The sequence below is a fragment of the Atractosteus spatula genome, chromosome 12, assembly GCF_055471065.1.
Source record: "Atractosteus spatula isolate fAtrSpa1 chromosome 12, fAtrSpa1.hap1, whole genome shotgun sequence".
In the NCBI taxonomy this organism is placed as follows: Eukaryota; Metazoa; Chordata; class Actinopteri; order Semionotiformes; family Lepisosteidae; genus Atractosteus; species Atractosteus spatula.
This window is the reverse complement of record NC_142717.1, coordinates 44803677-44925283: the sequence shown is the minus strand read 5'-3', so window position 1 is coordinate 44925283 and position 121607 is coordinate 44803677. Positions and strand designations below refer to the sequence as shown.

Genomic DNA, 121607 nt, shown 5'->3' with positions numbered 1-121607 from the left:
CACGGCCGAAACATTGTGTTTTCTTCCTTCTTCTTTTCAGCATGGAATAAACCTATTACTTGTTCCTAATAATAATAATAATAATAATAATAATAATAATACTGTACAGTTCGTAAAACAGTTATTGAGAGACTGTGACATGATCTTATTTATGTCTAATTGCCTGTGCTAAGTATGAATTTTGCTGCCTAAGATACGTGCCTCGTTTGCTAAATAAGACATTTTGTACAACAAAGTCAAACACTTTTGTCTCCAGTAATAGTTTTAGCAAGCTAGGAGTTTCCCATTAACTGCTTTGGACATTGAGGTATTCTGTACACTCTCTGTTCTACAGTTTGGCCCATTGACAGTATTACTGTAGCTCTGCAGACAGTAAACCAGTTTTGGAGCCTAAAGATGAATTTATCAGACCATCTAAATCATCTTAAAGGCTGGATATCAATAGCTTATTTCTGAAACATGGATACATGGGAGCAGGTATGGTTTTGGTCATGTTATTTTTGTGACTCTGCTTTAGGTTTGCATACGGAATTCCTGATAAAAAATAGAACTCAACATTCATTAGCCAAGAGAGAAAAGCAAACTGAGCGTATCATTCCATGAGACTGCAATCCGGGCTCTAACAGGTTTAAACTCAACTAATACCCCGCAGCTTCTTCTTTTAAATAAACAAGTGTCACCTTACATAAGCTGTCTTACTCAGAACAAAAAGCTATGGACAATGGAATTCTGGTGATTCATAAATATATAGTATCATTACTGTTGCAAAATACCTTTGTTTTTTTACTTTTATAAGCTTCTCACAGACTTTAGATTAAAATGATGATTAGCCATTAAATTACATTTTTATAAATTAGGGAATTGTACTATTTAATAATGGTTCCACAGGTAAATTACTACAACTCCAACTATAAATAGTATCACCACTGATGAGCTGTTTTCCTCAGACACTGTACTCTGCACAAATGAGAACATGGTATATACTGTGTATTATCTGATGTAATAGGCCAGACTGATGTAATACTGCAGTACATCTAAATGCTTTTGGTGTGTTCATGATTTTCAAAGGAAAAAAAAACAGACCACAAATCTTTTAAATATGTCACATGCCTCAATTTTAAAAAGTTCCAAGGTGTTATACGTACTATAACTTGTATTTACTACGGTAAATCGCACCAGTGTATGTTTCCTTCCCAGTAAGCAGAGCTCACACATCCAGTTCTGGGAAAATAAAAGGCTGGCATTTGCAAATAGTACAGAGCCCAGAACTTCACTACACTAACAGAAATACTTGCGTCACTATAGGGTACAGTACATACAGTAGCAAAATGGGTTCATAGGGATGGCTATGATAATGGCCACAATGTACACACGTACAGAATGTAGCTATAATTTGCTGAGCCAAAAAAATGGCAGAAAACCCCTGTGTCTGTTTCATTAAGAGCAGTTCATTCTTTCACAGTTAATCAGCACAAGTTAGCCCAGTTATTTGAGGTCTTATGGGAAAGACGGGCTCACGTTCCCTGTCTGCATGAGAGCCACTGGCTTCTTGCTCCAGCTGCTGCACAAAGAGGCCCTTGTGTGCCCGTCTGATGGGTGCCTTTGAAGACCTGGCATCCTGATTGGCAGCTCTTCAGGCTGGGCTGTCACGTGGTTAAGCGCGATGGGGGCTGAGGGATGGGGAGGAGGCCCGCGAGGAATCGGGCCAGCAGTCCCCCAGTGCTGTCTAAATGGCCGGCTCACACAGCCGCAGCGCTTCAGCCGAGCGGCAGAGGCCGTATTGATTACACGCAAAGCAGGAAATGATTCTCAGCTGTCTACACAAGATCCTGCAAGGTGTCACCACAAGCTAGACAGAGTTGTAATATCGAGGCCATTTTTCACAAAGTTCGAGAAGCCTAAGCACTTGTGTGTTCTCAAAGGCGGCAGGCTGTGTCTGAGTCCATGTGTGCCCTTGCGAAAGTGGTGCTTACGTCAAGTTTCCACTCAGTAAGTGGACAGTTCTCGGGCCTGCAGAGGAAATAAAACTGGGTGCCAGTAAATCTCATGCCTGAAGGAAGAGCTTAAGCTTTCTTTTAGTGCATACAACTTAATCACAAAATAAGAGGTTAACTCTGCACAGTTCCAAGCTGTCTTTTGATGCTCCTTTAAATCCTAAACAGATTGAACTCAAAATGCCTCTTCTTCAAACACTCAGACCTAAACGTGCTGTCTAGCCTGAAGGGCCAATGGAAGAAACACAAGAGTGAAGTACAGTACACAAATGCAAACAAGTGGCTTGGAATACATACTGTATACAAAGACACGCGCCCTTTCTTTTTCAGATGTGTGTGCTTTCAAGACGTTTCAATAGTTCTGACCATATTTTGTGACAGTACTCTTCATTCTGTATTACAGAGGCACAGAGGTGCGCAGCTTCTGTCCTGGAGGGCAGAAATATCACAGGTCTTATGTCTAATTCTCCAGCAACTGAAAATCTAGGGCAAGACATCTAATTAGTCCACTAATCCACTCGATTAGGCAGTTACGGGCTTGGGTGGAATGAAGCCTCCGAGACACTGCAGCACCTCTGAAGCAGCAGACAGGAAAAGCACAGTGGAGCTTCTGAATGGACAGGAGGCAAGGTGGAGAAAGTCTGTCTGACTCTATCGGCACAGCCCCCGAATCACCATCAAGCACGTTGCGGACATGGAGATCATGGAGCAGGGTAACCATCTGGTTTTCCACTGGCTTGGAATCCTTACCAAAGAAACATGGAAGGTTAAACTGGAAAAGTACTTCTGGCTTTTGTGGTTACAGCCTTGTCCGGAGTTGTACACATTATTAATTATTTTCCTCAGAACCTTCACAGTAGAAGAGGATGGGGAAGAGAACTGTTTAGCTGTCAAGGGGTTCTCAAGTGTGGTTTATAGTTTTCATATTCAGGCTTTGGATTCCTGTTGTGGATGTGGATAGTGTTATACTGTAGCTGTTTAATGCTGTTTGACCTCCGAGCTGGATCTGCCAATTGTCTGGCTCTTCCTAGTGAAGTGAGTGTACACATATGTGACCTTAATCTATGTGCAGATGTAGAGACATAATAACAGTTCCAAAGCTTGTTTTTTTGATGAGGCTGTAATCTTATCTAGTGCAGTATAGTCTATTAAAGATCTTCAGATATTAATGATAAAGTAACATTGTGTCTGTTTATTTCTTAGCAATGGTTAGGGCAACAAGTATTGGTTTGTTGTTTTTAGTTGTAGAATCTAAAACGAAAACATCGCATGAAACCTAAAGATGCCAGCTGTTGCTAACTGTTTCATTAAGTTCATAAAGTAAAGAGTGTTGAAGTTTATTTACTTGTGCTTATTTAAAGTTACCACAGATATTGCTCGGGTGTCCAGGCAGCGAAGGTCTCTCTTGGCTATAGGAAAGGTGAACTACTGGTCTCTAAGGGTTCGTTTCATTCATACACTTTGCTTGCTTAATAAAAAAAAATCTCAAAGAGTTTTAGATCAAAGAAACATAAAAAATAAAAGAAACTACATGGGCCCTGGTCGTGGGATCAAACTCCCCAGCCGTGCGGTGCAAGCCGATTCCTTGCTGAAAGAGATCCTCAGTAGCCACTAATTACTACTAACGAGCTGGACAGGCCAAATCGCTTGGCAACGTTCTTATAACCCTCCACACTGCTGGAACAAGAACAGCTTGGATGTGAAAAAGGGAACCCAATTTTTCTACTGGTGTATCAAATTCCAAACTCGCACCCCAGATAATAAATATGGGAACTGTGTAATCTGCACCTGTGTCTAACCCCCACACACACTCACACTGTACAAATAATGTCACCATCCTGAGGGAAAGAGACACACAGCTGGGCTAGACTGCAGTTAACACGCTGCTTGATTCCTTGTCTAGCATAGTAAGGAGCTGCAGTACATGCAGCTCATTGAGGAAGTATCAAGTACTAATGAATGTTTTGTTCATTTTAACAGATGCCATTTGATTGAATAATCACGTACATGATGTTGTAAGGCTTGGTTTAAGGTTTATCAGTAAAATAGATGAATGGCTGCTGTAAAAAACATCCAAATTTAGAAAATGCAAGAATAAGAATTATACACATATTAAAATACTTTTTTTTGCTGTTTTCTCAAAAACAAACACAAACACAGGTGCCTCTGTAACAAGTGTGAAGTAATATCTCTTTGTATATTAGAAGTGAAGAACTGTAGACATTTTTGTAAAACTGTATACAAGGCAACTGCTGCCAAATAAATTGTCATTAAATTTGATCTTATACATTATACTTTCAGGTATTCAACATATAGGGGATACTTCAGAAATCAAAACATTTCAAATTATTTTCTCTTGTGATGGCATATAGTTACTCTATTGCTGTATCTTATTCTGTTGATAGGCTAATTCATTTTGAAGAGTATTCGCAGTCGGTAAATATTTCAGTGGAGGTGACCTACTGTAGGTTGTAATGTAAAGAAAAATATTTGAAGATGAGTCTGAACTGAGCATATTTACCAAAATACCTTTTTTCTAAATATTCCATTCAAATACACTGAGAGCAGATGAAAACACCAGAAATTGGAACAAACAGTAGTTGTTGGGTTTGTGGTGCCTCTGACTGAATGTCAAGTACAAAGAACAGTGCACTGCATTTAAGTTTCATCTTTCACCCCATACAGCAAAGCTGATGTCAGGATTACAGTGTCATTCATGCAGCCTGAACAGCTCCAGAACTGATCGAGCAAGCCTGGAAAGCAGAGGACGTTACGTGACTGACTAGACATCATAAGGATGGATTTTCTGTCTGCTGGGGCTACCCAAGAATCTGGCAGAGAATCGGGTCGACAGAGGATTAGTGTCAACTTCATGAGGCAATACCTGTGCCGCCGTGGCCACCAGACACGAAGGACGGAGCTCATCACATCACAGTGCCCCCTGCTCTCTTTCACCAGGGGGCTGACAGACACCCACCAACCCCCTTCTGCAGCAACGTGCTGCCTATCAGATCTCGACATCAAGCCATCTTCATCTGCCATTTCCCCAGGTCATGTGAAGAAGGAGAAGTGTCGTTGGTTTGTGTGGGGTGGTGACCCTTTCGTGCTGTAGAGGACCTTAGTTATCGGCAGCCTGTGAAACAAGGTTGTTCACCGGCAGAATAGATGCAGCTGACCTTGTTTCTTAAACTTCACTTGTTGGCCAGTGAAATTGCTTTTAAGTTGTATGGAGCCCTCATTCATTCTGGGCAGTGATGACTGATGTTGTAGTGAATGAATTCATTTCAGATAAAGGATTGCAATATTTCAGTCTGCAGCTCAATACGTTTATGAAAAAATACCTCATACATCTCTTCTGCTTTTTATTATCTATATTCTAGCAATAATTATCCAGCTCAGGATTACTGTATAGACTGTATGTTACACAAGTGATACACAGTCTGTATGCGGATGCAGTCAAAACGGTAGGAGCAAATGCAATGTGTTTTGTGTTAAAGGTGTAAGATAATGTGTGTGACACTGAACAGACAAAGTAGCCTGTGGGGAAAGCCTTTGTTTAAGTGGATTAATAACTCACCAAACATGCATTCCAAAAAAGCAATTCAAATGGCAGGATAAAAATTCAGTGACTGTATATGCAAAGCTTAACTGTAGGAAGCAATACAGAAACAGCAGCACCTGGATGACTGACACCTTTAATAATGATCAGATTAATAAATTAATCACCTTAAATCGCCTTAAAGAAGTCCAACAGCTGCACAAAAGCTGCACATTTCCAAAGCCTCCAACTTCCTGCAGATTCGATAGCTGCGTCATATCCTCCCCAGAAAGTTCAAATTTTACATAGACAAATGTGTCCGCGCGCAAAGAGGAATATCTTTTAAGTATCCCTTTTGACGGTTTCAGGGTTTTACGTTCTTTTGTTGTTTTTTTTTTCTGGTGGAGCACAATATTGGAAAAACAAACAAACCAGCCATCATCCAAAAACAAACAGGTTTTTCAGCCTCATGGCTGAAGGGCTGAAAGAAGTGTGGACTCATTAGTCTTTTTGAACGGCTGACTTCTTTGCTGTCTCTTCCAGCTGTGGCTTTAATCCTCAGCTTCATGCTGTCCCTGACAAAGAGCACACAGCTCACTTGATGGGTGAGCACTGCTCTCAACTTTTACTGCAATTGCAGTTTAACAGCGGTGCCATTGGTGTGCAGTGTGAGCGCAGAGCCCACCTACTGTACCTCTCTGCTAATAATTACTCCAAAAAACAGGAGAGGTTAAGAGACGCTTAAGAGCAAATGCTGCAGTTCAAGGGATGGCTCAGGTCTGACAAATGGAAGCAATTAACAGCTTTGTTTTCAGTTTCAGCCTGCCAAAACTAGCTGGCTCACCACCGACAAGGCCAGTTCAGTGATCTGACAATCCCCTGTTTAGCCTAGAAGTATCAGAGTCTGTCTTACGTCTACTGTTCTCTTTCATTTTATATAGTTTTTGACTTGTGGCTGATAACAAAACACGTTCCAATTGCACGTTATTTTCCTTATTATAAATTTTTTCTTACCTCATCATAGAAGTGCTGTCCAACACATCAAAATGCACTGTACCACCCCCAGAGTTTTTCCCAGACTCATGGGTGATATTTTAGATTTAAAGACTATGCAACAAGTGTTTTTAACCAGCAATGACCTTTCAGCTTGTTGGGTGTATTTAGTGGTTTGTAGGTTGTTAAATCAATGTCATAAATCTTTTGAAATTGTGTTTTTTGACAAATGGAAGATTTTATCAATTTTGTCAACATAATGTTTTTATTAAATTGTCCTGCTAGTGTGTTCCAAATATGAGCCATCTGAAAAAGTCTGTGTTGTGTTTTGTGAGCTATAACAGATACTGTAAAAAGATCACTAGTTTTTAAAATACACATGTGGCGTCAGTCACATTGAGTCTCGTGGCAACCAAACAGCTGATAAGCTTAGTCTGGGCTCTGTTTCAAACAAAAATACCAGTTTGGGCACAGTGGATGAAATGAGCCTAAGATATCTGTAAATTAAAATGATATGTGAAAAAACTATACTTTTGCATATTGTGAAACACTACTGGTAATACTGAATATATTGTATTATGGATATGTATTGGAATGGCTTGGAAATGAAATGATGTGTTTACACACAGAAGGGAAGCACCAGAGATTGTAACTGTTTATGCTGCTTACACTCTCAGTTGAGTATGTCTCCAAAAGTCAGGTGACTGTATTCTTTACTGACTGTTTTTTTTAATCTGAAGTTATTGTTCTTTCTATGGAAGCCAGTGTTAATAATAATACACTTTATGTTATACAGTGCCTTTAAAGGTGGCTTCTCAAAGCACTTCACAGAACGACAACAGCAATAAAAAAAAACACAAGATCTGCACGATGAGAATACACAGTGAGAGGAGACAGCAGATGGGGGTACTGGATACAGTGGAAGCAGAGGGGTAAATAACAGAACCAGTTAAGTATAGGCCCTTCTAAAGAAGAAGTTTTGAGTATTGAAATGGTCAACTCCTACTGAGCAGAACTCACTCCTTTCCTGTAGCAGTAGAGAGAAGGAGACAACAATAATGTAATGTTTCTTTATTAGCCCTATACAATTTCTTGCATTATGAATTTATCTTTTCGCCTACCCCAGCTTTTCTCCATGAGACACAGACAAGGAGAGAAGGAGAGAAGCTTGGGGTCAGAGCACAGGGTCAGCCATTGTACAGCACCCCTGGAACAGTTAGGTTGAAGGGCCTTGCTCAGGGGCCCAATGCAGTAGGATTCCTCTGCCAGCTGCAGGATTTGAACCAGCAACCTTCCAGTCACAGGCATAGAGCCTTAGCCACCGCTCCACCCAAGCAGTGTTAGTTAGGTGTTGTTTATTTTTGGCTTTTAATGCGGAGGATCAAAATATACTATACAACCATTCACTTTTTCAGCACTAGAAGTTACTTTCAACAGAAATTCCCTTTGTTTTAGCAGCCTGTAAGATCACACATGTAGGCCCTGATTCTTGTGAATTTACAGCATTCAGAAAATGCAAAGCAAGAAATCCATTCCAAAAGGTCACTTGTTCCCAGAGTCACAGGCACCTGGAGCCTGGACTGAAAGATGCACCTGCTGTACTGAATCCTGAATGAGTATCCTCCAGTACTCACACACAGCCTTCACACTGAGAATTCAGAGTGTGATAAAAAGAAGAAGAAGAACAAAAAAGGTTCTCAAGCAAAAGGAGGCTATTCAGCACATCTTGTTCATTTGGTTTTGTAGAATCAAATTGATCTCGTCCAGCCATTTAAGAACAACAGCAACAACGCGAAATTAGCTTTTAAGGTGGTTTACATTGTGCTGATGGGTGGATTTTCATAACATGCTGAGGTCCCATTATATCTTGCCAATCACATTTACTTTGTGTTATTTTGTGGTGTTTAACCAGGCACCATGCCTTTGTATGGAAACCAGACCACCAGGAGAGAACATACAAACTCTGCATTGAAGTGCCCTGGTTCAGAGCTGTGAGGCTGTGGTCCTGCCACAGCTCTGTGCCTCTGGTGAAGCCAGGAATGTGTGGCACAGTACAGATGAAGTCACATGAGTTACAAGTTCAGAGAAGCACATCGAGCAATGATGGCGCAGAGCATTCCACATACCTCATCTACAATGAGAAAGTTGAATATTATTATATTATTCAACAGAAAGTGATTTTTTTATGCAATGATGCAAATATAATTTATTCCGCTATTTATTTATTATCTGCAATGCACCAGTTTTGCAGCAGGATTAATAACTTTCCATTTCTTTCTAAGGCTAAGTAAATGTCACTGTCACTGGTGTCTCCCTTACTGTGCAAACGGATTAATTCCACACTGAGAAAAGAGCAGACAGAAGAAAAAGTACAATGTTCCAGCTGAGGCGCCTTCTTCAGGCGTATTTCGGGAAAGATGCGGGGTGCGGGTTTATGAGGAGAAAAGGAATATGAGAATGGGTTTAGGGAATGAGAAGGGGATCAAAAGAGATGGACATCTGGGAGAAGATTTCCAAGGAAAGGGTTCTAGGGCCGAATTCTGCCCATGAGAGGAGACATTCAGAGAGAAATTAAACAATCATTAAGTGGTGTGAACTTAGTTGAGGGTAATTTAGGCTTTAGATGACTGAAGTAAGAGTCCAAAATCCCTGTAAACAGTGGCTCCCACCAACTCTGCAACTTCATCATCCTGCCTCCCACGAAATCTCTCTGTTGGTTTAATGTCCTCTCTTGGGATCCAGTTAAGTGTTTCCTCTAACATTCATTCCTTATTCTCCCTGCTTTGAGTCCTTAGTGTTTTCGTCTCTTTGCCCTTCCTGTACTGTCCCAACTTCCTTTCCCATTCACTAACTTTTTTCACACAGCAGTGAACAGATCAAGGCTGTTGAGAATGATGGTATATACAGTATGTATAATCAGCCTGTCTATATATAGCCTGTAAGTACAGTGCATTGCATACATAACCACATTTTGGAAACACTACTTGCTACACAAAGAATGCAAAAAAAAACTCTGGCGCCCTCTTCAGTGAAAAGTCACAGCAATCTTCTCCTTGCTTTCAAAAAGTCAAAGCAGCTGCCAGATTTTTTTGGTTACCAATAGCTTATGTGGCCTGGGAATATAGAAGTTTGGATAGGGCCTGCTTTAATGCGGTGCCTCAAGCATCTACTACAGGCACAACATATTTATCGTTTTCCTCTTAGCTGGATTTTATTTAGCCAAGGTCTCCTGAGGTAAAGGCAAGAAACTGAAAACTACTGTCTGTGCCAGATGGTGCACATTTCTGTACTCCATCAAAACAAATGAGACCTTGTGTTTTGCAAAAAAAAAGTGCTTTAGCTTAAATCTTAAGAAACAAAGCCAAAACGTTACATTTCCTGGAATCATCTTGGATAACTAACAGCTGGAAAGACAAAGAAAACGGTTTTAAAAGTCCTTGCTGCTTCTTAGTAATGTCATGGTGTTTCAAAGCATTGCTGTGGTCTACAGCTGGATTCTCAACTGCCTTCTCAGTCAACCAGTTGGTATAAATAATTAAGGTGCCGCTTCAGGAATGCCCAGACAAGGATCTACAGTATCTGAACGGGCTGCATGCTGAGAACGCCCAGTTGGAACGAATGTGGTTTAAACTGTAATCTGAAGCAACAGTGAGGAAACATGTACATAGTCTAACCTTCACTACTGAAAGGTCAAAGATGAAAACTCCAATTGTTTTGTTCCTGGCCTGCCCTCAGAAAGTATTGTGAACTTTCTGTCCAGAGGACGGGCTAGAATCATTTGAGGACCCTGCTCCCAGATCTCCAGGCATCGCAGGCTACATTGACAGACTTGGTAAATATAGCATGAAACAATGGTATGTTTTTATTTTAATTGTCAAAATATTTTAAGCCAGCACTCTTAGCACTCACTTAGTTTTAGCACTGATACTTAGAAATCACGGTTGACGTGACAGAAAAATAAAAAAGGCAACAGTCTGTCAGAACTCCACTTCCTTGTAATACATGCTGGCCATGATTAAGCAGTATCACTGCCAGAAAGGTGACATTTACTGTGTCTGAAAAATGCTGGATTCCAAAATAAACAAGAGCTTTAAAGGCTGAATTAAATCTCCCTGTATATGATTTATTTATTTCTCAACACGCCAGTGTCTCAAAACAGACTGTACATGCCAAAGGCGGTTGGTAATACTTTAATGAACAACAGGGAAGAATTGTTTTTTATATGTCTGTGTATATATACTGTATACCTGTATATTTAAAAGTAATTAACAGCAAAATAGCACACAATTTCCTGTGTCACCAAGGTCTAAGAAAGAATATATTGCTAAACATACGGTATGTAGCACGACGTTCCTACTGATCGCCCACAGGTCTCACGCTGTTTTCCGCAGCTTTGCGATGTACAGCACCCGTATCGCAGAGCACATGGAAGGTGACATCACCAGCGCGACGTCTTCTTTCAGGTCAGTGGATCTTCTCTTCTGGATCAGAACCGCCGTGCCTGCGTTCCATCCACCAGGCTAATGAGCACGGTGTGTAGGAAGTCTGCTTTGGTGCAGTTTTGGGATCCCTTTGTAGCTGGGCTCATAACCGGCCGTTGTTGTAGTTTATCCCCAGACTCCAAAACTATTGACTAAGCATCAGTGAGCTCCAGTTCACAAATACAAACTGGAATGACCTTTAAGCTAACCAATTGAAAACCATTGTGTTCAAAGACTAAATCAGCATCAAGTTGCTTCTTGCTGTATACACATTACTACATCTGAACATAGCATGCACCTGTATAAACTCTTTTTTTAACTTACTTTGGTGGTTAGCCAATTTCAACAATGAGGGCTTCTTCAGGTGTTGTTTTTAATGCTGTTCCCCATTCCAGTCTCAAGGAAGCTGGTTGAAAAGAAAAACAAGACAGCAATTCTTCCATAATCAATGTCACCTATGGCAGATGGAGACAGCAACACATTATGTTAATGTGGTTAAACTCATAAGATACAATTTCTAACTTTTCTACGATAATTATATGGATAATATTCCAATTTCTTCTGTTTTTTTATCTGTCACAAATATCAAATTTCATATTCATACAGTAATTTTCAGCTTGCTTCTGACATCAAAAACATTCTGTCCCTGTCTGTATAATTGTTCAATAATGATAATATATATATAAAATCTTACAAATGAGAACAGCATTTATACAAGCTGTATAAATAAACTGCAGACACAAACAAGCACCTTTTTTTGTCTTAGCAATGCTCAAAATTACAATGAGAATTGTAACATTATCTCATTTGTTGTTGTAGTACATCATTCTATTGTCCTTGTTCAACACTTTGTAAATTATAAGATATTATAAGATTTTCTGGACCACACAATCTGATTAGAACATATTATATTGTTTTGAAGTAATTTAAGGGCTTCTGTGTCTGCAGGTTGTAATTCAAAAGTCAAATTTAATGACCTAATCAGAATTGAACTGATTTAACCATGTCTTTAAGCTCTTCAAACGCTCATGGTTTAAAGAGGCCACTAGTCAGTCTTGATGTACTGTACTGTATATATGAGAATAACATTTAGGATTATATTGGCGCAGAAAGGTGGTGTCAGCTGATTGTCATGTCTGACCTCTCTAGCAGCTGTTCCTGCCTTGGCCAGCGGGGGGCAGCCTGGAGGAACCAGTCAGCTCACGCTGGACATAACAAGGATGTGTTCATCTGTGCTGATCAAGCTGTTCTTCACACAGACTAGGTGTGTATCCAAAGCAGTCATGTCCAAGCCGTGAGGGACACACAGCAATAAAGAACGACGTTTTGTTACATTCTGCTTTGTTTTCTTAAAATTTTATGATTTTATTCCATTATATCCTGACACTTCTGATTCGTACTTTGATAGCAGTAGTAAAACACATCTCGATTTTAAAAACACTGGCACGTCTTCCTGGAAATTATTGACTGCACCAAATCATCCTAACCAGAAGGTGGCGCCAGTGAACTATTGGAAACCTATTAGAGGTTCACGATGTGTTAATAAGACCATCCAGCCTAATCCTTTCTAAGCATCGGTAAAAAAAAAATCTATCATACTGGTTTCAGATTGCTCCCTGTAGATCTGTCCTTGTATAATTTACACACAAATGTACTGAATCTAAAAGCCAGTCAAACCATACCTTGAAGTGTGTTACATTATTTTTGTTTCTCAAGAGAACATCTCAATCTAATTAGTGTCTGTGTGTATTGTAATCATAAATTGGACGATATGTAAGTGCGGATAGATCGGTATTTATTTTTTCGGATGAAGTCATGATTCTGACGTGCTTACTTCAAGAGCTGAAATCAAAATGTTAGTCACACGGGACTGTGATTTATTCTAGGCTTTGAGGCTTGCAGTGACAAGTCACAGTGGAGATACGAGATCAAAATTCACTTCCCGAAGGACTGTAACTGTAGGAAAAGCCTGGCTGAAGTGTACAAATGAAATGCAGAAAATCATACAGCATTTGTTTGGGGAAAACAAAATTCTTGGGTGAACTGACCTGTTTTGACAAGTTTAAGTAAAACTACAACGCTGAGAAGTTTCTTAATATGGTATGTACACTTAAATGAGCTTGAAGTGTTGTAAAATACAAACTCCCATTTCCATGTCCTCCAAATATGAACACAAAATTATGAAAAAAGAAGACAAATACCAATTCAAACTGCATTAAGTCTCTATATTTACCTGTTTCAGGTGTTCACTGCTCTTCTGGAGAATAAATTAGTCATGCTTTAAAACCAAACACATAAAAAGGTTTTGTATAACATGAAAAATAAGCAGATCTAACGGCTGCAGAGAAACAAGTAAAGGTTAAATCCATGCTAAAAAGTAGAAAGAAGAAACAGTCTGCTGTTGAGACTTTTTTTTAGGTGTTGTGACTGCTTTATGTTTCCTTCTATAATAAAACAGTTCCTTTAAAGTCAGCTGAAACAATCGCTGAATTATGTAATTAGCAACAAAAAGACAACAGACCAGAGCAGAGACAACTACCTGCCTGCAGATGTGGCCCCTGTGCTGCGAAGGAAACAGGGAATTTTACAGTGAAAGTTCAGGAGGGACGAGAGGAGCCTTTGTGCATTCATCTCCTCCGTCCCAGCTCCAGCTCCCCTCCTGGGAGCGGCCCCTTGGTCCCTTGGTCCCAGCCCTCGGACAAGCAGGTTAAGCCAAGTTTACTATAACTGCAACACCCAATACCCTGTTTTCAACACATTTAGGTCTTTGTTGTTTTTCTTCCTCATTACAAAGACTTTTGTACCATATGATTCAAACAAGTCCGTGTCCATCGAGCTAATACTGTCTGCAAAGAAATACATTAGGATACAAACCGCATTTACACATCAAGCATCAACATTTAAAAGAGATATTTATATTAATTAATTAATTTTTTTTATCCATTCAGCTTAAAAATATGTGAAGCTATATTCATGGCACTCAGCACAGTTTCATAAGGCTTAGCACCATTTCAAAAGTGCTTCTGCCCTTTTCACAATTTTGATTTTTACGTTTCAAATAATATTTTAAAAAACCAAACCTCTGAATATACAGTAACTGTGCTACTGTATGTACAGTATTTACTTCATGAGCTGAAGTAATACACAAAATTGAACAGCAGATGGCAATAAATGTATTCAGCTACTATACAATATAGATATTTAAAGCAATCATATTTAATGCATGTAAACTGGTCTTAATTACTAGTATAGTCTACTGAAAAGAATGAAATAAAGCAGGCCTACTATGTACTTTGGTACCAAACTAAAAAAGAAATTCTTCTTCATGTCAGTTGCTAATGTTAATTACAACTCTTTCAATTAATGAAACCAACAAACGTAAAAATGCAAATAATTATCTATTCATGTTTTTTAAAACATTTAAGGAATCTTGAAGTTGTTTCTGAATCTTTTACTACATTTTTTAGTGTAAAATAGCGTACATTAAACATTATATTATATTTTTTTTGTATTGTTATGTAATGCACATACAGTATCTTGTCTGAAGGTGGAGCTGCTCTGAAACGATCACAAAATCTCTTAATTACATTGCACATCCTAAAATACACCAATAGCATATTTCGATGTAATAGAACATTATTATTATCATTATATTTTAATCTTTGTGTTTTTTAGTAAAATGTCATTGATAATGGAATATTTAAGTTTGAGGTGATGAAAAGAAATACTTTTTTGCATTGAGACGGAGCTCTGTAGGGTAAGATTGTCTAATTCAATTTCTTTTCCTGTTCCTGTTCCTGACAAAGACGTGGTGTTCAGGACACTCCCCACAATATCACTGTAAATGATTCTTTTGGATAAATCAAATGCCATCTTCTTTTTAATACAGAATAATAGTGGGAAATTTTTTCATTTATGAGTCTGTTGTGAGCTTGTGTGGAGAATCATTTTTATGGAGTGTAAAATCTCCAAAGAAACAGGGAATGAGAAATCAGCTGGAAGTCCCAGTGCAGATAAGAACGCACGCGTGTGGATGAGTGTGTGTGAGTCTAAGAGTGACCAAATCTGTCTCCCAGAGACCTGAAGAAGTTGAGAGACTCCTGAGAAAAGCCTTTGGAAATATCCAGAGGAAAGCTAGCAGATCGATAGGTAGGAACGCCTGTTGCTTTCTCCAAAACGAATCCGCAGGAAAACGCTTTTAGATTGCTTTTTTAAGTGGAGAAAAAGTCAAATGTCTCCCTTGTTCCAGCCTCTGTGTCAGAACAGGGCTGCCACCTCTCTCCGTTGTCGACTGTATCAGACAGTTTATGTGCACTCTTCTGTTCTGATGCTGTTTTATAGTACTTATGTAGTATTTCACCTCCTGTTGCCTTTTCACATTGCTAAGTCTTGCAGGCAGGGACTCACAGTACATTCAACAGCGCCACAACTACTCAGATCAGTCTGCTCTGCTGTTTTTCTGTAATGTGACCCCACCGTACAGGAAGGCACTGCAGTGCAACAGGGTGAGCTCATCGCTGGAGCATGGCGAGAGCAGGGGAGACTCTAGTACATCATGGCAGGAACCAAGGGAATTTACAGATGAAGCAAAGCAAATGCATGGTGTAAATATGACAAACGTGAAAAAAAAACCAAAGGTGTTAATTAACCAGGGCAAACTGACATAAAAGGAGGGAATGTTTCTAAATTAAATCTGTAGTTTGAAGATGAACATCAGCTTTCCAAAAGATAGACCTGTTCTGCAGCAAAGACATTCAGGTCTTGCTTGCATGTACTGTACTAGCTGGCTCTCGGAGACCGTGTAACACTTGTGCACATTGAAAAAAATCTTCATCCTTTCGTCTTGGGTTACTTTAGTAATAATAAATAACTTTAAATATTTCTATGGCATTGCGGGCACTTTGTCAAATGAAGGATGTCAGCATTGGTTCTTTAGGCTTGTTTTTCTAGGTAAACTGTCACAAACAAAAATACTGTTTGCTTTTGCATAAAGCAACCAAAAACGTACTTTAGTGATGTCTGTTGTTTCACATTGCTTTACATCAAAAATAAAAATTAGGGACTTGGCAGCATGATAAGGGGACACTTAATTCCGTGTATTATAATAACATGCATTAAGTGGAAAAATAATATGCATAAAGCAATTCCATAGTTTAACAAAAGCATTGGGCAAATCAGCATATTTTATATTTTATATAAATCAGTACTGTATATTTAATCAGTGCTAACTATTCTGTTATTCTGTGTGAGAAACATTAGTATTGCGGAGAATCTAACACCTGTGACCAAGTGCTGAAAAACTTGGAAATTTAGAATAAAAAGGGCTGCACAAATGGTTAAAGAGCCCAAGTGACAAGTAGAAGTGATACAACTGGATGAAGAAGGAGGAACTTGCACATGAATCGCAGAGCCGCTCAGTTTATTGAAAAGCACCACGTGACATATTATTGACAAACACAGGAAGAGAGGCATTGCTGTAGTAGTCAACTCCAGGTGTGGACGACAGTGCAAGAGGTGAAAAAGAATTGAGTCACCTGGCAAAATTCTTGAAGATACAAGAGGAGCTGAAAAAGTCCAATGACAAACAGTTCGACAACACCTTATCAAGATGAGTATCCATTTGCAACACTTTATTTAAAGCGATAGACCAAAAGTGCAATTGAAATTATTCCATTGAATACTGGAAGGAACTAGATTCTTTTCAACTGGAGTTTGAAGTCAGACAAAAACAAAACAGTGCCTTTTCCACAAAGAGAGCAACCAAGTGCTCATTGAAGAAGGTGTTAAAGAAGCAACCCGCATGCTGAGTGTTAAACATGACACAGCTTGCATGTTTTTTCCTTTGTCCTTTGTATGGCTGAAAGATCAATGAGTGTTGAAAAGCTAGGGTTTTCATGGACTCTCATGCACTGACTAGAATTAGACAGTCAATCAGAATAGAAATTTACTCAAAGTTTGTCCTTGCAGGAAGGAACCTAAGAATTCTTCTTAGAATTCTTCAAAATGTACAAAGGAATTTCCTCACGAAAACAGGAAGGCTTTGAAAGAAAGAGACTTTGCTGATTTGACTCCCATGCAGATGTTGCAGATTGACTTGAAGAATGCTGTTGCAAAGAGAAAATTGGATGTGATTTGCCAGAACTCACAAACTGTTAAATAACAGGCAGCAGACACTGGGATCTGATTTTACACGTACTGTACATGAGGAATACTATATGCCATTAAGGAGTGAGAAGACACACAAAATACCACAGTACACAGCACACAGTACATGTGTCCAAGCATTTGTTGAAGTGAATTAGTTTATCTTTTTCATTTTTTCATTTCATGTAATGTTTTGATGCTTTATTACAAATCTTAACTCTGTTATAGTCGTCTTTTTTCCTGACATTTTTCTTTAACCTTTTATACCACCAATAAATCTTAACAAAATTGAGTCGGGAATTTAATTAACAGCTAGTTAAAGTTAGTTTAAGTTTAATTATCAAGGGCTTTAGGAGCATTCTGAAAGGTTACTATGCACAGTATTGTTACTTTCATAGACTGAGCATTAGCAGTTGCTGCTTTTTAAAACAAATATAAATCTTATTTGCTTAATGGGTTTAAAAAACTGCAGGTCTCAATGGGTTCAGTAAATCTGTGGAGGAGCTGAGATTTGGGTTTGAGGTAAAAGTTCTCAAAGACAGAATTACGATCTCTTTTTTAAAAGTAATTGAACACCCTCAAGCAATGAGCCCCCCTCCCTCGTGCAAATGTTAACTGTGCTCCCGATATTGACATTTCATTAACATAAGCAGCCTTGAAAAACCCTGTAGCTGGCCATGCAGCTCTGCAAACAGCAGCGCCTAGACGTCATTGACAACTTACTGTAGCTCAGGAGCCAGGAAATCCTTCAAGCAGGATCCTCCTCCTCACATCCGTATTCTCAAGGAGGGGCATCTGACCCAGATGGTCTCTGCAATCTTCGAACAAGAAATGACTTTCCCTGCACCTTCACCCACAAATATTTACAAGGCTCTATGACAACTCAGCCTTCTGTAAGGAAGCACGCAGCGCTCTCTTAAGGACACCTCAGCATTCCTGCTCCCTGACGACAGCCCTCTGAACTGTCCTTCATTGACAGACATATTGAAATGACAAAGACACCCCATGTATTTCTTCTCAAAAGCAGCAGTAATAGTGATCCTAATATTTCTAAACCCCGGAACATGTTCCTGACAAATCCAGGAAACATTTTGCAAGAAAACGTTTAAGCGCAGCAATATCTTTCACAGCTATGCATCTAACAAATCTGCAATACGAAGGTGTGACTATTGAATGTTGTGAGTCCCACTGTAAACCACACAGCCCTCGTAAGTTCAAAGATACAACTATTACACACAAAAGCAGTCTGCTGCTTCCTGACTCCCAGGGGGTTGGGGACGAATCTCACCACCAAGTTCAATCAGCCCTGGAGACGAGAGGCGAACTCCCGGTCAAGGACTGGAGTCCTGCTGTTTTTCCCAGCTTCCACCTCTCAAGTCATTCGGTCTCATGGCTGCTGGTTCAGTCAGGACGTCCTCCATCTGTCCTGATCCACAGCGGTCAGCCTCACCCGCCATTAAGCCACGGCTAAAGAGGTTGGAGAGTGACTTAGCCAGGAAGAACAGTTATCAGGAGCTCAGGCTGAGCCCTGTGGTCCAGACATGGCCAGTCCAGGTATCAGCTGAGCCGAGCCATGTGCTTTCATGGCCGGGCCCCGAGACCTCGAGTGTGAGCAGGGTGGTCAATGAGGGCTGCATCACAGATGGATACTGAGGGTCTTACAGTGGAGCAGAACAGTTTGGCCCAAGTCCAATCCAGACAGAACCAGAAGGGTTAAAGAAGTGCAGCTCGTTTATAATTACAGACAACAAGTCTTCAGTAATACCTTGGAGAATGAAGTTGTCTGCACCAGGGCAGCAGTGTGGCCAGTGGCTGGGGTCCTGAACTCACAGCTGGAGCCTTATGGTCCGAATCACTCTTGCACGTTTGAGTGAGGTCACGTAGCTCCCTCCGCTGTCTTAATGGGTGCTAATTAAGCCATGTTAGATAAAAGCATCGGCTCACGCTGTATAATAAGTCTAATAAATGACAGAAGATGGTCTGACAGTGCTGGTTTTGTGGACCATGCTCAGACATGAACTGTCCAGTCACGTTTCTTCTTCAGGAGTCCACTGCTGCTCCATTCACACTTCCCAGCCCCCTGGGCACAACCGACGTTGTCTGTTCATCCGGTTATTGTCTGTTAAAAGAGTTGTGATGACTCAGCACAGCAGGGAGACTAAACATCCATTTCAGAGCGGAGCAGGCAGCCAGGACACACATCTTTATCTTTCAGGAAGTCTGCTAGCAGCATTATTTAAAACTTGTATACTGCATGAACTATTTTTATAATGATCCAGTTTTATTTTCCAGAAAATAAGAGTTTTAGTTTAGTGCAAACATCCATCAATCAATTTTTCAGCCGTTTTATCCTGCACAGGGTCACGGGTGAACACACCTGTCCATCACAGGACACACACAGACCTATTACTTGTTCATATATAAACAAATGCATGAATAGTTCATTGTAAATTCCATGTATTTATTATACATTGGCAACCACAACACAGGAATACACAGACACTTCCCCCAAATATATTTAAGGGGGTTAAAAATCTAAATATACTGAAGTCACCTTCCCAAAATCTACTAACAAAGGAAATAGAAAAGGTTTTACTCTCACTTTATAGCGAATTATTATCGTTAACGCTGCTTCCATTTTTTTTTCGCTTGCTCAGAGCCCAGTTGGAGCTCTGCACCCCAGATGTGGCCGTTCCGAGCCGGGGCCACCCGAGGTTCCCCTGGGGGCAACGTGCCAGTGGGGTTCCCCGAAGGTGGCGTGTGTATGGATCGGAGACTCCCCTTCTGGGGAAACACTATTGTGACCCGCCAGGCACCCCAGAGCTCGCTGCCCGGACCCGACGGGCAATGTGGACCATGGTGCGAGTCAAGGGGTGAATGACCCGTCAGATCAGAACAGATCGGATCAGTCACGACTGCAGAGCCCCGTCCTCTCTGTGATGCACACAGGTGCCCTGACTGAAAACCCGGGCCTGGCAACTCTGGGTGGGTCTAAAAAGTCATTGGCAGCAATCATTACTTCACTTCATTACCGACCAAAGCTCTACTCCTTCTGCCAAGAAGTGCACGGCATCCTTCACGAAAAAAAATAATTCTGTAATATACTGTACTGTAAGCAATATAGCAGGTGTTAGCCTTGGTGAGGAATAAAACTGCAGCTGAGGTATACAGTATCGGACATTATCTCCTGGTTTTCTTGACTTGGAGATGCTGTACCATGTAGCCATGGATTTCACGGTGTGTGAAAAATATGTCCACATCTCTTTAAAGTTCAGGCAGTGGTAGCATTAGTGATGTACTTTTCAAGGCATTTATAACTGTTAATTTTAATGCTCACCTCAAACATTGCAAAAGGCAAGAGAGACGCTGTTGTATGATAAGAAACATTTCATCTTGCGCATTTAAAACTGAAGCACATGAACTATGAAGCCAATCCAGCCTTGACTAAGGCACAAAGAATAAAGGTATTCCTGGCTGGTCACTTTATCCTTCACTCTGAGGCTCATTTGTGGATAGCCTCTTTGTGTGGACTGAATTACAATATTATTTCCACTCTCTACGTCTGTCTAGATAAACTGGAATTTAAAAAAGAAACACCATTAGATGTGCTGTACCATAAAGAAAGACATCAACTGATTGTATAAAATGGAGTGCTGTCAAGCCCAGACATATTCAAAAATATGTTAAGAGGAAAACTTAAATTCTGAATTGAAAGTTTGATATACAGCTTTCTTCAGCTGAAATATAATTGAAGGTTATTCTAAACCTTCTGCTAGACAGGTTATTGCAATTCGTAAACCATAAAATGTCATTATTTTAGCGAATAAGGATGAGAAATTCTCATGAATCAAGAATCAGCTTCTGGAATCCATAGTTTTTACTCTGCTATCCATTTGGATAAGTGGCAGATAAGGCAGAGGTGTAGTTGTTTTTGGCATCCGGTTTGGGAATTGGGTTGCATTAATCTGCATATTAATCACTTAAAAAAGTTAACTTCAAAAAGTTCAAATTTACAACCTGAAAAGTAAGCTGCCTACATGTGGTTTGTGAGCTGACAAGAAGGGTGTTAACCTTTCAGTGTGCTAAGCAAACAGACCTGTAAACCGGAAACAGGAACTGTATGGAAATCGGAGAGTGACTGTTTGCTCAATTAACAGCCAGTTTGGAAAGGAAATTTCTAGCTGTCATGGGCACTGTAATAAAAAGCAGTTGCTTGGCCTTTTTCTGCAAAGTGGTTTGTCTGACAGTTGTTTTGCAAAAAAAAAAAGTGTTTTTGCTTGCCAATTGCATTGCAATTTAACAAATGTTTCATATTGTGTAATACAGTACATCAAAAAACATAAATCTAATTTTCTGCCAGTTTTCATGTAATTCGCAGTCACTAAAGAATTCTGAATTAATTGCAACTAGTCACCTAAGTAAAGATCAGATCGAAATTTCTTTATTCTCTTTCGAGCTGCCTCTGGCACCAGTTTGCTGATCAGCAGACAGAACTCTGAAGTTTACAGAAACATTTTGTCTGGTGGCGCAGGTCAAGTCACACTCCAGATTTAAATCCAAATGAGCGTCATTTTACAGGCTGAAGAAAAATGTGAAGTCAGGACAGCACAAGAACAGCAAGGTCTCACTTAAAGTGACTGCAGCAGAGTCTTGGCAAAACATCTAAAATGATTCTGCACGGAATCTAGACCTCAATCCAGATTCAATCTCAGCCTCAGTGGGTCACAGGCTTCATGCAGTAGTTACCTCAAAAGAATACTGGCTTTTACTTTTATCGCAAAAGGGTCACTTGCAATCATTGTGTTGAAGTCCAAGCATGTTTTTATACTAATGTGATCAAGTGCATGCATTAAATTATGCAAAAATAAAACATTATTATATTGCACTCGTCATTCATTAATATTATGATCACAAATACAAATTGCTTGAATGGAAAGCAAAACCAAATGAAAAATAAATACTTTTTAAAGGCACTATGGATGTTTCATCTGTACAGTATATTACTCAAAGATAAACTACCATTTTATTTAAGGATAATGTTTAGTTCTCAGATTACATAAGGACATTATACTGAATACAGTGTAGTAATAGCATTTGCTACAGAAATGTTACAGAAAATCATTCGACTTGAATTAAGGTCTTCCATTGTTTGTTATGTAAGATTCAGAATATAGAGAAAAGCACATTTCAAGGAAATCCTAAGACTCTTCCATCCTTTTTCCATCCTTCAACCAATAGCAAAAAGACTAATCAGCCTATTGACGAATCAGGATCCTTGATTAAAGCTTACCTGTACTTGGTAAAGTGCCAAGACCTCAAAGAAAAAAAAAAAGTCTCTTACAATATTTAACCCAAAAGAAACTCAAATGTTCCTGGACTTAAAATATGCACATGCAAATCGCAAACTACACTGAAAAGAATAATGAGTATTAACAATTGAATAGTTTACTCGTCCTGTTTGCTTCCTGCATTCTTGCACAGGTAAGGGGCAGGGCTTTAGAGCCGGACAGGTGTATAAATCACTGAACCGCTGCTGTGGGAGATCTATCAGGACCTGAAGTCACCCTCCACCCAGAGCAAGACCAAAAGCCCGTCAGGAAAAGAGGTAAGGGTACTCCTGATCTCTCGTCATACAGAGACTGAAGTCTCGCTTGGGTTTGGTAAAGGTGCTGAGTTCTACAAAGGACAAGTTGGAATCTTTTTATAGCTAGTGCAATTTACTGATTCTTTTTTCCAGTATTTTTTTTGCTTCATTACATTGGTAGATCAGTCTTGCATCCTGGGTTCTGTAGTTCGTGAAATGTTTACAAAGAGAGATTATTGGTTAAACTATTCTGTTTTTGTTTAGCAACTGACATAGGATTGGTGTTATTTCATTCATTCCTTAACTTTGTCTCATATTACTTCATTGCTTCTAGAACGAAAACCCAGAGTCTACTTATAATACTTTTTTTGGCTCTGTATGCAATCTGAGTACATATTGTAGATTGCATAGTGTACATCTACAGGCTAAATATTTTGTTTTTCACATCCAATGCATTTCCACCTTGTTGGTGCAATTTGTAATTTGTAACAGTATTTGTATTACTCACTTCATTCAACCACGTGCACTCCGATTTTTAACATTCAGAATGCTCCTGAATGTTATTCTTTCTTTTGTACAGATGTTTTGCAGTTTTTGCATTCTTGCCCTTCATATCCTAATTGCTCATCTATTTTTTTACCTTTGTCTTTCAGTGGACTTCAATCATGGCTAAAGGACTGTATTCCCTGTTTTTGGTTGTGGTGGCTGTTTCTTCCAGCCTTGGAAAGCCCGAAAAACAAACGACGACTCCTCAAAAAGAAAAAAAATTTCCACAGACCCTGTCCAGAGGTAAGCATCTCTAGCCTTTTCTCATTATTCTGTCTGTACATGTAATTGCACCAAACACTTGGTAATATCCCTGAAGCAGATGGCTTCTATGGCAAACACACTTCCTAAAATAGTCTTGCACTGTTTAAAAACAGTTTTATAAGGACTGGCTTCTGTTAGCTTTAATCAAAATTCCTGAGCTGGTAACTGAGTTTTGAAATGAGAAAATAATTGCATTCCTTTGACACTGACCCCTGTTACCAGTATTCACTTGCTAAGCTGTTCATTCGCAGTTCGGCTGTGTGATTAATTACAATGCAGGCAAAGCGAATGTTCTAATGTTACATTTTCTCCTGCTCACAATGGGCATCTGTTCTGTGCTGTTTTATGAAAACAAGATCTAAGCATGTATTGCTACTGAACTGCGCACAGCTTTCCTCCATGTCATAATAGAATTCTTCATCTTTTCTGTTTTTCATGTTTTAGAAAAGCATTACAATCCTATATGTGCCATCATCCATTTCATTCAGACTCCTTGATTTGCAGGTTGGGGTGATGAACTCACCTGGACCCAGACATATGAAGAGGCTTTGTTCAGAGCCAAATCAAGGCAAGATTTTTTTTAAAGAAGTGTTTCATAAAACCTTGTAGATATACAGTAATATTGTGTATTAAATATCAAACTTTCTCCACTGTTTCACAGCAACAAGCCCCTTATGATCATCCATCACCTGGAAGATTGCCCACACAGCCAGGGTGAGACTGAAACCTCATAATACATGCTTTGTGCTTCCATTTACAGTATACTATCATTGTCTTGGCTTCAGCATGAATTCTGAGATTTATTGCTGCGCTAAGTACAATCTACTCTCGCATATCATTTAACTACACACCCAAAACTTGCACACTGACTAAGTTCAATTCATCTTATTTTAAGGTGCCCAGGCAGTTCCACGCTGTACCTCTCTGCCTGTGTAATTTTGTGCCATTCCTGAATACATCCGGCGATAGATACCCATAGACAAATGTTTAGCCTCTCTTCACAAAAAAATGAGTATACACTATCCTCATTCTTATCACAAACACACAACTGTGTAGGGTCCTTTGTTTGCTTAAAATGCAGAAAGGTTCCCTTGATTTTATTCTTAATATAGCCTCTTCATTTACAATTCTGTCTAGATCATGGTCTTTCATAGATTCATTCATTAATTCATGTACGCTGCCAGTCTCACACTGCTTCCTATGTTTGTATTGGGCGTTTAACCTGATGTTAACGGTTTGAAAAGCACACACTAGCAGCTTTCCTTTTGGAAACATCTACAAGTCCTCTCAAGTTCATTTTTATCCTTTACAACACAGCCCTGAAGAAGGTGTTTGCTAACAACAAAGAAGTCCAAAAAATGGCTAACGAAGATTTCATTCTGCTGAACTTGGTGGTAAGCTAAAAAACCTGGGAGAAATAAGAAGACAACAAGAACTAGTCATTTAATTAGATTATTAGGTATTATTTCATACATTGTACACCACTGCCTTCATAACCTTAACAGAGTTGGGTAAGATAAGAAGCTTGTAAGGTGGATGACTGTTCTACAAAGACAGGACTTGATTAAAATATAAAGATTCACAAAAAAAATTTAAATTAAAAATAGTAACTATTTTTATTTCTCTTATCTGAGATGCAGAATCCTTGTGATAATTTTTATTTTGTTTGAGCAAAGCAGGTGAATCTTTCTTATTCTCTAACACCTGAGAACCTTATTTAATGCTAAATTTAGATCCTTAATGTCTCCGAGACAAAAGTCTATAACACCCACTGATTCCATAACAAACAATTTATGTATCTTGATGTTTTTGTGTTTTTAACAGTATGAAACTACAGATAAGCATCTGTCTCCTGATGGCCAGTATGTGCCCAGAATTATCTTTGTAGGTGAGTGAACTACAAGCACAGTGTAAAATACCCCCGTGTTCATGAGAGAGGTCATCTGCTGTTTCCTGTTATGACCAGCATGTGGCTGGATGAATGGATATCTAAGCTACAGCCCATAATGATGCTACAGATAATTATGACAGCAGGGTTACCATATTGTGGCCTGATCTAGACTGTGTCTTAGCCAGATTCCACCTGGAGCTTGTATAGTTTGGCCTTCTTAAAACTCCTCCTTGATTGAGCTGCTGAAACAGTGTAGAAAACTTTTCCCTTTGAACTAGTGGTGCCAGTGGTTGATATGTAAAGTGCTTTGAGATCTTTTGTGACGAAAAGCAATCTATAAATGCAGTCAGTTGATTAATTCAGTTCAGGACTGAAGAGAATAACTCATAAATTAATTGGAATTGAATGTTCAGTGTACCAATTAATCAGTATATTAGTCTATTCAGGTCTTAAATGAATAATTAAGGAACAATCTAAAGATTTAATAAATAAGCCACTGACCACAGTTACCATAACCAAATTGTATAGCACTTTAATGTTATCCAAGTTTAATAGTACTGGAAAAAATGATTAAATTGTTATGTACTATTTCTGCTACTACTAATAAAGATGCTGATAAGTGTTAGAAGTGTCTGACAGTGCTTTCTTCCCCACACAGATCCTTCCCTGACTGTGAGAGCTGACATTACAGGGAGATACGCCAATCGCCTCTATGCTTATGAGCCATCAGACATCAACCTGTGTAAGTACCTGTGTAATTTTAACAGAAACACTGGCTTTCCATCGCAAAATACAAGACCTACAAATGTTATAAATGAAATGAAGTTTGGAATCCTGAGAGCCCTCCACCAGAACTATTGTAAAATATTTTTCTATAATATTCTTTTTGTCAGCAATGAAGCGGGATCATTTCGTAAACTGAATGCAGTCCAAAATAGTTTTTGACCAGTACTTTAAATGTTTATGTCTTTAAATTAGTGATCAGCAACATGCAGAAAGCCAAGAAGCTGCTGAAGACGGAGTTGTAGGAGCTGGAGAGAGCTGTCGAGCCTCCGAGGGTCTGAAGATAATCCTTGTGCTGGAGTGTCAGTGTCAAGTAGTCGGAGCGCCTGGAATGTTTACTGGTGTAATGCTAAGCACTGAGTACTGTGTGTGTTCACTTTCAGGGGTGGAGGCTTCGCTTTCAAAGATTCTGTTATTATTTGTGTGCCTGTGTTTGGAATGCTGAATATTGCCACATGCTTGTATAATAAATGTAGCTGTTTTCAATAACACCTGGTTGTCGTTGATTTTATTAATCTCCTTAAAGTGAAGGGAAATGTTATTGAATGTCAGGCACCATTTTCATCCAAAGAATGTAAATGAAAAAAGTTTTTATTTTCACGACAAAAAACTCTTTCTTTATATATAAAACTATATACTGTATAATATAAAATGAATTCATATGGGTACAGATACATTCATTAGCGAAGGCAGAACTTATTAAGCTCTATTTGAAAGGAATCGAAAAAGGAATTAGTTCATCAATGCATAAGCCTGTGCTCCAGGACTGTTACTCTGTTCAATGCATTTATTAAAAGTATTTCTAGCCAATATGGAGAAACCCATGAAGCTTCTGAAGAGTGAGTTATAAGGTCCCCGAGGAGCCACTGTACTGCGCCACATAGCACAGGCAGGTCTTGAGAACAGGAACGAGGACCCAGTCCAGAGCTGAGAAATGAAACCCTATTTGTGTTGTTTTTGTCACATGGAAACGAGTTATGAATGGAACTGTTCTATGTTCTTCAAATAAAAGGCACAAAAAAATCCCTCTCTTAGCATTACATATGAAATCTGGTAGTTTATATTTTAAATCTAATCATGTCACAGGGGGTTTCATGTTTCTGAAAGAGATATTTTGGGAGATCAGACCGCACTCACAGAAAGTGAAATACTGCAGTACTGAGCACTGTTATGTTGCCACACAATTAAACTGTACAAATAAAATCCAGAAAAGGTGTACGTACAAAAAAAGGTGTATTCTTATGCAATCAAGCCATGATTGGAGCAGGATCCTAGTCTGTGATAACGTAACTGAAAAACTGAAGGTTTGCAAAGACATCAAAAGAATTTAAGAAGGCAGATACAATTTGGTATCTTAATGCTGCCTTATTGACGTGTGCAAGAATACACTTTTTTTTCCAATTATACAGATATACAAAGCCTTGCAGAGATTAATTTTATATAACTCATTTTGTAGACAATGCTTGCTGTTGCCTAGAGTCTGTCCAGCTTTGACACAGAACCTTAACTTCCGCCATTCCTGGATATTCCTTCCCCTTCTCTCCACTGTGCATAAGATTGTAAAAACAGGAGACCTGGAAGAATTGCACAGAACCCTACAGACACCCCCTACAAAACCCCTTCTGTTCCACAGACACATAATACCCCTCCGCTCAGGACAAGGGTGTAATTGTGCATTGATTCAGGTCAGCAAAGACTGCCTGTGCTAGTTTGAAAGCAAACATCAAGTTATTACCTGGCTAAACTCATTAACTCAAGGGTAAGGCTTCTACTAATTGTCCAGAAGAACTGAAAACTATAGACAATGTTGCACGTTTTTGCTGCTTATTGGACAGTCATGTACCTCTTTTAAAAGACAGTCCCTATTTAGCAAAATGTATTCCTGGCTTGCTCATTATAGTGTGTCTTTATCATCACAATTATTTTATATATTGTAGTTACAATTATTATAAACCACATACTGTGTACATCAAAAATAGTCAATAGTCATCTCATTCAACAGCAGGTGAAAGTAACTGTGCAACCACACACACACACGTCACAAGTGTGTCATTAAACTGCAGGACTGGAATGCTCTGGGACTGGTGAACTGCGTTACCTGGGAACTCTGCTGGAGGGAGTTTTCAGGAACAGCTCTCCACTGCTGAGGGGGTCAGTGGAAAACAGCTCAGCTTGTATTCATTGTTAGTTCAAGTTACACAAGGAGACAATCAGCCATCAAGAAAGTTTAAAGATACAGAAAAAGAAGAGCACTGCCTATAAAGTAAGGTGTGAGGCACAGTATAAACTACAGCATTTGGTATAAGAATTTCATTATGCTTGTGCATGTAACAGCATGTAAGAAACTTAACTCCGGTCTTCAAAGGGACGTTTTATGAAACACAACAGAATCAATATATCAAATTATTTTTTTATTGGTACAAATGCTCAGTTACACAGGCTGAATTCACAGAGCCTTCTAATCTAACAGCGCACACGTCAACAAGTTCATGCAAGAACAGGTCAAGCACACATTCAGTCACAGGCAAAATGTCATATGCAGTAGTCATAGATCAAAAGTCAGTAGTAAAAATTGTGTCAAGTCTACAAAGGGTGTTAACTTACAATTAAAGATTAAACAAAGAGATGTATCTTAATTTAATTAATCTGACATTGTTTTGTTTTTTTGAGAAAAGCTGAAAGGGGAGTTACTATGCAGTAAGTAAATATGATAAAACTTAACTTTTTAACTCTGTCACATTTATTTTCACAGTACTGACTGTGGCTCAAAATAATGAGAAACAGAGTAAGCATTAAAGACACTAAAATACATCTGTATTCATGGTATAAATTAAGAATAACATTTACTTCATATTTTGTCATTTAAATATATATATGTGAGAAAACATTTTATAAATAGCAGACACTGAATAAATTCAGCATCAGCTAGCTACATGTTGTCTTTGTAATACTTCAAAGTGTTTTTCAGTTTAGAGCTTCACTTCACAAACTTGGAATAGCAGTTTCCCATCAGTTATTGCACGTAGTTGGTAATAAATATTCTCTGCACTGACAAGTCTTTGAATCTAGCATGCAAATCATGTACGTCTGCCTCCATTAGTGTCACATTCGGCACTACAGTAGCTAAATATCAAGATGAAAATGATTTCCTGAAATGAATAAATTCCCAACATATTTGCCACAAAGTTCCGTATTATACAAGAAGTCTATGAACAGAAATCACAACACCAGTTTCTAATAAAATTAAACATACACGTAATAAATCTGTAGATCAAGATGACCAATTGAAAATACAATTCTTCAGAAATAATTTTGAAACACTATTCTACACTTCCCACTGTTTTCTTCAGCAATACTTGGTTTAAAATGATCAAAAGAAGTGAACCAGGAATACATTTCCAGAGAACACAGCAAGGTACTAAAATGCTAGACAGCAGTGTGTTCACAGACTTATTGGAGTGTTCTTATATTATTAATACACATCTCTGTAATTTCCAATGACGATGTTACAGATAACACATCCAGTGGAAAGAATAGCCTCTTCCATTTACAAAGATCGTTTTTTAAGACAGGAAAAAATGTTAACATGTCTTCAATTCATATAGTGCATTTTTTAAACAAGGTATTTTATTGCTTTTTTATCACAGAAAAGCACTGGGATTTGCTCGTGGGTCTTTCTGATTCCTGTACCTATATGTTAGCCACACTCCCAAAATCTGAAATAAACACAAAACAGATCTTTATGGAGCAAAAATGACTTCATGCATTAAATTACAGATCAAAGAATTTAAAAATCTACTTGTGATTATGAAGACCGCAGTTTTAAGAACTTTATTTGATGTTTCTAGGGTTAACTCCTTACCTGCTTGTTCAGAAGACAACGTTATTAATTTAGCCAGTACATCCAGGGGAATTTACTTTGAAAATAGTTACTGAGTTGTTCTTAAACTATGCACTTAATTGAATGGCACTGTACTAAAGGCACTCACCTCCGTGAAACTGAAGAACAGCCCGATACCTCCAACAAACCTCAACACCTCCCCTGCATGCTCCTGGATTTTAGACGCACAGGATACGCAGGAATTGTTATGATAACAAGTCTGGAATTGAAAAAGAAAGATGAGATAATAACACAAAGCTTTGTGGATGTCTTACTGTATACTGCTCTAAGTATGCAAATACTGCATACTCACTGCACAGCAGATCAGGTGGAGAGGAGAGAATCTGCTGCACCGGTTCAGAGGGAAACCTTCAGACAGGGCCATGGCAGCTTACTTTCAATGAACTGGTCATTGTCAGGTTTTTGTCCTTTGAAGGCAACCCCAAGCCCAGGCAGAGTCTGAACAAGAGCTAACCAGACCACCGGTCAGCACATCACAGAATCTAACAATAGTTAGGACACTGGGGGGTCATAACAGGTCAGTGCTCCCAGGGATGGACATACCTGTACCTGGTGATGCTCCTTCTTTACCTTGTCTAAGCAAGAGGTGCTCCAGCTGTAGGGATGGCATGCCATTTAAAAATAGATGGGAATTAAAGTGCTTAATAACAGAGGTGTAGTTACATTACTGCATTAAGAGTTACTGCGGAAGAAGATCAGACTCATCTGTTGTACAGTACTGTATGTGTTGTTGGCCTGAGTCCCATTAGCATTTTTTACAAGAAGTGAAATTAAGATCGCACTTACAGCATCACAAGACTGACTGTAGTCAACAGTTGAAAACCCACAGCAGTTCAGACTTTTCTCAATATCCCCCTGTGTGGTTTGAGAATTGTTCCAGCCTGCTTCTAAGAGGTGATCCTATGAGGAAGACAGACTGTGAAACTGACAAAATTGCATTTAACACGTGACATCAGTGATATCAATGTGTTCTACTAGTTCTATTATAATACTCATCATGTATCATTTTTTGCTAAGGACTTTCTACTTTCTAGCTGCACATCACCTGCTCAGAATAACCAGTTGTATAAGTACAGTTTTATTCTGCAAACTTTATACAATAAAGTTCTATAAAGATGTATGCAAAAAAATATTTAAGAGACTTTAATTTCCATAAAAATACAGTTTTAGTCATTATTTGTTGACCAGTGCCACCTTATATTTAGCAGAGTACAGTATATATGTTACACATACTTAATTAAAAGACCCATAAATACTGCTTTCACCCTTTGGTATTTCATGTTAAGGATAATCACTCAGGAATATTGTATATTAAGACTCATAAGTGAAGCATAAAACATTAAAAGGATGAGGGACAAAAAAATGATCAAGTGGTTATTCTCTGTCTGGACTATTCAAATAATCAAAGTTTACGTACCTGCTGTTCCTTATTAAGTGCAAGGCAAGCACAGGAAACCGAAAACTGAACAACAAACACCATGAAGAGAATGATCATATACTGTTTAGACAATCAAGGAAATAATTTAGCCATTACATAGAGTTCCCAACCTTAAAGAAGAAAACAAAGGTGCTCAATACAGAGCGACCAATGCATGAATTAACAATTAACAAGATACAGTTCTTTAGAGAAACAAAGGAGCCACAGTAGCCTGTTGATGACATCATCTCTATAGCACTGAGGTGGCAGCACATAGCTTAAAGGTTAAGAGACAGGTTGGTAGCAACACCTGGAATGGATGCAAAAACCCACTAGTGACATCACTGCTCTTAGCAACATTAGCAACAGCCCCTAACTCTAGTTTTCATATTCAATACTCTGTAATCCTTTACGACCTTATTTGATATTTTTACATTGCCTCAAAAAGAAGTCACACAATGTAGCAACACTAGCACAGAAGGACATACAGTATGTCACACAGCTAATATTTCCACATTTCAAGCTATTTTTGGGTTAACAAAGTGGCCTTGTTTCATTGTTTGCTAGACTGTCATTTTACATGCCTGCTTACTGCACCTGTGCTTTTAAAAGCAGGTTGCTCGAGTATTCACAAGTCTGCCTTTAGCCTGAATCTGCACATCAGGGAGGCACTGTTTCTATTTGTAGAACTGTTTCACTACTGCACTTGTTCCAGGCTCAGAAAATGAACAGAAATTATTTACAGCATATAAAATAATAAAATATATAAAAATATATAAACATAGAGAAAGGGGAGGCTGACTCTTTACCGAGTAAAAAGTAAAGGAATGGATTATACTGATGTTAATATTTCTCCATGTAAGGAGTCTACAGGAATAAGGTATTTAGTTCTAATAGCTTTTCAATGATCAAATGTTTGATCTGCTACACCTTTATAGTAAAGCTTATATCTGTCTTCAGTGTCAAGGGAGTACAGCCACACCCACTGTGTACTTAAGATTAACTATTCCCAACTATTCAGGAGACTTACTCATACAATAAAAAACATACTTCCATCTGGAAGGCTTTTTATAAGAAGCAGAGCAATTCTGAAATGAAAATATGCATGCAAATTAAAATGGAAGAGATGTTTTCTAGAATGATTTTTCATTCAGTTGCACAATCATGTGGCAAAACAGCTCTTCCTGAACCTCCACTGTCCACTGTCTAGTTTTACATGATTATCAATGTATTAAATAATTATGGCAATATTATCACATTCAGTCGGGACCTAATCTTCACACTTTCAACTAATAATAACTTCAGAAGTTCAACTACATACCAATAAATAAACACACTAATGCGGAGCTCAAATGCTGAACTAAGAGCCAATCCGTTTGACTGCAGTGTCGCTGATATCGTACAGATTAGTGGACAAAATACACACGTGTAGCAGATGATAGAATGTGTGTGATGCAAGTTGGCAGGTCCCAGGACACAGGTCAGTGCTAGCGGCTTACGGCAGTAGCAGGACCGGAACCAACTGGTGGGAGACGCGGTTTCCTGGGGACTCTGAAATGTGGCGGAATGCATTGCAGAAGTAGAGAGGGTGTAGCAATAGGAGATCATGTGGGAAAAGCAGAGAGAAACAAAACAAAAAGTCCTAGTGGATGAAAATAATCCTCTGTGGGTCCTGGTCCAGTATCCCCCCCCCCCCCCCCACCCCGGACAGAGCCTAAAAGGTGCCTAAAAGTAATGCATAAGAGATTTGCCGCTTGCTGAATTTAACAAGATGGGAACTAATTTCAAGCTTAATGCTCTTCAGAGGAAGTGATATTAGCTATATATGTGGTTAGAGGCACGGAAGAATCGAAGGCCAGCGCTGACCAGTTGGACAGCAGCCGAAAAGGGGGGCAGTATATGGGGGGAACCATCTCTGCGGCTTCCGAGAAACAAGTGCAAGGGACAGAGTGGGCGTGAATGAAGAAACCCAGGTCTGGTGCAAACTGGCTCCTCCTGAACTTCTGTTATAACTTATGTCTTACAACTTCGTTTTGACAATAATCATTTACAGTAAACCATTCAAGCCACACTGAGTGCACACGTGGAAACGTATGCCATCTCCTAGCACAGCGATGTCACACCATTGCCACTGGATGGCAACTGCATATTGTGACACCTACAGTCACAGACTGCCAACCATTTGAACTGTCCACCCATCACCGCACGGTGTTCTCTCTGCTCCACAGCGATACTGTACAGGAGGCTTAATGCTGACTGGAGAAGAGGCACGTCTCTCAGTGCATGCCTGCAGGCCACCCAGGAAGCTGCAGGGCTAGCTGCTTTGGCAGGAGCCAAGAGAGCTTGCCTTATCCAAACCCTACCCAAGGTAGTGCTGAGACAACCGTATGCAGACATCCTGTCACAATCAGCAAATGACGCAGTCAGCATCTCGACCGGGGTGAGGTCCTGCCTCGCACACTGTGATTCCAGAATAGGCTCCGGGTTGAAGTAAACCTGAACGGGTTTAGGCAACTTTATCACAATAGATGGATTAGGACCGATAAAAAGTGTAGCAGGAAGTGGTTCTACATTTTTATTCCAGGAAGCAAAGAAATACTTTAGTTAAATTTCCATAATGAAGCACTCACAGGGTAGTGTGTACTGGGTTCTCTGACAGGGAAGGCAAGAGCATTATCTTGGCACCAAAAACTCTGTTGCAGTTAATGATCACTTCCACCTCCTGCATCCTGCATATTAGAATTTTTAAAAAAATATTTTTTACCTGATACACTGACTCATAATCAGTAACTTATGTGGGCGAAGTGGTGGCTCTGTGGCTAAGGATCTGCGCCTGTGGCTGGAAGGTTGCCAGTTCGTATCCTGCAGCTGGCAGAGGAATCCTACTCCGTTGGGCCCCTGAGCAAGGCCCTTAATCCCAACTACTCCAGAAGTGCTGTATAAATGGCCGACCCTGTGCTCTGACCACAAGCTTCTCTCCCTGTCTGTGTGAAAAGACAAATTCCTAATGCAAGAAATTGTATACGGCTAATTAAGTGATCTGCCCCCCCATGTTTAAGTGTTATTGAAATCATTCACTGTGTTCTGCTGCTTCATTTTTTGGGACTCAAAAGGAATTCCCCTAGGAGAACATATAACACTGTTTTCTGCTACTCTTATCCTGCTCTTTAAACAGCCCCTTAGTGGAAATGTGTGGTCAATCTGCATTTGAGACTTTGGATTTATTCAGATAGTTCCCTTGGTTTCCAAACACATACAGTACCTTTCTAACCCCCACAATTTGTTGTGCAATCTTTCAGGTGAGACATAGGGGTGCTAACCCCGTTGTCCTGGCTAAACTCCAAACGTACAATCTGGACTCCCCAAATTTCTCACTAATTCAACTCATGAGCGGCCTCTCACTTCTCCCCTGATCTTCTGTGCAGATAGCTGAGTGAACAGGCCCTCCTCCTCCTACATCCTCACCACCTTGGATTCCCCTGCATGAAGATCAGGCAATTAAAATCAAAACTAATTTACAATTAAAAATATGGCTCATGTTACTATCATAAAGTGGTCCTAAACGACATATTCCACTCTTCCGCCTACGGTACAGTAATTTCACCGGCTTTCCTGAAGCACTACCTACTGCCACTCCTATTATTCCAGCTGTGCTCTCTTCACATTAAAGGATACGAAAAACAGCAGGACCTGATGATGCTTCATGGCACCGATCAACCCCACCAGAGCCACAAAAAAGAGGAAGATCCCGACTCCTATCACCCCTCCAACCACCTGGAAACTGGAAACCAGGCCGAACCATTTCCCCCAGGCTGCGACCCCAATCATCAGCAAGCTCACCATCTGCAAGGAAAGGAGAACAGAGAGAACAGCACATGAGCACACTGACTGCCATCAGTTTGAAACACTCGGCCTAAAAACATTCTGTTACTGCCGATTTCCATGTAAGATTTTTAAGATCTCACTCGAGAACTACGGCTTGACACACTGAAGCAGAAGAAAAGGATTTCAAACAAGGTTTTCAGTACCGTAAATACTGAAGCAGCTCAACCCCCGCAAAAGAAGAGCTGACAATTCTGACAGTTAAGCTCAACCACCAGAACACGAGGAGAAACTAAGCATTTTAAAATTGATGGGGGAAAATATTGCAAATGCACGGGAATAACGTATAAGGTCAGTATACAGTAAGATTTCTCATTTACTCATTTTAAAGGTGTTTCTGTTATCTAAGAGATATGGCCCCGGAAGCCTGACAGAATGAACTAAGATATAAAAGTAGTTCAGGTGGGGAGCTGCGTCAGCATGCGTATGCTGCAAATGAAAAAGTAAAGGTTTATTCCATTGCTAAAAAGAGAAGAAAGGAAACACAATGTTTCGGCTGTGGAGCCTTCTTTGGGTGTGAGAAAGACAGGGAGTCAGCAGAGATTATATACTGTAGCACAGGAGAACAGAAGCCGGGGGTGTGGAGGAGGCAGGAGCAGGGGGGAGGCAGAGTGGGCACTCAGGTGGGGCGAAGTGGAGAGAGGTGAAGAGAAGGGTGAAGTCGAAACCTGCAAATGAATAGAGAGGATTAGGAAACGAGTCTGTCATCGAGAGCAGGGGGAAGGTGTGGACCATGTTTCAGGATAATCTTGGTTTCTGATGTTGGAGTTTTAAGAAGGGTTTTTCAACTGCAATAGGAGAACGCAGACGGAGAGATCAGTGTGATCATGGCCGTTAGAGGTGAAATGAGAAAGATATAAAAGGCCATACAAAGTAACTGCAGGCGTTCGCTTTAGAGTGTGTGACAATCACGAGACAGCGTCTCTCACTACCGGCCCTGCATTGAGCAAGGAATAGAAGAGCTCAGGGTGCAGGGTCTTCAGAGGTTCAACTCCAATCCCAGCTGGAAGTCAGGATCCAGCTGTGCTGCAATCAGGGGTGTGCAGCCCGTCTCCTTTACATACAGGGGTTTACATTACACAGGGGCTTTCACACCTTCTGGGCTTCTTTTGCGTCAGTTACTGTACCTCTTCAATTGCAACATGTTGTGAATCTCTCCCAGGACCGCGTGTCGTATAGCAACTTTCTGTAACTGCAAATTGTTTCTAACAAACGATCAGATGTTCTGACACCCATTGCTCAAGCAGTTCTGAATGTTGGCTGATTTTAAACTCCCCAAGAATTAGTTAGAGCAGAATGTTGTTGTCCACGGTGCGATATGGTGCTGTGAGAGATGAAATACAGGCAAATTAAACGATGTGAAACACCGGGGAAAAGAAAACCAAAATCCAATCTATGATTCAAGGTGAACAGTCAGATTTTACAACAAGATGCACTTCTCTCAGCGCTGAAATGAGACCAGCAACACTCGTTACCAGAACCTTGTCGGATCCCAGAGGAAATACCCAGGTATTCATTAATTATTCCTTCCATATGACTGCACGTTGCAATTTATATGAATCTGCAGCCATTATTTTAAAACTCTAACAGATACTGTACGTGCCTAGTTCAGCCACTTAAAATCAGAGATCCTGCTCAGATGTGCCTTCAGGCATCACATTTACTTGTGCACTCCGTTTGACTTATTTCTTCATTTGTTTGGACAATTACACATGTTATCTGCTCCCCTAAAACAAGGGATAAAGTGAGAAATTGTCAAGGTACACTGTTCTGTTACAGCCGAGCACTACAAGGCAGCGGCCAGGACTTGAGTCTTCATATCTTCCTGTCAGTCAGGAATATCTGCCCTTAGCACAATCTTCAGCTCATAAGCCCCAGTGTCAGGATAACAGATCATAATGACAACACCCACAAGTCATGAGTTCAACCGAAAGTTTAACTTCCTAGAACTAAGAAAGGAATCACACTGAACCAGAGGATTTAAACCTATTCTGGTTTTCATACCCCTCTTTAAGAAATCTCTCTGTAGAGGGAACCTTAAATTAAACATCACAATAAAGTAAACCCTATCATTATTATAGTTAAAGCTACTATTAGGCAGAAAATAAAGTGTAGGTCCACTAGAAATACTGTCAGAGCAGATCTGATGTGTGACCCTGCTGATTTCACACTCTGCTGAGGGTGGAAAGTTTTTCTTTGTTTCTGGAGAAGCCCATCTGGATGATGGGAGTTGTGGACCAGTTTCTAAAACCACATTGTTGTGTGATTTAAGTGCTCTAGCTGTGCGTCTAGAACCATACTTACATACAAAACATCCCCGCACCACGATCACAATGACACAAACCGAATGTAGATGCTCAATTACATATCCTCACCCGGATAAACACACAACTAAAATAAGGATTCCTCCTGCACAGGATCTAGAAGCCAGCGCGTCCTATTTGACGTCTTCTCCAATTAGAAGAGCGGTCCACGTATTTCATTTTCACTCGTTGAACCTTTACAGTCACATACAACTTTTTTTTTTCACGAGTTTCGAGTAGCATTTGTCAGAAAACATTCTTTGGAAAATCTGGAGTATTTAAGGATTTGTAAGAATTCGCTTGACTTTAAATAACAGATTACAGCACCCCAGGCGAATACATTGTTTAATGTTTAGTGATTTCGGACATTGGTTCAAAAACTACTTTCACACCGAGACTAATCACATTACAGTACCCTCGCCTGTTAATTAGTGACAGTTAGGACAGCAATGCTGCACTCCGTGATGGAACAGTACTTTGCACAGGTGTGCGATGTGCGATACAATAAATGATATCATACTGCGATAAAAGTCGGAATGTCACCTGAGCGGGAGGTGCTGCGACCTGTCAGGTCACTTTGATGAAAATAAGTCTTACAGAATGAATATGAAAATATTATATCGTTGCTGACTGCCAATTTGTAGGTTAGAAAAATAAATACAAATATACAGTATTACAAAAAGTATGTCAATACCGGATACCGGATATTAAAAATTAAACAAAAAACATTTCAAAAGTCCTTTGCTCTTCACAAACGAGACCAATATACAGTATGCAAAGGAACACGTCATAGGTTTATTCCAGGCTGAAAAGAGAGGAAAACACAACGTTTCGGCCGTGGAGCCTTCTTCATGTCCAGTATATTGTATATAATATACAGTATTCTGACTACTGCCTTATGAGTACTGAAACCATTTAACTTACTCAGACGCCAGCCTTGCTGAAAATAGGTTGCTGGAACCCCTTACGAAAATAAAATTTGTATAGAAACCTATAGATCATATTTATAGGGTTTTTTTTTTGTGTGTGTGAGAGAATCATTCTTCTTTCTGTTTCACCGAATAATTAACACCAACCACGACCCGTTTAGACCGACAGCTGTGTCGTGTTTTTTGTGACATACAGTATACAATACCATCGACACCTCACACAGACCCAGCAGGGGTATAATATCGAAATCAGCCCCAGCCAGCCCCGCTCCAGCATATACTGTGACACCATATGGCACCTTCTTGCCCAGCAGCATACTTACAACATAGAGAATGTTGAGGGCGCAGAGGGAGTTTTTCGAACAGGTGAACCCGCCGCACACCATCGTGCCCAGTGCGCAAATCCCCCGATACTCTGCAGAAAGAAGGGGCTGAACGGGAAGAAGAAGGGAAAAAAAAAACAACAACAGCAAAAAAAAATAAATATATATATATAAACAAATCCACAGAATGACAGCCCTCTGACGATTTTCGGATCTACAGTATTGATATCACAACCCGTCGCAGGCGAACAGCACGCCTAGCAGCGATAACACGGGCTGAGCATATGACTTGTTACGGGGGGACCCAGAACGCTCCACGGCGCGCTGATTGGCCCCGGCCGCTCACTCTCCTGTCATATGCAAATCTATGCGGAGATACAGTGTTGCGTTCGCGCAGCCGGCGGGGGCTGGGGAGGGGGGGGGCACCGGTCGGCCTTGGGTGACGACACTCTGTGACAGGTGAGGCTCGTCTGCAGGTCTGCAGGTCTCACAAGAGGCGGATCTCCTCTCCAGGCCGGCAGGGCTCAAAATCCAGGCGCTTTTGCCCGCTCTCTTCACTTCTTCAGACAAAGACAACAGGATCCTATAGAGGCGTACACTGCGTCGACTTACTGTACAGTACCGCTGCGGGTCGACCTGATTTCTTTCCAGGCTTATTTATAGGCAGCCCCTCTGGGTCAGGCGTCTGTGCTCTCTTCTGCGGCATGTCCAGATGCTGTAAGAGGACCTCACGAGTCGGAAAGATAAAAAAATTTAAATCAGATTAAATCAGACTTCATCGCTTCTTGTTTCATTTCTGAGCGTAAAGCAAATACTGTTGCATTCTTTTTTTAATGAAACACATTTTGGGACTATAAGCATCAGTGATCTACTGTAGATATCATATTATGGGGCCTAAAATCCTAAATACTATCATGAACCTTCAATGTCCTTAGGTTGACAGCTCAGTGAGGGTTCAGGAGGGTCCATTGATGCCTTTGGATGACTTCATCTGACTTGCCACTTTGCACCGACGTCATTAAATAGGTCAGTGATTTAAAAACATCAGTGTGCATTTTTTGTAATGCCAGTCATCATGGTTTTTGCCCCTTTTAAAAACCTCTAAAATTCTTACAGGACTGCGCTGACCTGCTGAAACCACAAAAGCTTTCATCTTTTTAACATTTAAGTAACATGCTACAGTAAGTCCTTATTGGTATCAGTTATTTTTTAACAATGCAGTAAGGCTTCAGCAGGAGAAGGAGCTGTCAGAGTTTGAAAACCCAGCTCGTGTTACAGCATTAGTTCATGTAACATTCATCACCCTATTTAAAACAGAGGAAAAACAATCAATTATTAACCACATTGGTGAATGAGCAAACGAACCTTTACATCTGAGGAATACTGCCTAGCTACATCCTGCTCTTTCAATACTTGAGGCAAAGAGACCAGTTCACAATTTTGTCTCCTTCAGAATCATTACAAAAGACCTGCTGGCTGAGGTTTCTCACGACAAGTAAATGCATTAAGTTCAAAACTCGGTAGTTAGATTCTTAACAAAGTCCCAGCCTGATGTTCTGTTCCTAAATCTGCCCCATGACTTTCAATTCCATCTCGAATTGATTCATCCTGCTGATGACTTTCAAGACGTTGAATTGCTTGTCTCATCCCTACATCACAGATGCTTTGTCCAGTCATACAGCATCACCATCAGAAATCTTCGATCCTTCAATGGAGGTCATTGGTATGTGTTCAGGACAAGCCTGCAAGCCACTAGTGACTGGACCTTCTGTGTCTCTGCACCTGGACTGGACCGGAGTGACTGGACCTTCTCATCTTTGCACCTGGACTGGACTGTAGTGACTGGACCTTCTGTGTCTGCACCTGGACTGGACCGGAGTGACTGGACCTTCTCATCTCTGCACCTGGACTGGACTGGAGTGACTGGACCTTGTACTACACCTCCAAATAGTATTAACGAAGCTGATTCATTGGATGTTTTAAGCCTGCAAAGACATTTGTGTAATCAAGGTTTTACTAATTATTTGACTATTTTTTCCTCTCTATTTTTTATTTAAAGGCCTTGGATGCACTCGTATAAAGCACTTTTTTAGAATTAAGATCATTGTTGGACTTGTGGATTTTGCACGTGATCTTTCGTTGTTTCACCCCTGTTGGTTTGCTGTACTGATTCTCCTGCTGCCACTCCCTCCCCACCCCCCTCACACACTTTCCTACTCCCATGAGCCTCCGCAGTAAGGCCGCAGATCTGAATCTGTGCCTGGAGTCAGCTGAGCAGAGAAGATAACAGCTCCCCCACTGAGGGAAACGTCAGGGCTGAGCTAGACAGGGAGTCGGGGCGGCTGGTGGAGCTGAGTAATTTGAAGGGCTCAGAGCATGTTTCAGTGTACGGCAGGAATCTCAGACTCAGTCGCTGGAATGCCCTTTGTTTTCTTTTCCACCTGACCTCTCAGTTACATAGCTGGTCTAAATATTTCATTAACTGCATAATTATAATACTTCATGCCAGGCTCCACGGTGTTGGATAGGTAACTGTACCTTGTAATGAAGTGAAGTGAAGGTTTTGAGTTATCAACTGTAGAAGACCTTAAGAATATTTTTAAATTAAACTAATTAGAGTAGTTTAATTGTTTAATGGACTGTCAAAATGGAACAGAACCAGAAGACTCTAGGCCCCGCAGGAACTGAGATGCAGACTCCTGGATTATGGGGTGGGAGCCAGTTTAGTAAATGAACCCCTCTGTAATGGGAGCTGGTCCAGGCTCCCTCGAAGCGTAGTTCAGGACCCTATGCAGATGGTATAATCTGGAAATAAATGGAGAAGGACGATAGGGAAAACATGGTGAGGTTCAGGACGGGAGAACAGACGGGGGCGTGACGACGGTGATCCGGTGCTCGGGGGGCATGGCGCAGGCAAACAGTCCAAGGGGGAATCCAGGGCGCAGTCCAGGGTCCAGGAACTGGGAGATCCATCCGAGACAAACAAGTTTAAAATCCAGTACAGGAACAGGAAATAAAACCAGGATGACGAGGCCAGGCTCTCCGAGCCCCGGACTCAGATGGTCAGGACCCCATGATGAAGCCTGTGCCGTCGGGTCTCTCCTGGACCCACTGGTAAGCGAGCTTCCAGGTGTCCATCTCCCAACGCTGAGCCAGGAATAGCAAGAGTGCCAGGCTTAAATAATGAGGGACAAACAGAGGGCAGGCGCACATAATCAACTAAAATACAAAAGGGTCAGAGCGCCCTTAAGAGGAGGGATGACGATCGTTACACCCTCTCTTTCCAACAGCACTGCTGGTTAGGCTCTAGTTCACTCTCTGTCTCTTCTTTGCAGCTCCACTGTTGTGTGCTACCAGATGTCACCTGTGTTTCCCCCTGCTTGTGCAGTCCCACACAAGCACTGAACAGCTTCACCTGCGCTTCAGACAGCAGTGACATCTGCCTCTCGACACCAGGCCAGTGCAGGTGCCCTGGGGCTGGTGCGCTCACAAGCGAGGCACTTCACTCAGACTGCCCCAGTAAAACGTCAGGCCATACAAACGGATACAAATGTAAGTAATCTGACAAATACATGAATAATATGACATAAATAATATAATATGACATAAATAAAGCTGTAGGGTCTGAACAAAGGTAAAACATACCCAAACTCAGATTAAAATACTGTATTGTAATACTAAATTATAGTCTGACTTGTTTTTATTTTCTGCCTGTCTTACATGCATCCATGCATTTTCAGTACGTGGTCTTAACATTTCTCTGTCGACACGTGAATGCAGAAGGAACAGTGTCACCTCCTTCGCTTCTCCTTCTGTGACTTCATTTTTGTCTCCTGCAAGAGAAATAGAGAAGTCATTGCAGTGTGGCCTTTCTGTCTGTGGTATAGTCTTTACAATACATGTGCTAAGGCATTGTAAGTGTTTTTCCTTGCCTCTCTGGGCTAGCTCTGTCTTTTAAGCCTTGTTGAGCAATTCAAAAGAACAGGGAGTGGCTGGGAGATGGGTCCACTCACCCAGTTCCTTGTGACACAGCACAGGCAGAAAGTGAGCCCAGCCATCCTTACTGTGCCATAGACTAGCCAGACACCACTGAATATGTCTGCTACCCTTGACCAATTCTAGTACAAGCATGCCAGTAATCCCGTTTCTGGGTACTCCCTAATGGAAATTCTTTTGGCAGGAGAATACAGTAATCTTGCAGTGTGGGTGCATTGCTACCTTGCATAAGGCAAAGGGCAGCAGCAAGACATTGTGCTCGGATATTTTGCCATTGTGTGCATGGTTCCTTATTCATGGTACTTATCTGAAGAGTGAGCCTTCTGGATCTGGCTCGGTAACGTCCTGCCCTGGGGGTTTCCATCGAGGAACAGGCAGACATGGGCATTATTTGGTTGACAGCAATTAGTGTGTATAATTTGTTGGGGGAAACAATTGTTGCTGTGTTCATTGACATTTGAGACATTGACTGCCTCATCGGCTGGTATTTTGCAACATTTCGCTTGCTTTTGTTCGTAAGGCCACCCTGGTGCCTTGGCAATGACTTTGAAAGAGTCTTCTGACCTTGAAGTGTCAGCTGAGGCAGGGACTGAATACAGAGCGCTTTCTTTTAACGCTCTGCCTGCTCTTGAAGCCTGCTTAACAAATACTGTACATGTACTGTACAGTTACAGAAGGATGTGCCCAGTTAGAAACTGAGAAAAAAAGGCACAAATCAAGTTTTATGAATCCCTATAGCAGTATTTAAAGTTATAACATTGAAGTTCAGCTTTGTAATAGAAAGCACCATACGTTTTACTTTGAATCAAGTTGCATCAAAATGCTATTTGGGTATACTTACTGTATTATTTTATGTTTATACCCTTTGTTTCCTTTAGAATTCATAGTTATTTTTCCTATTTTGAGACCAGTTCTTGACATATAATGGTGTGATATTTTTCACCTTTCTTCAACACTTCAGGCTTTGGGTTTTGCTGTGGTTTCATCTAAGCAGCTGCAGGCTCTAATTAACCCACAGTATATTGGTGGATTTCAAAGGTAATGAAATTATTGGAAATTTTGAACATTTATGATTTTTTTTGTAAATTAAACAGAGGCTTAGGATTGTTATCCTGCTTGAATATAGAATTCTGCCCAAGATGCCTTCTAGAACTGGATAATATACAATAGTACACAATTTTGTGTTCATTGTTCCTCATACAATACAAACATGACCAGTGTTTAAGTATATATGTTACATGATAATTTTTTGGCTTATTATCAAGTTCAATCTATATTTATAGTAAATTTATTATAAAGTTGAATCTCTATTTCAAGTTTTTCAAGAGAATAATTAAGAATGATAAAATGTACTTTCTTTGTGCTGATTATTATTTTCTACAACTGCCCAAATACTGTTGTGTCCATGTACAGTATATACTGTTCACACATGGGTGTATACTTTTACACATCATCTTTCATCTTCAGCTATATGTGATAAACTGCAGAAGGCTCTGATTGGCTCTCACGGTCCTCCCTACCACAGTGCAGCCCCCACCCTGCATGACACACGACAGCCGCACCAGCAGACTGACACCACAGCAGATCTCTTGGAGAAAAGAGAAGTGAGAAATTATTTCACCAGTGGAAATTTATGCAGGCCAGGTTGGAAATTAACCAGGACACTGGAGTTAACACCCTTGGTTCTACGAATAGTCACATGGCATCTTTAATGACCAACTAGTGAAGACTTTGGTATAACATCTCATCTGAAGGACCTTGTAACTCCTACAGTACAGTGTTCCAAGTCACCATTTTGGCACATTAATTTGGACATTTGTTTAGAAGGCACAATAGCTGGTAACATAGCTTGCTGCATTTACTGTAAAACCATTAAACTTATCTATAGGAAATTTACATTACATTATACTATGTACCCACACAATACTCTTATTATTTCATTTGTTAGATAGATGGGAAAAACAGACGTGAAAGAACTACTAGGGAACTGTTATCATACCATGGTTTTGAGGTCCATTTCAAGAGTGAACAGTGTCCGAGACAAAAGAGCATAATTTCTAGAAATAGACTATGAAGAAAGGAGATACCAGATGGACAGATAAGAAATCAGTAAAGAATTCGAAGCAACAAGTTTGAAAATCTTCTGCTTCTAACACAGAGCAGATTCATCGTAACAGTAGTCAAATTAAAACAGAGGACTAAATAGTTTTAAAACCACTTTGAAAATATAAGAATAAAGGAAGTACATTTTAGAAGAATCATAACAGAAACAGAAAAATGTATTGCAATGGAAGTTAATTTATATAATCAAAGTTTTCTTTAAATATTAAACCAACAAAACGTCAGTAAAGGATGAAGGCAAGTGCCTCAGACATAAAAAGTGAAATTTCTAGATGATGACAGGGAAATGGCTGATGTAATAAATAGAAATTTAATTCAGGTGTTCTTCAAGAAAGGAAATCGTAGCATGCCTCTGAGCAAAGACAAAGCTACATATTAAATAACATTTGCAAAGTAGACACATAAACAAAACATTTGTAAGTACTAAAAGCACTTAAGACAAACTATCTCCATGGTCTAGTGGCATTCTACCAATTGTACATTATGAAACAAGAGATATTATTCATAGGCCATTAAGAAAACTCTTCCAATAAGAAACAGGTACACTAGGTTTTACTTAACTGATTTCTTAGAGTTCTTTGAAAAATAATATTACTGTGGTTGCAGGCTGCAGCATAAAATATGGTATCCTTAGATTTTTAGAAGGTTCTTAATAAAGTTCATCAGAAAAGATTAGTTCTAATCCGGTTGTGCTTCTGAAAGCACAATTATCCGACAGACAGATTCCAGGCAGCTAGAATCTTGCGGACATTGTTAGTTTCATGTTCCATTGCTACTGCAGGTTAAAATACTGTGAAGTCTTGGGAAATTTGAATTAAAGATTGAAAATGAGGAGCTTGGTTTCTTCTCACCCAAACCTAACAGTCAAACGATAGGGTAAGATTTGAGCAAATTGCTGATGCCCGTAACACACAGGGCCTGTAGAAAGTGTCCCAGTTAGAGCCCTGACCTCAATCCTGTTGAAAATCTATGGAGTCATGAAGGTTTGCAGTCCAGCAGCACTGCCCTCCCAATGTGACTGAGCTTGAGCAGTTCTGTAAGGAGCAATGGCCAAGCACCAGATCTCGGTGTGCTACTGTACGTGGTGCAGGCCTCTCCAAAAAGAATCATGGCCGTAATTCAAGCAAAGGGTGTTTCCACCAAGTACTATCTCAGGGGTGTGTACACTCATCCAACCCATCTTCTCTGGGTTTTCATGTGTATTACTCTTCAGAATGTTCGAGCATTTATTTTTTCACCAGGAGGTGGTGTAACAATGTGTAAATAATCGTAAAATAAATTCTTATTTAATGTCTTGACTTCAGGCTTTTAGACCACAAAATGTCTTACAAATGTGTTACTATACACTGTACAGAGTACCTTTTTAATTTTTTTGCTCAGCATTGTCATCATATAATCATTATTTTTTTAATATTAAACAAAAATTCAGTAAAGAATAAAGTGTCTCTGACACAAAACGTTCACTGTCTAAATAATGATAAGAAATGGCTGATTTATTAAACCTCTTAAACTTGATTAAATCTGAATTTTATCACTCGATCTAAGTTTCAGTCTCTCCAGTGCTATAACAAGTATCGATAGATTATCTGTGTCAAAGGCACTTTTAAAGGTACTGGACGATTACCGATTTTTAGAAATATATTAGAAATATCTGGTAAACGGTGGGAGGATAAACTATTATATAGTAAGGTCGCCGTACGTCTGATGTCTTCATCTTTAATCCTTTCAAACCTCCTTGTTCCAGAAAAACCTGGTTGCTGATATGGAAACACACGATCCTACAGCGACCCCTAGTGGACTAATGCTTATTCGCTCTCACGAATACACCGAAGTGCCAGTTATACAAAGTGCTTTTTACAAACATCACATTTAAAATATTACCGTTTCATTCGTGAGGCAATAACATGGACAATGAAGAAAAACTGGGGTTTAACTATGTCCAATGTTTTGTGCTTTGAAGGCTAAAAATAATTCAGTTCGTTTTATCGATATTTTGATTGAGTCGACACGGTGAGCCTTCCCTGCACCGAGGACTAAGCACAGAGCCGCTATTAGGTACTGAGTTTGGAATAATTGGGTTGGGGGATGATCATACCTACATCATACGATTATATGTGAGCACAGATGCAGAGATATTGATGTCTTCATGCGGCAGCTATTTCTACGGAGAAGAAGCAAGGTGTGTGTGTGTGTTTCCTCCAGCAGGTGTAGAGGAATCCAGTTCTCAGCTGTGTGCGTTAGCCTGTATGATTTACTTTCGTAGCTGTATGTGCCTGGTTTTGCACTGTATTTAAAAAATGACAGCCAGCCTCGTTTCTCTTAACGAATTGTATTGCTGTACAATACGGTTCTGTAAATGAACACCCTCCGCGGTTGACTTCTAATAAAGGAATACATTGAAATATGTATTTTATTATACTTATTTTATATAACCCATTTATTCTCTTATAATTTCAATTTATATTCACCGATTTCTTTCATATTTTCATGATTTAGAGTGTATGTTTGTATTTTTCAATTTGTTGAATGTTGTCTTACAGTAGCTGTAAGCTGTATATACAGTATACTGTACATTACTGTTACCTTGCAAAAGTACTCACCTCCTTCCAGTGATGTCCCATTTTATTGAATTATTGAATTACAAATGATGGATATACTTTTAAAGTGAACATTTGTAATCAGTTTCTGAATTCTCAAAAACACAAGGAAAGAAGGTACAGTAAATGTTAGTAAAAACTGCAAAGAATAATAAAAAAATAAAACATTTTGATTGCAAAATTATTCATCTTTGGTAGGTTGCAATGATAAAACAAAATTAGCTCATGTGCACAAAAGTACTTTGATACATTACATAAATAATTGCGTGGTCTCTGTGTGGAATAGTGGTTTTCATGATTTTATTTTAAATACTCCTATATGTCTGAAGTCCCTCAATCAGGTAATGAATTACAAGCTTTAATGACCAACCAAGGAGCTTTCAAAATGACACAGGGATAAAGTTGTAAAAAGAGACGGATCAGTAGAAGGGTATAAAAATTTAAAAGTCAGTGAATATCCGTTTGCTGATGGGGAATTCAATCACCAAGAAGTAGGAGGTTCACCACACTAAAAGAGACACTGTGAAGATTGACTGTCTCTCCAAACTGAGCAGCTGACTAAGGAGGAAAATGGAGAGGGAGGACATCTGAGACTTTACTGAAACGGCCACTGCATTTATCTGTTGGTCTTACATCCCCTCTCCGTGTATGCATATCAACTGTTTTAGGTATATATCATATTCTAACGTTTTTCTGTTCATTCTATATTTGCTCGTGACAACAAAATACAGCTCTTAAAAATCAGAATCAGCTTTGAAAGAGTTCGATGGCTGAGATGAGAGAAATCGCCCAGGAGTCAACAATATCCAGCTCAGTCCTCACTAGCCCGTACGAACTGAAAAAAAAATGGAAATCCTTGCGAATATACCGTAAGGTTTCCTCCCACAGTCCAAAGACACGCTGGTGGGTTAATTGGCTTCTGTGAAAATTAGCCCGGGCCGTAAATGAGTGTGTGTGTCTGGTGTGTATCTGCCCTGAGAGGTACTGGAATCCAGTCCAGGGCTTATCCTGCCTTGAGCCCATTCCTTGATGGGATAGGCACCGTCTGTCCTGCACTGGATAAAGCGGTCAGAAAACTGGTGATGGCCGTGTAGATGAAGGGATACTAACGGAAAGATCTGATCAGCGATTGAACCACATCAAATCCCAGAAACCTAACCTTCAAGACGCTGTTGATGTGGAAATCAAGAATACAAATTACGAAGGGATCAAATGAAGACTTGGGAACAGAATGTGTTAAACTGTGTTTAAAATATACGTTAGGAATTGAAGTCCACTAATCTCTGAATATGAATAATATTAAGAGGCCAGTGAACATTTTACATTTGTAGGAATATGTCCTGTTTAGCAAGACATATTCCTGGATCACCAAAAAAAACAGGAAACTGCAGTGAAGTGTTATCGCCTCTTTGCAGTTAAATAAGAAAACAACAAATAACCACTGGAACAGAACAGTGTTTTAAAACAAGGAGGGTTAACAAACAAAACCCATTTATTCAAAAATACCCATTGTCAACATACACAAGTAATCTGAATAATTACTCATCTGAATAAGGAAAAAAAACAACTAAGACAGACACTGTGGTGTTCTTACAGTTCCTGAAGAGTGTAAGTAAAAGGAGTCCATGATTATGCCATTTCAGGATTCTTTAATGTCTCGTCGATTACCGTCTTCTTTGCTTCTAATGTAGAACACACTGCCCAAGTCATACAAGCCCACAGAAGATCTCTGGTGCACTGGGCTTTAAGTACACAGTAATATCTGCAATTCAAAGGAAAAGACTAGCCTACACACTCTTCAATAAATACAATGAAGCCATTTCTGCAGCGACTGGCCTTTGAAAGCATTCTGCTCAGCATTAAATCTTCTCGATTTCTGGGCTAGTCCTCACCTTCAGATTCGGATTCTGAAAAGGAATTTTAAACAGAAATAAATGTTACAGGAATCACTGTGAGACAGACAGCTGCAAAGCAAGCAACTTCAAAATTCCCATAATGTAGCAGAACATACTCTGAAGACAAAAATAATCACCCTCCTTTATCAATTAGTACAATAAGGACTCTAAAGTGCAATAAATGTTGTTAAATATGAATACTTCAATTTCAACATAATACAAAATGCTACATCTCCAAATGCTTACTTATGTACAGTACAGTAAAAGGAATGAAGGTATTCACATAATCCAGTATAACATCACTATTTTTCAGCATTTACTTCACAGTATCCTACCTCCTTTTATAATGCAATGAAAAGTTATTGTCTCTCTGTATCCCAATTTAGCAAAACACAGATACTACTAGATTCCTGTTTAGCAGGACATATTCCCATAGAGAACATATTGCCCTCTGAATACAGGATTGGTCTTGGATTGGTGATCAGGGTCACCTGTAAACTCTGCAGGAGGGGCTGCCGAGATTGCATTTGCAGGGTCTGGCTGAGATACCAGCAAGTTTGAAGGGATGAAAAATAAACACTGAAAATGCAGAACACTTATCATACCATTTAAAACCCATATTAATACACTACTGAGTCCATTTTCAAACTGAGAAGGCACTGAAAAAAAAACCATAATACTTGGCAATGAGCAAGTATTTTGGGGAAATTTTGTATTTAGGAAAAATCTTTTTAAAACCTTTTTCTTGTGTGTGAGTTGTCCTAGGGAGTGTTTTTTCATGTGACCATCCAGTTTGAGAACATGTGTAGATCTTGTTCTAGAATTCTGCAATCTTGCAACCAAGAATAAAACACTCTGCTGAGTCATGTACGGGCCTGTCCTGAAAACAGAACTGTCAGCGGTCACGAGGAAAGAAAAATAACTCTGAGTTTACTGTCCACAGCAGCACCAAACCCCCCCATCTGCTGGAGCTGCTCTGTCAATACTATAAATAAAATGGACCATTTATACTTCTCGGAAGCCCGGCATGATCCAAAACTAAAAAAAATAAATAACAAGGAGGTGACCGAAATGTTTTGACAAACCCAGACATGCAGTAAAGTGAGCAACTGGAAGAGGTGCAGCCTGTGGTGCATCTACCACCAAGCAGCTGCCTACAGTGCCACCACACCACGGAGAGGACTGACTGTCTCTGCAGTCTGAACAGTCAGCCATTTTACTGCGCACAGAGAAAGGCTCCGAGTTCACGGTGTGATGTGAAGATGGAAGCCCGGAATACTGTGAAGCGTGCAGGTAACCTGCTGTAATCAAGCACAAAACGACCAGCTGCTGCTGCTCCAGGAGGCTGGAACCTTACAGCGGCTCAGTGACGCATAGCTGCATACATTTCACATTGGAGATGTTTCTCAATAACAATTCCTTACACTTATATAGCGCTTTTCTGGACACTCCACTCAAAGCGCTTCGCAGGTAAAGGGGACTCCCCTCCTCCACCACCAGGGTGCAGCCCCACCTGGATGATGTGACGGCAGCCAAAGTGCACCAGTTCGCTCCCCACACATCAGCTCTCAGTGAGGAGAGCAGAGTGATGAAGCCAGTTCAGAGATTGGATTATTAGGAGGCCATGATTGGTAAAGGCCAATAGGAAATGTGGCCAGTACGCCGCGGTAACACCCCTACTCTTTCCGAGACACACCCTGGGATTTTTAATGACCACAGAGAGTTTGTTTTACGTCAAATCCGATCCAAAGGACGGTGTCTTTTTACAGTATAGTGTCCCCATCACCATACTGGGGCATTAGGACCCACACAGACCACAGGGTGAGCGCCCCCTACTGGCCCCACTAACACCTCTTCCAGCAGCAACCTTAGCTTTCCCACAAGGTACTGACCAGGCTCACACCTGCTGAGCTTCAGTGGGCTGCCAGCTGTGAGCTGCAGGGTGACATGGCTGCTGGCTTAAATGTTTGAATAGTGCCTAGGTATCAGTGATGATGGCCCGCTGGTGTCATTTCAGACTCTCTCATTGACATGGTGATCTCCTGTCTGTGGTTATCTTTTTGCTGTTACCTCGTAGTCTACGAAACAAAATGAAATACATTACCTTCTTCAGCATTTTGGAGCCATTCCACAAATTTCTTCATTTGCTCCAGAAAGACACTTTTGCCTTTGGAAGCATGAGCGTCTTTGTACCACTTCAGAATGGCTTCCTCACTCAGGACATCGGCTGTGATAAAGAGCATGTATTAGCTTTTCCCCCCAAGCGGGACGATTTTTATCTTATTGTATTTAACGGGGCAGCAGATAAAATTTTAAATTCTCACAGCCTCCGCTGGACAACTGCATTGGCCACAGAATATGGTCAACATGGAGGACGTCAACATTTTAAGCACTTCATCTGAACACTCTGCCAATGTGATTTTTTTACAATCCAGTTTATTAGGTGATTCCACAAGCTGGAAACTCAAAGTATAAAGCGTTTTTAAACCCACTGAACCCTTTTGGTTTTGTAAAGTGAAAACTCTTGAGAGGACCCGATTCGGGTTTTTTCATTAATCCGAAAGGCGTTCAGCCCAAAGAACTGAATTCTGACTTCCTTCCCCTCCGCATGAGCTTTCTAAGCACTTGAAGCTTGCAGTCATCCTGCAGGAAGCCCCGCAGGCGGTGGCTTTTCAGAAGTATCGACACTGCAGTGAGTAAACCTGCACTGAAAATCTCCAAATGTGATGGTATGCGAAGACGTACGATCAATGATGCCTTCAGTGGCTTGGCAGGGCCCCTGTACTACAAGAAGCATCTTCAGTGTTGCAACTGGGAGTGTGGAACAAGCTCCACAGCCATGTTACTGAAGCCGATACACTGGCTTCCCTGAAGGAACAGCTAGATGAGAACCTCGGCTCCACTGGTTACTAACTTCTAAGTGAGTCAGATGAGCAGAATAGCCTCCTCTCCTTTGTACCCATGTTCTTATCCTACTGGCAAATCTTGAATGCAGAACTGGATTCCTGTGTAGAATTACAAATCACACTACTTTTCTCTAGATGGATCTCAACTGATTATCTCCATTTTTATTGGAAATTTAAATCTCCAAGCAAAACTGTATGTGCATCCTCAGTATGCAAAACTGTACAAAGTTGTTATTTACAGTGTAAAGATACTAAACAGGTTCTCTTATTAAAAGGGCAGCCTACCAACTGAGGAATATTTAAGACTTTTATAGTATCAATGAGCAATGAGCATGGAGAACATGTGCAATAGTGTTTAACACTTTCAGGTGCACCTGAAAAGCAGACAAAGATGATGTTAGTTGGGAAGGAGTGACCTTTCTACATACGACCCCACGTCTGCCCATTCCTTGAATGGCCAAAGGAGATCCATTTCAACAACATGGCTCTGTGCTCCCGTAACCCTTTTTGTGCCAAGATGTTCTTCTTGTTCTTAGACACAGAGTCACTCATATCAGTTTTAAAGGAACCAGGAGAACCCTCACCTTTGTAAAAAAGGACCACAATCTTATGGAAGGACTTCATAAACTGTATGTTATCATAGCAGTACTCCTGAATCTTCTGGAGCAGAATGAGCTCTGACTGGCCTTGGGTACTGAAGACAGCAAGCAATGGAGCATAGTGCTGGGAAAACAAAACCATGTTTTTAACTAAGTTGTGTTACTGGAGCTTTTCCAGCATGTCCTCCAAAATGAATGGCTGCATCTGTTACTGTATTTAGCTTCACTGTTTAACTCAAAACCAATAAAACTATGACTTTAAAAACAAAATAAAAAACACATTCCTGCTTTGTTCAAAGTATATGATTATTTTTAAAAAAGCATTCCTGGACTGTCTCATTGCTAACCTTAAAGTTTCCTGTGCTAGCCACATCTAACCATTAAGTTTCAACAGTCAGCAAAAAAATGACTGCAACAGGTGTACCAGGAAAGCCAATTCATGATTAGTTGGTAAATCAATGAATGCTTTTATTCAGTCTTTACATTCATTTAAAGGGCTTCTAGGACCACATTCATTATGCAAAAATAATAATACCAGTAGCTAACCTGAACTGGAGTTATCAGCACCAACAAAGTAAGGTTGAATATAAATAATGTAAGTATACAGACGTCATTCTTTACAATGCATATGCCACCCAAGTTATAGCACAGTGGAATGCAGTCTATACAGACAAGGGATTATGCAGAATTCCCCTGTGAGATACCACTTCTTGAAAAATGCCTTCTTTTTACATTTACCTTCAAGTGTTTCAGTGCCTGTTCTGTAACCAGCTCCTCTTTCTTATTCCACTCCACGGCATTCATTACACAGGTCCACAGGAGACCTATGACAGCCTGCTCCTGCAGCTCGTTCTTCTTCATCTCCTCTTTAAGGTACAGAACCATCTGCAAAAACAGTTTAAGGAGTGTCGTGCTGGTAGAAAAGCACCACTGCACTGAGGTTTTTGCATTTTTGGCTGCCAAAAAAACGAACTTATGAGATTAGCAATATATCACAGCGCCATGCAGGTAGCAACTGTTTGTACATCAAAACATATTCTTCATTAACATAACTAGTGAGAACTAATGTTTTAAGGGGTCAACAAAACCTTTTGCCACAAGATAATAAATCTTACAGATTTTTTTGTTTATTGAATGGAGGATAGCTTGAAAAGTCATTACTTGGTAGCTTATGTAGTCTTCTGTGAAACAATCCAGGTTTTTTCTGCAAAACACTACTTCCCAGGAGAATCTCCCCCCTACTAGTTTTAGTTATGAGGCTGCCGAGTTAGTCCATGTGTCTCACCTCCCTGATGGGACATTCCTGAGAGAGACGCTCCTGCAAGTCCTTCTGCAGCTCCTTTCTGGTCCCCAGAGACTGCTGTACACGCAGGAAATCAGAGAGCTCTTTTAAACCTTCATCATTGAAGTATTTTGTAAAGTGCTCAACATTCTGCTTGTTGGCTGGGAACAGTTCCTAAAGACGAGATAAAGAATGACCAATCACCTTGATAAAATAAAAATACAATATGAACAGGGCAAACCAAAGAAGAGAGCATACCAGCATAAACATCTAATTTTCATTTCATCATCTGAAATAACTATGAGTAAGAAAGGCAGAAGCCTTACGGAACATCTGGCACACTTTGAGAACTAATGATATAGTTAGGGCAGGAGAGGTATTAACATTTGCAGTTCTCAGAATTCAGAAAACAATGAGGTTGTTTATCCAGCAGCTAGGCCAGTAAAGCACAGATGATCCAAGGGGTCCTACTGGTCTACTCTAGTTAATTAACTCCTTGTTAAGTCATTACAGTCATCGTCAATCCAGAAACACAGCATCAAATAGAAGCAGAGAGAGAGAGAGACAAAGATGGAGAAAATGACAAATGAAAGAGGAACAGAGAGACAGTAAGTAAGAGAAAGAGTGAGAGACTTGTGCAAGAACTGTGCAAGGGTGAGAGGACCTTGGTCTGATCAATCCTGAAGACCAGACTCTAGCTAAGTGATTTGATCCTTGTTTAAGAGAGCTTGTTGCCCTTTACTTTTAAAACTCTGATTTCCTTACCTGTGGAACCCTCAGCCCAAAGACGTTCTCTCCTAGGGGTGATGCTATCTTAATATGATAATAATAATAATTTCTTACACTTATAAAGCACTTTTCTGGGCACTCCAGGCAAAGAACTTTACACCAGCAGTGTGCAGCCCCACCTGGATAATGCAACGGCAGTCAGAGTGCACCAGTACGCTCACCACGCACACAACAGAGAGGTTATTAGGAGGCCATGATTGGTAAAGGCCAATGGGAAATTTCTTAGAATCAGGAGATAGATTTCCATTCAATTTTGGCATCAGGATTTATATGAAGAGAGATTTAGTTCTGGGTCATATTCTGGAGTAATTAGGACACAATGTATTTCTCTTGTAGTCCAGTTAGGCATTATATAGGATTTCTGATTACAGGGCTAGCAGTCTGTGTTTTTAGGGAAGACAGAACCTGAGCCTCTGAGATGCAGTGGTTTTTAAATGGGGTAACCTGTCGTATGTTGTGCTGTGTGTTGTTTTGTTTGTGTTATTTTCATTGCTAATAAACATTTGTCTATCCCAAATACAACTCAATACAACTTCAGCTATTACTGTTCCACCAGAGCTGTGCCAGAAAAAAAAGAACTCAGGTGCCTCAAAATTATTCCAACTGCTCAGGTATATCTTTTACATATTTGATAGCTGGGGGTATTATGTAAATTTAATTATTGTTTATCCTGCTGTATTTTCTTTTTTTTCTTAAACCCCCTATATTCAGTGTATACTGTAACAATAAAATTTCACTTAACATTTTAGGGTTTTTGGCAGAACAAAAAGTTATACTGTATGGTTATGAGATATAGTTTGAAAATTACAAATTACAGCATAAGGGGTGTGCCCGCCTGAAAAAAAGGAACTTTCTTACACCTTTAAGTATGCCTCCCAAATACTAACACATACATTCCCACATTAACCCACTGAGGCTCAGCAGGTGTGAGCCTGGTCAGTTTCTGGATGGGAGACCTCCTGGGAAAAACTAAGGTTGCTGCTGGAAGAGGTGTTAGTGGGGCCAGCAGGGGGGCTCACCCTGCAGTCCATGTGGGTCCTAATGCCCCAGTATAGTGATGGGGACACTATACTGTAAACAGACTCCATCCTTCGGATGAGACGTAAAACTGAGGTCCTGACTCTCTGTGGTCATTAAAAATCCCAGGGCGTTTCTCGAAAAGAGTAGGGGTGTAACCCCGACGTCCTGGCCAAATTTCCCATTGGCCCTTACCAATCATAGCCTCCTAATAATCCCCATCTATGAATTGGCTTCATTACTCTGCTCTCCTCTCCACTGATAGCTGATGTGTGGTGAGCGTTCTGGCGCACTATGGCTGCCGTCGCATCATCCAGGTGGATGCTGCACATTGGTGGTGGTGGAGGGGAGTCCCCATTACCTGTAAAGTGCTTTGAGTGGAGTGTCCAGAAAAGCGCTATATAAGTGTAAGCAATTATTATTATTATTAATTCTTATTCATGTACAATATAAGGTGCTCCCAGTATGATGAGATTGCACCACTAGGGGGTGCAATGACATTATGTGATGCTGCCTGATACCGTTTCCCCAATACATGAGGTTTCTAAGCACTTGAAGTTTCAGCTGGCGTGCACAATCCCCTGCAAGTATCACAAGTATCTACAGGTGAGCAAACCTGTAGAGCCACTTCAGGGGTCTCGATAGTTGACAAATCACCATATTGGATGTTATGTGAAGGGCTACAAGAAATTATGTATTCAGTGACTTGGTGGTCACTCTGTCCAACCTGAAGCATCTTCAGTATTACAGCTGGGAGTCTGGAACAAGCCACCAGACCATTACATTGAAGCTGACACCTTGGCACAACGGCTGGGTAGGATCCTCAGATGACTTAGTTACCAGGAACCACACAAGCCTGAAGAGAAGGCCGACCTCCTCTTACGATTAACAGGCCTATCTGTCTAAATAAAGGATTATTTGATATCTGGTGTTTTGGGACAATTAAAAATTAAAAAACGCAGATTCACAACAAAACGTAGGCTCTGCACCGAGTTTGTTTAGAAAAGTGAAAGTGCATGATGGAAGGTAAAAGAATTTGTTCTTTCACTCAGTTCTGCATCTGAGGGTATCTACAGTGACCCGAATTGTAATATGAAACGCTTGTTAAATAAATGAATCTAAATGTATAGTGTGCAAAATAAAAGAATGATGCATACTAGTAAATTACTACTTATTTTATTTGAAAATTATTAGTAGTAGTTTTGTCACAGACATTGACCTGTATTTTTTAAATTCACAAATATACTGTGTTTGATTGTCAATTAAAATGCAAAGTGCCCACAGTGGAGCACTAAGAACTCACATGGAGCAGTTCATCCATCAGTAGTATTTAATGCAAAATAAAATTCATATTTAGAGTGTAACATTACAATACAGAACCATCACCCTGGAAGAAGAAGTGTAACTACACAAGGCACTGTACCTAGAACCACTGCTGTTAATAATCGGACAAATAATATAACACAGCTCATACCAGTAGCTTTTTATCCAAGTTGGCTTTTCTTAAAGCTGAGGTAACTGCATTGGCATCCTTCTCCGCCATCCAGGCTTTAAATAACTTCACAGCGAAGGAAGCAGAGATTCCTGCAAATTGAAATTTGGGAGGAAAAGTATTTAAGGTGCTACTTTTTGCTCATGGTGCATCGCAATAACGAACACACCTTAAGACACAGGGAAAAAAAACATTTCTGATGTGAATCCCTTCTTCAACCAAAGGTTTGGCTCTTGAAAGACAGCCAGAACAATTGTAAGGTGTTGTGCTCATTCCAGATCCACACATGGGCCCTGAAACTTCAACACACTCACCCATAACAAGGTCTAAACACTGCATCTTCTGTAGGCTTTTTGCTGGCCATAGACTTTCTGCATCTATACAGTGGAACGACACCATTAAAGACTGGACTAAAACTACGACCTGCCCAAAATAAACAAATAAACAAAATAATCCTGAAACTTGCTGCTTAAATTAACATTAATTACTTCCTTTTAATTAATTAAAAATCAATTTTAACGTTAACGTTCAGACACAAACACATTTGAACTCTCAAGGTCAAGCACGGATGAAGCTGTCGTTTTGCACCCTGCAAAGTTGAAACTCATTATTTTTGCTCTTCTAAAGAAACAAGAATGGGTTATTTCTGTGCTGAAAAGCAAAAAGAAAGAACAACACAATGTTTTCACCGTGGAGTATTCTTCAGCGGTGCCTACAATAAGTCTTATTGTGCAATTGTTGAAACTCCTTAAAATGACCCCTTAAATACAAAAACAATAAAGGCTCACAGTCAGCACAGACAGTGTCACACCTACAAGCTCGCTGGTCAACAGAAAACAGTGGTCAAGGACTCAGGAGAAGTGAAGACAAGAGCCACCTCAGAATACAGACGGCAGCAGATGATTCCTACCTTCTTTGACAAGGTTGTCACTGAAGAGGCTGGTCAGAATGGTAGCAGGAAGGGTTCCGTGTGCCAGGAGGATCCCTGTAAGCGCTGCCAGTCTGGTTTGTTCGGACTCATTGAAGGCTTTCAAGAACAGGAGCAGCTGGTCGGGAAAAGAAGAGGGATTTTGACCCGAGTCGGTGCCGTTACAAGAGGAGCATTTTAGTCCTCACTCAGACTTCTCGCGGGCACTCAGTCTTAGGGCTATATTCACCCCCGTAAGGACTGCCTTCATTGACCTGGTAAAGTTCTGGGTGGATTTTAAAAGTCTCCCACTTAGTCTTCCATCCTCTAGCAAGACCAGAAAGGGTGATTTTTTTAAGTTCAGCTTTTCCAAAACAAACAAGACCTTAAATTTGTAGGCTAAAGCATTATGTTGCTGTGCTCCTCAGATCCTAGATTTTCTCCTCGTAGACAAGCAACAGACAAGCAGAATCAATCCTCTCCTTTAATCATTTATTAAAAAGCCTACCTTTGATATCTGGTGTTTTGGGACCTACCTTTCATTACTGGATTGTACATTTGTACTTCAGAATACCTCTGCAATATATGCTCATAAAGAGCGCCACATACTTTTCAGATACTCCCAGACTAATGATGTTTTATAATATCTATTCATTAAAATAAATAATTAATGATCATCACATCACTTTGGCTTTCAGAATGCGTAAAATAATAATTAAGTACATGGCTTTCATGAGCAACACTAGGACTAGTGGGCGTGCGTACTAACGTCAGTCAGCTCACACTAAACACGCACGATAGAAAAGAGATCACAAGAGTAAAGGACCCTGACAACAATGTAGTGATTCTGCGTCATAATAGATGTAATTAATGTGCGATTTACTGGAGCTGCTTCCACATTCACTGATGAAAATAAAATGTAACCTCGAATCTTTGAAAATGTGTCAGTCAGTAAGTGTGGGGTGTCGCCAGCATCAGTACCTTTTTGATTTCTTCTTCAAATGCTTTTTCTAGGTATTTGTATCTCCTGATTAGCTTATTGAAGACCTGGAGAAAAGAAAACATTAGCATTAATGGCTATTGACAAGCCGACATAAGAAGGATGTAATTAACATTATTTCAGCATGTATCAATTTTACACATTTTTCAAAGACGTGATTCGACACTGGCAGTCAAACAGAGTACATCAATATTCTGCAATTTAATAAATGAAAGAGTAAGGATCAAATTATTTCAGCTGTGTGCATGTCATTTCCAGGACTTCTTGCCTAAAGCCATTTTGAAATCCACCACTTTCAATGCAAAGTACATATTTTTTTATTTTAAATAATAAAATGCGCTTCAAAACTAAAAAAAGTACGAATACCTAGAAACGAATCCTCTTCCATGTGAGTGTAATGTGTAAAAAATTTTAGTTTTGTGAAGTGTTGATTTAAACCAGAATAATGCTGATTTTAATAGGTGCACCAGATTTTCTACTCTGGAATCATTAAAAATTGGAGCAGTCAATGGCCGTTTTTCACACAAGCGATGCAGAATCAGGGATAATCTCGGTTATATCATCTGATCGTTTCTTGCAGTTGATCTCTGTGGAGCTGTAGCTTACAGGACTGAGCACAGCCTAGTCTCCTCCACTGGCTGCTACTGTATCTCAGATTGGCCACAGGAGAGTCCAGTCCTGGCACAGCATCTTATAGGGCTGACCAACAACAGACTGCTGACAATGGCCACCCCAGTGATCATTTTGGGTTCAACTTCATTTTAGACAACCGGCTCGGGACTCGACCACATCACTCTCATGGCTCCTTCTGCAAAGCTCCTGATAACAGCACAACTGCTGTGTCCTTTTGTTCCAATCCAATTTTAATTTCTTAACAAACAGGATAATTTGAAAGTGTCTCTTCCGCACACTGTGTGTATCGGGCAGCAGCAGTAAAGCGATCTGTTCTGTTACACTTTAGGAGGACTAAGCTCAGGACAAAATGAGTTTCACCCTGATCTTATAAATGAGGTGGAATAAATATAATATTTATATACTGTATCCGATGAATACTGGGATCAGTAGATCACAGAACACCGATCATCGATCATAGTCTTCTCTTGTTCAAGACTAAAATAGTTTAGTTCTTCCAGCCTGTCAGTGTAGGACAATTCAGGACTTCAAGGAACTGGCAGGCTGAAACAAATTCACCCTTTTATTATGAAACAGAAAAGACGGCAAGGGGATCTGACAGAAGTACTCACAATGGTCAAAGGCACTGACAAAGTCAACCCAGGGGAGGCACTTATTTATGTAAAGGGCTGTGGGAGGCTGGGACAAGCACCCCAGCAATGCCGTTGAAGCCGATACACAGGCTTCTTAAAACAAATAACAACAAGAGAACCTTGGAACAAATAGCAACAATTACTCAACTGGCTAGATAGATCACCGAGTCCTTGGATTCCAATATTTTCCCATTTTAGGTCTAAACAACTAGGTGGAATTCAATCACTGGATCTGAGTCTAGGAGTGGCAGGGTGGCGCAGTGGTGAGCATTGCTGCCTCACAGCACCAGGGCTCTGGGATCAATTCCTGGGGTGCTGTCTGTGTGTGGGGAGTTTGCATGTTCTCTTTGCTTTTCCACCAGGTGCTCCCACAATGCAGACATGCTCGTAGGTTAACTGGCTTCTGGGAAAACTGGCCCTGGTGTAAGTGCGTGTCTGTGTGTCTGTGATGGACTGGCGTCCCTCCCAGGGTGTGTCCTGCCTTGCTGGCCTCCCCCGCGACCCTGTACTGAATAAAGAGCTTAGAAAGTGAGTCTTTGCTCACTATGGATGCTCATTATTGGAGTGTCGGACAAGGTGACTACTTTTGCACTGTGGTTCAGAAACACTTCACACCAGGTTCCAACGGAGATCTCCGTTCTGCCTTTACTGGAAACAGTGTACATTACAGAAATTCAAAACTGCGACCTGAACTCAAGGAAAATGGTCAAATAAAGCAACTGGGTAAATTAAGTGTTCATTAATTTTACCCCGTTTATCCATGCATATTAATTTCTTCCTTTTTTGTACTTTAAAAACAAAGGTCCTAAATTATTCAGTGTGGATTTATTTGAATACCGCACGATGATCAGAAATGCATTCCATCGGAGTCTGGAGGGTGGCAACAACAAGACAGCAGGCCGTAAGGAAAGCTCCGGGTCTTTCTGCCCGTCACGTTCCAGGAGCTTGTGAGCTGCGGCCAGCGCTATCCTTGGGCTGTAATCCTTCAGGGATTATGTGGAAATGATGGAGCTCCTGTTACAAGGTCATTATTGAGGGGGATTGGGGGGCATTAGCAGGTCTAACGGCTTTGTGAAGTGCCCCCGCTCCCTCGCCTCACCTGAGCGTAGCCGCGCACCGCGGTGTGACTCTCGGCGGCAGCGAACACGCAGTGCTCGGTCACCTTGCTCCTGTCCCCGTCGTCCATACGCGTCCCTCCGGGGGCTGTGGGGAGGAAGAAGCTGGGTTTGAACGCAGGGGCCACACACTGCCCCCTCCAGTACAACGGCAACTCCCCTGGTTTACAAGCATTCAAATTATGCACCCAAACAAAATGACAAACACCCTCGGTGGGTCTCTCTTGTCCAGACCCGTCACATGGTCTTACTGTCTTGTGTCAAACAACAATGTGGTTTGCAGAGCTGCTCTTGGTCAAGAACCCAATCAGCGAAAAGCGACTCAGAGCCATGCTCATCTGCTTCTTCTCGCCGGGCCAGAACTGAATGATTCAAACTGACACGAGTTCAATGAACACTGTGAACTGAAAAAAACAAAATAACACATAAAAGGTCAAAGCTGTTTTTTTTTATTTATTTACATTTCAATAACCGTCGGGAGGACAGTCAATCGGTAAGGAACTCCGGGCTCTACAGGGAGCGATGCACAAAAGGTCCCGATCAAAGTGGTTAATAAGCATCAGAACAGAAAGAGAAAAACATCCCAGGGACTCCACGCGCTTGTAAACTGCTAAGCCTGCCAAATGTATAATGCTGCGTGTGTGGGAAAGCCACAGTAAATGGAGCTGTAGCTGCTGTGAAGCAGGGTGCAGTACACTGACGACAGACGTACTACACGGCCCCGCAGGGAAACAGGGCTCATGGAATGAAATTTGCACTTCATATGGTGCATCCTTTTACTAACAGATTGTATATGCTCCGTATACAATCTATTTATAACTCGCACAACTCGCCTAATTACCCACTCATCCACACGCTGGCAGGGAACAGGAAATGGAGCTGCTGGGAAAATGTCGATTTTCCAGCCGGGGTTTTCAACGAGGCAATGGGTCTTGAAGACCCAGCGAAATAGAGGAGAAGATGTGCTGGAAGATCACCTCCCTGTAAACAGGTGGCTTGTGAGGCCAGAGAACACGAATCTCGCGGTGGACAGCAGGATCGAGTGCAAAAGGAGTCTCTATTCAGCAAGCTCATCCATGAAAACCAAGACCTGTGCTAAAATACACGTTCAATAATCAACTACCACTGCAAGTCCCTTTACATCCCTCTTAGCCCTCCAGCAATGAATAAACGAGAATAATAATGCACTTTCTGTGTGACTATACCGATAATAGAGTTCCTAACAGTCTCCAGTGACAGGTCAGCTGAAAATACCACCCTCACTGCAGCTGGCCTGCCACACTAAACCATCCCGCCATTTTCGAACCGCTTTATCCAATCCAGGGCCACGGGAGAGCCAGAGCCTAGCCCAGCAGGCAACAGCCACAAGGCAGGATACATCCTGGATGGGACGCCAGTCCATCGCAGTGCAGACACAGACACAAACACGCACACACCAGGGCCAGTTTCCCCAGAGGCCCATTAACCCACCAGTATGTGTTCGGACTGTGGGAAAACACTGGAGCAACAAAAGGAAGCCCACAAGAACATGGGGAGAACATGCAAACTCCACACAGACAGTAGGAATTGAACCCAAGGCCTCAGAAGAGGCAGAAATGTACCGACTGAGCCACCATGCTGCCTTAAAGTAAACTGATAAAAAATAAGAGCTGAATTCATTAGAAATATTTTTGTACTATACAGTTAAATAAGTCTATTTCTTACGTATGCTTACTTTTCCCCCCAAAGACTTCAGAGGCAGAAAAATGATTGAGCAGATACTAGCCAATGCCCCTAAGTCCCTAAGTCAGAAAGGGTAAATGGACATTTAAAAAGGAGTAGACAATGGACAGAGCAAACAAAGTCGCTCTTTGCATTTCTCCAATACAAACCTTTCCCTGTTTTTTAATCTACAGCCAGACAGTGAGTCTGGACAGCCTGGTCAATAATGATGATGGCTTTTATGTCTCTCAGGCTTGTAACGACAGAAACACTCCTTGGAATGCAGGCTGTAGCACACATTCTGAACCGCGAGAGGGCAGATGGGAAAGCACTCCATGTTGCCTAATGCACAACAACGGCTGTCACTCATTGATCAGTCTTTGTATTTACATGACAATTTCTGTTATGAAGAAAATAGTTGTTTTTTTTTTGGGTAAAGGCCCTTCATAACAAACTGCCACACCGTGCTTTCCCACATTGTTTTAACAAAACCACTCTGTGCTCGGCTGACGCTAAAACTGGGCTCTGAACTGAACTTGTGACAAAAAAGGGGATACTTATAAACTTGACATACAAAAATTATACAAAAGTGATCAAATAAGATCCAGTCAGGTGTTTATTAATCTGTTGGTAATTCCTCTCGTCTGATTATTGATTGTAGAACTACAGTGTAAACAATTCTGCTGTTGACAAATCAAAGTGACATATTAATCCCAGATTCATGCAGGTATAACAAAATAGAGAAGCAAAAACTGTTCAGAATTATGCGATTCCAGCAAACAAATGTAAATGAGGAAAAAGCAGATGGATACAAAAATATATATTTTGTTGGGGGAAAAAACAGGATTTAATATGATACTGTTAATATGATACTGAAAAACAGAGGTAGCGTTTCATACTACAATGCTGATGGATTATGCCTAAATTAATTTTCAGCCTTTATCTAACACATCACACTTTAATGGTCTCCCATGTAGGTAGCTGGCTCACTACCAAACTCTTTTCATGCCATTGTTTCTGTGCTACAGTAATGGATTAAAAAGGCACTGATCTGCCTGGCCTCACAGGATACTTTTTGCGTGGGCATAATAACCTGGGCTAGCTTCCTCTTCAGAGCCACAGCAGAGATGGCATGGACAGAGCTTTTGATGCAGCAGTATAGCAAGGTTAGGGACTTCATAGTACTGTGCACTGAGACAGTTTAACACAGCAGAGGGCTATGGACTGCTTCACCGTACTTTTATAAGGATTGTTATTACAAAAAGATCTGCTGATCCGTTAGTATTTGACAAGCAGTCAGCACATATTACAGTCACACTATGCAGAATTCCAGCGGATGTCTTCTGCAGTAAACATTTTGATGGGGTGTGTACATGTATGTCTAGGTGATATACTGTGTACAAGAGCCACTCCGGATAGCATTTTCGTCTAAAAGGCAAGATCAATTCAGTTCAAATTCTTTACATAGGTTTACACTAAGTCATTTAGCGTTAATGGAATTTACAGAGACTGCCCAGGAGACGATGCCCCAAGAGAATTAACTCATTCACAGCAGGGAGATCTGCTCCCTTCTGGTAAGTTACTCTGTGGTTAGTCAAGAGATTTAGGGAAGTCTGACTTGAAGTTTAATGAAAACACTTAGGGTGGAAACCTATCTTGAAGGCATAATTTTAATAACATGTTTCACAACAAACTGAGTTACTTAGTTATGTTACATGAGAAAAGACTCCATGTCCTAAAACACTCCAACATTAAAGTTATTTTCGTTCCTATCTAATCCCACTGCTCAAATATGCTGTGGTAGTGCAGTGCAGAAAAACAATATACAATGAGAGATAATACAATACTTTGAATTTAATGCAGACTTTCAGACAGGCACGCTATTACAGAAGCGATGAAATACATATCTGTTTATTCTCCTTTCTTGGTCTTAACTATCCCTTCCTTCACCGTGTAAAGTGAGAGGCCAACAAATGTTTTTAATTTTAAATGATGGCTCAAGTAAAAAAAACATATTTTGCAATACACTTAGAGTACATAAGTTACTGGGACATTGTTATCTCTCAAACTGAAGTTGCCTCAAAACGTTTTGCCACTTAATCTATGTGAAACCCCTAACCTTAGCATAAGGGATTAGTAATGGGAGTATGTATCCTACTCAGAACCACACAATGTGGATGAGGAAATCCAACAGAATCTGCTATCTGAATTTCTCAGCGCTCCAACAAGAAATATGCTTCTTGTTTTTCTAAACAATAAAAACAATGGTATGATTGATCATTTTAAATTGCAAACACCAAGCAAATACTTGTATTCATTCAAAATAAACTGGGCACATGAAATTCAACACAATATTCTGACTACATTTCACTGAAGCAAGCCATCAAAAGCAAGTCAAATTCCTAAACTTGTACTTAACAGCCCCCTTGCTCCTTGTAGATCATTCATTGTGCCAGACTGCGTAATAGATGCAGCATATCTGCCACGTGTAAGGTTGATTACCAGGTGTACCAAGATGAACTATTGTGAATTAGTCCAACTAGAAGAGCTACTTACTTCATCATACCTAGTGAATAGACCGATCCAAACTTGTACAGTATCTGCTTTTCACCACACTTACCAAGCATGCTCCCAGCAATGAGGATATCGAAGAGGGTGTCTGCATAGCGACGATAATCTAGTCTTGACCCTGTAACATCCAGAAACTTGGCTACAGCATCCAGGTCACTCCCAGCTTCATTGAGCCCCTGAATGATTGTATCTCTAAACACGGTAGGCTCAAACTTCTCTTTTTCATCTGGAAAAAACAAAACCACAAGTTCAGCAGAGTCCACACACACTGACATTTTAAGATGCATCTCCTGTTATTGACTATTGAGTATGCATTTATTTGTATTTGGAAATAGGTTGGGTATGCTAGGGTTTGTGGTATCCAGTTTCCTCGGTAGCTATAAAGCAGAAACTCTCAGTTTAATCTAACTAAACTAAAACGGTGGAAATGTCTGATCATTTCAAACAATATCCACTTATTACAATGAAATTAGCACTGACTACCAGTGAAGGGCACAGGACATAATCATAATAAGTCAGTATGCTTTAATGGTGTGAGTCCAGACATATAAATATTCAATACAACAAAGATAAGGCTAAAAATTGGTTGACTACAATAAAAAAATAGCACTGGCCTTATTATTAACGCTCATCATCCTCAAGACATGAGAAATTTAGTGATGTGTGCCAATTACTGCTTGAACCTACCGTACCTGTCTGCCATAATTCTTAGTATTGAAGTCACGGAGAACACGTTTTATAAATGTGACCTGCTAAACAGCAACGCTCTTGCAGTGTAAAAACACACACACACAGTTTGCTGTACTTTCTGTTTAACCAGCATATACAGTAATTGCAAATGAAGAAAAATTGAGTTAAACTATGATGTATGAAAATGGTTTTCCAACAAATTTGCTCTTTGTTTTACTATCTAAATATCAAGAAGCTTTTTAAATATCAAGGTAACTCTGACAGATAAAAAAAGAATTACTTAAAGTGAAGACAAATAAAGCAAAAACTAGTGAGGCAGTCTAACGAAGAGTGCCGGCAGTTGTCTTGTCCTATGATCTCCCAGATTCTGTCTTACCCCTTTTCCTGGTTTTGAACCTCTGGCCTGTTAGCACTGGCTTCTGCTGCTTATTCATAAACTTCCTGCAAAACACAGAAGGCACCGAAAAGTTCAGCACAGAAACACCCAGACACATGGTGAACATGTGAGCCGGAGCCAGCTGAATAATAAAACCAGTGCAACTGCCCGAGAGCACAATCGATTTAACTTGACAGGGACCGCCGCTGTAACAGTTAAAGCCTTGGATGACTGTTTTACTAGAAACATATTTTTGAGCCAATCAGAAAATACGAATTTTAAACAAAACCTGTTAGCATTGTTGTTCTTAGCATTCCGTTTAATAATGGGATCAAGTATCCATGCAAACACATGAAAATCTCCTAGAGCAGTTACAGACATGTCATATCTGTTAACCAGCTGTATGGATACAGTTATAACTGACGTCTTTTCTACAGTGGTTTTCAATTATAGTTACCCTGATCCACAACATGTATTTTTCCCCATTTCAAATGTTTCTTTGTGAAGGTGTGTGATACCAGTATATTAATTAACCAAGTACATTACCTAATCTCAGTACAATAATTTCCAGTTGTATTTTAGTGAAGTTTGGTCCAGAAAAGACTTGAGAAAATCTCAAGAGGCAGTAAATGGTGGTCAATGTTTCTTCCGAATATTAATACAGATTCTAAGGCTTTCCTCAAGCTCCACGTCAGTTTGATACGGAGCTCTGCTATAAATCACAACACTCCCTTTATGACTCTTAACTGACCACAAAGGCACTCACCCGCTACGAGTTCCTGCTTGATACCGTGAGAGAGGTAAATATCGTTTTCAGCATGCACTGTTCCCAGCCGCTGGCTACGTCTATATATAGAAGGCTCATCCAAGCCTTGCTAACTTAAGGGATTGGGTCAGGCTTTATACATGTATTATATTACAGCATGAACTAGGAGGAGTTAAGTCTCCATTTTTAATAACAGCTACGCGACTTGGCATGTAAGCCACACTGTGCCACAGGCCTTGGTCACCCAATTGTGTTCCTGAAGCCCTGGGTTAAAGCACAAGCTCACAGAGGTCTATACTTTTAAACACACTAATTTCTTGCCATTCTTCAGAGTACTCCTGGTACTGTCAGGTTTGCCATTAGTGCTCATTAGTGCTCATTAGTGCTCATTAGTGCTCCAACACTTCTTGATAGGGGCACAATAGCAGTAACGACCAGCAAAGGAAATTGGAAAATGTCACTGCTATACTGTAAATCACCATTAAGAATTTCATAGTGTTGTACATTAAAGACCTCGGGAAAGGTACCAGAACCCATTTTGTCCATCCCATACAGTATTCCCCCACCCCCCCCAAAACAAACAAAAAGTTTGTGGGGAAGATAAGGAATATTAGATCCCGCTGTACAAGCAGTGCTGAAACATTAACTGTATTCCAGCAACACAGCAACACTTAAACAGCCAGCAAGCACAAATGACTCTATAAACAGATTATAAGGATGTACAGTCAGGTGTTCTTAGATTGTGAAACCCAGGATTGATTACATGTACATATGCCTGTGTAAGATTTTGCACAGGCAAAATCTGGCACATATTCCTAAATTCTATGTTATTCTGGCCTGCTTGCAATACTGGCACAAGTACGAAACAGTCAGACTAAATTTACACAGCTTTAACTAAACAAATAAAGTGACTAATCTGGTAATACCCAGTTATAATGTTCTAAGTTGGATTTTGTTCCACGTTAGAATTGCATTGCATGTATCTTTAGAACATTGCAGACTGGCCTATTGCACTGAGATCTATACGCGATCTTCCTCTTCTGCTTTTAACTTTCACAAACCACACCAGGGGCCAGATGTGGAAAAACCGCCAAGACGTGAGGTGCAATCAAAGCCAAGTTAGAGCTCCCAGGTGGTTTCACAGCGAAGGTGCTTGTTCAGAACGAATGCTGGTCCCTAAAGTCTAGATGATGACAGAGTGAACGTCGGACGTATCAATAACCCGCTGTGAGCAACATTCCCTTGGCAGGACTGTTTCATTGGCCAAGTCCCGCAGGAGTGAGCGAGGGCACCTCGGCTTACTGCTCAACAGCAGCCCGTTTAGCTGGACTGGTGCTTGTGATCTTGCTGTGCAGTAGGGCTCCTACAACGAGTGCTGAGTCGCCTTTAAGGCTCCGTGGAGCCAGGTGGCTCCTTTCAAAAGGCATCTTTAAAAACGGACATTAAATATTGCATAGCCAGGACTATGTGCTCTCCCTGACCTGTGACCTGTGACCTGTGACCTGCTCTCACACCCTCACACCCTCTCCAGTTAAAAAAACACAGGTACGTGCAGGTCCTCACTCTCCCTGTGTGGAGTAAGGATTGGAGTGCTCAGTCAAGCTGATTAGAAATCCTTCAAACCATGGAAGAAAATGAAGAACGCTCATAGTCTGTTTTGCAAACGCAACGTCTTATCCTTTTTTTTCTTCAGCTCTCCTAGAAACATAAGAAGTGGGACAAGAAGAGCAAGCAATCTGGCCCACCTAGTCCATTTGTTTTTCGTAGGTAATTGATCTGATTAATTAGATGTTTGATCTAATTGAATCTCATCCCATGGATTCTTAAAAAAACAGGTTATAGCTATGACGACATGAGTTCTCCATACTCCCATAACCCCACCTGTTCTCAGCTGTAAGTGCACCTCTCCACTGCTTCCACTTGGGCATTCTGGCTCACATTTCACTCTTTTTTATCACTCTTCGTTTTATTCTAATTATGTCACAGGTATTGCTGGTCACCTACCCTTTATGCTCTTGGCCAGAGAATGGCACTAGTATTTTCTTCTGGATGTTGCAACCAGTCTTTTACAAACACCGATCAAACCGATCACTTCAATGGGACAGTTCATTATTATACAACGTCAAGTCCTTTTCACTGTGCCGTGTTGTAATGGGGTCTTCAGTGCTCCACTCAGGTAATTATAAAGGTGTGGTATTTCCTCTTGCTCTGAGTTGCACCTCAGTTGGCGCCTTTGGCTTATCTGGAGTGGTCACTTATAGGACTCTGATGTGCACATCAGCCTGGTTATTCAGAATGTCCCCCACTACAGTTCTAGTCCTCAGTCAAATCAATAAGTGCTTGCCATTTTTGTTGATACGCCTCAGTCCACTCCAGGTGTGTGGACTTGTTCTCTAAACTCAAGGTGCCGCAACAATGGAACAGCAGATAGACAATGGAACAGTGAATCACAGCCTTATTTCCTTCCCAAGTTATTCCCCAAAGATAATAGCAAAATAGCTCCCATAACTAGAAAGAGAAATTAATAGTGCCAACGCAAGCTTGAGTCATCAGGAAAACAAGCCTCAAGTTTCCTAAGCTTGAATTAGCAACCAGTCATTTTTCTTTGTATGAAGGCCTATATACTGATCTGTGGCTCTGGGTACAAAAGGAAAAAAACACACAAAACAAAGTCAACTAATATCAGAATTCCTTTAATCTTCTGTATTTGTCTGACCCCATGCCCTGTGAAAGGTGCTACTGTACAGGTATATCCACTCTGCTCATGGCCAGTAAGTGATGGAAGAAACACTGCTCTTCATGGGAGATCACATGAACCCCAGGGGAAGAGTTTTAAACTGTCAGGAGAGTCAGCTGTGAGTCTTTGGGAGGTGGGAGGAAAGCAGAACACTTGGCAAACATTCACACAAACACAAGGAGAATATGCACGCTCCACACAGACAAGTCTACAAAGCCAGAATCAAACCTGGGACCCTGGGCTTTACTGCACTACCTTTAACATGCCACCAGCTTTAAAAGAAGACAACTCACCCGCCTTGTCTATTTTCAGATGTCATGTCCCAAGGGATCGGTCTGACACTACCGGAACAGAACAGGTTTCTGCTTGGCTAAGACTTTTCCAGCTACTGTACATCTCTTAAGATCCTCACGTTAATGTGAATCCCTCTAAGATGGGACATACAAGTAACACAGGCTATGAAAACTCAAGAGGATGTGATGATGCCAAAAACTAACTTAAAGGACAGGACAGAACCCTCTCCTTTTCTCTTGAGATTGTACTCGCATGTTAACAACTATTTTCTTTTCTTTTTACCTTTTTTTTGAGACCTACTTGCAACGCACACTAACTAACCAAGCAAAGGTGGCGTCAGAGAGGACACCCCAAAAGCACGACAGGACACAACGCTGGGAGGTGCAGCAGAGGTATCTCCACTGTTTTCCTGAGACAGAAAGGCGTGGTGTCACGATAATGACCCCTCCACGTCTTTTCAGGAGGAACAGTCCTGGAAAATGATCGAAGGGGAACCAGCAAATACGAGAAGAACAAGCAACAGGCATGGTATTCAATCAGAAAAGAACACAAAGGATAGATGTAGCTGCTGATAGTTTGTGTGCCTTCAGTACAAGGGTTGCCTTATATACAAAGGAATTTCCTTTTCGTGTCTTACTGCTCCCTGGACAGTACAAGCTCTTTTTGCATCTGATTAGAGTATTCCCAGGTGTAGTCGTTACCATGGAGCCCAGAAGCTCAGTGGAAACATATGAAAGCTCGGTATTAAATGACAATCATCTTGATGGCAGGACCATAAGACCTTAAAGCAAATGCTTTTAATTGCATCATGGCTATATGTGGATATATTGTGTACACCCTGCTGCCAAGATGATACACCATTAAATCCACAATGACATCTGTGGTTGCATAGTCATTGTGTAGGTGGAAATCCAGTGAAAAAATTATTTTCTTTCCTGAGACAAACAGGAGTTAGCAGATTTTTTTATCCTTGTTCAGGGGTGATTCCAAAAGGTTTTGCTGGGAATGCAGATAAAGGTTATTAGATTGTGCATTCATGCAATACATAATGAAAACAACATTTTAATTTAGCAAGATACCAAATAGCTGAATGCCTTTAAAGACCTTTTTGGTCTAACAAACGTAATGCTAATTGGAAAAAGGCATGAAAATTGCATATTTTCACAAATAAAGTGTGGTTCTGCTATATACTGTGAGTGTCAAGATAACACACACAAAAATCCACTCTAAAAAAGAAAAGAAATGATTTCATATTCAAACTGCTGTTTGCAGCAAATGGATGCCCTTTGAGTTCTTACTAGCAGGATATTACTATGCTCACCCTGGTATGATGATTCATGATTTTGTAGGAGGCACTTTGTTTGAGCAAGATTAATTTTATGCTTTTATGTTTTTTTTCCCCCATTTGACTGCTACTAAAAAAATGGCAAAAGGAAGGAAAATTAAAGGTTATAATATAAAAATTTTAAAATAGACGCAATTTTTTTTTAAAATAGAAGATCTGAATGTTTCAGATAGCTGGGTCTGTATTGTTAAATTTTCTTAAATGCTCAGAAGAATTGGCATTGCCAAATGGAAAAACAAAATGTCTAAAAACAATGAACATTTTGTGTTCTAGCATTTTAATTTTGAGTTATAGCAATTTAAAAACCCACTGGTTTGTTACAATCTCACACAGGCCTAACGTGTTTGTGTCTGTTTTATGATATCCACTAAATGACTTCTAAGCAAAGGCAAAGTACCTAAACACAAAGGTCAGGATCCCATCGTGGTTCTGTAGTGTTAAGTGGGGAGCAGGTGACTCCCATTCTGGAAGGGACATTAGCCCATAGCAGGGATTTGCCCCCCAAAGTGCTAATCTCCCACCAACACACCTAGGTGGACTGGAGCAACTGGGGTCAAGTTCCTCACTCAAGGACCAAGAGCCGTGTCTGCAGCTTTATGAGGTTTTTCCAATCTCTTCATTTACCATGTTTCTCTCCTGCAGATTTAGCAGGGCAGTACTGGAGACGCCCACGTCTCTGACTGCCCTAATCAGAACACGGCAAAGGACCAGTCACCCGGCACTCTCGGCATCCCTCCTGAATCTTACCTGACTGTGGCTCCAGTTAGGTCCTCTTTTGCTTCATCTTTACACATGCTGCCATTCAAAAAGCTGCCTTTCGGAGGCCGTTTCATCCTTGTTGTTGAAAATCAGACAAGGTCACGCTCTTTGAGCACCCTATCGACCCATGTCACTCATTGGCTCGGATACCAAGCTGCATGCTAAGGTGCTTTCATGCCAGCTGGAGGTTTACAGTACATGAGTAGATAAGCTCATGATCAGACAGGCTTTATTCAAGGGCATCCTTATATGGGCACATTATTTTCATTTTGCAGGTTCTAGGGTCTCTAATCAGGGATGTCCACTTTAACCTCTGTTGTTTGCCTTGTCCTTGGTACTTCTAGCTCAATACTGCTGTCAATCTATTATTTCCTCTCCCGTTTCTGTTAACAATACTAAGTCTTGTTTTTCACTCTTGTTTTCAGCAGTTGCCTCACCTGCTAGCTATTTATGAAGGTTCTGGAGTGCTATCAGGGTGTAGAATTAGTTGGTCCAGGTCTTCAGAACTACCTTTAAATTCTGCATTGACGAAAACCGGCCCACTTCCAACTGTGTTGCTAGACAAACACTCCAGACACTCTAAAGTGAAATGACCTCTTCCTTAATAACCATCAGAATAAACAAATTTAGCAAAATATTTAAATGGTAGACACTGACCTGAGCAGATAGACTCACTTCTCCCGTTCTGTTCAGGTTTGCGACTCTGTAATATAAACGAATGCGCTGCCCTGCTGGGATTTTTTAGTTCTACAATTCCTTTCTCCTCCACAGTGTAGTGGGATAGACCACATAGTCACATTTCTAAATTAATCTGAAAATGGAAGCATGCTCATATCAAATTCTCCAGCCTGCAGTGAGAATGAATGAAGCACTTCTTGAGACAGTGATCCAAACCCCTCACAGACCCCATCATTCCCCCTGGTCCCTTCTGTACCCTTTCTGTCCACGTTTGTACACATTTGGGAGTGTCCAGCTATAGGATTATTTAAGAAAATGGTTTCCTCCTCTTTGTGCACTACTCTAATGCTCCTTGCCCTCAGCTCATGCTCCTACTGAATGAAAACTCCAGTCTCGGCCTCTTGCTGATGCAGAAACTGATCGCTGATGCTGGTCTGGCTGGAGCTAAAAAGACGATGACGATGGCTCCGCTTTGGGAATCTCCACACCTGCTCTCCTGGCATCACTGGATCCAGGCAATGATGATATGGAGATTTTGTGGTTCAACAACATTAAATTGTCAGGTTGTTTTGGTCTCCTTTATTTTGTTTTTTTAACAATTTTAAATGAATAAAAACTGATTCTAACATACAAGAGCAGGTGATTCTGTGGTATTGTCCCTGCTAAATAGATCATGAACTTTGGACTGGAAGTGCTGTTTTTCCACTGTCCACTTTTTATCTGCCTTTAACAGAGGTCCTCAAACAGCACCCGAGACAAAGCATAACAGGTACTGTACATATCAGCATTTTGTACAGTGATAGCAATGACATCAAAACACCCTGCATGTTTAATATTGAAGTTTATCACTAGCTTTTTTTCCCCAATGTTGTACTAATTGTACATTGTTTACTGCACTGCTTTGCTGTAACCATTCTAAATGCTTTGAAAACAAGGCCTTCTTAAATTGTGCGGTTTTACAGATCCCTTATGTAGTTTTTATGAGTTTGTAACACCACTTAAGAGAAAAGCATTTCTCTTAAAGCTACAGAGGGACACAGTTACTTGACTGTAAAAGGCAACAAACTGAAATGCTTCTACCACAGTATTCCAGCTAGGACTGGGTTTCATCATGTCCTGACAGCCAGTCTACACACTGCCTAGCACTGCGATAGAGAGCCTATGACCCACTACCCGCAGCCAGATTTCACATTTGATCTGACAACTTGTACAAACATAGCAAAAAAAAAAGGCAATTCTTCAGATCGGTCAGCTTTCTTTTTTTTGTCACTAATCCATAAAGCATAAATGACTTACAGCGTGCATAATTAGAGTAAAGACTGACAAATACAAGACACCTTTTTAAGGAACATTCTGCACAGGATGACAAAACCCCAGTTATAATGAAAGGAAAACAATGCTAAACATACATTGGAAATATCTTCGTACACAATAAAGCCATTAAACTTTGTGTTGGCCTGTTCTGTGCCACTTGTCATAATTTACTTGCTTTAACAATCTACATTGCTGTGAAGGCCTTGATAAGTGGCATCATAGTTAATAACAGGTGTGTCTACATACAGTACCCCAGTTATCCATTCTCCAGCCTTTACTACAGCCAATGAACTTCTGAGGCCAATAACATATTGGATATGGTCCAGAGCATACACCTTTACAGGCTGTCATTTTAAAATTTTACAAATGAGCCTTTTCTACTATTTTTATCAACTAAGAATGGTTACAACCAGGAATCAAACTAAGCAGCCAACACATAGCTGTCTGCTCTTTACCAAAATGGCAAAGACAAAGTCTAGGACCCAAATGTGAAGCCTTTATCAGTGATTGTTCACTGTCAAGACAATACTGTAGGCGAAATACTAGATTTCACATTTTGCTGAATGAAGTGATTTCTGTGCTGCACATAAATTGTGTTAATGCTTAGAAGTATGACCAAGGGCATGTTAAAGTGACGTCTCTCTGCCAACCACATTACCATCTACTGGAAACTCTGTCAGATTCTCTCTTTAACAAGGGGCTGTCATGCAATCTATCCTTTTAACAGGTCTCAGGCGCTCAGGCAAAATATAGTAACACCACTATTTATCAGTAATTCCCTGCTAATTATAGTTGTTTTACAAACACAATGTACTAAGATAGTGAAAAAGATCAAATGTATTCTCAGCACCCAGTTAAAAAAAAAAACAACTCACACAGACCTCTTTTGATCCTATTTTGCAAGGTATTCTCAAACCCCATAGTAAATAAACCCCTGGTTATTATTACAAGACAGTAGCTTTTGCTGGCTTGCTAGTTATTATTAAAATTGGCAAAATTATAGATTATACACTGCTCGGAACTGAAGTTGGTTATTCAGTAGGGATCATATGCCTTGAAATGACGATGCTCGAGTCAGTTTCACACAGTAAAAAGCTGCAGCAGACGTGTGACAGTAGGGTAATCAGAAACAGGACGCAGATCTGCTGCCTCTTACAACTGTTTCCCAGATAAACACAGCAACATGTGCCAATACCTTTCACGAACTGTGCAGTGTGAACCACTGCTCATCTCACTCCGCTTAGGTAAATGAACCCTAGCAGAATTCAATTTCAAATTCCACACGTTTCACCTAAATATTTTTTTTTTAAAACATATTATGATTTTAAAAAATAACGAACAGTGACAGCCCTAGGGTCGGTTATCTTTCTTCATTCGATTTGAGAAGTTCACAAATTAATGAATTTCTCATTTGAATTCATTTACGCTTCTACTTGGACTCCTGCCTTTCCAATCCAGTCCCACGTCACGTGCCAGCTCTGAAAGTTCACACAGCAACCAGCTGCAGAGCTCAGGGTGGGAAACACATTAGCGGTGCCATTCTGCCAAGCTATCGCTCATCAGACAAAAAGGCCGAACAGATGTTTCACTCGGGGCTCCAGATTCTGTCTGAACTTGTGCTTGAAATGTACAGCACATTGGCCAGTGCTTTGTTCTGCCAGAATTTTTCTATGAATCGCAAAACTAAAACTAATGCTTTGTTAGGTGAAACGGTAATGTTTGTTGACCTACATGCTCAGCCTGAACACAGAACTGAACAGAAACTACTTAATGATAAGGTTCCTGCAAGAAGGCGATAGCAAATGAGGGAAACAGGATCTTTTGTTTCGAGCTGCACACAGGTTGTTAATCACAGGCTAGTTGAATCAGGTTTGTGTTGTAAATTCTTCTTGGGTTTTCTGTCCCCATTCAGCTGTGTTTCCCCAGTTCTGTCGGCTTTATATAAACTGATCATCTTTTAAGACCAGTTGGAGACTGCTACCTTGGAGGTGGGGGTATTTCTGAAACTCGAGACTAAGCGCAGAAACAAGTTAAACAAAAGTCTTAATAAATAAGCAGACCAGTTAATATCGTCAGTTAAAACTGGAGTTTCAGAGGTCAACTGGATCAAATACAGTGGACCCCCCAGGATCAGGGCTGCCAACTTCTGCTGTAATGAGACTCCTAAAGGTGCCGAAAGTACCTTTAGGTTTTATTTAACAGCTCCAAGGTACAATGTCAGATCCTGGCCTCCCAGCCTTCTGATTGGTAGGTCTGCAGAGGTACATGTCACAGCTGACTGTGCGCCACTGATAATGCCAATTCAAGCTGTGTGAAACGCAGACTGCAGAATGCAACTCTGGAGCCAACTCGGGTGTTTTGAGTAATTTTCATGGAAGGCCTGTTTGTGCTGTGAAACAGGCGCGCCGCCACAGCAGACAAATTTAACATGCAGTTAAATTTTATATCAATGCCAGACACAACAGCAAACTTCATAGTGTTCAGAACCTTGTGGGATTGGAAACATGCTGGATGTATGTCTAATACTATAATTATTATGAATATCATAACAAGCTGCATATTTGAATAAGTAAACCTACTGTCAGGCCAATCAAAAGTGACCCGACGCACAACTGCACAGATCGTGATGACACTCGGACGGTACTACTTAAAGAATCACAGCGTTGATGCCTGTAATGGGAGTAGCCTGCGAGATACCTTTTGGGCTGAGATGATACATATCGATAACAGCGTTCAGCACCCTGAACAGCTCCGGTTCGCTGTTCTTGCTCAAGAGTTCTCCAAACACCGCGAGTTTCTGTAGAAACGTTTGGACATGTCATTTACAGTAGTGGCTCGCATGACATGCACATTTGCACTGTCAAAATGATGGGATTTTTTTTTTTGCTAAGAAGCTAGAAGCTATTCACGTTGTGCGTGGATCTTAGCGCAAGTCCGTCAGCTATGCATACCCACGGTACAATTTCGGAAAAAATGCATTTCATACGCAAGAGTCAATTTTGTAGAAGCACTGTAGAATGAGAAATGACACGCGTCGCTCAAAACTCTTCCTTTTCTCTTAAAACCGAGATAAATACTTTGAACACTCAGCAGCGAATACAAGCACGGTGAATTGTTCTGCAGGGCTAAAATGTTCAATTTTCAACAAAGCGGAAAGCCAAAGACGTCTTCTGCGTTATTTACTGTTTGTAACCCGCGTATTCAAAAACGAGAACAAAGCAGGACTTTAAATTTTTAGAGGACTGAAAACAGGTTTTCCTGCGCTTCTGAGGGAATCCCACTTGTAAGCTTTTCGCTTCCCCGGGTGAAGGCCGGTTTTGAACCCATACAATACCCAACTGGCCACCTGTATCCGCTTCTAAAAGCGCATTTCCAGACAGCGCTGAATTGGATAAGACACCTGCGTCGACCGCAGACACAAAACACTTGCGCAAGTGCGCTCAGTTATTTGCAACCTCAGAACAAACTCCGTGAAAAGTTCGCCCTGAAAATGAAATTGAAATAACCTTCAAGCTTGTCCACCACTGAGGTGCTTCTGAAAAATTAAAAAATTGAGATTAAATTAAAACCATTATTTGGGACTACGCGCTTTCAGACTGGTAGAGTATTACGCACCCAACGGCATAACTTTAATATTTCCACTCCCCTGCATTTATCTTGGAGCAGTTTCTCGCGTGTGAAAAGTACTGCTTACCCTGCCAGAAAATGAATTCATCTTCATCCTGAATTTTTTTTTTAATATATATACTGTTAAGAATATATAACTGTTTATAATTATATATAACTGTTTATATAACATGTTCAGAAGACACAGCGGGTGTGAAGCGTCAGACCCACGGTGTGATTTAAAAAGAAATTTGCTCTCATTCTGAACCACATGGACCTCATCAAACGGTACATTTCCAGCACTCGGGCGTCCATAAACATCGCGTTACTACGTACAGTCACCTCAGTCAAACAGAGCGTAATCATCATGAGTGTTATTGCAATGCGATTTTCCAAGGCAGTTCCCTCGATTCGGGTCGTACTGTACACAGCACCTCACTCCACAAAACTAACCACAAGTGTGTGTATATATATATTCCCCCCCCCAGTGCACAGGTAATCCGGAATTACCCCCACCGACAATCCGGTCGAGTGCACGTCGTATTTCTCACTGTTTGCCCCCCCAGATGGTTTTGCCAGTCAGGGTCCCCGCTGGTCGAGCCCAGAGCCCGGGGTGGGAGTGGGGTATTGCGGTGCCAGTCTTACCTCTCAGTGTGTTGCCCTTGGTACTCGGGTTGCGGGGGACCAGCTCTGCAGCAGCAGCAGCAGCAGCAGAGGACGGGCAGGCTCACATGGCCCTGGGCATCACCGCATCCGCGCATATACTGTGGCCTTAATCCTCACCCGCGGAAAACGGCGGAGAGGGGGGGGAGCGTGTCGAACAGGACTTTATTTCACACGGCGTGTCGCCGTTCACGGGGGTTTGGGTCGCCGTTTCGTCTGCGGGGACGTGTCTGATGCCCGCAGCCCTCAAGTGTGCCTCGCCCCGGCCACGCTCGGCCCCGTTTGGGGGACGCTGCCCTCCCCGGGCCCCCCCGTCCCTCGGCTCCGTGTGGTGCACGCCGGCCTGGGAGACGGCGCAGTGCGCTGCGTGTTTCGGGAGTCGAGAGCGGGGCGACAGATGCGCTGTTGTTCGTCGCCAGTCGTCCGAGCGATGGTGTTGTTGTTGTTGTTTTGTTTTCATTCGGCACTTTTGCAAAGGTCTGATACACGCTAGCAGCTTAAATTAGACCGGATCCCGGCCCGCGGAAGGAAGGCAGACGTTCCCACAATGGCCTCTCCGAAGAAGAAGGGAGATCTTTCGGCCGGCGAGAAGGAATTGTTACAGGTTATTGCCGCAGGTAAAATAAATAAATAAATTCATTGCATTCTACTGCTAGTGCCATCAGATTTGACATCAAAAGGGGCTACGTGACGGATAATTGCTAACACTTTTAATCGGGCATGTTTAAGTTCGCCAGACACAACAAAGTGACAGCGGTCGGTGTCCGGTTGTTTGTTTGGGTTTTGTAAAGTAACTATTTGTGCGCACGCAGGCCTGGCTGAGCATCGCTCGGCCACTGACACGGGCGTGGAGCTGCGTGTTGCGCTGAATTGTGCGTGTTGGCCACAGAGGCAGCCGTGTTTCTGCACCGGCCACGAACACGGGCTGACATATCGCCGTTTCGCACGTTTCCCACGTTGTCATCTCGGGTCAGTCGCCCCGCAGATGCGCTAACGCTACTAACACCCGTCTTGTGGTCATGGGTAGCGGGTTTGGTGTTTAGAAAGTGCTTTTTTTAGTACCTGTTTTTTTTTTAATAAACCTGTAGGTCTACCCCCCAAAAAAAAACGTGCACAGGGCTGTTGCTCATCACCTGCATGAGCCTGCCTGCCTGCCTCCGTGGGCGCTCCCGCGAGATCTAGCGGCGCACATGCGTGGAGCTGCGGCGAGAGTGCGCCTCGGCACTGAATTCGCCGATCTTAAATATCGGCTCTGTGCTTGCTGGAAAGAGGCTGTGGGGCTTAAAAAGCAAATAACCACACGGGGTAAACGTGGCTGCAAGATTGAGGGGAAAACAATGCAGTATTGGGAGACGGGAGCGAATGGGATTTAAACACTGAAACTCGCCAGTTTCGCCATGTTTCATACCCGGTAGCGTTCGGAAAACGTCTAGTTCTACAGTAAATAAGTGGTTCAGGTCCGGTGGGCAACTCGCTTTCCCGTCCTGCAAGTGAAATTAGTCAGCCAGGCACATGTCCTGCACAGTCTGTAGGGGATGAACTGCCCCCTGGCTCAGGCCGTGACTCGACAGTGTGAGGACCCCCTGGACCAGAGGGTACCTGGGTCTAATCAGCCCAGTGCATAGTCATGGGAAAAAAAGCACCAATCGTTTCAATGCAAAGTCAGAACTAAAACATTTGTATTAGTTGTGTAGTTGTGGATAAAAACTGAAGGAGAAGCATTGGAATTCATATTCCCCTTCTGGTTCTTCAGACACAATCTTCTGTTTCGATGTGAATTTAGGATGTGTACTGATTATGGGGCTGTTTCTACACTCACATGCTAGAAGAACCGAACACTTTTAGTCTTCAGCAGAGAAGGCCCAGATTAGTTATTTAAAAATCACTCGAAGGCATTGACTCAAAGGTGCCCTGGTGCACTTTTTCAGAACCTGCAGTGAAATACGAACCTGGTCATGCAAGTACAACCCGTTTAAATAGGAACAGGATTGCGTATTTAATTAAAACATTGGGAAGCTGTCAAGTTCTTTCTCCTTATGATAGTCTTAATGATATCTGTCCCCTTATTAGGTGTATCCTCATATAACGGGTGTTTTCAGTTGTTTCATTCTAGAGGCTCCTTTTTTTAAAAGGAGTAAAGAACCCCCATCTCAAAATAAAATGAAAGTATATAGTTCATCCATTTTCAGTTCCACTTGGTGCAAGGCGGGATACTTAGACAGGACGCCAGCCAATCGCAGGGCACACAAACCCACACACTTGCACCAGGGCCAATTTTCCCAGAAGCCAGTTAACCTGCCAGCATGCCTTGGGACTGTGGGAGGAGCCTGGAGCACCTGGGACAAGCCCACGCACACCCAGGGATAACATGCAGACTCCCCACAGATAGCACTCCTGTTATTGAACCCAGAGCCCCAGCACTGCGAGGCAGCAATGCTAACCACAGCCCAGTCCAATTATATAATCACTAAAAGTTAAGGTGCTGTTCACTTTATAATGTTTATAGCAGCACTGAGGATCAGTGGCTGATCTCATCGTGTGAGCTGGTCCCCTTCGTGCATGAAGATTTAAACACTGCTGGGTTTGTACTTGGTGTCCTGTATAGTTTCTGAGGATAGCCATGGTCCTGGATCCACAGCTGAGGACCAGTACTCTGCATGTGGCTGATGTAGACTGTGTCCCCTTGTATAAGGATTCATACTCCTGTTCTCCCTTTTTTTTATTAGGAAATGTCCAGGAGGTTTCAAGGCTACTGGGATGTAAAGACGTCCGTGTGAACTGTTTGGATGAGGTAGGAGAAATATTCTGTCCTTGCTACATTGGAAGTTCACAATTTTAACACAATTACAACAAATGAAAAATTGCACCTATAACAGATTATAAGAGTGGACAATTAGCCAGCAGCCATATCACTCTGCAACTCAGCTGGCAGCCCACTGGAGCTCAGCAGGTGTGAGCCTGGTCAGTACCTGGAGGAGAGACCTCCTGGGAAAAACTGAGGCTGCTGCTGGAAGACGTCTCAGTGGGGCCAGCAGGGGGCGCTCACCTTGCGATCTGTGTGGGTCCTAATGCCCCATTATAATGACGGGGACACTACACTGTAAACAGGCGCCGTCCTTCGATGAGACGTAAAACCAAGGTCCTGACTTTCTGTGGTCATTAAAGATCCCAGGGCGTTTCTCGAAAAGAGTAGGGGTGTAACCCCGGCATCCTGGCCAAATTTCCCATTGGCCCTTACCAATCATGGCCTCCTAATAATCCCCATCTCTGAACTGGCTTCATCACTCTGCTCTCCTCCCCACTGAGAGCTGGTGTGTGGTGAGCGGACTGGCGCACTATGGCTGCCGTCGCATCATCCAGGTGGGTCCCCATTACCTGTAAAGTGCTTTGAGTGGAGTGTCGAGAAATAATTATAAGTTTAATTACAAGTGTATAATTAAATCCAGGTGCGAAGAGTTGTGTTGCTGTGATTGAGTGATCGATTTTACTACCTGCTGATTCTCAGTTTTGTGGCCCGATGCTGTACTGGTTAAAAGCGTGAATGTTTAGCGAGCATGTACGCTGTAAAAGAGGATGTGTTTGCCTTGTTCTGTTGCCATATGGCAGGGACTTTGAGAGCCAGGGTATTGTACTGAAGAGAAGGGTAATGAAGGCTTGATGTCACTAGATGTACAGGTCTCCCCAGGTGCCCTTGTGAGGGAAGAGAGTTCTGTTGGGAACAGCAGTTGGCAATTGTTCTGCGTCTGTCAAGATCAGATGAGCCTTGCGTTTGCAAATGGTTACTTGTTCTCTCTGCTTGGCCTGGTTTATTTCTTCAAGAAGGACTGTAAACCAAACCTACAGTGCAGTAAATTAAATTCACAGTATTTTCTACTCTGCATTTTAAAGTCATAAAAAGTTTAAATGTCTAAAATAAAATGACATGTAGCATAAAGCAAATTCTGGTCTGCCTTTGTCCTGGCCAGTGCAAACCCCAAACTCAAGCTAAGAGTTTGTGATGAGTTTAAGAAGACAGGAGCCACTGTTGCGATTCTAGCTTCTCTGTGTACTTTGCAATGGCCTCCTAATTATCATTGCAAACAAGGGGGATTAAAAAAAAACGTATATCCCTCAATTGTAAAGCCCTCAGTTGTAAAATTAAATACAGTCCCCATGCATTTGACAGTGTTTTTCAGTTATGAAATGTGCATGTGGGAAACATCTGGTAAAATTATAGCAGTAGTATCGGGGCAAAATAAACACTGTCTTGAGTTTTCCAGGAGTAACAGCTCGGGTTTTGTATTTAAAATTAGATGGGTTCCATTTGGAAAGGTTTACCTTGGAAAGTGCACCGATAACAGCTGAAATGCGTGCACTCTCCCGTCAAATGCTACTGCAGTAGACAGCTGTAATGTAAGTGTCCGTCATTGTAAGAGAAATCAGGCGGGTTTCCGAAAGCGATTAAGCTGCCGCTGCTGTCTCACTGCGCCATGCCTGTGTTTTTCCTCATCGGCCGAGAGCTCACTTCATGATTGCAGAAGTGTCCCACTTGATAGCAACCCAAGAAGTTTCTCTTGCTGTTATTCTAATTACTGCCCTTCATCATAAAAAGCAGGGAGATTAAGTGCACAGAATTGGATAAGAAACGCCGGCTGACCCTAATCAAAATGCCTGAGGTCTAAAAGCCTTGGTTATAGTGACTGAAATCTTTGGAGGCTTTTATCTCATGAATTAGGATCACGCTCGGATAATTTTTGAAGTTGGTTGCTCAAAATATGATGGTTTTTCTTTAAAACCCCAATCGGGATTGGTATCTACACATGAGCAGAGCCTGTGCTGGAAGGGACCTGATAACGTTCTGCAGAGTGTGAAAAGGAAGTGGCCTGTGTTGAGGCGTGTGGACAGCAGTGTTCTGTGTGTTGCCCCTCTCAGTATGGGATGACCCCGCTGATGCACGCTGCGTACAAGGGAAAGGCAGACATGTGCAGACTGCTTCTGCAGCACGGCGCAGACGTGAACTGCAATGAGCACGAGCATGGATACACTGCCCTGATGTTCGCTGGACTTTCAGGTGAAAAGCTATCTTTCATATTCTTCTGTGTCTCAAGGCAACACTCCAGAAAATGCTTGTAGTTATTCATGCAACAGTGTACTGGCGTGAGTGTAGAGAGAGCGGTGTGGTATCCATATAATAAATGTACATTTATATACATTGCACACATGCATAAACACATAACACTTCTCCCAAACACCTAAGCATCTGCAGACTTTGTAGCAAGTCTAGTGGCAGTTTGAGACTTGCCTTTGAAGTCACAGAGAAAAGGCCTGTGAACCCCCAGTATAATTATGGGAATTAGTTTCTTACCATGTCCATGTTACTTAATGAAGCCCTAGCTTACTTAGCATGATTAATGAGGTAATTAGAATCAAGAGGTTAAATAATGAAGTAACAGGTTAACTGAGTTTTGGCAGCCCTGTACTGTAATGGTCAAAAACTTTGTGAGTCTGGTCTTCACCCTATAGTTTAGTGGAACCACAATGTGCCACAATCAGAAGCAATTTCAAAGAACCTCAGAAAAAAAAAACAGGCATGTATTGTGTTGGCCAGGCTCAAACTCCAAGGAGATGTTGTGTCAGGACGTGAAGGTAACTGTTTATGCAGAAGAACCTTCAAATGTCACCACCTCGAAGCAGCTCTGTGAGGAACAACTGATACACAGGGGCAGGAAACATCTACAAATTCATTGCTGCTGAAGCAGGGGCTGCCAGTTATTGAATTAAAGTGTTCACAGGCTTATTCACACATAGATATTTATTCTTGGACCCTTTTGTCAATAAAATAAGCCAGATGTATCTCATGTCTTTGTGTTATACATTTAAGCAGGCTGTCTTCAGCTTTTCTTAAGAATTTGATCTAATTACTTTTTAGGTTTAAAATATAGAAGAATACAGACCAGCACAGGGGGTTAACAAGCTGTTTCTTGGCACTGTGCTGCAGGTGTTCGAGTATTCAGTCCTGTATCACACAAACATTGTGACAACAGTGTAGAGGCATTCCATCTGCGTCATTAACAGGCCATGTCCATTGGTATTCAATTTGAAGACCTGGGTCCCAGCAGGCAACTCACTCTGTGTATGTTAGAGTGCACTGGCAGGTCATTTGTATGCTATATTTTGTTGCCCAGATGTGTGTGTACTAAAATTTGTGGTGTATTGGTTAAATAGGAGCTGATGTGTCCAGTGTGATGTTAATCTGGTTACATTCATAACTGTAGTCTTATAACTTGTATTTGACTCTTTCCCAATCAGGCTGGCCAGCGTGTGACTACAAACATTTCACTGTGAGCAGATGTGTTATGTGTCGGCGTGGTTAAACTGTGTTTGCCCTTGTTGAAATCCCAGGCAAGACGGACATTACCTGGATGATGCTGGAGGCCGGAGCTGAGACAGATGTGGTGAACTCTGTAGGACGGACAGCTGCCCAGATGGCAGCTTTCGTTGGTAGGCTGGGCATCTTCTTGGGCGTCTAACTCATTTTTCTGGACTTGAATTAAGAACCTTTGTAAACACTGACACAGAATATGAATAATTTGTGTGGTTTTGTGATCACTTGTTTTTTACTGTAGAAACTGTCGTACTGTAGATCAAGGGACCATAAGAAACCATGTTGAGCACAGGGGAAAATTGCCTTAGAATATTAGTTCCCAACTACAAAAGTTGGAAAACTGAGATTGAAAACAGAAATGAATTTGTCTACATATAGTCTTTCTGTTCATCTTATATTAGATGACCATGGCTGTTTTACAAATTGGACAAATGTGTATAATTATTATTGATGTATTGATTTAGCAAACGTCGTAATCCTAAACGAATGTTCTTCATTACACTGACTGCTGCCTGGATTTGCTTTGTAATTTAAACAACAGAGCCATATGAAAGCAGAAAATCCAAAAGGAGCAGTCATTTGCATGCTATTTTCACGTGCTATGAAGAATTCCATAGTCTCATCAGTTGTTAGTCACACAGCTTTAGTGTATTGTGCATGTATAAACTGTATAAATCATGTTATTTCTTAATGTTCTGTTATTAGATGTTAAAACAGTGAGGAAGGATGTTTTGCTTCCCCTGACATTTTGACTATAATCGCTGCAGGCCAGCATGACTGTGTGACCGTCATCAACAACTTCTTCCCACGAGAAAGGCTGGAGTATTACACCAAACCACAGGGCCTGGAGAAAGAGCCAAAACTCCCCCCTGGGCTGGCCAGCCCCCTGCACAAGATCATAATGACCACCAACCTCAATCCGGTGAAGGTAGGGAGACCAGCATGATGTCTGAAGATGTGAAAGACCTTTGGAACTAGTAGGGTGAGACGCACAGTTCTGCAAATGGACGGGTTTTAGAATTTCTATTCTTTCTCATTCTACAGATGCTCCCAGAACACACAGTATTTCTTTAGCGTTACCTTATATGTTTTCTTACAGCAGTCTGTATGCAATATGGTCATTCTTTTTAGTCTGAATGATTCATGGCAGGTGGGAAATCAGTTCCAGCAACTGCTTTGACTTTCTTCCTGATCCTGGCAACACTGTCATTGAATTGTTCTTCTCCGAATTCTAAACACCTCCAGGGTTTTCATTTGATTGAGAGTAGCAGCACACCGGCAGGGTCCCCACATGCTTCAGTACCTGGGAAAGTGAAACCTTTGTTTCCTGACATGGAAAAGTCTAAGAAGGTGTAGAAAACCTGGAATGTCACGGGAATCATTGCCAAAACGTGCATGAACAGGATGACTGTGGTTTGCAGTAGGTGACTCTGCGCTGACGCGTAGCAGTTTATCTTCACTGTGATCAATATGTCTATTGAAATAAGTGTAAACTGAAAAGCAGAGCGTGTAGGGGGCTGACAGTCTGGAGGGGGCAGTGTGGTGACGCAGTGGTCGGCGTTGCTGCCTCGCGGCGCTGGGGCCCTGGGTTCGATTCCTGGGGTGCTGTCTGTGTGGAGTTTGTAGGTTCTCCCCGTATTTGTATGGGATTCCTCCAGGTGCTCTCGTTTCCTCGCGCAGTCCAAAGATATAATGGGAGGTTAATTGGCTTCCGTAAAATTAGCAGGGGTGTGAGTGTGGCTGCTCTGCGGTGGACTGGTGTCCTGTCCAGGGTGTACCCTGCCTGGCCCCCGTTGCCGGTCAGTACAGGCTCCGGCTGCCCCACGACCCTGTGTTGGGTGATGCAGTTAGACGATGGATGGAATGTCTGGTATCCCTGCTCTACTTCTGTTAGTTCAGTAAAATATTGAGGGTCCCCAGCTCTTAAGAAACAGAAGGTACGTCTTCTCAGTGTTTGTCACGATACTGTGGAGACGTTAATGATCTGCAGTTTTCAGAAGTTTAAAATAATTAACTTCAGGCCACCTTCAGAGTTTGGCCAGCAGCAGGCAATCACACTCCTGTGGAGAGGAGAGTCATTCTTACCATGTGTTTCTGTACTGTTTGAGCTTGATTAATCTTGGAAAGGACATAAAGTACTGTTTATTATTACTAATATAGACAACGTTTTATTATTATAATGTTTATTATTCTAGCTGGTTGTGTGAAGTAAACATGGTGATGTCTTCTGGCGCCGGCAAGATGGCGACGGTTTACAGAAAGCTCTCTCATTGTGCAACTGTGTTAATGTTTGTTTATACTTTCCTGCTACTTGAATAAATAGTTTTGGGATTTATTTAGCAAGTGACTGAGACCTTAAAAAAATAAAAAGTAAAAGGCAAATGCTTAGGAAGATTTTCTCCTAAAGCTGAAGCAAGAGTTGGCGTCAGTGGACGCAGAGGCTCTTGGGACAAAGGGGGAGCTCATCCAGCCCAGGAAGACTATGTCTCCCGCCACTGTGTGGGCCTTGAAATTTACTGATCCCGCTGGATTCCAGTCAGCGAGCCATGACTCCTGCTGTCACACTTCTATTGGAGTTTCCTGACCTACGTATAGCTTCCTAGTTCATCTTCTAAGAGAAATATAGACAGTGATAACAGTGATGTTTTACTATGTAAGAAAATAAATCCTTATTGTCATCACTGACACTGAGATTGTTTTTTGTGTTTATTTTACATCTCCTCCTCCAGAAATTACCTACGTTTCCTTTGTGGAAGTCACATTTATATGAACTCTGTAGTACGAAGTGCTAAGAGACATTCTTTGCACAGTTAATAAAAATTGGACCTGTGTTTCTTTGATTCTTGGGATCGGAAAAGGATTGTCTTTGAATGTAATTGGTGTCAGGTGTAAAGGTGTCTGCGTTTAAAGATAGTGTGTGTCCTTCTGTGTTTTTTTTCCCACGTCTTGAAACTACATGAATGGGGTTTTGAAGGTGTTGCTGTTTAATCCTTACATTCATGGTAGAGGAGTTTTTCTCCTTCTCAATCAGTTGCAGTTTTTGAGTTAATATAGTTAATACTACACAATATTCATTCATTGCAGGATTAAATCCCATTTCACTATCCATTTTATGGAAGAGGTCAGGGTCAGTCTCCACTCCCCTTCCTCCATTAATTCCCTTCTTCCTGGAAAAGAGGTTTAGTACTGCTCTAATAAGGCTTAAAAAGTAATGTGTCCAAAGTATAGTGGTATCAAATATACAGCAGCTCAATTCTAACTTTTATTTTGCCATGTTCTTAGGTGGATGTAAGTTTTAAATGTAATAACTTGAATTCATGGCTTGCTGTGTAATACAAGGTGGTTGTTTTGCTGAGTGGCACAGACAGGCTGTGAGGCTGCCCTTCCAGTGAGCCCAGGGGAGGTTCATCTATCTCTGTGTCTGACCAGTAAAGACTTAATCTTTTCACCACTGTCTCCTGAGGTAAATTGGGACTGGTCATTAAATTAAACTGCCTCACAAGGTGAAAAAAAACGGGTCATTGACCAGCAATTTTAATATGTATAGTTTTTTTATGACAGCCGTTTGTTAATCGTTTTCTTCAGCTCTTTTTGTAAGTAATTCACTTTGCTGGTTTTGTACCTCCTTTCGTGTGCGGTTTTTTTCTTTGCTTTTACGGGTGCCAACCATACATGTTAACTCCATAATTATCACAACCTCTTGGTGACATTGACAGTGTGCCAGTGCCAGAAAGACATTCCTGGAGTACTGTTGAAGTGTGGAAGTATATCCTTTGGACAAGACAAACAAATCCACATAATCCAGAAACAAAGCTCATAGATCTAATTTTAGTTGCCTGAATAACTTGGTTCATGTGTGGACAGTGTCACTTTGTCAGCTGCTATCATTGCAGTGCACTGCGAGCAGCTGTTATTAGCACAGACAGGACTGCAATTCTGAAACCTATCAGTATAGAGGCTGAAGCATTCTAGACAGCATGTATAACGTTGTCTTTAAGTTAGGTCAAACAGATTTTGCATGCATAAGATCAAATTAATTTTCTCTGTAGCTGATTATTTCCTTCAGCATGATGAACAGAACAATAAATCAAGGAAGGGAATGGTACTCATTAAGCTGTTTATCCCGTAAAACTTTTTGCTGGCAAATGTTTTATGCCAGTTTTGCAAGTCCAAAATGTTCATCTTTTGATGAGGATAAGGGTATCTTTAAAGATCATATTTTGGAGGCACATTGTCAGATTGTGGGTGGCATGGTGGTGCAGGGGTCAGCATTGCTGCCTCACAGCGCTGTGGCCCTGGGTTCAATTCCAGACTAGGGGTGCTGTTTGTGTGGAGTTTGCATGTTCTCCACGTGTTTGCATGTGTTTCCTCAGGATGCTCTGGTTCCCTCCCACAGTCCAAAGACATGCCGATAGGTTAATTTGCTTTTGTAAAACCAGCCCTGGTGTGAGTCTGTGTTTGTGTCTGTAGCTTGTGGTGGACTGGCATTCTGTCCAGGGTGTATCCTGCCTTGCACGCAGTGCTTCCTGGGATAGCCTCCGGGCCACAGTGACCCTGAACTGCATTAGCTGTTATTGAAAGTGATGTCATTTTCTGAGATCTCTGGGGTTTTTGTTTCGCACAGGTGGTGATGATGGTGCAGGAGCGCCCCCTGCTGGCCGATGTGGAAGCCCTGGGGAGATGTTGCAGAGTCCTGGACCTCATCTGCGAGAAGTGTGTGAAGCAGAGAGAGATGAATGAAGTGCTGGCTATGAAGATGCACTACATCAGCTGCATTCTTCAGAAGTGTGCCGCGTTCCTTAAGGAACAAGAGGACAAACTGGATGGACTTGTCAAGAGGTTTGTATAAAAATAGTGTAGCTACTATTTTTGCATTCGTTAAGCCATCCAGTTTTAAAACCTATAGGCCACCAAAAGAAAGGGCTGAAATTTCTTGCTAAGTCTTCTATTTTTTAGATGTATTGAAATTACTCCAGTAAACTATCATTTGTCTAATGAAAAGTTTATCATTTTAGATGCTTATTTAAATCTATTTCTTATTAAAACTTAAGTAACAGCGGTAATACATAAAGTTGTATTATTATTAATAATAATAATAATAATAATATGATGATGATGTGTGTAACATAAATAACCAATCCAGAACCAGATCATTAAACCCGATGCCAAAATTATCATTTATTTTCCAACAGTGTTAATGTTAACATATTCTGTGGTTAAGACTGTGTACAGTGACTGTTTCTGCCATCTCCTAAAACAGCCTGCTGAAAGGGAGAGACAGCGATGGTTTTCCAGTGTACCAGGAGACGTTTATCAGGAAGTGCATCAGGAAGTTTCCTTATTGCGATGCCACTCTTCTGCAGCAGCTAGTAAGGAGCATTGCTCCTGTAGAGATTGTAAGTTGTATTTTGCTTTACTAAGTTCAAGTAGGCAGCCGCTTCAGCATTCGTGGGCTGCAAATGAACAAGTAAAGGTTTATTCCATGCTGAAAAGAGACGAAAAGAAACACAACAGCCTTTTTCCACAGCCGAAACGTTGTGTTGTGTTTCTTTTCTTCTCTTTTCACCTTAGAATAAACCTTTACTTGTTCATTTGCTCTACTGTGCTAATACCGCTCTTTTTGGCATTGCACATACTACTTTTATTGACTGTAAATTAATGTATTTAACTAAAGCATAGCACAGGTTGTTTATCATTCATTTTAGATGCTCCTTACTTCTCAAGATGAGGAGCAACATGTATTGTAAGTTTTCTTTTTAACAATATTGGAGGTTTTCATGGTAATCATTACATTGGAAGCCAATGAGTTTGTCTGAGGTGGGCATGAACAATTACACACTGTAGTGTATTTAAATTTACTCTTTTGTTCTCCTCAAATCAGGACTGTACTGGTCTTTAAGGGGTTTGTTTTCTGTTTGTGCTTGAAGTGAACTGTTTAACGTTATAAGAATTAGAATATGCTGGCTGAGGGTTTAGAGAGACCTCTAGGATCCTTCTCTATGTGTACCATTTGCCTTAACTTTTAGTTTTTAATGTCTTGTCCCTGAAAGTGAAACTGTCTCTCAAAAAAAGGTCTGTTGTGAATGGGTGCTGTTTGGTGCTGTATCTCCGGTCTCTCCAGGGAAATGATCCAACAGCTTTCTCTGTGCTGACTCAAGCCATCACTGGCCAGGTGGGCTTCATGGATGCGGAGTTCTGCACCACCTGTGGTGAAAAGGGTGCAGATAAAAGGTGCGCTGTTTGCAAAATGGTACGTGGCATTTCCTTCCGCAGGATAAATGAGATAAGGCACTTGGGAAAGGGGCAGGACCAGTATTTGTGCGGGTCAGTGTCACTAAATCAATCATACCACCTTGGCGTTTGATCTCAGCACATCTTGCACCGATGCCGAACCTGATTAATACTTGGATGGGAAGCAGAGCCCATTTGCATTTGTTTAATTCTTTCCATCCCGGAGGATCTCGCAGTGCTTTGCATATAGGTGGTCAACCACATCATCCAGCACTGGAGTTCAGCAACCAACTATGCACCAGTTACACTTCTCCGCCTGAGCTGAAGTGAAAACTTTCTTCAGTTCAGGCTGTGAGAGTCAGAGACTAATTCAGCCAGAACATAATACCCCACCTTACAGGGAGTGCCACAGCACAGTTGTCACAATCCTGGTTTATTTGTCTCATCTGATAGACAGTATGTCCTACAGTATTATCCCTTGATGGGAAATTCTGTTCTAGAAGGAAGGGTGACAAATATTGATTCATCGTCCACTCTTACAGTGGTAGCCTGGTTTTCCATAGGCGCATCGTATCCCAGCTATTGACCAGGCCCAGCCTTGCTGAACTTCTGGGCTCTGATTTCTGATGAGATCAGGTGGTGTGGGTGGACCAGTAGGTGACATTTGTCCCTCTGGAACACAAATTCCAAACCAGTAAGGGTTTTCCTTTAACCCTTAAACATCGTACAGACAGACCTGGAAATAATATGCATTAATATGCCAATGAGTATAAATACATTGTTTTTTCTTTGTAGGCTATATACTGTAACCAGTCATGCCAAAAATTACACTGGTTCACACACAAAAAGGTGTGCAAGAGGCTGAAAGAACAAAGAGAAAAGCAAGAAGCAGAATCTGCCAAACAGAAAGAAAAATTAGAAAAGGAAAAACAAGTCAATGGTATGTAATCATTTTTAATCTGTTTCTTTTTGCATATTCATGACATTTTTATTGGTGCTCCCCCACCCGTTTGTCCTCTTCACCAGGTCGTTAAAAACATCTCACTAGGATTTTCACTACTCTTTTCACTCACAGCTGAAAGCGCTGAAGTCGTAGAAGACGCCTCTAATACTGGGCAAGATCAAGCTGTGGCCCAAGCCAAAGAAAAGGAGTCTGAAAGTGGAGACCCCCCTTCTGCAGGCTCGTCTGACGGTCGGTCAAATACAGCTGCTCCTGGCACAGCTCGGAGCTCTGAGGAGTGACGTCTTGGCACTGGAACGTGGGGCAGCAGAGAATTCGAGTTTTGGAAAAGCAGGAGTCGCACTTCATGGACACGTTGTCACACTGCCTTGCTGCCCGACAAGCAGAGGAAAACAGACTCCCCACCGGAAGGGCTTCGGAGGAGTTGGAAATGAAGAACACGAAGAGCAACGTCTGCCCACCGTAGTCAAGTCTTACTGTCTGTTTGTGGAAACAGTCTAGTTACAATTATGCTATTTGAAGAAATAGTACTAATTATGGGAACTATTTTCTTGAGGCATTTCTGCCAAATAATAGTGTATGCCATTTTACAGAAGGAAACCCCAGTTGGTTGATGCTACTAAAGTCCAGTTGTTTCTTGCGTTGAAATCGCCAAGGCTGTTTTTTTAATATGTTAATTCATCGATTTATTTCATTTAAACCACAATGCAAGATTTTTTTTTCTCTGAAGGGATTCATGCTCGTGGTAATGTTTTCACTCCTGAAGGATAGCACAGTGTGTCATCTTCGGAAACGTGGAGCACAAATTACTCATTGGTATTGTCCTTTTGTTGAAAGTAAAAGATAGGTGGGCATTTCTTGAGAGGAAAATGCAAGCTGAACAGGCACGAGGGAACCATGGGAAGGTCTCCGTTTCGTTTTAGCTGTTGTAGCTTGGGTTGCTATGAAACATGAAGTTGTACACTTCATTACAATAACTGGAGGATCAGGATTATGCTTTTGCCCTTTAGAGTTCAAACCTTTGATTCTGAACATATACACGTGTTGTACTACATCATAACCAAATGATAACCTACACATCTGCAGGGTTTATGAGCTGAGACGGTTATCTGTACATTCTTGCTGTTGTTTTTGCTTTGTGCTCAGATGTTGTTTTTTTCACCCAGAACATTTTCAAAATGCATACTGATCGTGACTTTCAAGTCACTTATTAGTGACTGTTCAGCTCGTCAGTCATTAACGCCTTTAAAGTACTGCATTCTGTGTAGTCATGTTACGAGTACCCAAAAGACAGGCTGTGTTCACAAGTGACCTTAAAGTAATGTAATATTGGTATACCAATTAAAACCACAGTAATCTCAATCCTGGATGAATATTTAAGTAGCTCATCAAAGTAGTTAATTTTACATTTATGTCAATAAACGGTGATTGATGTTTCAAAGTACTTGTACTGTATATAAAGTAAATTTTATTGATGGAGCAACCTTTGTCACAAGTTTCAGAACTCCGTTTAACTCTGTACAGGTAGATAATATTGCTCTAAAAATATGATAAGGCAGAATATTTATTTCTTTACAAGACATGAAATTTTGTGCACAAAATGGCATGGTCAGATCTGGTTTTAAAGAAATTGCATTTAATGGCCAGTAGTGTGGAAATGACAGGTGGGTGGCAGCACAATAGGACTGCAAAAATTACTGAGACTTTGGGAGAACCGACCATCGCCAATGAAAGAAATTCAAGTTTGACCTCATATTTTTAAACCACTGGCACTCTTAACTTTTGGGGTTTTGTGAGTCACTGTATATGCATCACTTTATTTTCCAAAGATGTATACCTGTGCATTTATTTCCCTACAAGAAACTGTATCCTGACAGTCATCTGAATTTCACTGTGATAATCCGAGGTGATTTGGAAGGCTGGTCTTCTGGGGGTTTTTGTTGTGAAGTAGGTATGTTATTCCAGTCCATGGAAGAGAACTGCATCACTGATCTTTGCAGGGACTTGATTACTGAAGGATCTGGATGGTCCTCGCTGGGAAACCTGTGAGTATAGGCACAGGATGGGAACTGACTGACTGTAGTTAGGACAGCACCATCTAATTAAATATGAACACCAATGCGACTGCAAAAGTATGGGTTATTTCTCTTTTAAAGTTAAATTCTGGAATTCTTAACAGCTGGTTTGGTTAAAAAGAAACAAGAGCTGTGATTTTCTGGATTTTCTGTATGGTGTTCGTTTTTACCTTTATAACTTTCTGTAGCATCCTCTACAAAAGATTTCTCTATAGAAATTATTCAGCATAAGATATCACCATGGAAACTGCTGACACAAATTAAATTGAACACTGTGACATAAGGCAATATAATGCCAATACCTCACAAATTGAAAAACACCTTTTAAGCCAGATATCAGAGCAATGTTTTATTTCAGGTAGTAAGTGGTATTTAATGGTACTATAGAATCTTGGATTGTTTAGTTCTGGATATGAATTTTGTTTTTGTCAACATTACATTTTGACATCTAACTTGGTGAAACTAGTTCTTACCTGTGTTGCTGTCTTCTCAACCCATACTTACCTGAAAGTATATTACAGGTTTTAGATTATATTGTGCAAATTACAGATCTTTTGACATCCCAATCCTTTTTGTTATTTTTATGTAACTTTTTTAGGAATTGGTACTTTAATCCCACAGTTTAAACTTGGCGTCTAGGCATTTTCTTGGGCATTTCTTGTAGTTCCACTTGCAAACAACAAAAAAGTGTTAAACAGTGTTGATAAAGATTACTGTCTTATACTTCCATGGTGCTGGACACTAGTCTTTAAAACATATTTCAAAGTTTAAAAGAATAATTAAATCTGATCTGTTGTGACTGTGACCTACCTATCCCAAAGCATTAGTGTACAATTGTGCTGTCCTCTGCCCTAAGTCGTATTGGATGCTAAAATGTATTAATTAACAATAAAGAAAACAGAAATTCTAGTAAAACATCCATTCTTCCTGACAGACAATCTGTATCATGATCACGATTTAAAGCCTCATGACATTGCATTGCCAGTGATGAAGTAAGTCTAAGATATACATTTATTTTTCATATAGATTGATGGTGTAGAATCTCCTGACAAGATTCTAGCCTGAGGATAAGATATACTGTATAAGTGGTTCACATACCATCAGCGCCCTGGGAGTCTACTGGAATTCCTTTGTCCTTTGTTGCTGTTGTTTTTTTTATTATCATGGGCTTTTCTACTCGTCTTCCAAAAGCCAGTGACTGAAGGACACGGTTTCTCTCGGGATCAAACAGATGAGATGCAGCAATCCTTTCCTCTTGCTTTATTGCTGTGAAGAACAAACTGCTTGAAAACGCTGTAACGGTAGTGCAAGGGATTCATCAAAGACAGTCCTGTTCATATTTGGCGCTGCATGTTTTGGCCAAAGGGCCCTATTGAAACTAAGATGCTATAGCAACTGCTAATACTGTTGCATATACAAAATTAATTTGAGCTTTTATGGCAGGTGTCTTTTGAATGAGATGTTAAGTTCTTTCTTCAATGAAAATAAGTCCCTTTCATTTCAAAAAGTCACCAGCCCCAGTGGGACATTGCTTGCTTCTGGAAGCAGAGGCAGAACTGTGTATACTAGCTCCTGATGCAGCTCGGGGCTTAGTGTGATGTCACTTCCTGCAGCCTGGCCTCTCTCTTCCTCTCGGCAGCAGGCAGGACACACACTCTCCTTCTCGCTCAGCACCTCAGGGAGTATGTGCAGCCACTCGAGCTTCTCTCATCCAAGGGCTTTTACTAAAACTGCTTCTTGTCCTCCAAGCAGCCTCCATGTGTATAAATAATTTCTGGAGAGCAGAATAGGTTTGGCATGTCTTCTCTAGAAGGCTGCTGCTGGAAGAGGTGTTAGTGGGACCAGCAGGGGGCGCCCACCCTGCGGTCTGTGTGAATCCTAATGCCCCAGTATAGTGACGGGGACACTATACTGTAAAAAGGCGCCGTCCTTCGGATGAGACGTAAAACTGAGGTCCTGACTCTCTGTGGTCATTAAAAATCCCAGGGCGTTTCTCGAAAAGAGTAGGGTGTAACCCCGGCATCCTGGCCAAACTTCCCATTGGCCCTTACCAATCATGGCCTCCTAATAATCCCTATCTCTGAACTGGCTTCATCGCTCTGTTCTCCTCCCCACTGAGAGCTGGTGTGTGGGGAGCGTTCTGGCACACTATGGCTGCCGTCGCATCATCCGGGTGGGGGCTGCACATTGGTGATGGAGGAGGGGAGTCCCCATTACCTGTAAAGTGCTTTTGAGTGGAGTGTCCAGAAAAGCGCTATATAAGTGTAAGCAATTATTATAAAATTAATTATGATTAATTATTCTCTAGAAGCTCTCTCTCCGCCTTTCTCTGTGTCCAGGGTCTCTTAGACACTCTTACTCCTCTTTTCTTTCTTCCTGAAAACGCCTCGTCGTCTTCATTGTTTTCTGACCCCCAGCGAAATATTGGTTTCTTTTTTCCATCCTCGACAAGTAAAGAGGAATATTGCAGAGAGCGCTCCGGGCCGTGCCTGTATCTCTTTTCCAGCACAGGGCCTAAAGGAAGGCTTTGAGAGTCATGTACAGGAGCTGTGGTCCGAGTCCCAGCCTCTGTGAATGAGCTCCTTCAGCACAGGCTGTCTCAACCACTGCTGGGCAACGTGTACTGTGACCCAGTGCTCCTCTGCACCCTTGCACATGCCTTCTGTGCCCTTTCATAAATGATAAAGGAATCACTCATGGTGGTGGGATGTTGTACAGGAAGGATTATTACCGTATTTTAATGAAAACACAGTTTTATTTTTTTTGTTGTTGGTGGTGTTGGTGAGTATCTGTTCTCGTAAGCCTCACTAAAATGTTTATAACTATACAAAGGTTACATACTACATTTTTGTTTTCGCCAAACTGTATTCCTGAGATTTATAAGGCTTTGTAAAACTTACCTTGCCTGTCAAGCACCGTAACTGATGGTAGGTAATAAATAACATGGAGACGATACCCTGGATCTTGGGCAAATGGGTTAAGGAAAAAAGCTGAAAATTGAGAAAGTCAAGGCATTAAATTAGTTTACAAAAATGTTGGGTAAAACAGGTTCAGTTTTTATAAATGCACTGTTAAATAGGTAAAACATTTTAAAAATACAACTTGTTTTGAATTATTTTGTATTTGGTTGAATTTTTCTTTATTAAAATTAGTCGATTGTTGGTACAGTATGTATGTAGACCCTCCTAAGTGAATATAAATTATTATAATTACATAAATCTTTGGAATGTTAAGGAGTTTATTTTTAGTATCTGCATGTAAAGGTACTGTTTGGTGATATCTGTATATTACCAAAGGTTATCAAAACTGTGTCACTTGTGAAGAATGCTCGGCGGGTGGGTTGTGTCAGCAGGACGGGGCAGGGTTGAGGTCACAGGTCATTTCGGCTGTGTAAGATAACAGGCCGCAGGGCACTTACTGAGTGTCATCAGGAACTGCATCCCCCTGAGCTCAGACACAGCCTCTCCCAGCTTCCGCAGCTGGTTCTTGTGAAGCTGGAGAACCTGCAGAGAAGTCAGGTGCTTCAGGCACCCTCGGTTCGGACACAAAAAAGGAAGATTTAGACAGGTTATACGGTAGCTTATCAAAAGTATAAGCACAGATTGTGTGCCGGTATACCTCTGTCAATACAGTATATGACAAGCCCATGCACTATGTACTGTATAGCCACATATGGGAGAGTAGCTCATGCGCTATAAACTGTATTGCCACATATAGGAGGGTGCCACATCCTATTATCTTAGAGTACTGAAAATAAATGTATAGAGGAGTCACTGAGAGTGAAGAAATGAATGAATGTTTTAGCCAAGGATACAGAATTTAGTTAAATACAGCTAACAAATGACTCAATACCATATTAGATTTTCCATTGAACAGATTTTAATAAAAATAGACTTTTACACATCTAGACTAAATTCCTGTCATCTTTTTTATAGTTGGTCTGTAGATCATTAGGAAGGTGAATTATTATGAGTCCCTGTGGCCTCTTACACACAAAAACATTAGTGTTCAGAATAGTATTGAAACTTCAGAAGTGTATTAATACAGAAGTCATAAATACAATTAAATTACCTGTTATATTGGTAATTTCATTATTGTGGAGGTACAGTTCTGTCAGTCGGTAGTTATAAGTCAAGCAGGGAATTTCCCTAATCTGTAAAATGGCATATTCAGTAGTGTGGTTAGATCCTAATGATGTTATAGAGAGATGAAATATGTACGTACAAAGTATTTGGCGTGAGTTATTCAATCATTACGTAATTATTAACATCAATACGTTTAGTGCCCGTACTGTGGGAATCTGTCTGGATTACCTTATTATTGTTGAGCCACAGATACTTTAGCATGGGGAATCCAGAGAGGTCGCAGACACTGGCAAGAGCTCTGAGAACATAATGTGAGAATGTACGTACGGTACTGTAAGTAGTTGAAAAGACAAAGAGTAAAAAATAAAGAAAGGAAAATCACATTGCAATTTTTCCAGTCATTTCTAATAATGATGATGATGATGATGATGATGCTGTTGAACTGCTGTTTAACAGTCCTAAAACTGAAACTAGGTTGACTTCGGCGGTGTCTTCAGGAATTGGAATACTTGAATCGGTCACCTCATAACTTTCTCTGTTCAAAATTTAAATGGCTCTGTTATTTTTAGCCTGTCGGCGTTCCTTTATGCACGGGGATGCACATCTTTGCTCTTCTCTGTACTGTTTTCAGCACAGCATTATCTTTCGTTTTTAACAAGCGGTGACCAACCACGTGCGCAATTTTCTGTTATGTGAGGTTTGAGTACCTCAGTACAGTTTTTAGATACTTTATTAATCCCGTAAGGGAAGTTTAACGCCACTTCATTTGAATTCTACACCTTTAACGTTCATGTTGGCTTTCCCCACATTGGCCAGAAGATGCAAACGACGAAATGGAGATAGTTTTCATGGACAGCTCCTGACACATCGTTCCCCTCTTACGTTTCTACTGTACTGTACAAGTTTCTACTATCCGTGTGTAACACTCAGCACAACTGTATTTAAAAAATCCGTGGCGAACTGGTTGTCCAAACCACAATGCTGAGTAATCGGCAAACAGAATTACCGTACTGATCTCGCCCGTTTCCATATACTGTATGACGCTAAGCGTACAATAACAGTTCAGGTATTACAGAGGTGTGTTTTACTTACTTCTTCGCAAGATAAAGCTCACTGACATCGACAGATCTCTTAATCCCATGCTTTTCCAGTATATCTCTTATCACCTAGAGAGAAAATGACAACTCAGCTGAAAGCTTTATGAACTAAGTTATACCGTGCTGTATGTGACAGGTAAAAAAGGTGCTGCCCTTTTCTGCGATACACATCGCAATGCGCGCACATGGAGCACATATAAGATATTTCTTGCGAAGTGAAATTTCAGCGGAGCTGTATTCTGTTGTACTAATAGCTGTGCTGCTTTGAACGACGGCGACAGGTGAAAGAGCGAGAACTATCAGACCGTACCTGCTCCATCGCCCAGGCTTCTGCCACCTGTGCGCTCGGCACGTTTACTGTTGCCAGGAGACGCCAGCTCTCACCTATGCTTTAATAACAACAAAATATCCCCGCAGGTGGCTTGGCATTTCCGCGTACTTTAATCACCTTTAAAAAAATCACCTCACTAGCTTAATACCGGTATTTAGAATAGGAAAACAATGTGAACATGTACAGGATTTATGTCAACATTTTAACGACATCAAACGTTCGAGTAATAATAGCACATTGCAGGGAATATACTGTACAACTTCATTGTAACGTAGTATTATGTAATAATAATAATAATGATAATGAATGTTAGTGTTGTTGCAATGCGAACAAATAGGAGCGGTAATTTTAAGGGAAATAATTCGAGTGTATCAAACGACAGCTTTGTCGAAAGTATCACGCCCGTAGATGATTTAAAACAACAAGAAAACCGCTTTACAGGGCAGCTCTTGGACCCCAGGGTACGGAAATGATCTTTCAGATTCGCTTCATGCATTTAGTTAAGGCGACAGAGAAGTCTGTCACAGTGCTTAAATTGTGATCCATTAAATTTTGTTTCGTCCTATCGAAATTTGATGTTGACTCAAATAAAAACGGTAGTATTCAAATAGCTGATGTGTGACAGTTATCACTAGATGGCAGACTTTCTCTGGAGCCCAGATGCAGCTTGATCTGTTGTACAGTACGGCCCTCCTCGTGAGCAGACGCGTCATTTACCATGCTCTTTTGGAGGCAGATTTGTGTTTTATTTAATAAAAGACATATTTGTCCTGTAATGTAATTGTATAATTGTCTAAACCTCGATAGGAGGCTGTTGTATACATTTACGACAGCACAATGCACAGATACACTACTGTATGTGCTTCAAAACACTTTGAATTGTACTCTTATAACGACTTCGACTCACTGTTTCTTTAAATAATAGATCTGAAAATAATATTTTTGTCAAGCCGCAAAATGGAATTGGTACCTTCAAAAACTATCCTCACCCTTTATGAAAGATACACTCTTGGAACACTTTTATTCGATGTTTGCTTTCCGATATAATATTTGTTGTTTACTGTACATGCTGTAACAACTTAATCATACAAGAGCATTGAAAGAAGCAGTTAAAACAGGCAATAGCACAAACAACACAAGCCATACTAGTCTGAAATGTATATACAAAGGATATGGTAGTGTTACCACTTATCCAGATTAACTCAAATCATTTTAGTTAAACCCTTCTCAGATTATGTTTCCTGACAGGTTATGATTTAGACAGTTGTTGGAGTTAGGAGTTGGAAAGCTCACCCGTTATTACAAGCCTCTCTCCACCCAAAGACTGGAAAGCTACCAAAATCAAAGTAAATTAAGGAGACATGGCCTTTGTCAGTCATGTTCTTATTTTTTTTTGTAAAAAAATACAGAGAAGGGCACATTTAACTAAAAGCCTGTATTTAAAACAAGATTGATGGTTTTAGGTCAGAATCTTTGAACTTATTTTACTGGCAACATATATGTTATTAAGACATAAATATGTCTTATGTGCAACAAAATGATAATTGTGCATGTAATCCATATAGTAATGAAAACTCAGGGTAGTGAAGCCTATGTTAAAGTATTGATCTTATAGTTCTAAGATATACAGCACATCACTTTCATACACAAATTATTATTGATGAATCGATCATCTATTTTTAAAAATGCTGTTTTTAGCAAACACAGCTTATACAGTCAGGAAAAAACATCTTCGTAAGTAATTAAGAAGCACCAAATACATCACATTCCAGTATAACTTTCCATGTGGAAGGATAATGGTACGACATGTTCATCAGCAGAGACTCCCCCTCTCCAAACACCATTTAAAACTTTAGGTTTTAGGAATAAGTGTGTCTCTTCTTAGCTGTAATGCTGGACAAACAAAGCACACACTGACCAAATTGGCATGGAAGTCAAAATGCGGGAGAATCGTCTTCCACCTCTGGGCCAGATTACATTTTTATATGAGTTCAAGTAGGCGGCTGCGTCAGCATGCGTAGGCTGCAAAGGAACAAGTAACGGTTTACTCCACGCTGAAAAGAGAAGAGAAGAAACACAACGTTTCGTCTGTGGAGCCTTCTTCAGGTGTGAAGGCCCAATACCCGAAACGCTGTGTTCCTTTCCTTCTCTTTTCAGCGTGGAGTAAACCGTTACTTGTTCCTTTGCATTCTTATATGCCCATACGCTCCTTAAGTCTTCTTTCAAATGAGAAATCTGCGATCGCGAAAGCTTTGTCTCATCGGAAAAGGGGCCGTCTCCGGAAGAGGCATGGCAGCGGTGTCGTCGCATGCTTTCTGTTTCCCTTCTGAAGCAAAGGAAAAGCACATTGTCTGGACTCTCGCATACAGTATGGCCCCGCAGGGATGAAGCACAATTCTAAAAGCCCGGGACTTTTCTTTTGTTCGGAATGCGGCGCACTCTATTGTCCATGTCAGACGCCCTCGCCCTACCCGCTACTGCACCGCAGGGTCTTTCCTGGTAATGGACACGCTCTTATCTTGTATCTTGTCAATATATTCATAACTCATGCTTGCTTTATTTTGCGACCTATTATCTTCCTCTCTCTAGACCTATATGTCACAGCCTTTGTGGTCAGCGAGTCTACAAAAAGAGCAATCTCAGATATCCGGTTCTTGAGACGTACAAATTAATGCTGCAGCATATCATATATACCGCGCTGATATTGTTATTTTAGACCCTGCCACCCTGAAATTCCTTGTTGCTTTCAATGAAAGAGGCTTTCCATCCATATTTAAGACCCATCTCTGGGGATGGGGGGGGGGGTTCTTTTCACTGAAATTTAAGTTTCTCTTTCGGAAGTGTGGAAGGGGGTTACTTGGCTTCTCGGATAATAAAAGATTAGGTTAGACAGTGATGGTGTGAAATGTCACAAAAAGTAAGAGATACTATTATAGAGTAGTACAAAGCTTTCATGCGGATTCACTTTCACATGAGTAAGGAGAGAAACATTTCTGATAACACTCACACACATTCGAATTCCATTATATTATAATAGCTGTACTGTATGGATTGTGCAAGATGATATACTGTATACTAGTCCACACTAACTAGATATGTCAATTATTGAAATAATACTTGTGCTGGGATCATAATCAAAACTGGTCAACTATGCCATGCATACAGCATATTGTGTGCCTTATGCAAAGCACATCAGCTGTATGAGATCAACATGTCCAGTCTGAAGGATCGCAGCCTATTGCCAGCACAGCACCCTGTTTATGAGTCTCGGGAACTGGGTGTGCGGCATGTTTTTTCATCACGTTTGGTCAATCCATCCATTTTCTATTCACTTTTTCTGTCTCAGAGGCATGAGGGAGCCAGAGCCTATCCTGGCAAGCAACAGGTGGGGTATACCCTGGGCGGGACACCAGTACACCGCTGGGCACACACAGACACAGACACGCACACACTCACACCAGGGCCAGTTTCCCCAGAAGCCAATTAGCCTGCCGGTATGTCTTTGGACTGTGGGAGGAAACTGGAGCACCCGGAGCAAGCCCACGTGAGCACAGAGAGAACATAACATACAGGTGCATGAGGTCCAGAACTGGCCCCAGGGCCCCAGAGCTGTGAAGCACTGATCTTCACTGGTAAGTACTGTGCCAACTGTGTGACCCTTGTTCGGTCAAGAATTCCCTGAACACAGCGTGTTCAACAACATTCATGTTTGGTGTTTGCTGCCTTGACTCTCTGATTTGCACAGCTGGGAGCTGTGGCACCATTTTTTCAATGAAACAACCACCACCTCTAGACAGATGACTATTGGCACAGAAGGCTAGAAATCCCTCCAGGGGGAATTATTATGTATCAGGTGAAAGCTACTGTTCTTTTGCCAAACAGCTGCTAGGTACAGACATTGGTTTAGCTTTTCACGGTTGATTTTTGTGAATATTTCACTCAGGTTGCCATGGTTTGTTGATCTGCAAAGCACACAAATCATTTTACTGTTCACATCCTAACTTCCCACTATAAAGATTTCCTTTCTGCCGAGTAAGGTAAGGTTCAGTAAGCCCATGTACAAGTTTTGACCTTCACCTGAAAATGACTTTACTACCATTAAAACTGAATTTCTGAAGCACAATAATGTATTCTGCACTCATCCATGTGAAATAATTATCTTGTCACAAGTCAATATACAACAAGAGGGTATTAAGCCGACAAAAAACCCTTTATTATGTTGCCTGAAGGCCTTGTCAGTTTGAGCTTCCGAATCAATAAGAGCCTGTGTTCTTTTTCCCAGTGGATTTGAAAATGACTTTTTTTACTCTATATTTAGGGTGCTAATTGCAGGAAGAAATGACTATATTTTGTGTAATACAAAACCCTTAACAAAGTCACGCTAGGTATCAACCTTTTGTTTTGAAAGAGAAAAGAAAACATAAGTGTATAGTTGCTCGGCAAATTAAAATAATACAAAATATGTGAAGGACTGAGCAAAGATTTTGAGACAGATTCTAGGTCAGTTACTCAGCTGTCTGTTCAGAACTGTTCCAGGTATAGAGAGGTAATGAAGAGAGTTACACTGCAATCCGAAAAGGATATTCGTCAGAATTAAACTGAATTATATCCAGGTGTCCCGGAGTGTCTGAATTAGGGACAGCTCTCTCTCTGCTCTAAACTGAGTCTCGGTACTAGCCATCATAACAAAGGAAGTACAAAGAACTGCGTTATTGCTCAAGGAGACAGTCACAAGCGCAGATGAGGTGCGTACAGGCACATCATTTTTCATCTTCAATGTAAAGATCGTCTGACATCACCGTCCCTTCTCCCCATGCAGGAGTCCTGACAATCTGAACATGAGAAACCGTCTGGTTCATGTGTCATGAGCGGCTTCTAAAATTTCCTTTTCTTACCTGGATTAAAGGATGTGGCAAAGCACCACTTTATCTTGAGAGTATTTGAGATACAGGTGCCTGGGTTTTGTTAGTCTAAAACGTGCAGTTAACATCCCGAACCCATAAGTGAACTGCGAGAGCTCGGGAGTTTAAGGTTTCTTCTAAATCACAAAAAAGTTGTATATGACCAAATCTGTGAACGTTTAATTTTTTTAACTAAATGCACGGCTATCTAAATAGAGAACACGTCAATTAACACTCGGTGTTAACAGAAAGCAGGTAAATATGTGTTCTTTCTTTGCGTTCTGATTTTGTGCCTCTTCCTAGTTTCTTACCTTACAAGGAAAGGTTAGACTTTAGGCAAGGTTAGTCTGAAAGGTTAGACTTGAAGAATCGGTCATTTAAAAAACATATAAACTTCGTCCACTGTGTGGCAGAATAGTCACTCTATATACTACAAAAAGGGGAAAATAAAGGTCGTGATATTATTTATCTAAATTATTTATTCCGTACTGAATTGTTCACTTATATACTGAAAAGGCTTTAATACGTGATGCTTATATAGATTGCATAGCATGTCTAGGACAGAGTGACGGCGCAGGTTGAATGCTATAAATTGATATTCAAAATGTCCTGGGAAAAAGAAATATTAATGTGGATTAGAAATGAACTAATACATTTATAGAACATATTCTGCTCATTTCAAAATACTGTAATTCTTTTTTAAAAAATATTTTCCATATTTCTTTCGTGTGAATTTAATAAATTTGGTTGGCTCAGGTTTCTCAGAGATGATAATCAGCGGGTCAACATGTCACAAACTTGCGAGCGTGAGTCTGTAACGACCATGTTCCCTCGAACGAATAAAGTTTGCTGTAAAACATTACAGCAAATGAGGGCAAAACTGCTCTTTCTGTTCTATTTGGTGCCTTACACGCACTACAGCTTTTCCAATCCGCACCAACGAGTATAACACAATGTTGAATCTCATTATTTACAACAGCGAAAGGACCGCTGTTTAAAAACCAGAAGACGCTCCTTCCCTGGGAGGGGTGTGATTTTAGCGAGCGTCCACGCCCATGTTCATAACTGAGGCCGTCCACACTACACCTGAACAGCTGCCAGGCCACAGCGAGAGGCGGGTATATAAACCTCCTGTGAAAAGGTATTGCAGTGCCGCTCTGCAAGCTTCGAAGCCGGTCGTCGTTTATAAAAAAAAAAACCCACTCACGGGATTTTTCTCTCTGAAGTTTTTTTTTATGCAGCAAAACAGTCATGCTCCTGAATACGGTTGCGTACCGCCTGCTGTTTTTAGCAGGCATCCTAGTAAAAGGGTATCTGACTTTCAAGAATGATGCTACAGAGATTCTGTACACCCACGTGGTTCACCCTGTCCAAGATCACCCCGTCAACGCGTCGTTAAATCAGGCAAGAAATGGAGGCAGAAACTTGGGACATACTGGGTCCGATCGAAACGGTAAGGGCGATGACGATACGGATGGGAATGCAGAAGCTTTGCTTGCATTTCAGGCAGATTTGGGTATTTACCGTCCTCGCAGGTTACTGCTACAATTATCTGAACCACAACCGCCTTCCCAATTGGGAACAGGGAGCTAGAGATGTTGCTGGAAACGGTTTCATCTTTTTTTTCCATTTAAACTTAGGTGTGCTCTGGGGAACAGGAAGAAACACATTAGAACAGCGATATCTTATATTTGATAATAAACGTGTTATCTCTTATTCGGTGCGTTCGGAACTTGACTTACCTGTACTTTGTTATAGGGCATAAATAATTTTAAATATATTGTATCTTACTTTTAAAATGAACGAGGTCCATAATTAATAGACACTCATCTCGAAGTCATGTACCTGTACCTCTCTACTGATTAAAATTAAACTTGGGGAAACTGTGATGTGTCCTATCCAGGCATAGTTCAGGAGGACTGAAATGCAAAGACATGTATTGGTAATGTCCGCAATCTGCATTCTGTTTTGTATGCTTGTCCTGTACTGTACAGTTTGCACATTGTATTGTGTAGGTAGTTTTTTGACATTCCAGTGACCTATGCTGGGACCCCATGAGGGGTTAATAATATCAGATATCATTAGAAAACAGATGAAGTAAACTTTAGCAAAGCCATTCATGTTACATATCCATTTGGCAGACAACCAGGCATGAGGAAAAGGTAAAAGTGAATTCAGCTGCAGTGGGTGTGTCTGTCCTAGTGAATAAAAGAACACTTACTTGGACAGGAAATCTCAGATTATAGTGCTGTTTATTTTGAATGCAGATTACCTTGAGGAGAAACGCCGTGCTTTCATTAATCAAGAACTGTCACTGAAACGGGACTTTTGTTATCTCAGAGGTGTATCTCCTGCATTGTGAAGCAGTGGAGGGTTGGATTACAGCGCGAAGAGATTCCGCCTGAAGCAAAACTTTTGTTGATGTTTTCAACTTGTCTGGGGGGTCCACCTGAGGAAAGAAAAGCCTGAGTGATCATCAGTTTTCTCGGCTAGAACCAAGAGGGTTATACCCGTATTTAGCACTCAGCCGCCCACTGATTACAAAAATACACTGCAAATACATGGGGACTCTGCTGCAGGAGTCTGCTGTCTAAAAACGCTGTGCAAAAAAACATTAACTGAACGATAAATTGAATTACAGTACGTGTTGTGAAGGAATGTTTATGTTAAAGCACTGTAGATGGAAGGGGGGTTTAGTGATTATTCTGCGGATAAGACTGATTTCTTTTTCCTCTCTTGTCTGGCTTCCCACAGATCAAAGTCAGGTTGGGTGCAGAGAACTCCGATCCACAAAATACATCTCGGACGGCCAGTGCACCAGTATAAACCCCGTGAAGGAACTTGTGTGCGCCGGAGAGTGCCTGCCGGCCGAGATGCTGCCCAACTGGATAGGCGGCGGCGGCGGCTCCGGTCGGAAGTACTGGAGCCGGCGCAACGCGCAGGAGTGGCGCTGCGTGAACGACAAGACCCGGACGCAGCGCATCCAGCTGCAGTGCCGGGACGGCAGCACGAGAACGTACAAGATCACGGTGGTCACCTCCTGCCGCTGCAAGCGCTACTCGCGGCAGCACAACGAGTCCAGCCACAAGTTCGGGGAGGCGTCCCGGCCGAACCCCCCCCACCAGCACCGGGGCAAGAAGCGACAGGGCAAGGCCAGCGCGCACAGCGTCAACTGGCACGAACTGGAGGCCAAAAACTAACCCGGGACCTGCCGTGGCCGTCATGGGGACGGACAATACTATCGGCCTCTGCGCGACCCTCTAGTTTGGACAGCTGAACAACAGTGTGTACGCTGGGGTTGGCAAGAATCACAAAGCCCTTCTTTTTGCAAGTTTCCCCCCGGTTGTGTCAGCTCATGAGGTTGCAGAAGGGGCGTCTTCATGGGATGCACAGCACAACATTCTCCAAGCTGAAGACTGTTTTTGAGATGTTCATATTATTGAAGAACTCTTTGCACGCAAACATAAGGCTTCGCCAGACGTCCGCAATATAATAAAATGTCTGGACCCAACAACATATTTTTTTCTGATTTAATTTCCTTGATTTTCATCACTACTTCAGAATGACTTAACTCACAAAGCATTCAAACTTCTGATGTGTATACCACATTGCTTGGGGGTTATCATATAATGTTCTCGTCATCCTAGCTATAAATAACAGAGCAATAAAACCTCAGTTTTTCATTTCAGTCTTATGCTTATAGCAGACATCTTTGTCTTTGAACAGTGTCTGAATTTTCATGTTCTGATGACTGATTCACCTAGTGCTTAGAACAATGGAAAAAAAACACCTTTAATTAGGCAATGAAAGTCCCTCGTTTGTCATTTCAGAAAAATGCATTAAAAAGGTAAACAGTACAAGGGAAAATACATTTCTGCTTCATAAAATTATTTAATGGGTTGATATGTTTAAAAATATTTCCCTTTTCTTTCCTGAAATTAAGTTTAATTTACAGTAGTTATGTAAATAATGTAATATATATTTTTATTGTGATGGCATCACTGGATTTCTTTGGTAATTTTCCTTTTGATAATAGATAAATTGTGTGTAACCCTTAGCACAAAGGTCAAAGTCAACAGTGCTGGTGATATTTTTAAAATATTAAACATTCTGTGATGTACAGTAAAAGTGTTTTTTCGTTGTTTTTCTTTTTACTGCTGTATGTTGGAGGGGGTACAATGTCAAGAGACCTGCATCAATAAGTAATGCTATTTGAGAATAAGCTTTGAGTTTAAACAAATTTTGCGTCACTTAAAATTACTCCCTCCTCATCTCTAGCTTACCTGAAGCACACAAAAACTATTTAATAGTAGCAAATCACAATGAGAACAGAACCCAAGAACGTAAGAAAGATCGGATGAGAGGAGGCTACTTTATTCATCTTGCCCATGTAGTTGTCAGTAGATTATACGTTCAAATACCTAGATGTTTCTTGAAGGTTCTCAGGTAATCATGTTCAACTGAAGAGCAACAATCCACTCAAAGATACTGTAGATCTGGATGCAAGACCTGTGTTAGCCCATTACTTTTTTCTGTATTCTATTACATTGGCAAATAAAAGCTATGATGTTATTACTTAAATTGCTAGAAGCAATTTATTGACAGGAGGAATACCCATACTCTTGCTGGGTCTATAGGAGTAATTATCTAAGATCACTTTCTAAAGATATCTATTTATGTTATAGCCACCGTTCATTATAGAAAGGTGCATCTCCAAGTTACCATGGATCTGTTAAGGTCAATGAGCATCACAAGGCTGAAACAAGTGGCTTTAAAAATAGCTATTAAAGAAGACTTGTTTTGCAAGAGTTACTGGACACTACAAACATTTCACACTCTGTGATACCACACATTTTCACTGTAAGATTTACAAAAGTCATTCATGGCCAGAGTATGACATAGTGGTGACACATTAGTAACACATTGGTACAAATACGTGTGTCTGGGGTTTACCTCTTCAGTACTACTGTAAGATACTCCACTCTAGCACATAAATGTCTTATTGACAATTGACAGTAAGACCTAAAATGTGTTGAGCAACCATATGATCAACTGAGTTTTGTAATTTAGTGATGATCAAGCATTTCTTGACATAACTAAATTTAAACAGAATTTTTAGTCAAACCAGTGCTACAATATTTAAAAAGAATAAAAAGATCATTACCAGTCCCTCATATCTGTTATTTGCTAAAGAAAATATTGTCTAACCAAGGCTCTGAGCCATCTCCCATCACTTCCTGTCAAACACGATGTGCTGTTTCCTCACAGAGGAAATCATGAAAAAACTGAGCTTCACAACTGAAAAGGCTAAAGACAAAAACTAAATAAAAAGAACTGTGAGAATTTATTTGAACGTTCTCTTCAGCTTTCAGGAACATGCTCTTTTTAATATTCAAACAGATTTTGTCCCTTTATTGCACCACGCAAGTCAATTGACAAACAAGTTGTCCTTTACAGTGAGGACTTTGAGACCCAATCTAGGCAGAGATTCTTTAACTAGCCATTTGACTGAAGTGCTTTTCTCAAGGACACAACAGCAGCATGTCAGCCAGGGTCTGAAGCTACTGACCCTACAGTCTGGAGTGTTATTTGTCAGAACTCTGACAAGAACATTCTTAAAGTACAATCTCTTTGAAACTCCTGCTCTTAAGCATTGCATTGGTCTTGCTGTTTATCTTCCTTTAAGTTCTCAGTCGGTGCCAATCCCAGCAATATTTGCCTTTTCTCACTGAAAATTAAACTGGGTTTTCTAAAGGAAAGGCGATAAAAAATTGTAAATTAAGGCCACAGATATATACCCTTGGTCTTTCTAACTGCATTTCATGTCCTGTATTTACATGAGGATTTTCAGAAAGAAACAATGTCCCAAAGGAGGTTGTTTCTGTAGGAGCTTGCCTTGCCATTGAGCACAGAAGTACATTGACAAAAAGGGAAGGAACTGGTGTCAGAAAAGCATTGCAGTTAGTCTTCTGTGGGAGTAGCAGTCTGGTTTCAGCTTCGTTGATATAAACTGTAGCCTGAGGTTTGTTTAATGTCTAATGTTTAATGTACTTCTTTGTTGAGAGTAATGAGAGGTGCAGACATTCCATCAGTATAACTGCCTTGAGCTATCACATTTTTCCTGTGCAGTGGTCATAGTTATGATCTCCCATCAATTTTTATTATAGCGATTATCTAAATAAAGCCACAGATTTGTTTAATTTCTGTGCTCAGCAAAAAAGCTGTGTTTTACACATTGTAGATTAATATTTGCGTGTAAGAAGAGATTCTATAAATAATGTAACGAAGAAAATAGGTTTGAAAACAAAAAGGCTTAAAGATTATTTAACTTTGTAAAGATAATTCTTTGTGCAAGGTCTGAATGAAATCAGCAGTTATGTGATATGGTGTATCCAAAATGCCAAAACAGAGCAGAGCTCAGCAGCAGCAGAGACAGGGGGCTCAGTCTGTGGGATGGTGGAATTGTCTGCTGTCTACAGAGGGACGGTGTGCACACTCCACTCCCGGCATGGGTACAGCGGAGCTGCACCTGTTACATGAACTCGGTTCTAACACTTCCTGGGTGGCCTGTATTAAACAGAACTGTGAGAGCATCAGAAACCCAACCCCTCTCTCTGAGGCTGTCTGTAGTCCAGTACAGAAATGATTGGGTCTGTAGTCTGTATCGTGGGTCTATATCCTCAACTGAAAATCTTTATTTTCATTTATTCACATTTAAACATTTAACATGATCAAGAATTAAGACTACACAAGCGAAAAGTGGGTATATTTTGTACATTAATCACTGTAAAACATTAACCTGACTACTTCCAGCAACGTAAAAGTTTCAGTTGAGATCCTCTTGAATAGATGTTTGCAATGATTTTATACCCTTTTCCATACTGATCTCAGTTGAACAGAGGCTGTAAAGCATTTTCTACTTTCACTAGTGCAGAATTACATTGATTTCTAAAAATAACATTTTGTATGAAACACATTTTAATTTTTTAAAGTTATTATTAGGGTTAGGGTGCTCAATTTGCTTAGCTTTTGTTTCTTTCCTCTTCTTGAAGGCTCAAGTTCATGTTAAACTTGAGTGTATTAAGGCTAGTGGGGAATGACTCAATCAAATGCATCATCACAAAATTTATTTTAATTTATTTAGTCACAATATTTTTTCTGATGTGTAGTGAACGTGTTACTAATAAATTGTTCTTCCCCCAATAGAACATAGAGTTTTTTTTACTGAAGGGCATCTACTGTAAAAGAAAAAGTCAGGCAGCACAGACAGACGCACTGTACAGTACAGAACTGACCGTGGCCCTGACAGCCCCCCCTGAATGAAACCACCCCTGGGCACTATGGGTCTGGGGACCACAAATTATATAAAGTTGAGAGAGTCCAGGGTCCAGTGACACCAGTGAACGAGATACAGAGATTCCCAACACAGCACCAAAAACCTGTTAGCCACAGTCAGAGCAGAACACCAGTTCCCTTTCTACCACTGCAAGAGGCCCTACTGGAGCTCAGTGAGAGCATTAGCCGAGAGTAAGGAACATCCTCAGACAAAGAAAATGAAGCTGTAACTTTGCATATACCTGGGCACTCCCAAAGAGCATCCTCTGAACATAATCCACTGCACACAAGGGATATCATATATTGTCTATATGGAGGAGTTGACCACAGTGTTTTTCTTTATATAGAGATATCCTCTATAATGGGCATACCCAGTAAATTCTGACAAGGCTTGTGTCAGATCAGTTCATTGGCCCAGAATCTTTATTTTTAATCACTAGGATGAAAAATCAGAAAAGATGTCACAGAGAAACTTGTATAACCAATGTGAGTAAGACAGCTTCAGATTAAAGGTGTCAATACTTTCCTCAGGTGATAGTAATCTATCAAATCATTGTGGAGGTCAAAGGTCTCCAACGCTTGCACAAGCCACCAAAAGAAAAGAAAACTAGTTCTTAATGCTTCGTATCATACACTCTAGGGTATAAATCTGATCCACACTTTAACCCAACCTTTTCCAGGCTATAATGCTCTTTTTGGCAACTTTCAGCACTAGTGACATTTTCCCTTTGTACAGTATCACCTTTACTTAGATTACGACAGTTGCGTTGAAGTGTGAATAGCCTTTAAAAGCACCCGAAGGAGAAAAAAAAACTAAAGGCTTGTTTGAATGACCCTTTGATGTACTGTAGGTGAAAAACACAAAGCTGAGAGCATCTTAAAAACCAAAGCCTATTAACACTTTTGCAGAAATGTATAGGGTACAGAGGGTTTGAGCACAAATGATCTTTTCACCCAATTTAACATTCTACCAGACTATTACAAATATGATTGATACCATAGCAGCCTCACCTTCAAAACATAATTGTTGTGGCTATTGAGAAGATACTTTTGATGTAATTCCTAAGACACAATATGCACATTGGGATTTGATGTCAGGACAGAGGCAAGGTGAATTGAGTCTGCCACACTACCATATTTGGGCCAAGATGGTCAAGCTTTGCACAAACGGAGACCTTAGCAGCTGTACTTGAACATAAGGTGGCTTGTTACACTGACTTTAAATCAGCTACTACTTTAAATCACCATTATCATTGTTAAATACTGCAAATGACACTGAAATGTAAATAAATGAAGTAGGAATAGGCAGTAATCTAGAGCATAATAAAGTCTGCGAACAAGAGCTGGACAGTCTGCCCATCTGACTTGTTTGGTTTTAGTAGCTAATTGATCCAAGGATCCCATTCCCCATTTTCACAAAAGACACCAGGATCCCATTCCTCAGTTTCACGAAAGACACCAGGAATGCACGATGTCTTCAGCTGCATGGATGGGTAATCTGTTCCAGACTCCCACAGCCCTTTGAGGAAAGAAACCCCTACTTTTGAAGGGGAACTGTATTCCCAGTTTCTCAGACTGATTATTAAATCTTGGAAACAAACTAAATTCATTGACAATATAGACACATTTTACAAATTCTGAGTTAAGCACAAAATCGTGAACTTTGTGAAAGTACTTTAAGTCGCCATGTTGTCACAAAACTCGCATTTGAGTTCCCATGAATTGTGACGTGATGCAGCCCTTCCTGCTCAGTAGTCACTGTACTGACTAATGTGATGTGATGTACAAGCGAAGTACAGGTTGTGCAGCAGAAATTTCACTGCAGAAATGTTCCAACGTAAAAGAGCAGGCAGAGTTAACAAGTAAGTTGCATTTATTGGTAAAACTGTCTCCAAATCGAGAGCAATAAACCTATTGGATTAAAAAAGATGGATTTACAAGCCTGCTTCTTTACAATGTAATAAGGCTGCATCACATCACCTGAAGTTTTGTTGCCTCGTTCTCAATTGTAGAACATGGTGCTGCGCATACCTGGAAATTCTGTGATGCAAATTAGAGGTTTTACAAGTTACTCTGCGCATTTTATTGTTATTGTGGTTTGAAATGCACTTATCATTTCTGATTCTTTTTTAACCCAAAAATATGAAAATAGCATTGCAGTTTCCCTTTAAATGCACTTTCCACTTTGTTTAATATCTACCTAACTCCTCTGGTTCATGTTCCACTGTTAAAGAAAAATTAACGCAAACAGTTGCCACTCTGAGAGGAATGCCAGCTCTCTGAAGGAGCCAGCTTTTCCACAAACCCAATTTTTCCACGATTACTTAATCCCAGAAAAAGTCTGCATATTGTGACAGGAGGTGGGAATTACACTGAGAGCCACCCTCAAAGTTGAGCATTGAACGTTAAAGCATTTGTCACAGCGTTTTCCAATTTAAGGACTATTTTGGTTCCAATATGGCAGCATTGCAGCTACAGTTAACTGTGCTCCTGTCTGGCATCACCATCTGAGGAGGAGGTGTACGTAGATTTGAAGAGGTGTTCCGGCTGACCTGGCTGAACTTTGCTTTGGGGTTCATTGTGAAAACCCTTGTGAAAGGAATTTCATTTGGCTTTGACCAGCAAGGCCTTCATGACTGAGTAAACATTACCTGCATTGAGAATAGTTCATGCACTTTGACTGAAAAGCAGAGACTCCATCTGGAACCTTTTTTTCTGAAGAGTCTACATACCATGTTTTTTAACAGCTGTTTCGTTTTCTTGTCCACAGAATCAACACCTCAGCTAATACAGTGCTCTGTGCTTGCAGGACGAGCAAAATTGAGTCTGTGTTCAACCATGACGGAGCATGTTACAGCCATTGTGACGCACTAGTTACTTTATGGTCATAGGAGACATTGAAATGTTGGTGTACCTCGACCTGTCTTGACCATCCACAAACTACTGCTGATCTTTAGCACAGTATTCACATTCTTCACTTACACAGTAGCCAGCTGTTCGCCATGTGTAGGCTGTTGGTAAGAGTGTAGACAGATATGGAGGTGAGTAATGAGATGAGTTACTCTTGGTCAGCAGAATGTGGCTTTTTTCTCTAAATTGGCCTTGATAATTCTTGCAGAGTTTTTCACATTGAATTTTCAGTTACACATTGAATACATCTCGCACATGTTTTATTAACATTAGTTAGTTTAAATAAATTAAAACATTGCAAAAATATTTTAAAATAGTTGTGATTATTTTTGTAAATAAATATCTTATATCTTCAATATGCAAATAGAATACTTTATCTTAAAATGGTTTATCATTAATTACCCACATGTGACCATATGATGATTTAGACACCTTAAGTACCAATCTTGTTTTTCTACACTAAAAGTCAAGGCAATGTGTCCCAGTTGAAAATATAACATAAATACAGTGAAAAACATACTGTACATTGTCAATTCTCGGGCTACTCTGTATCCCTCTCTGGATACTCTCTGCTGCAGCCTGAATCGCGAGTAATTGCTCCTGCATAAGGAAAATTGCATTCATCAACAAAACTGACTGATTTACATGCTGGGGATTAGAGAAGCATAATTTGTCCTTCTTTGTTATGTAAATTGTATGCAAAACAATGCAATTCTATATACTGTGCAGTAAACAGTATATTAAATCATACTTTGTGCATAATTATGTGGATGCATAATTACTGTATAACAATTCTCCAAGGAGTCACTAATTTCACATTTAATTTTAAAATATTCAGGATGATTTCATCTTCTTATGCAATGCAGTTTCCCATGGCAGCAACTCTGCAAATTATGCATGCCTGACCATGCACTCTGAATTCTGGTATGATATGATTTGGGAGAAAAAAAAATTCATCCATCCGTTTTCTAACCACCATGCAATTCAGGGTCACAGGGGAGCTGGAGCCTATCCCGGCATGCAATGTTCGCAAGGAAGGGCTCACCCTGGACGAGTCACCACCACTCCATCACAGGGCAGGCAGACACAAGCATGTACACACTCACACTCAGGCCCATTCTTCCAGAAGCCAGCTAACCTACCAGTAAGGCTTCGGCAGCACATATATGAAAATTGAAATGATACAGAGAAGATTAGCATGGCCCCTTTATCTATCATTCTGTCTCATCTTCTCAGTTCTCTGAAAGAGGTGCCCTTTGAAAAAACATAGCTTTGGTTCTAACATAGTTATAAAAGTTGTTCTCTGCCCCCCTCACATACAATACTGTGTATTTCATATTTGAACTTAGTGCTTACAACAGTGCTGTAGCATTCAAACTTGACACTACTATCCTAGGGCAGCATGGTGGTGCAGTGGTTAGCATTGCTACCTCACAGCACTGGGGCCCTGGGCTCAATTCCTAGAGTGCTATTGGTGTAGAGTTCATATATTCTCTCTGTGTTCACATGAATTTTCTCCAAGTGCTCAGGGTTCCTCCAATAGTCCAACTACTTACTTGCAAAGTTTACAGTATGTCTTTAACTGATTAAATACCCTTCCTATTCCAAATTCATAATGTGAAGTCATCCACAGAAGGTGGAAAAATATTATTAGAGCAGTTATTCTCAACCTTTTTGTACCAGAGACCGGCTCCTTATGACCACTTGGAGTACATTAAAAAACAGACCACAGCAAGAATATAGTTTAATTGGGGATGGTGCGGTGGCTCTGTGGCTCAGGATCTGTGCCTGTGGCTGGAAGGTTGCCAGTTCAAATCCTGCAGCTGGTAGAGGAATCCTACTCTGTTGGGCCCCTGAGCAAGGCCCTGAACCCCAAGTGCTCCAGGAGTGCTGTATAAATGGCTGACCCTGCGCTCTGCCCCCCAGCTTCTCTCTCTGCCTGTGTGTCTCATGGAGAGCAAGCTGGGGTATGTGAAAAGACAAATTCCTAATGCAAGAAATTGTATATGGCCAATACAGTGATCTTATCGTATGTTACTTAAGGTTATGGGAGCGAATGGTAAGTATTACTCCATGGATGTATGCCAGTCCACAGACCAAGGATTAAGAAACGTGGAAGTAGAGGATCTAGCAACAGCATTCAAGGTGATATTTAACATGGATTTAGAAAAGGTAGGTCTTGATCAACCAACCTGTTAAGGGTGGAGTGCTTTGAACAAGGAGCAGCACTAATGGACAAACAAAGAACATTATGGTATTTTTAGATTTTCTGAATGCTTTTAATAAAAGTTCCTTCTGAAAGATGATTAGAAAACATGCAATTAGTGTTGCAATTAGTGGAATTCCACATGTATCTTTAATAATAAGAATCTACTTGATATTGCTCCTTTCAGGAAACATCATCTCAAAGTGCTTTACAATTGAACAAAAGAGACAGGTACAGAAAAATTAAGACACTATTAAACAGAATCAGATGCAAGAATCACAAAAGAGAAGCTAGAGTTTTAAGATGGGTTTTTAAAAGTGAGGACTGCAGATTTTATATGAGCTGGGAGATCATTCCAGGGACCTGGAGCAAAAGAACAGACTCAGGAACCACAGGGTTCAGAGCACAGAGCTGGGAATGACAGGAGGCAACAGTCTGGACAGTACCAAAAACATGTGGATGTGCACTGTGCAGGAAGTGACAGCTCACTGATGCGGTCAGCAGCCAAACCTTAAGGTAAGTAGCAGTATTTTGATTTTTATTCTCAAACACACAATGTAAAGAAGTTAAAACTGGTGATATAGGCTCATGCATTATTACTTTAGCTAAGACCTGAGAAGCCGAGTTCTGAACACGCTGCAACACGTTAAGAAGGTTTGAATACACCAGCAATAACTGCATTACAATGGAGAAGAGAAGGAAGCATGCTTTTGCTTTTGCATCAGAAAGAGAAAGAGGTGAGCAATGTCATGAAGGTGAAAAAGATGCCTTAACACCGTTATTAACATAAAAGTTCAAATGCAAGGCTCTGATCAACAATCACACCAAGACTCCTGACCTGAAACTGGGACTGATTCCAGAGCCATCAACTTTGAGGTTGGTCAAAGGTGGCATACAAATCTCTGAACTGGCTTCATCATTCTGCTCTCCTCCCCACTGAGAGCTGGTGTGTGGTGAGCATGCTGGCACACTATAGCCGCCATCATATCATCCAAGTGGAGCTGCACACTGGTGGTGGTGGAGGGGAGTCCCCATTACCTGTAAAGTGCTTTGAGTGGAGTGTCCAGAAAAGCACTATGTAAGTGTAAGGAATTATTATAAGATAAATCTCACCTCGTGACAAGTTTGTCTTTGTCATTATTTAGTAAACACAAAACTCAGCCAGCATTCAAAAGCCTTGTGTGAAAAATTAAGTGTGCCCAGTAACTCAGTGAGGTGTGGAAACCCCCTTAGCAGCAATAACGTGAAGTGAATGTTTCCTGCAAGTTTATCAGTCCCTCACATCACCCGAGAGGAATACTGGCCCACCCCTCCTTCCAAAACTGCTTCAGATCAGTGATGTTTGAAGGCAACTTTCTTTAGGTCTCAAAACAAGCATATCAGTGGGCTTAAGGTCTGGTAGTTGTAGTGTTTGGTTTTCGCCAAACATGTTGTTTTGCATTATGGCCAAGGAACTCCACTTTGATCTCATCTGTATAAAGGACATTGTTTGAAAAGTTTTGTGGTTCATTCAGATGCTGTTTTGAAACCTAAACCATGTGACAATTTCTTGTCAGAGAGAAGGGGTTTTCTCCTGGCTACCGTTCCCCAAAAGCTCTTCTTGTTCAGTCTTTACCTAATGTCAGAATAATGAATTCTAATGTTTACTGTATTGACAGATGCCTGTAGATCCCAGGATGTAGTTTTAGGGTTCGTTGCAATGTCTACAAGTCTGGACTTGGAGTGAAATTTCTGGGATGCCCAGTCCTAGGTAGACTGGCAACTATCTTGAACTTTCTCTATTGGCTTTATAGCCCTTCCCAGACTGCAATAATTCTCTCTGAGACCATCACAGATATTTTTTTTACGTAAGTGTGATGTGTTACCACAAACCTGAATGCTCCAGAACAAGCTGCTACTGTTCCTGGTTTTATATACAGGTGGAAGCACTTCCTGATGATCAACTACTCATGTGCACATGTTTAGAAGCACCTGATACTAATAAACTTCTTAACTGATATGGAAGCAGTAATAATGCACTTACCTTTTCACACAAGGCTTCTGAATGTTGGCTGAGTTTTGTGTTTAATAAATAATGACAAATTACAATTTGTTAGTGTTGTCACATGAGGTTAGAAACATGGCAAGGACTAGGTGAAAGCCAGATCTGTCTTAATATGTAAAACCATAGAATTTTAAGAGAGCGTACTTTCTTTTTCACATCACTGTAGATTAAAAAAACCCCACTGGCACTGGACCATAGACTTTTCAAGATTGGTGTTTGTAACTGGACTTAAGAGGTGATCAATTGTTGTAAAGGGACCACTGTTCTTCCTGATGTCATTGATCTAGATTCTGCTGTATCTAGCAAACTAGCGAAGTTGGCAGAGTATGCCAGATTAGCAACAGTGCTCTTCATCTAACATCACCTCAACAGACTAGCAAACAGTGTAGAAGCTACAAGGGAAATTGAAAGAAATAAAGCTGATTTTGGTCAAGTAGTCTATTGATGTAACAACATTACAAACAAACTGTCTATATGCTAAACTCTACAGGTTTTCAGATTACTGTCTACATCAGAGGGCTCTATCCTTGACCCTGGAAAGCCACAGTTCAGTAGGATCTATAAGCAGCTTTCAAATCAATAATCTGGAACTATTTAATTGTACTTAACTGAACACACCACCTGTTTAATTGATCAATTTAGAGATCATTTGGAAAAAAAACAGAATATCGTTCAACCTTCAAGAACCAGTGCTTCCTAAATTGAAACATTATTTGCTTAATTGATTAATTGCTTAAACAAGCAATCCTAATTGTACAGGTAATGTAAATTAAGCTGTAAAAATAGCTGGATTGGGACTCTCCAGGACCAGGAATAGAGACCCCTCTGGTCTATGGGTTGTGAGTTTGTAAAAGATAGATTTAACGAACAATAATGTAAGGACTTGCTTCCACCAACCCTGACATTAGGGATGGTGTCGATAGAGTGATGCTCTATGTTGGGTTTCCATCAGGTTTAACACTTTGTACTTTGATCAGTTTTGTCTCTTCTGACCACCAACACTTTTGTCACGTTTACATACTTTTCTCCAAACTCCATGAGGGATTCAAGACGATTTTTTCCTTCTGTACAGTAGATAAAGTACAGTACAAGCCAGCTGTGTGGTACGGCAAGGATATTGTTCACTCCTGTACATTTTCTTCCACCTTGGGCATTAAACTCTTGCTCTTTTAAAGTTACTATAGGCCTCACAGTGGCTTCCCTCACCAGTTTCCTCCCTACCCAGCTGCTCATTTTGGTGGGACAGCCTGATCCAGACAGTATCTAATGGATATGATACATCTTCCACTTCTTAATGATTGATTTCACTATGCTCAAAGAGATATTCGGTGTCTTTGAAATTTTTATACACCTTAAAAATTATTTTCATACCCTCCTGCTTATATCTGCTTTTCTACAACTTTATCTATGAGGTGGTTTGAAAGGTCTTCTGTCTTGATTGTTGAATATTTGAAGCTTGAAATTCACCAGTTGACTGAGGAATCTAACAGAGACAGGTGTATTTATCCTGAAATCATGTGAACTTCGATTGTGAAATCATGTGAACCACAAGGCAGAGGTCACTGATCTTATTATGTGACAGGTGAAAGTAATTAGGTTTGCCATAGCAAATA

General features: G+C 40.8%; 6 protein-coding genes and 1 pseudogene across 8 annotated transcripts; 4 read left to right on the top strand and 3 right to left on the bottom strand.

Annotated features, from left to right (window-relative positions):
• The first annotated feature begins 22709 nt into the window (after positions 1 to 22709).
• agr2 (anterior gradient 2) lies at positions 22710 to 26701 on the top strand. Its single transcript, XM_088929359.1, has 8 exons — positions 22710 to 22755; positions 23388 to 23523; positions 24049 to 24112; positions 24206 to 24258; positions 24862 to 24938; positions 25369 to 25432; positions 26094 to 26177; positions 26414 to 26701. The coding sequence occupies exons 2-8, from the start codon at positions 23400 to 23402 to the stop codon at positions 26461 to 26463; spliced, it is 516 nt and encodes a 171-aa protein (XP_088785485.1). The 5' UTR covers positions 22710 to 22755; positions 23388 to 23399; the 3' UTR covers positions 26464 to 26701.
• A 1915-nt stretch (positions 26702 to 28616) lies between these two features.
• tspan13a (tetraspanin 13a) lies at positions 28617 to 39553 on the bottom strand. Its single transcript, XM_088929698.1, has 6 exons — positions 38974 to 39553; positions 35212 to 35379; positions 31537 to 31617; positions 30906 to 31019; positions 30208 to 30318; positions 28617 to 29934 (listed from the first exon to the last, which is right to left on the bottom strand). Exons 1-6 carry the CDS (start codon positions 39034 to 39036, stop codon positions 29860 to 29862), a joined length of 612 nt encoding a protein of 203 aa, XP_088785824.1. The 5' UTR covers positions 39037 to 39553; the 3' UTR covers positions 28617 to 29859.
• A 9608-nt stretch (positions 39554 to 49161) lies between these two features.
• bzw2 (basic leucine zipper and W2 domains 2) lies at positions 49162 to 79734 on the bottom strand. 3 transcript variants are annotated; one of them, XM_088929694.1, is made up of 12 exons: positions 79437 to 79734; positions 67293 to 67357; positions 66276 to 66452; positions 61939 to 62042; positions 59556 to 59621; positions 58578 to 58713; positions 57650 to 57759; positions 54373 to 54543; positions 53826 to 53972; positions 53073 to 53211; positions 51687 to 51809; positions 49162 to 49594 (listed from the first exon to the last, which is right to left on the bottom strand). In XM_088929694.1, exons 1-12 carry the CDS (start codon positions 79550 to 79552, stop codon positions 49569 to 49571), a joined length of 1380 nt encoding a protein of 459 aa, XP_088785820.1. In that variant the 5' UTR covers positions 79553 to 79734; the 3' UTR covers positions 49162 to 49568. The 3 variants fall into 3 exon arrangements, with proteins under 3 accessions (XP_088785820.1, XP_088785821.1, XP_088785822.1); XM_088929695.1 differs by lacking the exon at positions 79437 to 79734 and adding an exon at positions 68059 to 68166; XM_088929696.1 differs by lacking the exon at positions 79437 to 79734 and adding an exon at positions 67839 to 68008.
• Positions 79452 to 96000, top strand: ankmy2a (ankyrin repeat and MYND domain containing 2a). Its single transcript, XM_088929697.1, has 10 exons — positions 79452 to 80071; positions 82181 to 82245; positions 84366 to 84504; positions 85836 to 85934; positions 86586 to 86746; positions 90443 to 90657; positions 91079 to 91214; positions 91940 to 92068; positions 92845 to 92989; positions 93125 to 96000. Exons 1-10 carry the CDS (start codon positions 80002 to 80004, stop codon positions 93289 to 93291), a joined length of 1326 nt encoding a protein of 441 aa, XP_088785823.1. The 5' UTR covers positions 79452 to 80001; the 3' UTR covers positions 93292 to 96000.
• lrrc72 (leucine rich repeat containing 72) lies at positions 94888 to 100586 on the bottom strand. The gene is made up of 7 exons (XM_088928606.1): positions 100578 to 100586; positions 99157 to 99325; positions 98504 to 98617; positions 97986 to 98075; positions 96184 to 96378; positions 95559 to 95589; positions 94888 to 95053 (listed from the first exon to the last, which is right to left on the bottom strand). Exons 1-7 carry the CDS (start codon positions 100584 to 100586, stop codon positions 94888 to 94890), a joined length of 774 nt encoding a protein of 257 aa, XP_088784732.1.
• Positions 100587 to 106576: 5990 nt separating this feature from the next.
• sostdc1a (sclerostin domain containing 1a) lies at positions 106577 to 109627 on the top strand. The gene is made up of 2 exons (XM_088929506.1): positions 106577 to 106952; positions 108254 to 109627. The coding sequence occupies exons 1-2, from the start codon at positions 106751 to 106753 to the stop codon at positions 108697 to 108699; spliced, it is 648 nt and encodes a 215-aa protein (XP_088785632.1). The 5' UTR covers positions 106577 to 106750; the 3' UTR covers positions 108700 to 109627.
• A 7261-nt stretch (positions 109628 to 116888) lies between these two features.
• LOC148823170 (U6 spliceosomal RNA) lies at positions 116889 to 116951 on the top strand (annotated as a pseudogene).
• Positions 116952 to 121607: the final 4656 nt, after the last annotated feature.

What these genes read in the sequence shown, in the direction of transcription:
- agr2 (XM_088929359.1), top strand. Translation starts at nt 23,400, where the DNA reads ATGGCTAAAGGACTGTATTCCCTGTTTTTGGTTGTGGTGGCTGTTTCT. An exon ending in TCATTCTGCTGAACTTGGTG is followed by an intron (nt 24,939 to 25,368) that starts GTAAGCTAAAAA and finishes TGTTTTTAACAG; the next exon opens with TATGAAACTACAGATAAGCA. An exon ending in GCCATCAGACATCAACCTGT is followed by an intron (nt 26,178 to 26,413) that starts GTAAGTACCTGT and finishes TCTTTAAATTAG; the next exon opens with TGATCAGCAACATGCAGAAA.
- tspan13a (XM_088929698.1), bottom strand. Translation starts at nt 39,036, where the DNA reads ATGGTGTGCGGCGGGTTCACCTGTTCGAAAAACTCCCTCTGCGCCCTC. An exon ending in CCCTCAACATTCTCTATGTT is followed by an intron (nt 35,380 to 38,973) that starts GTAAGTATGCTG and finishes CTTTCCTTGCAG; the next exon opens with ATGGTGAGCTTGCTGATGAT. An exon ending in ATCAGGTCCTGCTGTTTTTC is followed by an intron (nt 31,618 to 35,211) that starts GTATCCTTTAAT and finishes TTGTCTAAACAG; the next exon opens with TATATGATCATTCTCTTCAT.
- bzw2 (XM_088929694.1), bottom strand. Translation starts at nt 79,552, where the DNA reads ATGCGCGGATGCGGTGATGCCCAGGGCCATGTGAGCCTGCCCGTCCTC. An exon ending in GTTCAAAACCAGGAAAAGGG is followed by an intron (nt 66,453 to 67,292) that starts GTAAGACAGAAT and finishes TGTTTTTTCCAG; the next exon opens with ATGAAAAAGAGAAGTTTGAG. An exon ending in TTGAAGAAGAAATCAAAAAG is followed by an intron (nt 58,714 to 59,555) that starts GTACTGATGCTG and finishes TTTCCCGACCAG; the next exon opens with CTGCTCCTGTTCTTGAAAGC.
- ankmy2a (XM_088929697.1), top strand. Translation starts at nt 80,002, where the DNA reads ATGGCCTCTCCGAAGAAGAAGGGAGATCTTTCGGCCGGCGAGAAGGAA. An exon ending in GATGTTCGCTGGACTTTCAG is followed by an intron (nt 84,505 to 85,835) that starts GTGAAAAGCTAT and finishes TTGAAATCCCAG; the next exon opens with GCAAGACGGACATTACCTGG. An exon ending in CCAGATGGCAGCTTTCGTTG is followed by an intron (nt 85,935 to 86,585) that starts GTAGGCTGGGCA and finishes TAATCGCTGCAG; the next exon opens with GCCAGCATGACTGTGTGACC.
- lrrc72 (XM_088928606.1), bottom strand. An exon ending in GCAGTTCCTGATGACACTCA is followed by an intron (nt 98,076 to 98,503) that starts GTAAGTGCCCTG and finishes CTCAATTTTCAG; the next exon opens with CTTTTTTCCTTAACCCATTT. An exon ending in TACGGTGCTTGACAGGCAAG is followed by an intron (nt 96,379 to 97,985) that starts GTAAGTTTTACA and finishes CTACCGTTACAG; the next exon opens with CGTTTTCAAGCAGTTTGTTC.
- sostdc1a (XM_088929506.1), top strand. Translation starts at nt 106,751, where the DNA reads ATGCTCCTGAATACGGTTGCGTACCGCCTGCTGTTTTTAGCAGGCATC. An exon ending in TACTGGGTCCGATCGAAACG is followed by an intron (nt 106,953 to 108,253) that starts GTAAGGGCGATG and finishes GGCTTCCCACAG; the next exon opens with ATCAAAGTCAGGTTGGGTGC.